Consider the following 122,067-nt stretch of genomic DNA (forward strand, 5'->3'; position numbering starts at 1 on the left):
GGCTGTGTGAAATTCAGATCTGAGGTTTCTAATACCTCACAGTTTAAGGATACTTAGAGCTGGGGGTTTGGTATGCCTCATCCCTCTTGATTATGATAGAGGTCTGATTTTTGGGTTTGGATTTTGAAGCCTTTTCTACTTACACCCTAGGGGTGTGTTTGATTCTGAGGTATTGGTTTGACCCGTGTCTAGTTGAAACAATAAACAGCTTACTTTGTCAGCCTTTCTCAGCATTCTCCTGTCTATTCTTAGAGATAGTTGAACGTGAGTGTTTTCTTCCTCACACTCCAGCTGCTCCTTTTTACTCTCTTGTACAGCCATAATCCTTTGGCTTTGATATTGCAGTCTGTTGCTATGGAAATCATTGTGATTTCACAAATTCGGTGCAGTAAGCACTGCAGGAGGTAGTGGGAAAAAATGGTTTGCAAGGGAGATATTTGGGGGAGGGTGAAGGTCCTGTATGTGCCCCTCAGGATCCCCCTTTTTTCCTCTGTTTTTTACTCCTGATTGTTTTAATGAGTGACTCTCTGAGACCCATTGTGCAGCTGTTAAATCTGCCGCAGAGTTCACTGTAAAATGATGCAAGGTGCTATATCCCCTGTGTGGTGGGGCGATGACTCACCAACACGGCACCTCCTGCTGGTTGTCCAGGGAATTAGGTATTTTCCAGCTCCGGAGTGCCCTCAGCTGGCTGATGTCTTGCCTGCCGCTGGCCCCCGTGTCCCTCCTGGACCCCGGTGCCCTTTGTCCAGGGGTTCTGCCCACCACAGTACCCCCTCTGTCTGGATCTCCCTTCCCAGGGGAACCCCCAACACCCTATCCCCACCTTGCCTCAGTGGCTACTGCTAGTCATCATCTAGCCCCTGTTCCCTGGGGCAGACTGCAGTCTATAAACCACTCATTATCGGCAAGGGGGGTTGGACCAGCTGCCTCTGCCTATATCTGGACTGCCCCTCTGCAGCCCAAGTACCCCTTTGTGGGCCCTTAGCTCGGCCTGCAGCCTGGGGCTTTGCTAGGCTGGAGCTCCCCAGCTCCCTCTGCCCTTCCCCAGCAGTGCTCCACCTCAGGTACCCTGCTCAGCTGCCAGGCAGCCAGGTCCTTCTCTCTCAAAGAGCTAGAGAGAGTGACTTCTCCAGATCCTGACCCACAGCCCTCTTATAAGGGCCAGCTGGGTCCTGATTGAGCTGGCCACAGCTGCACTGCTTCCATAATTAGCCCAGCTTTTCCAGTTGCAGCCCTCTCCAGGCCTGCTTTTAACCCCTGTTTACTGCGGTGGGGCAGCTGCCCCACCACACCCTGTCCCAAGAGTAAGCATGAAATGCTTTCTCTGCAGTTTCTGCTAGCCTGCTCTTGGACCAGGAGGAATTAGATCTGGGTTTTGAATCAGGGTGTGTCATGTTTGGGACATGTGTCCAGCCTGGAGAAATCCCTTTGAAGAAAACAGATCTTTCATAAACAGCAAAGGGAAAAGGAGAACCATGACAAACAGGTTCATGTGTATACAATTCACATATAATTTGTAAGGGTCCATCTTTAGTATAATCTGTAAGGACAGTGTATAAAGCACTTCTGTTATGAGGATCAGTTCAGGAAATCCCTTGTTTTTAGCATTATATTGCATTAATTCCAGATCCAAACTAAAAAGAATTTCCCAAATCAGACATGTCCATAGATATAAAATCTCCACCTTGCAAAGGTGGAATTAATTTTACTAGGGAATTTTAATGACAAGACAAATCAGATGGGTTAGAAGTTAGCTGTAATTGTTAACTTCTACACAGTACAAGCAAGTGGCACTCAAACGTCTGAAATTCTTTCCTACTTTGAAAGCATCAAAGAAATTGCTTCTTATCTGCTACTTACAGTTGATTTTCCACTGATCAATGTAGGAAAAGGGTAAATACATCTGCAACACCGAAATTAATGACTTACGGGAAATCATTTTAGATCCACTTCATAAAATGACCACTTTTGGTGGTCATCAGTAAACCTGAATTCCATTGTAATGCACATTTGTAAATAAAGGAGTAGGCAAGGTACTAAATATTTTGCTTTTTAAAAATATAAAAAGTAATCAGCCTTGTTTAATCTTATGCACAGGGCCTGAAATACCACTTGTGCTTGTTAATGAAAAATCATGTATTATCTGGAATAAATGTACTTGATTCTTCATTTAATGTTTCTGTGTACTGGGCAAATTCAAACCTGGTGTAAAAGGCTACTCAGATATTGACTTCTGCTAGGTTACATCACTTTATTCCAGCTCTGAATTTGTCCCTTTATGTTTTAAGAATTATGCATTACTTTTTTCTGTGCAAAAGTTTAATTCTAGAGCTTTGCCTGTGCTGATAGAATTTAATTCTTTCATTAAAGAGGGTATAGAAACTTATGTAATGATGTCCATGAGATAGATCAGTGTTTCCCAAACTTGGGATGCTGCTTGTGTAAGGAAAGCCCCTGGAGGGCTGGGCCGGTTTGTTTACCTGCCCTGGCCGCGGTTCGCTGCTCCAGGCCAATGGGAGCTGCTAGAAGTGTGTCCCTCAGCCCGTGCTGCTTCCAGCAGCTCCCATTGGCCTGGAGCGGCGAACTGTGGCCAGTGGGTGCCACGATCGGCCGGACCTGCGGACACGGCAGGTAAACAAACCGGCCTGGCCCTCCAGGGGTTTTCCCTACACAAGTTTGGGAAGCACTGTGATAGATAATACATTTTTAAAATCTTCTCTGGTCAGTTTAACAAGTCTCAGTATGCTGTCATTCAACTGGACATAGTAGCCAAGTTTGTGTCTGAAAACTTGCCTAAAAAAAAAATTACATTGGAGACCTTGATTGCATAGTCAGCGGTCAAATATTTCAAATGCTTCATTGCTCCTGTTCCTGTTCCAGGTACATGTGACAGCATTGCAGCTATGAGTGGAATTTTAAAGAGGAAGTTTGAAGAAGTTGACGGCTCCTCACCCTGCTCTTCTGTACAGGAATCAGACAATGAAGTTTCTAGCAGTAAAAGTGCTGATAGTGCCAATAGTGTCTGTCCATCCACTTCGAATCATTTGACCCGTAAGTACTAAAGTCATATATAAGGCGCAAAAAGGAACAATGTACGGGCTTAAAAGGATTCAACTGTTTTTTTTTTTTGTTTGTTTTTTTTTTGATTTTTGACTGACTATCAATGTTTGTTTCAAGTAATTTTATCAACTGAAATGTTTATGTTAGTAGGACAAAAAAATTGCCCAATCCTTCCAATGCTAGGTATTTATTCAACAACTAGAAATTGAGATTCAGAAGTTAAATCGGGTTACATAATAATGTCTTATCTGATTGTTAGAGAGAATGCAACATAGATTTTTTTTTCCCCCCTGAAGATTTCCAATGTTGTTGAAGAACAAATTTCTATTTATTTGTTCATTTTTGTATGAAGAAATCAGCAATTATTGATATATACAGATGTAAAAGTAAAGCTGATGTCCAGTGCACCTGCTTAATCCATGTCTGGATTTGACCTACTCAGTCCATAGGAGTGAGTGCAGGCTGCTCCAGCTTCTGTGGTAGTTGAGCTGCTCCTGTACTGTGAGCCAGTACAGAGGAAGCTTATAGAGACTCCTGCCCCTCCTCTATCCCCTATGGACAAAGTGCACCTACAGGAGTTAACCAAGAGAGTGGTGTCTACACTCCCTTGATTGCAATTGTGTTTGGTCCTTGTATGAGGCATGAAAAGGAAGGGAACTTTTCTTGAAACCTTCCCCCATACTTCCCACTTGTGACCCAGTCATAATATGAACATGAACAAGTTAATTTACAATGCTGTTTTTCTTAGGATTTATTCTCAAATAATGTAGAAAAGGCATGAAAGGCTGAATTTGCATGAGCCTCCTGAATCCATACACAACCACATGTTCATCATGTTTCAGAATTTGAAAGTGGAAGGCAGCTTAGGTGAAAGTGATCATAAAATTACAGAGTTCATGATTCTAAGGAATGGTAAGAGGGAAAATAGCAGAATAAAGATAATGGATTTCAGGAAGGTGTACATTAGCAAACTCGGGGAGTTGGTAGGTAAGATCCCATGGGAATCAAGTTTAAGGGGAAAACAGTTCGAGAGAGTGGGTAGTTTTTCAAAAAGACATCATTAAAGACACAAGCAAACTATTTTATTGCGTAGGAAAGATAGGAAGTATGGCAAGAGACCACCCTGGTTTAACTAGGAGATCTTCAATGATCTGAAACTTAAAAAAAGAGTCCTGTAAAAAGTGGAAAGTAGGTCAAATTGCAAAGAATGAATATAAAAAAACACCCCCACAAGCATGGAGGAACAAAATTAGAATGGCCAAGGCAGAAAATGAGATTAAACTAGATAGAGACATAAAGGGTAACAAGGAAATATTCTACAAATACGTTAGAAGCAAGATGACGACCAAGGACATGGTAGGCCTGTTACTCAGTGGGGGGGGGGGATGGGGGAGGGGACATAACAGAAAATGTGGCAATGGCAGAAGTGCTAAATGCCGTTGTTTCAGTTTTCACCAGAAAGGTTTCTAGCAGATCGGTCCTGCATCCAGTTCTGTTCAATATCTTCATCATTGATTTAGACAGTGGCGTAGAGAGGACACTTATAAAGTTTGTGGATGATTCCAAGCTGGGAGAGGTTGCAAGTGCTTTGGAGAGTTGGATTAAAATTCAAATGGTCTGGACAAACTGGAGAAATAGTCTGAAGTAAATAGGATGAAATTCAATAAGGACAAATGCAAAGTACTCCATTTAGGAAGGAACAATTGCACACATACCAAATGGGAAGTGACTGCCTAAGAAGTATTATCGCCAAGACCAACAAGGCCTAGGGCGGCAAATTTGCCGGGGTGGCAAATTTGCTCTTGCCCCCTCCCCAATTCCACCCCTTCCCCAAATCCCTGGCCCGCCTCCTCCCCCAGGCACGCCGCGCTTCCCTCCTTCCACCTCCCTCCCAGGCTTGCCGCGCTGGGAGGGAGGGAGAAGCGAGTTGCAGTGCCCTCGGAGGAGGCGGAGCAGAGGTAAGCTAGGGGAGTGGGCGCGGGGAGTAACGGGGGGCTGGGAACTGCTCCCCGGCCCGCCCCAGCTCACCTCTGCTCCACCACCACTGCCATCCCCCGAGCGCGCCGCAACTCCCCTTCTCCCCCCCCTCTCCCAGGCTTGCCACGTGAAAGTGCTGGGAGGGAGGGAGGAGAAGCGAGTAGCGGCGCGTTTGGGGGATAGCGGAGATGAGTTGGGGCCGTCAGGCACGGGGAGTAACTCTTGGGGGGGGCGGGGGGGGCAGAGAACCACTCACTGCCCTAGCTCACCCCTGCTCCATTGCCACCATCCCCCGAGCGCACCACAACTCCCCTTCTCCCCCCATCCCTCCCCGGCTTGCCACGGGGAAGCGGGGAGAGGGGGGGCCACAATTTTTTGATGGCCTAGGGGCGGCAAATTTGTTAATCCACCCCTGCTAGGAAGGAGTACTGTGGAAAGGGATCTGGGGGTCATAGTGGATCAGAAGCTAAATGAGAGTCAACAGTGTCACACTGTTGCGAAAAAAGTTGACATAATTCTGAGATATATCAGCAGGAGTGTTGTAAGCAAGACACTAGAAGAAGTAATTCTTCCACTCTGCTCCGTTTTGATAAGGCCTCAGCTGAGTACTGTGTCCAGTTCTAGGCACCACATTTCAGGAAAGATGTGGACAAATTGGAAAAAGTCCGGAGGAGAGCAACAAAAACAATTAAAGGTCTAGAAAACCTGACCTATGAAGAAAGTTTAAAAAAAATGGGCTTGTTTAGTCTGGAGAAGAGAAGACTGAGGGGGGACATAACAGTTTTCAAGTACATAAAAGGTTGTTACAAGGAGAAGAGTAAAAAATTGTTCTCCTTAACCTCGGAGGATAGGACAAGAAGCAATGGGCTTAAATTGCAGCAAGGGAGGTTTAGGTTGGACATTGGGGTTGTTAAGCACTGGAACAAATTGCCTAGGGAGGTTGTGGAATCTCTGTCATTGGAGGTTTTTAAGAACAGTTTAGACAAACACCAGTCAGGAATGGTCTAGTTATTACTTAGTTCTGCCTTGAGTGCATGGGACTGGTTTAGATGATCTTTTGAGGTCCCTTCCAGTCCTATACTTCTATGGTTCTATGTATAATTTATATTAATGAGTAATAATAGTAATACATTGACTTTTTACTGGCAGCCATTTATGGCTGCCTAGGAAGTGGTGAGCATGGACCTTGGAACAGTCAATACCATATACATTTCAAGGTCAAGCTATTCAGTGCAACGTTTGAAATAGACCTGGAAGTAATAACTAAGTGCGAGTGGAGCAACCTCCTATAACATTTCTGCTCTAGCCTCTGCCCTGGCTTTGACCGATTTTCAAAAGCACTGAAAGTTGATATGACTCCGCTAAGAGTTTTGCCACGAATCTCAGTGGGAGCAAAGTTAGGTCAATGCTGAGATTTTTGAAAATTTCACCTTTTCTGTTTGCTCCTCAATGAATTCAAAGTGGTGTTGAAGATTTATACAGATTAAAATGGTTTGGGACCTAGTTATTTGTGAGAACCACCTCAAGCTCATTACCACATAGTGATTGCTTGGGAGGCTCTGAACTCTGCAAGCCCAGTGACAGGGTTTTCTCAGTCTGGAATTCATTCCACTTGACAGTCTGCCAGAGCTTGAATCTAGTGAGTAGGCTTCAGGGCTCGATGAAAGATACATTTGTTGTTTAGCTTTGATTTGATTTTTGACGTGGGTTCTTAGTTTTTGTTTGTTTCATTCCTGACAAAATGGCAACCTGTTTACTGACACAATTCTGTAGGCAGCAGTACTTTGTTAATTCGATTCATTGTGGGTAATTTTTTAGGGAGATTTTTTTTTAATTGTGAAATAAGTGTCTGACTGCTACAGCAATAGACAGTACATATCAATGAAGTAAATCAACCAGTTTAAGTGTTGTGATACTTACATGACTTGCTGTACATGGCATGTGAGATGTGAAGCAAAAGAGAATAAGTAAGTTTTGAACATAAGGAGCCTGGTTCTCTGTTCGCATCTTGCATAGTCATTTGTGGCTGTAAATGCTACAAAATCAAAATAGTAGCATTTTATGCTCACTTTGCACTCAGTTTTCACAGGCGGGAATGATTGCACAAGGTGCGAGGCAGTGTTGAATCAGACCCCAAGTCTGAGAAAAATAGAGACTTTATTTTAAAAGGAAGCAAAAATTCTTTTAAAATATTTGAAGAACTTTTGACTGGTTCCCTGCTCTCCACGCAGTATGCAGTTTTGGGAAAGCTGAGCTTTTCCTTTCTAAAAACTTGTGATTAGTTAAAGTTTATTGCCCAAATTCTGTTAGTTCCATAGTTTCTAGAAAGAGACTGTCATAGTCAGTCTAGCATAAGTGAGAAATTAAAATGTTTGGGACATTTTCTGAAACAGGTTTTTTGAATATTCTACAAGAACATTTTTCTTTTCAGTCAGATGCTAGTGGGCTTAGGATTCCCGCTTTGTGCTCCCTGCACTCAGTAAATTTTACTTTGCAGTCAGCCATTCAAAACATGAGTATTAAAAAGAATTAACTGTCTATCTCCAAATGTAAGGAGAATGCCACCCTGAGGTCAATAGGACTACTCACCAAGATTAGTCATGTGAGGGAGTTTCATGATTAGGTCCCCTTCTCAGGGGTGCTTAGAGCCATTGAACCAAACTGTAAACCCTGTATATGATGGAAATCACTTCAAGCCAGGGGGTGCTCCTGCACCACCAGCACCCTTAGTTCCAGCACCTATGTCCCTACTAGTAGAATGCAGAGCAGGTCTCTGTATTTTGCCTCTCTGTCATAGCATACACTATACCCACAACACTAGCTCCAACTCTGAGGAGTTGGGAGACGCATTTGCTTTTACCGAGCCCTGAGGCCACTGTTGCTTGTCAAATTCATTCCTCTTCAGCCTAGCTTTATGAAATATATTTATTCTGTACCTGTATTCCCTGAAGTTTAGACTACCACTGTCCATCTGGAGCCAAAATACTATTCATAAAAATCCAAAACAATTCATAGGAATTCAGTTCACTCTTATCAATACATATAGAGATCAGTCAGTTCTCCAAGGGATTGCTGAGACACAGAACAACACTGAAAAGGAAAAACATCTTGCTATGCACTCTTGTTATCCATATCTATACTTAATCATTCCTCGTGAAAGTGAAATGTTAAATATTTTCATATTTGCCAAATTCTTACAAATAGCATCAAATTATTTTTCATTTGCCTGGTAGTGTCTATTGGAGATATGTATGCTTCTTCAAATAATTTGTGAAAAATTTTACGTTCGTAAAAGTTCAGTGAATTCAATAAATAGGTACCATTAAAATTCTATAGGTGTTTCAAATGTGAAGCATTTTTAAGACCTATGTTTGAATTCCACTGGGCTGGAGAGGGGTGGGAAACTTGGAATACTTACACCTGCCATTGACAAAAATCACAAAATCAAAATCCTGAAGCTAATGCACTTGTATCTCTCAAATGCTTTTGAGATTCATCATGCAAATAAAGCAATCTGATGCTTTCTGACAATTTTAGCATGTACACCTCTATCCCAATATAACGCTGTCCTCGGGAGCCAAAAAAATCTTACCCTGTTATAGGTGAAACTGTGTTATATTGATCTTTCTTTGCTCTGCCGGAGTGCGTCCCCTCCCCCCCTGGTACCTTTACCGCGTTCTATCCAAATTCGTGTTATATTGGGTCGCGTTATATCGGGGTAGAGGTGTAGTATATGTGCTGAAAACAAGAAAGTTCAATCTGACCTTCGTAAGTGGGTGCCAGTTTGTGTTACTTTTGGCTTATGGATAGAAGTTTAACCATTTCACTGGTGGATCTTAATGCAATCAATGGAACTCTGGGACATCCCCAGACGTTTTTAGCCCATTTCATGCGTTGTGCATTTGACGGCTAGAATAATTAAGTAGTTAAACCAGCCGAGGAGGAGGATACATCTCAATGAATAAAATCCCAAATTCTAAGCAGAATGAGGCAGTGAATGTTATGTTTTAAATTAAATATAAAAAGGAGCTTTTACATCAGAAGAGATCACAACAACAACAAAAGTACATGTATACAATACCTCTTATATGTGTGTCAATAAATTTAAAAACTATCTTTAAAGAATCTTAAAATTATGGGATCTGCAAAATGGGACAGTTTTTTTTTTTTAACCAGGTTGTTAATTTAAAGTAAATGTTGTATATAAAAGAAGTAATAAAATAAACCATATTTCGAGTTTTAATTATATTTTTGGTTAGTTGGTTGATTAGATACTGTGATAATGCAGTGTTTATGAATAAATCAGATATTTGGCCTTCATTAGGGCTAAATGCTGCCCTCTGTTTCTGTGTCTGGTTGTGAGCAAATAAGTAAAATTCATGACCTTGAAGGGAGAGGAAGCCCTAGAAGTGGACAATGCCAGCTCTGCTCCATGCTATCCTTTTCATTCCCCTTCCCCATGGAAATCCATCTGGGGATGTCCCATAGGGATCAGACTCTGGCTGCACAAGGAGTCAGGAGGGGGTAAAATTATTGGGAGGGTACTCTCCAAAGCTATTTCCCCCCCCCCCCCCCCAAAATCTCTGCAGAGCATTTGTGTCTCCCTGAGTTTCCGCTCCCATACATGGGACTAACCACACCAGGAAACAAACTGGCAGTTAGACTTTTACTAATGCATCCAGATAGCTTCCATTCTACAGGTTTTAAAATGTTTAATGGACATTTTTTGTAGATTGCTACCTATTTTACTCTTTATTTTAATGATAGTGTCTTTAATTTAAGAAGGCGATTCCATTGCAAGGCCCTGTCTTCAAGTGCTTATAATTTTTTGCAGCATAAACTGTAACACTAAAAACAATGGGGTGAAATCCTGGCACCACTGAAGTTAATGGGAGTTTTCCATTGATTTCAGCCTGTGTTATATCAGATTTGTCAGCAATGTCACAGGCATCTGAGACTGGTTGGAGCTCATACCTTCTGCAGGCCATATCACTGCTGTAATTTTATGCCAGGTGGAATGGACCTGGATCACTATAACGTATGCACTAACCATGCTACTTCCTGCCCCCAGACAGCCCACTCTGCTGCGCTTCCTATGCAGAATGGGGGAGTAGGCGATGTAAAGCCTAGATCTGGGGAACCTTCAGTTGCCATCAGCATAAAGGATCTGGTGCTCTGTGTACGCCTGTGCTTTACATAGGCACACTTAGCATGGGCCACATTAAAATTTGTCATTTACTTTTAGAAATCTTTAAACATTGTCATATTGATGATTCTTATTCTAAGCATAGGCAATATCAGTATTGGATAGTTTTCTATTCTAAATATATGTACCCAAATAAAAAACAACTTCCTGCCAAAAAGTTAAGGATAAATGTATGTTTCAAGGAATCCAGCTAATGAGACTCCCACCCAATAAATAAATAAAATCATTAAAAATGCTACACCTCTTACAAAATCCCCAAAGTTACAAAGTCTTGAAATGAAAGTTTAGGGAAATCTAACTGGTTTTCCACTGTCATATAAACCTTCATTAGTCACTGTCACACCACCCAATTTGCTCCTCTCTAGTGAATTGAGCATCCGAACACTTCTGTGAGGCATGCAATTATTATCTCCATTTCACAGATGAGGCACAGAAAGTCTAATTCCAAAATTTTCAGAAGTGGTCTCTGATTTAGGTTTCCTCAATTCTTAGTGCTTAACTTGAGAGACGTAGAGAGTAGTGGGTAGTGAACACCCAAAAAATCAGTCCTATGTTTCTCAGGCTAATAATGCAAAAATTGAGACACTCGAAAATCAGAGGCTAGTTTTTAAAAATTTTGGAATTCGCTTTTCTGTGCCTCATGTAGCCCATCTGTAAAATATAGGGATAATACTTCTTACCTCCCAGACTGGAACCATAAGATTACAATAACAGATATTATTTTGTGATTAATACTACAATGTTTTAGATTTGAGAACTATTTGACTTTCTGGTTAAATTCACCCAAGCATTTCCAAAATGAAAACTTGGGCCAGTAAGTGATTTCCTAGCAGACAGTTTCCATTATACTATTGCTATGTCATGACTGACTTTCTACTTTTTGCAGTTTCCATGACAACCATTTTGATTTTTGATCTGCAGAGAATAATAATGTATTGCTAAGAGGTATAAAATATTTTTGGAACATATTATTTCATCAAAGAAATAGAGCAAACACACCAGGGCAGTTTTCATTAATCAGTATTGTAATTGTAGAATCACTGTATAAATATGAATTCTTTGTTTATGACCGACTGCAGACCACGCCTACTAATTTTCCAGATAGTATAAAACAAGGAAATACTGGAAAATATTGAACCCTTATTATAATTGCAGAACAGCTTTCTGGTAAAGTAATAATAATACTTGGAGATTCTTAGGCATCTTCATTCTGAGTAACACCAAGGTACTATCATTCCTATGTTACAAATGAGAAATTAAAGCAGAATAAGATTGTGATTTGCCCAAGGCCACGCAGCAAGTCAATTTCAGAGCCCAGGTGATGATTTGGAGGCAGATAAAGTGTTAGCAACATGGCAATTAAGAGGTAGCTAAGTAGGTTTATTGAGGTGAGGGGCAATAGCAGAGGGGTACCAAGAGGAAGAAGGGTATAGGAGGAGTTCCTGGAGGAGCAGAGAGTAGGTGCTGGGGAGATGTAGCGAAGAAGCCAATAGGAAGGTGGGAAGACAGTTTGTTGAGTGTACGGTCACCTCTGATGTGTGAAGAAGAGACTCCCTCACCCCCATGGAGGGAGGAGGAGGTTGGCAAGCAGTGGCCCCCTCTCCTTGGTAAGACCAAGGAGGTGGGAGTGGCAGATCTCACTTGGCAAACATGTCTGCCTGCAGAAGGTTTGGAAGTTGGCTGGTAAGTGAGAGAATGGAGGAGAGATGGGTGAGTGAATTAAATGACAGTTGGCCAGGTTTCTTAGATCAAAGAAATTTAATGCAGCAAGAACGTTGAAAATCCTTTGTTCACTGAGGATGACTCATTCTTTTTCACTTCAGAGGTTTTGTGCAGAATCATGAGGAAGGATTGGGTGCAAACTGATGTAACCTGCTAGTAAATTCACTGCTCCCAGAACATGTGCACATACACCACCTATTTTAAGTAACAAGAGAAACACTACAGCAGTTAGTGTGTGTTCACCCTAAATACTGGAAGCTAGTGTAAAGGCTGTATGAATTAACTTTCTCCCTGATCCTGCTGTCTTCTTGTTTCCTGCAAAGCAGTTAAGTAATTTCTCTTGTGTTCATCTGGTGTCAGCAACAGATTGCTCTGCATAAATTTATTGCTGCTGATTGAGAAATAGTGTGTAATAATAACAATTTTAAAAATTGCCATCCAATTCTAAATCTAGTAGTGTGATTGCCCTTTTCCAGAACAAAACCAGTCCCATTTATCAGATGTTTAGAGTTGAATGATCATATCAAAGTATCCTTAATGTGAAGTTACTAAGACTCACATTTTCAAAATGTACTTCTGGTACTGAATGCTTTGGATTTTGGGTGCCCAAACCTGAGATACAGGCTGACTGGTGGATTTTTAGAACTTCTGAAAATCAGGCCTTGGGTGTCTCATGTTGGGAACCTACTAACTGAAGCACTTAACATTACTTAAGACTTCTGAAAATGTTGTCCTCATTTTTAGAGTGTTCTAGTGCAGAAGCTGCATTTGATATGGGAAAACACTTGTTTTGGCTCTCTCTGATTTCAAGTGAGACACAGCTGTATTTGTAACCTTACCTATTTATCAAAGAAAGCAGCTATTGGCTATGGTCTGCTATGGAACTATAGTTCAGCCATGGTTACTATGGAAACTAAATAAGTGACCTACATTTTACCAAAGACTGTGATAAAGTTTCTGTGTTGTGGTTTCCCCTCCACCCCATGGACATACACATTTTAAAATTAACTTTGATTGTTGTTATTTTTAACTTTATGTACACAGTTAGACCTAGCAAATAAATTTAGTGTTTTTTGTCTATAGACACAGGAGTGGAGGGGACACTAAAATCTTTGAGCTGATGCACCATTAAAACATTTTAAGTATTACAAAATAATGAAAATTTTGATCTTTGCTGTCTCTCTTTTAATATATTTGCAGGAAGAACATAACCACATTTAATTAATTACAGTGTGCATTCTTATAATACTGTATTTATATAGCTGCTAAATGTGAATGCTCTATAAGGCCCTACCATCAAACGGCCAAATCTTGCAAACACATGCACTTGACTGATTCTATCAATGCACTCTCTGGGGCTGCTAATGTTAATAACGTTACTCAAAGTCTGAAGTATTGAGTCCTAAATAAACACCAGGGTTGAGATTCTGGTCCCACTGAAGTTAGAGAGTTTTGCCATTGATTTCAGTGCAGCCAGGATTGCATCTCAGGTCAAGAGAAGATTAACACACGGAATGTTTGGAGAAAGCAGTTCTCAAACTTCATTGGTACCATGACCCCCTTCTAACAACAAAAATTCCTACGGGAGCCCAGGAGAGGGGACAGAAGCCTGAACTCTGCTGCCCCAGGCAGGGGGGCCAAATCCCGAGCCCCACTGCTCCAGTCAGGGGACCTAAAGCCCAAGGGCTTCAGCCCTGGGCAGGGGACCTGTAACTTGAGCCCTGCTGCCCAGGGTTGAAGCTGAAGCCTAAGCCCTGCTGCATAGGGCTGAAGCCCTTGGGCTTTGGCCCTGGATGGTGGGGCTCAGGCTTTAGCAAGTCTAATGCTAGCCCTGGCAATCCCATTAAAACGGGGTTGCGACCCACTTTGGGGTCCCAACCCACAGTTTAAGAACCGCTGGGTTAGGCGAAAGGTGAGGACAGTGGGTTAAATTCAAAATCAAACTTAGGTAGGACTTTAATGGTGCACTGACCATGTGCTGGCCCTTTATATAGGGGTAAACACTCAGTAAGATTTCATGGGCAGTTACATGGTCATAAAGTAGGCTAGCATACGTACCTTAATGGTTATACTATTTTAGGAAAAAAAGTCATTATTAACTGTTGTGATTTGATTAGAACTGTTACTTACAGGAAAGCTTGAACAAATGGGTTTTGAAAGGATTTACTAAAATAGATTTTTTTTTTAAGGAGAGAAGTTGCATTTATTCTTCTTCCGCAATTTGATATTGTTGTTGTTCAGGTAACTGATCTTTCATTACATCTCTCTGAGAAACTCAAAAAAGAGAAGAGTTTTGTTTAATATATGTTGACTGGAGCGTTCTAGGTTTTTCCAGACAAAGCAGAGTTGTGTGTTTCCAGACTGTACCTAGCATATCGTAATAGAAGTGGTTAATTTATGCAAAGGGAAAGCCTTCCCTTTCTGAGAATCAAACCCAGGCTGTGGCTGTGAGAGCACCACTGAATCCTGATCAGTAGACCACCAGGGAGAAGATACAAGAAAATCCCTCTTTGTGAAGTGTTGTCATGAGCTGGAGAAGAGCATGTGTAGAATGGCAAGGCAAAGGATAGACAGGATCAGATTAGTAACAGCAGTGTTCTCAAAAGTTCTAGATCTGTTTAACTATTCTCAGGTCAATTGTTCCTATAATGAAGTAATTTTAAATTCTTAAATTTAAGTTAACTGTAATTCGCGTCCATATTATGGAAAATATTTTATTAAAAATAATGTATATGACTTAATGATAGATGAGACTGATACTCTCTTTTTTGCCAATTGTTTTCCTCACATGCTAGTTGATTTGATGCACAGATGAGGTGATTTGTGTGCTTGCTTGAATAAGTATCCTGTTATATCATGTGAGAGATTACTAATAGAGTATTTAGAAACGTTAAAGGTTTCTTAACCAGTTGATGTATGTTTGTATCATTTTGTCAGTAATGAGATATGAATTTCACTCTCTTAAGGAAAAATTAAGGAAGTATCTACGGACTGAAAACATGGTTTCAGCAGCCTAAAATCTCCTGAGAGAAACCTGGAGTTCTTTGAGATCACAAGGTCAGTAGTAGTTATTCATGTCCAGAAGTACATACATTTATATAGACCAAATTTAGTATAACTGTCTAAAACAGTTGGACCAGTTGCTGGTACAAAAGATACATTTCTGTTTGAAAAGTTCATAGAAGGTTTGTTTGGATGGTTAACACCAAACTGGTTATAAACATTATTTTACTCCCCAGATGCAATTTTAAGTTTGGTGCTGTTTACAGCTGACAGCAGAAGCTGTTACAAGGTCAATGCTTGCCATCACCTTTAATTAGAATTGGATGAATACTGGAGGAGGGGGGAGGGGAGGAATCCATGAATCTTCACTCAGCTTTGCAAATTAATTCAGTTTTGCATACCTGCACCCTTTTGTGTTAACTTTCTGCAAACATTTTAGCAGTTTAATTTTGCGGGCACATGTATACATGGGAAATGAATTTTGAAGTTGTATGAAGAAATGTTTTCAGAAATTGTATTATAAACTAACATATGTAGACATGTATACTGAAGTTCATGCATGCTCATCCAGTCAAAGAACTGAAACAATATTGTGTGACTATCTGATCCAAAACAATTAACTAACACTTCTGAAATATTGAATACTTACAGAGAATTATTTTGAAATCAGTTCACGTAGTAAAAGTATCTCACTGAATAATTTAAAATTTTAAATAAATTATAGGAATTAATGATCTTCTCCTAGGTATTTCAAGATCATAAAAAGCGGATAAATTCATTAGATAAATTTTGTTGTAACTTATTTGTTCAGCTCTAGTCTTCTAACAACTACCACATAGCTCTCTTATTCTAAGTACAAGGAAAAATGGTGGTAATTTCCAATACCCCTGTGGAGTAGCTTTTAAAACAGCTATATATAGATTTCAACTAGAAATAAAATGTTCCTCATTCTCTTTGGCTTTTGATTACACTACCCACATGGGGGAGGGGAAGAGCGGGGAGAAACAGCTTTGTACTTGTTGAGAGATTTATCTTTATGCAATTTCTATCTGTAAAATGTGTGTTGTTTTTTAGAATGTGTATTTTAAATTTTCAAATATAAGAGTAGTAAGATCCTGTGTATGGTGAAAGACAGAGTAAGAGACAAAAGTGTGTTTCAATAAGTTGAATCTAAAACATTGTGTTGGGTTTTGTTTGTGGGGAAAGGCTGGTCAATCTGGAGGAGGATTCAAACTGTGGAATTTACACTCATCTGAAATCCTAATATGTCTGGATTTTTACTATTTTCAGAGCAAAAGTGAAGTCCAATCTCAGTCACCTTTTGGATTTCAGAATCAGGCTGTACATGACAATGCAGGACACAGAATTTTCTTTTTAGGGTTCTGGTAACTTTTGCCTTTCCTTATTGACCTCAGTGGGAGTTTTAGATTGCAGAATCAAGATCTAAGTATCTTTGGACTAGGATTCATTAGCAAATTATGCCAAATGTCAAAACAATTTTATAAGTGATACTGTATAAGTCTTCTTGGGTGACTGGGGGCACTGTGGGTCCTGGTTTTATGTCCTCCCCTCCAGGTGGGGAGGGGAAGACTAGATTAGGATAAGGAGACTGGTGAGCCTAGGACAGGGTTAGGATAAATTAGCAGTTGGTGGGTAGACAAGGACTGGGAGCCAGCCCAAAAAGCCTGGGACAGGGAACCAGGGGAGGGTCGTGGGAAACTGGGACTGAAAGGAAGAAGAGAATAACTAAGACTGGGACTGGTTGGGCCAGGGACTGTGACTAAGAGATGGAGATGTGAGAAGGGGAGGCTATGACTGGCTGAGCAAAGAGAGACCGGGACTGGGAGCTGGGGTAGGAGGGGATGCTGGAAATGGTTGCACAAGGATACTTGGGACTAAGAGCTGCAGGAGTGTGGGGAGACTGGGAGTGAAACAGGATGGGGGTAGTGCTGAGATTGGACAAAGAACTGGGGGACTGGGACTGACTGGACACGGAGACTGGGAACCAGTGGCAGGGATGGGGACAAAGAGGAAGGGGAGACAAGGAGCTGGGATGTTGGGAGACTATTGGGGCTGGCTGAGCAAATAGTCTGGGGCAAAGTGGTGGGAGGAGATTGAGAGAGGCTGGGACTGGAAGTGGGTGGAGGGAAGGGAAAAAGGAACAGGACGGGGGATGACTGAAGGCAGGAGGGAGAGGAAAGGCAGATTTAGATGAGGAGCCAGGAGGGGGAAATGGGACGGGGGGACAAGGAGTCAGGGTAGGGGAAACTGGGATTGCTTGGGCAGACAGATGGGCTGAGAGTGGTGGGAAAATACTATGAGTGGGGTGGTGAGACTGGGACTCAAACGGGGATCTTGGAGGGGGAGACTAGGATTGGTAGGGCAAAGAGACTGGCATTGGGATGAGAATCCTAAAGAGTGGAGATTGAGAAGGCCAAATAATGGGACTGGGACAAGAGCCCTGCATTGGGAAAGAGAGGGGACTGGGAGAGGGACAGTTTGGAGGGGATGGAGCAGAAGGGGGCAAGCTCGGGGGAAACAGGCAGAAGGGTCAGTAACCACTACAATGCACTGTAAACATGTCTCTGTCCCCCTCTAGTCCTGGTTCACACAGGGGACAACCTACTCTTGCTATCAGTTACTCTATTAGCTTGAGTGTCAGAGCTCTGTAAAGTGGATCTAAAGGCTCCAATCCTGCTAATGAACCATGTTGTTATGATTCGAATACATTTCTAGATTATGTCAATAGTATCAATATGATTCACTATGACAGAATTTCCCTTTTTTCAGTTTGCTTTTTTTAAAAATCTAGGAACTTACAAGGGTTTGGGTGTATTGGCTGGGGGGGTGTGTGTCTGCGGTTAGACTGGGGGGAGGGGTTGTGGGTGTCTGGCCCCCTGGCTGGGCTCTGGGAGGGAGGGAGGGAGCAGAGTAACAGGAACTGGGTTGTCATAAGGGTTTCTTTAACTCTCTACTTCTGATGGGTGGGGGTGGGGGTGTGTGGTTACAGACATACTTGCTGACAGGTATTCTGAAATAAATTACCAAAATAATTAAAACTGGCGTGATTATTTTGTGTTCTCTTGACAAATAAAATTTGCAGAATTTTGCAGAATTTTAAAATATTTTGTGCAGAATTTTTAGGCGCAGAATTCTCCCAGGAGTAAAGTACTCTGAAAAATCAGGTCTTAAGTGTCTCAAATTGGTCACCTATGATTAGTGGATATTTTTTGAACACAAATCGCTCTGTGTCAGTTTCCCTTGTAATTCTCTGTCCCTCTGCGTGCTCCACTTCAGGTCTCAGTGCATCCCGACACCGTCGATCAATGATTTACGGTAGCAGTGTCTGTGCGGGTCACACGTGCACGGTAAGTGTCTTGCGGTGTCGTTGGTGCTGCATCTAGCGCGCGCACAACCAGATCCCTCGAGTTCCTTCTCAATTGTCCTCTGCTGAAGACGGAGCTCTGGGGCAGCATCCTCCACTCTTGCCAAACCCTTAGAAATAGTAGTTAACATAGTTAGTCATTTAGGAAGCTATAGTTAATAGGGCTGTTGATTAATCGCAGTTAACTCATGCGATTAACTCAAAACAATTAATCGCAGTTTTAATCACACTGTTAATAGAATACCAATTGACATTTATTAAATATTTTTGGATGTTTTTCTACATTTTCAAATATATTGATTTCAATTACAACACAGAATACAAAGTGTACAGTGCTCACTTTATATCATTTTTATTACAAATATTTGCACTGTAAAAATGATAAACAAGAGAAATAGTATTTCAGTTCACCTCACAATACCGTAATGCAATCTCTTTATTGTGAAAGTGCAATTTAGAAATCTAGATTTATGTTTTTTTACATAACTGCACTCAAAAACAAAACAATGCAAAAAAGTTTAGAGCCTACAAGTCCACTCAGTCCTACCTCTTGCTCAGCCAATCACTAAGTTTGTTTACATTTACGGGAGATAATGCTGCCAGCTTCTTATTTACAATGTCACCTGAAAATGAGAACAGGCGTTCACATGGCACTTTTGTAGCCAGCACTGCAAGATATTTACGTGCCAGATATGCTAAACATTCATATGCCCCTTCATGCTTCGGCCACCATTCCAGAGGACATGCTTATGACGCTCGTTAAAAAAAAAATGCATTATTTAAATTTGTGACAACTCCTCGGGGTAGAATAGTATGTCTCCTGCTGTTTTACCTGCATTCTGCCATATATTTCATGTTACAGCAGTCTCGGATGATGACCCAGCACATATTGTTTGTTTTAAAGAACACTTCACAGCAGATTTGACAAAACACAAAGAAGGTACCAATGTGAGATTTCTAAAGATAGCTACAGCACTCAACCCCAGGTTTAAGAATCTGAAGTGCTTCCAAAATCTGAGAGGGATGATGTGTGGAGCATGCTTTCAGAAGTCTTAAAAGAGCAACACTCCAATGTGGAAACTACAGAACTCGAACTACCAAAAAAGAAAATCAACCTTCTGCTGGTGGCATCTGACTCAGATGATGAAAGTGAAAATGCTTTGGATCGTTATCTAGCAGAACCTCTCATTAGCATGTACACACATCCTCTGGAATGGTGGCCGAAGCATGAAGGGGCATATGACTCTTTAACGCATCTGGCACATAAATATCTTGCGATTCTGGCTATGACAGTGCCATGCGAACGCCTGTTCTCATTTTCAAGTGACATTGTAAACAAAAAACGGGCAGCATTATCTCCTGAAAATGTAAACAAACTTGTTTGTCTGAGTTACTGACTGAACAAGAAGTAGGACTGAATGAACTTGGAGGCTCTAAAGTTTTACATGGTTTTATTTTCAAATGCAGTTATTTTTTATACATAATTCTACATTTGTAAGTCCAACTTTCATGATAAAGAGAGTATTACAGTACTTGTATGAGGTGAATTGAAGAATGCTATTTCTTTTTTATATCACAAATATTTGTAATAAAAATAAAGTGAGCACTGTACTGTTCTGTTATAACTGAAACCAATATATTTGAAAATGTAGAAAACATAAATAAATGGTGTTCTATTATTGTTTAACAGTGCGATTAATCACACGATTAATTATTTTAGTTGCTTGACAGCCCTAATAGTTAGATTTAGTTTTAGTAGTAATAAAACCAGAAACAACTTTTAATATCTTCTGGCTTTCGTCTCCCCGTAGTTTCCCCTCAACAGGGTTGGGTAACCGTTAAATATGCCTGGCTATCCAGGCTTTAAGAGATGCTGCTGCTCCTGCCAAAGAGCAATGCCCATTTCTGACAGACACTTGTGTATCCAATGTTTTGATGAGACATATATCCTGCAAAAATGTGCCAACTGTAGTAACCTGAAGGCGAGAGCCCGGTGTGACCAGGATCTTCTCCTGAAAATGATCCTGATGGAGAAATCTTTCAAACCAAAGACAGACCAATGGATCACCTCTCCAGGCAGCTCCCCCACAACCCCTCCAATCAGGAAAAGGGGACATGTCTTCCTCTAAAAGACCGAGGAAGAGGGCACACACATCACTGCAGAGAGCACCACAGAAACAACTGCAGTTGCCTGCCAGATCGCTACCCTTGATGCCGACGCATGCTCAGGTGAGCACCTATGATACTCCAGGCACCTCTGGCACTGCCCAGTCCCGAGCTAAGGAGAAGGAGTTGAGGCATAGAAGGAGACATGCCTCCTCCACGACACCAACTTCACCTGTGCCAGGGGACTCTGTGCCGAGCATCTCCTATGCCTCCAGCACCGACATCACAGTCGGCACCGATAGAGAGAGAGCCAAATCGGCACTGGCCGTGCCAACTAAACCGCCTCAGCATTTGACAACACCGGCGTCGGCACCGACGAGAGCACCCCCATTGGCACTGTGAGTACCAACACCAGATACCCCACAGAATCTGCTGCAATAGAGCGATTTAACTGTGTCTTCAGCACCACAGTCCCCTTTGTTTGAGGGCTCTCCTGAACATTATACTGTAGGTCCACCCACTTCACCCGCTGCTTTACATTCATCCAGTGAAGACTATGATGAACAGGAGCCGTGCACCTTCTCACCACATCACTTATCTCCAAGAACAGAGACCACGTTAGGGGCATAAGGGACCTATAGACCCTTATAGTCAGGCAGCTCAACTGTGGTACAGCACCCGTGAATGTACCTACCGATGGCCTTCCATATGCAATGGGCACCATGGGAAAGCTTACCTGGGCCATCACTTCAGGCTACCTACAGATCATAGAGGTGAGCTGAAATCAAATCCCACATATGTCAGATGCTCAGGATGTTGGGGATGAAACTGAACCAGGCACAGATCAGGAAGTCATATCACATCTGCGTGCAGTTGTGGTCCAAATTCTTCCAACTTCCTCAACTTCCAAAATTGCTCTGCCCATGAATGATGCAATTATGGAACCAGCAGAGAGAGTCTGGCAGACCTCACTCTTGATTCTGCCGACATGCAAAAGTGCCAATGGAAAGTACTATGTCCCCACTGAAAGGGTAGACTACTTCTCCCATCCGCCTCTGAATTCTTTTGTGGTCGACGCCTCTAATCAACATGGAAAACAATTTAGATTGACCCCACAGTTCAAGGACACAAAAGAGGCTCGACCTCTTTAGATGAAAAGTTTACTCTTCTGCGATGTAACAATTTGGAGTTGCCAACTATTCTGCTTTATTAGCCAGATATGATTATGATATTATGGGAAACTGAGCTGTTTCACTGAGGATCTTCCATAAGAGAAAATCATAGTTTAAGGCTATTCTAAACGAGGGACAACTTGTTGCTCGAACAGCCCTTCAAGCAGCCCGAATCATGGCTACAGTCATGGTGGTGCGTTGAGCATCCTGATTGCAATCCTCTGGCATACCTTAAGAACTCTAAACCAAGGTTGAGGACCTACCTTTCAACTGAGATACTATTTTCAACCAAGGTGGACGAGGTGCTCCAGTCGGTGAAAGATTCTTGAGCCACTCTTCACACTTTGGGGATCTACACTCCACCTGCGAAGAGAAGAAGATACTAGCCTCATCCAACCGACAGCAACAGAGGCAATATGAGAACCAAAGACACCGCCAACATTCACAGCGACAGTGAGCACCTCAATCCCAATTGTTGACTTCTTAACTTCAAAATTGTGGGTAGAGCAGTTTTTGGTCAAGGGTCTGAGTGACCTCCCTACCAGTCAGCGCTTACACCCAATCTGTCCCCATGCTTTGGTCATTACCTTCGCCCATTCTACCATATCTGAGCGTTAATAACCACAGACCAATGGGTGGTAGAGATCCTACGATTGGGCTATACTATCCCTTTTACCTCCCGCCCACCTACCCTACCCTCTACAGTAGAGAAGGAACTGGACGGATCAGGTCATGCGCACACTAGACGCATCACCAACGGCATCGCAAGACACATTGTACACGCATGACCCATTTTGACACTGTGACCATAAATCTCCGATCGGCGCTGGGATCCACCGACACCTGAAATGGAGCACCCACAGGAGCGCACACATCTTGAAGAACCTCAGTTACTGCACAAGGTGAGTAACCTTCTCTTCTGGCATTTCTTAACTTTTGAGTGCTTGACCTTGCAACCTTAACATAATTTTGTGTGTGTGTGTGTGTAACAAAAGTAAATAGGTTAAAATAGGATGACTGGGGAATTTGTCTAACTCACAAATATGGGTTTGTCTAAAAGAGTTGTGTAAAGCAGCTGGATGGATAATGTCTTATCTGTGCTCTTCTTTAGAGACTTTTATTACTCTGCAAGAAATGCAAGAACTAGCACCATTTCCTTTCTTCTAGTATGTTCACTGAGGTAGTAGACATGTCATATACCACTTATTTAATAGTTCCCTCATTGACATAAAAAGACAAATACCCATTAGGGACCAGAAAGTTTAAAATCTTATGAGACTAATAAATAACAGCTTGTACGTATTGGCAAAGATATCTGGGAAAAGAATTTTCCAAAACCAGAACGCTTTAACTACAATATGGAAATACATGTCCACGTAATGCATATTATATTTCCTCAGCTAGGCTGCCTAAAATGAGTGCAGAGAGATCACCTCTTTGTTGGAAGACGGAGACTGCACACTTGATAAAGCTGCAAAAGGATTCTATATATTTGATCACTTCTACCGAGCAAATTCAAAAATCACAAAAGACACATGCATTAAGCACTGTGATGTTTCTTGTGGGCCTATTTGTCCATCTTTAAAACCATTCAGATTGTACTACAAGATTTTATGTAATCACTTAATACTAACATCAGAAAATGGAAACCAGCCTTTTAATGAAATGAAGGGTATGCAAAGAATTTCCCATCCTTGTGATGGTTAAACTGATATAGGTGTCCACTTCTTTAGCAGTATAGTGGTATGGCTGTCACCCTTCCACTCTGGGTTGGAGGGAGGCCAAACCGCCTCAATACGTCATCAGGATACCTTGTATCAGAGGAGAATTAGTGAACCAGGCGTTAGCGTCCCGACCAGTTTAATGGGGCTAAGCCCCCAAATGGGCAATAGGCTTTGGTCCTCAGGCTGGGGTGGAGCAGCCCATAGTCTATAGTCCCTGGGCCCTTTAAGCAAGGGCCAGGGCAAACCCAGCAGTCTATAAACTCTGGGCCACATCAAGCAGAGGCAGAGCCAACACAATAGTCTGTTACCTCTGAGCCCTCTAGTCAGGAGCAGGGCAAACACAGAAGTCAGTTAAGCCCTGAGTCCTTGGTGCAGGGGCAGAGCGAAACCCAGGAGTCAATGAGCTCTTAGCCTGTGGGGCAGGGACAGAGCAAAAACCCCAGAGTCCGGCGTTCTAGCTCCAGCAGATGACTAACAAATGCAGGCCTCTTGACCTGGCGAGGGGAGGCTGCCCCCCAGGGGTCAGATAGCAGCGGGGCTTGGGCCCAGCCCACTCCACCGGGCCCTGACCCAGGGCCCTAACAGTGGCAGAGTGGTCCACCACTGGGTCAGCGGGGATTCCAGCCGCAACATGCCGACCATGCTTCAGACAGCACTACAGCCAGACTGAAGTCAGCTGTCCCTGGGCACTTCCCCTCGGGGTATACCTGGAATCATGGGGCATCTTCCATCTCCTCTGGATAGGTGGCCAGTGGCAATCCTGGCAGTTCTGCGGTAGACACACATTCCCTGGGGGGCAGGGTGTCGCTGGGTTCGGCAGCAGAGTCAGCAGGCTGGAGCAAGCAAGATATGTCTATCTCCCCCGCCATCCTGGCTGCAACTGAGCTAGAGGCTCCTTTTATACTTCCTGTGCTAGTTATTCACTTCTGGTGGGAGGAGCGAGGCAGGTCTGACTCCATCCACTTGAGCGCAGAGGGTGGTTCCTCCCCCTCTGGGCTGGAGGGAGGCCACACCACCTCATTACAAGCAGTATGGTCTCTCTTCAACATGTACTCCCGTGAAAGGAAATATAATTACTAGGCATAATTTTTCAAAAGCTCTTACATTATTTAGGAGCCTAAATTCTATTCAATAAAACTTAGGGTCCTAAGTCACTTACATACTTTTGAAAATTGTACCCTAAGTGACTAAAACACAGTCCCTGCCTATCTGAAAGCAAAGGGGGGGGGGAAACAAAAAAAAACAACAATCTGAGCCCACAAAGATGATGATATTATTCCTAAATAATAAAGAACCCACAGAACAAGTCAGTAGTATTGATCATTACTTGTTATCACTTGATCATTACCTGTTAGGTTCACTCCCTCTGGGGCACCTGGCATTGGCCACTGTCAGTAGACAGGATACTAGGCTGGATGGACCTTTGGTCTGACCCAGTATGGCCATTCTTATGTTCTTATGTCTTCAATATTCTCATATTTTTGTGATGGAGAAACTCTGATATAAGTGTGTCTAGAAATTCTGGATAGTCATAAGACACTAAAAGCTAGTTAGCTCCTGCTGCTTGTTTCTGCTACATCTGTCATCGTCGTGCACTGTGGGATCTTGGCCTCCGTAGTGTTACAGATACCGGATTTATTTTGGAGGAAGAAAAAAAATTCCTGTCCTTTAAGTCATTGGGACTGAGAAATTTCTGGAGAGAGACCTTATTCAGTTTTGTGGAGTGTTTCCCACTCTCTTTGGAGCATCTTTCTCTTGTTTTTTGTCAAGAGAGATTTTCTCCTATATGCTTTTTTGGTGGCAGTTTTACTGCTTTGGATCATTTGTGATCCTAGATAAGCTAATGCGTCAGGACAAATTGAAGAAAAACAAGAATTTCATCTCCTAAATTTGGGAGTTGTGCAGACTTTAGTGTTTTTGTCTTATTGATTGTTGTTTAAAGTAATTTTAGAGCCATTGCTTCTAGAACTTTCTCTTTAGAGGCCTCTATGTTTCAGGCATCTCTCTTTGCTGCCTCCAAATCCCTTTTCTTCATCGGGGGTAACCTCTCTACTCCACAGTATATGGAACCCCTCTGTGCCACAACAACCTCCACTTCACTTCTCCCTGTGGATCAGCCCTCCTCAGAAATGTCAACAGTCATCACTGCCTTAATGGTATGTTAATCAAAGAGCAAGTGTAATCTCAGGTATGCTTTGATGTATCAGGCAACTCCATAACTCCACTTTCGGAGTGGCTCCCTCATTTTGAAGGAGGCAGATCTGGATTTCTTTCAGTTTCACAAGGAGGGACTCATGATAGAAATTTTTGCTTATTTGAAAGATGCCAAAGATAGTTTTGATTAAACAGGTGTTTTCTTCACTCCACCTAAGAGGGAGTAATTGCTAGCTGATTATAATTCTGCTTCTGATTTCCATGGCCACGAACTCACGTTGCAGGCTTTTGCTAAAATAAAAAAATAACTACAACAGTTTGAAAGGATTCAAGCATTCATAAGGATTCAGTAGATAAACAAAGATGGGGAGCACAATGTGCACATTCAAGTCTCAAGCTGATTTCCCGGTGGCTGCACCTATTCTCACAAAAATCTGATGCCTTTGCCGTTAGTGCAGCTTCACCAGACAGTGGGAGCTGTAGTAGAGACAGGGTTCAGTTGTCATCTAACCTTGCTCTGTTGTGGCCCTACAGCAAAATATTTACAACTATAAACTGCAGGTTATTTGAACTGGACACCTCATAGTCTTTATCCCTACAGCTGATAGGATTGTCCACTTCAGACAGGACCTAATTTTATATGACAATAGAAGCTTCTTAGAATGTGCCTAGATTTGAGTACTGTGAGCATGGTAGTATAAGTCAACTCTGAGGCTTTATAGATTACATATGGGCTGGGGCTGGTCTGTCTTCCAATATGTATTAAAAGGTATAGCTATGTACCTGAAGAAAATTCTGAAAAAAACATTACTTTTATTCCACTCCTAATTATCTTTCAGTTTGGAGAGAGAATGGATGTTTCAGTACAAGAGATTTTTCATTAGGAATCACAGAATGACCGAAACAGTTGTGATTTTAAAATGTCTCATTGGGTAGTGCTGTCTCTCAGAGAAGATATATGGCCAGTAAGGAGAAGGTTTAAAGAAAGGTGTGCATGTCCTTAAAGAAAAAAACCACCATTGCAAAGAATTGTCTCATAGTTTTAGGTGTTTATACATGTCTTGCATTCTTTCTCCTGGCTTTAATTTCATGCTAGTGAACTATCTTTACACTTCTAATATCAGTAGAACCCAAAAGAGGTCATATTGAACATGTCAAAAACAAGTTAAAAATGGTGAATTGAAAATAGTGGATCTTTAATTTATACAATTAATATTACCCATAAAAATGCAGGAGTGAATTGGTTCCCAATCCTGCAAACATTTATGCACATACTTAATTTTAAGATCCTGAATAATGCTATGGAAGTAAGCGTGTGTTTGTTTCCCAGATCAGAGTTATAGCTGTACATATAATCTCTAATTTACTAGAATTTGAGGCAATATTCTCTAGTGTTTAAAACTAGACACTGGTCACCAGGCGCCCTGGATTTTATTACAGGCTCTGAAACAGTCTCTCTGAGAATTTCCCCAGTTCAACAAGACATCTAACCATGTGAGTAAATTGAAAAACCATGAATAGTCCCATTGACTTTTTTGGGATTACTCATGCTTAAAGTTACACATGTGCTTAAGTATCTTGCTGAATGTGGAATTTAATCTTCCTGAGCCAGGATTTAGGTGCCTAAAGATGCAGAGAGGTGCCTAGTGGGATTTTCAAAAGAGCCTGGTCACCTAACTCCTGTTGAAATCAATAGGAGTCAGATGCCTAAACACGTCTGAAAATCCGACCTATCTGCATCATTAGATGCCTAAACACCCTTAAAAATCTGGCCCTCTGTGACTCAGTTTCTCCATCTGTAAAATGGAGATAAAGATACTTACCCACCATCCCAATCCTTTGATGAAAAGTGCTGTAATTTGGTGGTGCAGTTCAGTGTTTAAGTGAATCCAGACACATTCTTGCTATTTCTAATCCATCAAGTGTACCCAATAGCTTTTTTATTTTTTTATTTAGGCTTCCCTACCTAGCAGTCTAATGAGGTCAGAAAGGTCAAAACAGACAAGCAGGAAAGGTCACTATGGCTTATGCATGCATCCTTTTCTGTAGGCTGGTAGCATGCTAGGAATGGGGGAAATTATACTGTTTGGATTGTGCAGCAAAATAATGACATAACCAATTTGACAAGTAAGTAGCCTTCATTACCCTTTCCCACAGAATGTACTTCTATGACTTTCACAATTAGCAGAGATTATCTTTGAGAGAAGAAATAAGTGGTTTTTAACTAATTCATGTAAATTAAAATAATTTTTAGCTTTTTAATTTATCTGCTTCAGGAATTTTTTTTTTCTTATCTTGGCAGGATATCACCCTATATTAAAAGAAATTATACATTTCCATCCCACTCAGTCCTGTTAGACATAAATAAAACTGGAGTGTGTAAAACTGGCATTAAGCTTAAATGTGCAGGCTTCATACTGAAATCCACATATTTTTTATAGTAATGCAAAAGAATTCAAGGACTTCTCTCCTTGTCTCTATTTTTGGCTAGTTTGCCTAATCCATAAGAGTGATTATTAGGAATCCTTCATATAGCCCCTTTCATCTGAGGATCTCAAATCACTTAATACATTTTAATTAACTAAGCATAAGACCACAACAGTGACCTAGGTAACAGAGGGTGGTGATATTTGCCATTTTACAGTTCACCCTAGCCAGAACTAGGGTACAGAGAAGTTAGTAACTTGCTAAAGGTCAGACAACAAGTCAGTCATTAAAGACAGAATCGGTTCCCAAGCCCACTCAATAAGCTTCCTCCCTTTTATACTCCGAAGTAATGTTTTGAACTGTAACCACTGTTAAAGTGTTAATGAAATCTGTGTAACAAAAGTAAATATTGTGCTGGAATTCACAGTAAAGGCATGGCCCATACTTTACGGTTCAAATCTTGTTTGCAAGAATACTTAACACAGTTCTCAACCTCCATTCCCAATCCCATTCTCTTTCAGAATTTGAGGTTATAGAATGACAGTGTAATTCTCTTGTGACACATACTACAAGGAAGAGTTAGAAATTACTGAAACAGATATACTTGTTCTTTCCAAACTTTACTGAGTGGTATGAACCAAAGATTCAATGCCTTGACCTCACTATCTTAGTTTCTTTTTGTCAAAATCAGAGCACAATACCAAATTATGCATAACAAGGATTTGTCCCCACCTTTACCCATTTAACATAAAGATTACTGTCATATGGTTATGACAGACATTGGGCCAGATCCTCAGCTAGTATAAATTCCATTTAATTTGATTTATACCTGCTTAGGATCTACTGTAGTTCATTAAGTTAATGATCTGGGTTCAAATTAACTTTGCTTCTTGAATATGCCCTTTTTACATTTAGTGAGATTTGACTCTCACATTTCAGTTTTTCTGGTATGCTATGAAGTGCACACACTGAAAATGTGTTAATATTGCCTTAACACTGCACAGTGATAAATGCTCACGTAATTTTACAAGCATGTTGGTTTAGTCTGCCAGACACAAGTTATATCCTTGCTTAACTAGAACCTGGAATTCTCTTGAAAACTCTATTATGAACATAAAGCAAGTTAAGAACAGCGGCTAGAACTGCTCCCTGCACTGTTTCCAAAACTGTCTGCATGTGTAGCCTCTTCTCCATGCACTCTTCAGTCTTGACTGACAGCTCTCTAACTGTTGGAAGCTCAGACAGTTTAGGGAAAGGTTCTTAATTCTGATTCTTTATTAGAGTTTATAACAACTTCTGCGTTCAAATTGTATGTACATGTTTTACCCTTTAGACGGGTAATAGTACAGACAAAATGTACAGATATAAAAAAAGATTGATTTGATAGAGCAATCAATGCATACAAGGTTCAAAATTAGTTCGGTACTTGAATCTTCTATACAAACCACAGAGATTACTTGTTGAAATCAAAGGGGTTCTATGTGGCCATAGGAATCCCTCTGCACATAGCAGTTTGCAGGATCAGACTTAATGCTACAAGTTAATAATAAATTAAAATATTTCTAACTTTGGGAGATTAAAACTTGAGACAGACCAGAAAAAAAAATGTGAAATTGGTTTTTAAATCATAGGATTATTTAAAAAAAAATGTAATCACATTTCACTTATGGTTTCTCTCTGGATTTTTTAATTCTTAAGAAAGAATACATATTAGTGTTTTGGTTGAAAATTCAAAGAGAAATGCACACAAATGAAGGAGGCCTCTTCCTTATTTCCTGACTGATTGGAATGGGCCTTTCCTCCCCTCATTCATTTCCCCTAGACTCGCTCTCTTTCTGCGCATCCTTCTCCATCTTTCTTTCCAGTATAGTAGCAGCTGATGGGACAGTAGGGGGGCAGATGGTCCTGCAAGATGCTGCTTTCTTTGAAGGAACTGTTTATAGAGATGCTCTTGGGATAATTTTCCTCTGACAGGGTTGGAAGTCCATTTTGCTAGACACTATACAAACCATAAGAAGTCATGGGGAGAAAGTGGCCTCTGATTGGGGGAGGATGGAATTGTGTCCCAAACAAACATATCCAAGATGCCAGCAGCTGTTAGTGTGGACACAAGTAGCCTGGAGAAATAGCTCAAAATATTAATTTCCTACTTTTCCAAATATATATTATCTTTATAAGCTTTCAATAAACAAAGTAAAGCATTCAGTATATATTATGTATGTTTTTAAAAGTATGTGTCTTGCTCACAATTCCCACCCTAACTCACTATTTCACTTGCAGAATATAGGATTGTATTTCCTAAAATATTTCCCGGTTAATGTTGTTTCATTGTTACATTGCTGATCTATTAGAGGACATACTTGTTTAAAGTTTCGCAATGTCAGTTATAATGTTGTTTGACCCCTGCCTGCTAGTACGGTACTTTGTCCACTACTTGTGGGATTCACTGGAAGAGCAGCCTGTTGGATCTAGTGGGTGGGGGCTTGGAACCAGGGTGGGCAGGACAGGGGTGGGACTTTCAGGGAAGAGGTGGGGGCAGGTCTGGGGCAGAGCCGGGGGTTGAGCACCCCCGAGCACTTTGAAAAGTCGGCGCCTGTGCAGCCGTGCATGCACTGTCTGGAGGAGGGAGTGGTGCACTCCAGTGGAATAGCGTGGGTTCATCATCGCATTCAGTTTCTGCAGGGAAGTGTTTGCCGTTGCTGTCATGCGTTTATTGTGTCTCCTCCCTCCGTTGGTGCTGCCTTGTAGAGTGTGAGGCTACATTAACAATGTGTTAACCCTTGAGGGCTCAGCGGAGTGCTAGTTCATCATTTAATAGCAAGGTATTCCCTGGAAAAAAATGTCCCTGGAACCTAACTCCCCCCCCTTCCATTAATTCTTATGGGGAAATTGGATTCGGTTAACATAGTTTCGCTTAAAGTTGCATTTTTCAAGAACATAACTACAGTGTTAAGCAAGGAGTTAGTGTAGAGTGGCAGGAACTGTTCTGTGCAAGCACCTGAGGGGAGTTGTATGCACAATGCATGTGTCTTTCGGTCACTTCATGTGTTCATTGAAGGTCTAGCCTGTCTTATTTTAAGTCCATGGCAAATCTCCTATTGGGTTCAGTGGAACAGGATCAAGTCTAATCAACAGAGGGGAGAGGAGGAACTTCCTGACAAACATACACCATCACAGACATGAGTTTTTACTGAGATTTAGTATTCTGTAGTTCCTGCTACAAGTCCCTCTTGACATGAGTTCACTAAGCAATAAAGATTATGTTTACAAGGGAAGACAGGATTAAACAGAAATACTTTGAAAAGGAAAAACAATACAGTGATAAGATGGGAGAAGATGCTATTCTATAAAGCCACAGCCAATGAGCAGGAGCATAGTAATGTGTAGTGAACTTTGGCACTGTCTGCAACAAGGATTTACCATCAATATCTGTGTGCGTGCGCACAGAGGCACTGGGAAACAGAGGTGAGAATCTAAAGTGTGTAGACTTTCTGTGGGGATTATTATTTTCTGTATTTTATTATTATCTATGGTCAGAAGAAGGATGAAAGGTTGCATCAGACAGGCTTTGATGGTTGCTTTTTCATGATGGTTACTTAGTGCAGTTTTCACTGTATTCATCAATAGATGGTGTTTTGGTAGGCTTGATTCTGTGCTCCTTTACGCCACTGTAACGCCATCTAATTCAATGTAGTCTGCCTGCATTTACACCAATGTAGAGATCAGAACTGGTTCCTTTGTCTCCAGTTTGTAATTTTCTGGCACCAAGCTTCTAACAGCACAAACAATGCGTTCGATTTTTGTTAAGTGATGTAGCCACTCTATCATGGCAGCATTGTCCAGAAATGTCAAATGCATCTGTCCACCATCAAGATGATAAAGAAGGCAGTCCTTAACCAGATGTTCTTGAGCTCTACAGCGATAGGACAAGGAGTTCAAGAAGCCACAACTGTGAAGATGTTATTTAAGCCACCCATGATCACAGTGTATCCTATTATAACAAAGAAGGATCTTTCAGTTCATATGGTGGTTCTGAGCTATGTGAGACCTGATCCAGAGAGGATGCAATTCTGAGTTGTCTGTCTGCCAAGAAATGCACCATCAATCTAAAATGTAGTCCTGCACCACTAGTTGCCACTGTTCCTTAGAAAGGTAGTGTCTGATGTACTGTCTGAGAGGTTCAACTATTTTAGAGCAGGGGCATCTTGATTTTAGCTGGTGTTTTTGATGTGACTTGGAGAGGAAATTGTGAACTAAGCTGTCTTGATAGTTGGTTGCACAAGTAATGTGATCATGGCCCTGCCTTCATGCCTAATCTGGTTTGTAATGTACTTTAATATTAAAAGTACTTCTGGTTAACAATATTTCATTAATGCATTGTGCAAATAGCACTCATTAATATCCTCATTCCTCAACCTGCCCTTCCCCTTTGTAAATATCACTGCTGTTGATAAAACAGCCTTACAGGGCTAATACATTTTATATAAACAGAAAAACTAAGATACTGAATGCGAGAGGACAATGTGGATGAATTTGTTTTATATACAATAGATGCTTGTTAGTAGCAACAGATCAGTGACCTTTTGCTATGTTGCTCTTATGCAGCTGTTGCTGTTATGGGGAGTGTCATCTGACCAAAGAGAGCCTGCAGTACACACTGACAATGTATAATGATAAGTGTGATGTATGTTTATTATTATTGCTACTGTATTACATTAGTATAGGTACTGTACATTTAAAACATGTGCTCTGTTCTGCATTTGTAGCCTACTACCATATTGTAAAGAAAGCGATATTAATAGTTAGTGTTATAAAAGTATCATTTTATTTGTATGTTTTAAAAACAATCAATCAATCAACCAGGACAACAAACACAACCTCTTGCTCTTACTTGTAAACATTTTTTTATACTTGCACTTAACTGTAATACTTTGTATGCCCTGGATAAGCACGTATGCTAGGCAAATAAAGAATACTGTAATAACGTAAATGTAAGTATTATTCCATATCAAGGTGTATTCTATTTATACAGTGAGTATCAACTTGTAAATTAATTAAGAATGGATAAATTCACTCATTTTGGGTGAAATAACTCTGTTAATTGGCTCTGCTTTTTCTCAGTAACAGTTTTGTTTTGCAGATGGGATTCAGTGTCCCAAAGAGACCTGTAGACCCTATCACCAAGTCCCTCTAGCTGTGAAAAGTGCCTACTTGTGTTCAAAACCTTCAACAGCTTGGAGTTTGTCAGAGGGGGAACTTCATCAAAATCATCCTCACTCTCTTGATTATCCTCTTGATATGTTTCATCAACACAAGCCCATTTCTCTGGCCCTGCAGCATTCAGTAATTTCTCGTGGCTTACCACTCTGAAAGTGAGTGTGAGGTGACGACGACTCACTGGCACGGTGCCTCCTGCTGGTCATCCTGGGAATTAGCTCTCCAGCTCCAGAGCACCCTCTGTTGGCTGATGTCCTGCCTTCCACTGGCCCCCGTGTCCCTCCCAGACCTTGGTGCCCCTTTTGTTGGGGTTCTGCCCACCACAGCACCCCGCAGTCTCTGAGTCTCCCCTCCCAGGGGAACCCCCAACCCTCTATCCCACCTTGCCTCAGTGGCTACTGCCAGTCATCATCTAGCCCCCGCTCACTGGGGCAGGCTGCAGTCTAAACCACTCATCATCTGCAAGGGGGTTTGGACCTGCTGCCTTTTCCTAACCCTGGGCTGCATCTCTTCAACCCCAGGACCTCCTTTGAGCCTTTAGCAAGGCCTGCACCCTGGGGAATTGTCAGGCTGGAGCTCCCCCACTCCTTTGCCTTTCCCCAGCCCTGCTCTACCTCAGGCACTCTGCTCAGCTCCCAGGCAGCCAAGTCCTTCTCTCTCCACCGCTAGAGAAAGACTGCCTGAGCTGCTGCCTCACAGCCCTTTTATAGGGCCAGCTGTGGCCTGATTGGGGCATAGCCCCAGCTGTGGCTGCTTCCCCAATCAGCCTACTCTATTGGCTCCTTGGAGCAGCCCTTTCCCAGGGCTGTTTTAACCCCTTCGGGGCCGGATTGGGGTAACCATCCCGCTACAGTGAGCAAATCCTTATCCACAACCACAGCAGCTACCAAGTTCTCTTTTTCCATGTTGACGGAAGGGGAACATCTTCAGGGGGTCATCAAACTCTTCAATATCCTTGCTTGCACACCTTCCACTGATACAACAAATTTACCTTTCCTGAAACAGTTGGAAATTGTTGTTGGCTTTACATCTTGCCATGCCTCAGCAACAAGATGAATGCAATCTAGCAAATATACAGTTTTCAGAACTTTCTGAACAACTGTGTTGGAATCCTCTTAATAGGCAGTAGGTTTAAAACAATTAAAAGGAAGTTCTTCACACAGCGCACAGTCAACTTGTGGAACTCCTTGCCTGAGGAGATTATGAAGGCTAGGACTATAACAGCGTTTAAAAGAGAACTGGATAAATTCATGGAGGGTAAGTCCATTAATGGCTATTAGCCAGGATGGGTAAGGTGTCCCTAGCCTCTGTTTGTCAGAGGGTGGAGATGGATGGCAGGAGAGAGATCACTTGATCATTACCTGTTAGGTTCACTCCCTCTGGGGCACCTGGCATTGGCCACTGTCAGTAGACAGGATACTGGGCTGGATGGACCTTTGGTCTGACCCAGTACGGCTGTTCTTATGTTAATCCACATCAAGAACAACAATAATCCAGTTTGCAATTTTTGATTGGTAATGTCCGTTCATGTTCTTAATCACACCTTGTTCCGTAGGTTGCATCAAAGATGTAGTGTTATGGGGTAAGAATTCAAGCTGAATGCTAGTGAGAACCATTCCTTGGGGATGTGGGAGCAGTTATCCAGTAAGAGGCATATATTATGGCTCTGCAAGTGAAGCTTACAATCCCACTTTTGTAGCCAGTTGATGAAAAACTTACCTGTCATCCAGGCATTCGCTGAACTGACATAACTGAGGGGAATTTTCCTGAAATCCTTTGGGATGCATGTGGTCATTTTGACTTCCCGGTCATGAACAGCGATTGTTTGTCACTCCCATCCATGTTGGCACAGACGAGCAGTTGCCCTATCCTTTGAAGCTTTCATTCCTTCTAGCTTTTAATTTTTTTCTACATGTCCTCTGTCACAGAGTCCTTTCAGATAAAGTCCTGTTTCATCAGCATTGTAGGTGTTAGCTGGGGAAAACCTTTCAAGAATGTGAGGAAGTTTTTTGCACTGCTACTACTCAGCTGCTGGCTTGTGGACCGGCTGGTTTTTGCCATATTCTTTTTTGTAAGCAACATTGAAGCGTTTCTTCCATCTGGTAAACCAGCCATCACTTGCCTTAAAATCATTCAATCCAAGTGAAGCAGCAAGCTGAAGGGCTTTTTCCCTTGATTTTCAGGTCCAGCAAGCAGTGCTCCCTGCGCCCTCTTTTTCTGGAACCATATAAAGAGAGCCTGGTCAACATGAGGGAATTTTCCTTCATGCCCATGCTTACAGCAGCTATTCGACTGTCCATCTTCATATTTAGTCAAAAGCTTATCCTTCAGCTTCCACATTCTGCGTACAGCCAACCTGTGCAACTCCCACTTGACTGTAACTTGGATTTGAGTAGCCTCTGGAGTTTGACAGACTTGGATAATATGTACTTTTTCTTTAAGTAAGAGACTTCTTGGAATTTTGTCTGATTTTGCCACCAAAAATTATGCAAGTAAGCAGAGTATGTGATGTCACAATATCACAAATATTGCTCTTATGCGGTGGCTATGTTGCTGTTACTAAGTGAACAATTCAGGATAGGGAGGATAGTCCCAAGGGAAATTGGTTGTATTCTGGTTCTTTAAATATAGCCAAATTTTGTAATGTCGTGCTATGTAACAGGGTTTTCATTCAAGCATTATTAGCCTTCTATAACAAAATGTTACACACAAAAAGGCAGTTTCTAAGATTATCTGAACTAAATGCAACAAATTAATTTTAAAATATAAATATGACCGGTCATATTCCCATTCTAACTATGCTGCCTTCAGCCATCTAGACATTCCCTTTTGGGAATCTGTAGCTGCCTTGTTAGAGAAACTCTCTGTTACTGTAACAATTTAAAGGGGAGGGAGGTGAAAGCCAAGATTTGGCCTGATATTTTAAAGTTTGGTTAGGAGCGTGCTCCAACTGTTGGCAGGACTGTGGTGTTGCATTTCCAGTTCTGCCATTGGCTCATTTTGTGACTTTAGACAGCCCCTGCATGCTTCAGTTTGCCTATATGTTAGATGGGTACAATGATACTTTGTCTACCTCTCAGGTATATTGTGAGGTTTTAATGAATTTACGTTTTAAAAGTGCTTTTTGATCATCCCATGAAAAGCATTGCACAAAAGTATTATTTTGATTCATTAGAAAAGATTATCTTCATTGAAGCTGAAGTGAGAGATTTCCTTTTCTGATGGACCATAACCTACAATTTTTAGTTCCTAGCAGAACACATTTATGTTAAAACGAGCACTGTCCTGAAAGGCTTGGGAGTGCAGTTTGTTATGTTAATGGCATACACACAGAGAAGAGAAATAAACATAGAATACTCTTTGCTGAAATGTTGCAACACAACACCAATTTATTTCTTAATATTGAGAATTTTAACACCACAAGCCAAAATCAGAGAGAGACAAAGCAGGCTGCTCTCTAAAATGGAGAGGCACAACTCACTGCACCTTACTATAAGATAGCTGACTGCAAACTGACTCAGATTGCATACTTTCCTTGAGAGCCCATAGCTCTCATGCCCCCCATCTTAAAGTGGTATCTTGCAATTCCAACATAGTTCTCAATACACCGCAGTTGACATAGTTTAGTACATTATAAACATCTGGTCAAGTTTGGAAATCTGTTGTAGTGGGACATTATGGCCTGCTCTGGTGCAATAAGGCAGAAAAGGCCTATCATGTAGACGGGAAGTATGTGCCAGAACACAACAAAAAGCAAAACCCTGTGCCCTTGAAGGCACTTGGATTCCACTGGTACCTTTTGGTGACGGGTAACACCTAGGCTGACTAGCTGAGTTGATAGGACCTAATGTCAGTGGCATCTAAACACAGATGTTTATGATTCTCTGGTTCTGTGTTCAGCTTGGCCCGTGTCCATCTGTCTACCTGGCGGTAGACTGGTTTGCAATGAGGTTAGTGGCCACCTGAACAGTTCACTTGGCAAATTACAGCCAGAAACAAACTAAGTTAGATCCTTCCTCCCGTACCCTGTTGCAGAAAATTCTGAAGACCGCTACAGGAGGTGGGATATCATCTTTTTAATCCTAGTTTTAATCCGGGTACTCTTTTGTTTGTTTGCGTTCAGAACAGCTGCATCAAATCCCAGTTCTGTCCAATAGTGTGATCATTTTCTTGTTCTCGCTAGATTGTATTTGATTTTTGTTAGTAGTATTTTACACAGTGCCGTAAGAGCGGACTGTTTAGTTTTCTCACCATTGGGGCCATCTAGAATACCAAGAGAGTCCATTAAAAACAAAAATGAGCTAATCAAGCTGAGAAAACATGATTCCACTTAGGAAAATAGAGTAAATTGTGGGGAGAGTGTACTAATGTCAAAAACATAATTGGATAAAAGAAAAATAAATAACTTTTATGTTTATTTCTCATCAGGAAGGAGTTGTATTTGGTCTTATTTTTTATAAATAAGGTAACCTCCAGCATAAAAGCAAAGTAAAACAATATACGATACATAGTTTCTTACTTTATTCCATGAAAAATCTTAAATTTTGTCAAACAAAGCCCCCCAAACACTAGTAACTTTGAGATTAAGTTCCGATAGATTTCAGAATGTAGAGTTTGCTGTCAGTTCTCTTATCCATATAATCTAATATATAGTACCGAATATGTCACAGGGCATGCTTCCCACCTAAAAACTTAAGTGGAAAATAAGTTGCAATGAGTTAATCTTATGAGCTTTCTAAGAGCTGTCTGAATTGCTGACTGTGGGCTATATAATAGCTAATTATTATAATCCTGTTTCAATGTTTACTTCCATTGTCATTAATGAGGATTTTAGCTGCATGTAGTATTAGGTCATATGAACAGTTTAAAGAACAAATTCCCCCCGGACGCTATTTTTAACTGAGAAAAGCCAGACATGTCCGGGGGAATCGGGATGAATGGTAACCCTAGAAAAAGCCTCATGGAGCTCTAGCTCAATATGGGTGGAAGAACTGTTTTATGATTGAGTTTTTGCCTAAGTTTTATGTTTGGAGCATAAAACTGTAGATGGAAAAAGACTCTGGGTATGACAATCAGTCCTTCATGGGCTGGGGAGACAGGCCAGCAGCCTTACATCTATGATCAGTCCACCAGATCTTATCTTCAATCTGAAATACTTAGCTTTTTGAAGCTTTTTTCCATTGCCACATTAAACAGACCTCAGTAAAGAGCAACCATGCTCCCAATGCGACCTTTCATTAATATTTATTAATAGGAAGGGATGGTGTAGGCCTGTTTATATTCAAATTTGGACTTAGTATAAAGCTGATATAATCAGGTGTGAAATTTACTTTAGATTCTAGTTGAACATATACCATGATCCTGCTCCCCTTGAAGTTAATAGAAGCTCTGCCATTGACTCCAATGGGAGCAGGATCATGACGATGTTTTTACGGGTCGGGAGGAGATCTTCTTTGCTGTTGTTGAGAAATAATCCCCTTACTTCAAAACTACACTCATTGGGCATATGACAAAAAAGCAGTGGTTTTTGTGCTCTGCTGGTAAAGAAAGCTCAATTGAAGTCCCAGAGCTGTTCTGACATTATTGATATTGTTGGCACATAAACAAGGGTGTAAATTAAAATTTGTGCTAATTTCAAACTCTGTTGAAAACACATGGGGGGGAGGGAACAATTTCAGCCAAATGGAAATGGACAAAATTATTAAGGGAAAATCTGTTGTTTTCAAGATTCTAAGAGGGTATTAGAAACAATGAAGTTGTAAAAACAAAGGACTTGAAAGTACCAGTGTCAGTGTCCTTTTAAACTTTAAGTGATTGCTTTTAACAAGGTATGTGGGACACACAATGACATGGAGAAGTACAGTGATATAGTCAGTACTTTTACAGTATGATGGTATCATAAACAAACCTTAAGCAACTAATTTAAGACCAACCACTTTCAATATGAGACATTTTCTTACTTGTAGAAATAAAATTTCCACGCTTTGTGTACTTTGTAATACAAAAGTATGTTGACAATTTGCTTGCATTATTACTAGAACTCTTCAGTAAACTGCCTTGCTGTGTAACATTAAGTCTGCATTGTTATTCCACTCTACCTTTATGCATGTCGCTTTATATTTATCTGTATTTAGACTTTTGTGCTTGGGCATGTGATAGAGACGGACACAAATTCACATGAATGGTGATGAAAGATTTGTTCTTTGGTGGAAGGAGTTTCTAGCCTCTCACAAAAATCAGAGATGTTTCCTACTTTAACTATATTGTGATCATCTGGAAGTAAGGAGATCATGTTATAATGTTAACAATGGTTACAGTACAGCTGCTGATGCCAGAGATAGAGGAAAGCAAGTTTCAAAAAGTCCTATTGGGAATAAGGGTCAGTGATATAGACACTGTGGACCTGATTCCACTTGCACCAGTTTTCTCCATGTAACTCTATTGATGTCAAAGGATTTCCTTCTGGTTTACTATGGTGTAAGTGAGATCAGAACCAATATATATTTGTCTGTCATTTCTAGGGCTGTCAAGCGATTAAAAAAATTAATCGCACTGTTAAACAATAATAGAATACCATTTGTTTTCTACATTTTCAAATATATTGCTTTCAATTACAACACAGAATACAAAGTGTACAGTGCTCACTTTATATTTATTTGTAAGTATGTGCAAGTGCAAGTATTTGCACTGTAAAAAAACAAAAGAAATACAGTAACTCTTTAATTAACCTTGTCCCGGTTAACGTTGTTTTATTGTTATGTTGCTGATCTATTAGAGGACATGCTCGTTTAAAGTCGTGCAATGTTCGGTTATACGTTGTTTGGCTGCTGCTTGCTAGTACAGTACTTTATCCACTACTTGCGGGATTCTCTGGAAGAGCAGCCTGTTGGAGCTAGTGGGTGGGGACTTGGAACTGCCTTGGAGCTGCTCCCGGGAGCCTCCTGCTTGCTGTGCAGGGGGAGGGGAATAAGATGGGTGCTAATGTCAGGATGCCTCCCTCTCCCTGCTCCTGCTCCCCGCTCCTGCCCCCATCTCCACAGAGTGTGGGGGGGAGGATACGACAGGGCTCAGGACAGAGGGAGCTTGCTGGCAGCAGCTGCTGTCTCAACTTGCTGATCTACTTAAAAAGGCAGTGTACTTAGCGTGGGGGCCAGCATACTTAAAGGGGCAATGCTTGTCTGTCTGTCTCTCACACTCACACTCATTCTCACACACACACATGGTGCATGTCTCTGTCTCTTTCTGCCATGCTGTGTCTCCTACCGCCATTTGTGCTGCCTTATAGAGTGTGAGGCTACATTAACAACAATGTGTTAACCCTTGATGTCTTAGCCGAGTGCTAGTTCATCATTTAGTCATAAGGCATTCCCTGGGACATATCCCACCCTCTGACTGTACCACCTCAACCAAGCTTCATAATCATCATCGCTGTGTACAGTATTAAATTGTTTGTTTAAAACTTATACTGTGTGTATGTGTATATCTGAAATTCTTTTACACTATGCTAGAAGAATAAAGCTACATGACTTTAAAAACCATATTAATAATAAATTAACATCTGTTAATAATCTGTAGGGATTTGGGATTCTGTATAAAAATTAAAAGTCTGGAACTAAAATTGGAACCAATGATACAGAAAAGATAACTACACAAACAAAAGAAATTGGTTTATAAAAAAAAAAAAGGAAAAACATTAAAAAAAAAAAAAAAAAGAAGGTCTTAATGGTTAAAATAAATAAATATAAAATAGTGCATACTGAACTGAAGTTTCATTTCTATTGCCCCACGAATGTCCAGTGGTACTTTAAGAAACATAGAATTAGGCATGGTTCCTGTTGAGAAGAAATATAATCTAATATAAACAAGACTAAACACAGGACAGCAGTTCAAGAAAGAAAGGTTGCAGAGAGATCATTGGAGAGGAACTCTTTATAAGAAGGATTCATAGCAGAAATGAGTTTTGATGCGGTGATTTGAAAGAGATGGATGGCATTTGGTGAACAAGATGTGTTCGATAGCCAGGCTAAGAGGGGGCCATCAGTACATTATTAACTGAAAACTGCCTTTATAGTTCCTCCTTTTAGGTCCTGCAATGTCCATTCCTGCTGTGTAGCTCTGAATGATGCCCCAGCATGCATTATACTCTGATATCTGAGCTGTCATGGAAACTAGCTGGAGCATGGAGCTGGCTTATGAAGTGGATACAGGGATGTGTCAGGCAGACCCTGTTTTAAATGTATTTGGCTTTTTTCAAAGTCTCTCTTTAAACAAAACAACATCTTATCTTTAAAACAAAACTAACATGATCCATTGTAAACAGACACCAGGCTCCATTGAGATTCATGAAGGCACAAGAGTCCAATCACAATTTCTTTTGTTGTTGTTTATACTGTGATTCCTGAACACAACAAAATTTTCATTATATTTACTTATCAAAAAGGGTGTGCTATTTCTTACCTCAGATCAATTCAGGTACCATAAATCAAAATGAAACAGCTCTTCCGCCAGTCTGATTTTTGAGAGACAAGTGTAAAGGGAGATAAGAACTGCGCACCCTAATCCAGCATATTGCAGGGGAAGCTGTATGAGTTTGAAGAGCCAGCATACTCAGACAATGAACAGATACTCTTCTGGAAGCACACTTTCTGTTTTCTCTCACATGCTTCCTAAACACAGGTGCTTAGACCACCAGAATAGTGCACATTAGCTATGTGGTAGGTGTACTATTGTACTGAGTGACATGGAGTAGGTTACAAAGAAGCTACTAACTGCTGCAGCATCAGATAATAAAATTAATTACCGTACTTACATGAATTAACAAATTCTGACTGTAATGTGACCAGGAGAAAAAATGTGGAGGTTTATGCCTTCTCTAGTCATTATGCAATCACCTGAACAGACCATGTCTAAAAATTACATAAATCAGGCATGAAGGAGATAAAAGGTACAACCACATCCATCTCCTTCAGAGCCAGCCAGATATGACTCTTGTGCCTTCACGAATCTCACTGGAGCATGGTGTCTGTTTACAAGGTCATTGAGTCCAGCCCCCTGCCTTCACTAGGGGATCAAGTACTGATTTTGCTCTAGATCCCTAAGTAGTCCCCTCAAGGATTGAACTCAAAACCCTGGGTTTAGCAGGCCAATGCTCAAACCATCTACTCTTTGCTTTCCCCCGGCAGCATTTAAGTAACAAATAGTACTCCAATCAGTTATGCCAAAACACAAACTAAACAAAGAAGTAAACAAAAATCAATGTTGGCTTGTGTTCTGCTAGAACCAGGTTGGGAAAATCAGTCTGTGCCAGATAGGAAAGGACAAAGGGGGAAAATGTATTTTGAAAAGTTAAAAACAAAATGAAAAATGCAGATGTAGGTGCCCTCCTGTACCCCAAACCCCTGCACCAGCCCGCTGAAAATGAGCTCGTGAGCGAGGCTGGGGGAGAGTGAGCGACGGAGGGAGAGGAATGGAGTGAGCAAGGCGGGGCCTTGGAGAAGGGGTGGGGCCTCGGGCAGGGGGTGTGGCAAGGGTGTTCGGTTTTCTGCAGTCAGAAAGTTGGCAACCCTAACTGGAGCTTGTGCTACCATGGAGTGACAAGGGATGCCTGGATTCCAAACCCAATGCAGGTTCTCTATTCAGATAGCTCTAACCTCCTGTAGAATCGTTTGGCAGCCCCCACAATGCCTACTGTGGGGGCACAGACTCCACTTCCCCAATGGAATGATCAAGAACCAAGAGGGGGCCTTCATAGAGACTTTCTCTTTCCTAGCCCTGTCTCCAAGGCCATCCTTAGGCATACGCAGTGTACGCGGCTGCGTAGGGCACCCAAAATTTGGGGAACCACTGGGACAGCAGGTAAGAGTGGGTCGGCTCCCGTACACCCAGCGTATGCTGCAGTCTGCTTAGGCAGGGGCCGTATTCACAGAGCCGAATGCGCCCGCGCGGCGCATTCTGCGTGAGGGAGAGAGGGTACGGGGGTCTCTATGGAACTGTGACTCGCCGCCACCGGGCAGCTTGGTATCCTTTGCTGCCTGTGCCCTCCCCCGCAAGCTGCGAGCCTGGGCTGCCACAGCATCTGCTGCCTACGAAGCTCGGTATGTGTCAGCAATTGTGGGGGAGGCGTCTTCTGGGGGTCCGCAGTCACCAGTTTAATAATATTGCGTATGGCCATATAAATCCTAAGGATGGCCCTGCCCAGCTCATATATTTTTACTGTGGGAGGGAGAGTTTTTAGCAACTTGATTGTAATGTAACCTTTTGAGAAATCCCAGTGTTGAGCATAAAGGGATAAAACATTTTTTGGACCGTGACAGGAAGGGTTGACTGATGTTATGTATTTTGTGTGGGGTTAAGACAGCTTGCTGCTATTGTCTCTTTGCAGGACCAAAATTTTCCTGTTAAACTATTTAACTGTTTATGTTTCTTAATAATTTTTGCTCTAACCTCCTATTAGGTTTTTTTTTTTGTTTTTTTTTTTAATTTTTCATTTTTTGTAATGGTCTCCAGGAAATGTGACAATAACTTTCCTTTTTCTTGCTTTCCTATTGTTCTTCTCCATCTGGTAAACCTTTTTATTTTTCTGTTTTCCTACTACTGCAGCAGCAAAAATGTCTGCCTTTTGTTTATTTCTCTCTACACTAGCATCATGACATCATCAATTGTATTAGCAGGGGGAAAAAAAGGCATAGCTGTAGCTAAACCAGCTGTTCGTTAGCAACCCGTCTAGTCTGCCTTCATTTCTACTTATTAATGTATACAGCTATAGTGTTTCCCGCTTAAGAGCTCCTGAAGGGTCCTCGGCCATGAGCCATCTGCTCCGCCACTGTCTTTAGGTATGTTGTGGGACCATATCAGAATGGTGGCATTTTAAAAAAAATTGCTGACAATGGAATTCTGAGTTTAAAGAAAATAAATGTTTAGAATCTGGACGAGATTCATCACCAGATTAACCTTTTAGTCGTGAGTAAATTTGGGTCATATCCTAGCAAATCTTACCTTTCAAACTGCTAATGAGTTTGGTAGTAAAATTTCTGTATGTGGAAGCTTTGTATTAAACTAGATAGCCGGGTTATTTTAATTGCGTCTTTAAACATTATTCTGATTGAGTTTTCATTATAACTCACAAACAGAGATTGCCCCTTCGTTGTATTACTTCAGGTGTGTGTTTGTCACATGATGAGTCTGTTTCTGATGCCAGTGAAGTTAATGGGAGCTTCACCATTGACTTCATTGACTTGAGTGGCAGGAGGATCAGATCTATGGTTCTCAGTGTTCATAGGGTCCAGTCCTATTTCCACAGGAGTACATCACAAAACTTCCATTGATTTCAGTGAGAACAGGATTGGGCCCTTAATGAGCAACAAGCTGATAATTATGTATTCTAAAGAGGGAGTTGTTGAAAAGGATAACAAGTGGGTATTTTTCATTTGTAGATTGTTAATGAATAAACAGCATTCCTGTTTACTCAAACTGCAATAAATAATTCTAGAGTTAATTAACTACTTTTATAGAAAACCTGTACCCCTGCCCTGTAAATGTCATGATTAATTATTTATGAGTTACTAGTTTTCAGAGAAATAGAGAGGAATTCTGTTATCACCAGCACTATGTTAAAATTTTAAATGATAAGAATGTCTCATGCACTCTTTTTGAAGAAGAAATTAGGCTGTCTCAAAATGTTCTGAAAATAATCATCTGTAATAATAATGTTAAGACTAGTCATTAACCATGTATCCTTTTTTATGTATGTGTTTTCATTATTTTTTAAAATGTAGTTATCAGCCCCATGTAAAATACCTTAGGTGAATGGGAAAGGAAGTTAACAAATACAAATAAATTGATTTTATTTCTTTGTGTAATTATAACTAAAATACAGTAACTGGATATCATCATAAAAAGTAGATTAAAATCTTCATGGTAGAGTACAATTTATCATTTAGATTGAGGGCCTGATTCTGAAAACTTTACTTAAATCCTTACTCACCTGAGTAGTCCTATTTGAAATCATTCAGACTAGTTGCATGAGTAAGGGTTGCCAGATCAGGCCCTTGATTGGTAACACGAGTCTGAATTATGATGATTCTTTTGGGGGGAAATAATCATTCAGTAGCTCTGGTCTCCATAAAGGGATACATATTGGCAGCCTAAGTGTTTAATAAAGTGTTTTGATAAAATAACAGTTAACAGGAATATTATCCCTTTAGAATATTAATAGCAATGAATGTTATATGAGGCATAACATAGTGCAAATTATCACTGGAAAATTATAATTCACTTTTAAAAACTCCTCTGAATTCCACCTTTTCTGTAATGGAAAAAAAAAGGTTGTGAGGGGATTTCCATAAATTTGCTGCCTTAATGAGTTAAAGCAGCTTTATAATTTGTTATTCCTTCCTCATAGTAGACCTCAGCTGATAAAAATATCCATAGATAGTGAAATCAGTGGCATGCCTGGCTTTCTCAGACAAAACTCCCATGTGATCATATAGGCAGCCTCAGTGAGACTGAAGCTGCTCAGCAAGCAGTAGGTAATGAGTCTTTGTGCAGAGTGAAGCTCTTGTCGCTGAACAATAAAGCATATGGTACCAGCAATAAAACACAGTGCTGGGAAATTTAAGAAGATTCTGTTGGAAGTAGGAAGACAGTGAATATGTCACACGTTATAAAATGATGATCAATCTATTTTGGTTCCTAATTAATAAAAAGAGTGCATGGATTGGAAAAACAACATTTTGAACAGGTCAGTTATTTTATAGATTATTAAAATGTTTGTGTTTTGAATTTAATCAGTGCTTTGGCTACTTTTGCTTTTTTAAAAAATAATTTTTTTTTGCATTTGGAAAGGTGTGGCTTGAGTGATGCACATCATTTTGATATCTAGCTAAATACATTGGTTAAGTACTATAATCAGATTTGTTCTACAAATATTTTTACTATAACTCCACATCAGACTTCATTTAGTCATGAAATACTGAATAATCAGTAAAAAATAAAATTAATGCTAAAATGGATCTGTTGCCGGTATAGAAATATAAAATATTAAATAGCAACATCCATTATTCTTCTATGTCTTCAAGCTCAATATTTTCTTGATAGGAAATGTGTTGCATCACTGTTATTTATTTTATTTTAAAAATGATTAATTTTGGAACATAAATAACAATGAACTTAGATTTTTCACATTGTTTTTTCTGGAGTATCTTGAAAATGGTCCTTATAGAAATATAAGTCTATATACACACATGAATGATTCATTATGAAACTGCATTCAACAAATTCAGACAATGTTAGCAAGATGGATTATATTTTACTTTGTATTTTTCAAACAGGTATTAATTTCAGTTAGTAATTCATATAGTTGATGTACTTTTTATTTTTAAAAACGGTCCCAATGATCCTAATGGCCTATGATCACCTTAATACACAGTATAGATATAGAGTTTCTCTGCCACATTAGTGGTCTAGAGATTAGTCTTATTAAAACGTCTTTGTTTTTAAATGATTTTACAGTAGCATTTTTCTCATTGCTCCAGCACTTTAAAAGACACAAGATGCATATACTGGCAAATCTGAAAGAATTTGAATTGCTAATTTTTAGAGAGCGTTTCAGCAATAGGGAAGTTGAATGTTTGAATAGGGAGGATGCTGTCTGTAGGAAGAGAAGGAAAAGAAGTAGAAAATAAAAAATTGAATCTCTTCCTAAAGCCAGATCAGCATTTTTACATTCTTTGATATAATTGTAATGATTTAAACTAAAATATGTATTTCTAAAAATAACATCTCAAATGGTTTAAAAATTTAAAATACTTAATATCCATGCATCCACAGTTTTGGCACATTATTTGATTGTGATTTATACTTGGGAGGATTAGCAGTCATTTTATTGCTGATTATTAATTATAGTAATGATCAATAAATGTAAATCATTCTGTATATTGCCTCCTTACATTAATACAGTTTTACTGTTGTATCTGTAACTGATACTAATTCATGTCAAGGCATCTGAATCAAGGTGAGTATGCATTAAACTCATGAATTTCAAAATACAATATTGAAATAGATCCTTTTAAAAATAAAACATCTGGTGAGCTGTATTTAAAAAAGCAGAGGGTAGTTGCTGAGACTTGCATATCAGCCTTCTACATGTATTTAAATGAAGTATTTGACTGTTCTGGTCACCTTGGAAACTAGCTGCTGCAGACTGATTGTTTTTTGGTGGGTGCTTAATATACTTGAATTAAAATAAAATATCTGCCTCCTAATAATCACAATAGGAGATATGCTTTTGACTTATCAGTATGTAGTGGCAATAGCTTTTTCTCTCCACCATCTCCTCCCCACCCCCAGCTCTCCAGTGATTCAGGTATTCCGGCTGAACTGCAGCTCTACAATTTCTTACCCAGCATTCCCTTTTTGTTGCTGGCAGGCCTTCACCAGCCTTATGTAAATGAGACAAGCACAGTAGCTTTAACTGCAGAGGGGGGAGAAATGAGTTCAAAGGTCACGGGGCTGGTGGAAGGCTGTAACAGTTGACTGAAAAAAATATACTGGATACTGCAGCAGTCTGTAGCTGCTATAAAATGAAGCAGACTTTTTGTTTTCTGTGTTAGGAAGTTCTTACAGCTTTTCTGCAACAATTGTAGTACACTGTCTACAGGTATGGGTTGAAAGATGATATGTTCTGCATCATTTGCTTTGATTCATACATGAAGTTTTTTTAAAGTTTTAATTGGTTTGCATTTGTTGCTTTGGCTTTGGAGTTGTAATTCTTCTGCTGTGCTGCTTTCAGGTGAAATGCTCATACTTTGTTGCCTTAAATATATTCTGTTTTTCTCCTAATTTGAAAAACCAGGTTTTAAAAATGTTAAATGTAATACACTCTAATTTGATTTAAGGGTATTTAATTATGTATAAAATATTTCCTTACCTTTTGAACCTTGGATGAGCGGGGGGAGGGAAAACCACTCCTTAACTGGATGTGCAGTTTTTTAATCATAAGACAAATAAATCAAAGTACCTGTGAATGGTTCTCGTTTGGCAGGAATTTTTTAATACCTTATTGTTTGTTTTTAAATTAGGGGAAAAAAATTCTAATTTCTTGGTATTTCTTTTAAAAATATAGAAGTCCCTTGTATACATCATCATTATTATTGATAGAATTTAAGTGCAGATGCTGTGAAGTCATCAAAGAAATCATGGTTTTCTTTTGCTTCATATTAAATCAGATTTTTTTAATTTAAAAATTTCCTTAGACAAACATCTTAATTTTGGGAAGAGTTTTCTGTATGATATGTATATTGCTTTTAATTATACAATGTAGAGAGAAATGCCATTTTATTTATGTTATACTGTCTACCTTATTAGTGAAACCCTTTTTAACTTCGAAAGACTGTGAGTGGTTTCTTGATAACCATTTATTTATTCTTTGGGCAGAGACCTTGTTTTCATCTTAACATATTAAACTTATCATGACTTTTTAATTTATCTTTGAGCTCTGATATGTTTGCTTTGATTAAAAACAGGTGAACTCTCATGGTTAATTTTGTGTGGTATGCTAACAGAACATTTAGTGCCAAATCCTGCAGTCCTGACTCAGTCAGCTTCAATAGGATTCAGACAGAGTCTTTCTTGTCTTGTAAACTGTAGCCATACAAGTAGTCCTTATTCAGTGGTCCCAGGGTAAGGTGGTTGTATGACTAAGCACTGCAAGATTAGAATCTACTTGCCTGAGTAAAGTGAGGAAAATCCTGCCTGAAACGTAACTTTTCATAAAATATGTGATTAAATTTTACTTAATATGTGCCACATCCTGTAAAGTGCTTATCAGTCTGGCCCTGACCCAGGAAAGTCATGTGTTTGTTTAAGTGCTTTCCTGGATCAGGACCAGAGCAATCAACACCTTGCAGCATCAAAATATATGTCCTATACATCATTTAGAATCCAATCCTGCAAGCATTTTCACTAGGATCTTCAAAGATGCTTTAGGAAGGTAGATGCCCAACTCCCATTAAATTTCAGTGGAAGTTGGCAACCTGAGTCCCTGAGGTGTCTTTGAAAATCCCAGCATCTACATCTGGAGTGCCTATCAAAGCCAATTTGGAACCCATGCAGGATCAGGCCCTGAAATTTTTCTCTTTTGTACTACATCTTACATTTCAAATAATCTTTGGGAGGAGGGCATATATTTTAATGAACAGAACTGAATGAGAAAAAATGCTCTAAAGATCTGTCTCAAAATATATTGTGTATATTCAACCATCACTTTATATGAAGCATAATACTAATGAACAAATAGGAGTGTTATCTGCCCTGTTCACTGGCAAATTTTATTGTACAAGATTGAAAGAATCTGTTGCACAAGAAGTAACAGAAAAAAGAAAGCTATATCTAGCCATGTAATTACCATATTTGTAATTACCATATTTGTGTAAAACAAACCTGATAAATTTTAAGATTAGATTTATGAGGTTAAGTACTTACAGTAAACATACACTCATAAATTTAACTGCTTCTTCTAAAATTACAAGAGGAGCATCACTGTAGAACAGCATCCCCGTAGTTCTAATGAAATCATAACATTTGGGTATGTGTCTCTTTTATATATGGAAACAGATGCAGAACAGTCTTCCTTTGGATACAATCTAAAGAAATTGTTGTTGTATTTTCTAATAGACTGGGTCTTTTATTCCTGTTTTGGATGTTAGCTTAGAAAATGAAAGAACTGATTTCAGATTTTGTTCTGTTTTTGTTTTGTTCTGTGACTAGAGCACACAGATGTGCCATGTTTTGCTGACAATTTCTGATAGTTTCCAAAACATCCTACATTAATAATTTGGGCCTAATGAAAGATAAATAGATTATCTATATTTTGAATGCCAGCTAATAAGATTTTTTTTTTTAAATCATGATAGAATACAATATTTTGTTCACCATAGTACAACATTAGTGTGAATACAGAGGTTTGATTCTAATCACAATTACTGTTTACACTGTAATACCATTAACTTCAGTGGTTTTATTCATGATGTATACCATGTACAAGAGGTCAGAATCTGGCCCAGAGTGTCTTAGACTGGGTATTCATAAACTAAGAAAATAATCTAATCTTGTCCAATGGCCTCAAGAAATTTGGCCTGGTTTATTTAACAAAAGGAGAAAACCACCATTGTTTAGAACTATCTATCTTATTTGGTCAGATAGATGGATTAATCAAAAATAATTTACAGTTTCATAATTAATTCAGAGGCTAAAAGCCAAATTTTAAGGTGCATCATAATTACATTTTTCCATATTTTTAAATACACTTCGTTTGGAATAATATTTACTGAAGAATGTCCCTACTTGTTGGAAGGCTCACCCCCTCAAAAATGGACATGTTCTCCTTAGCAAAGCAGTAAATGAATTTGTTGTGTATAAAACTTATTTGTTCTCAAAAGATACTTCTAATAACTGAACCTTGAAGTTTAAGCACTTATCTCTTTAAAGGAACAGATGGCAGATCATGCTGAAGTGAGACAGGTGTAATCTTTTGTGAGATTGGTAAAGGTTTTTGAAAGATAAATTGTCTCGTTGTCTGTCAGCCATCTATCTTTGTCATCATTCTGAACCAGTTACAAAGTTGAGACAAATTGTGCCATCCTCTCAGCAAAATATCACGGAACACCATAAAATCTATACAATTTTGTTTCCATTTGAACAGTTTTGCTAAGTGAGCTTACATTATTGTTATCTCACTTCTGCTATGTTGCTCTTGGTTCTGAAGAATGGTTGAAAATAGCTAGAAGACAAAAATGACCTATTTACAAGAATACACAAATAGCAAAAATGATGTACCAGGTTAAAGTGGATCCTGCAAAAATAATGTGGCTTTTATTTCTCCTGCTCCCTGTCATATTTTAGGGTTCAACCCACATCTGTGAGAGATTGTATCACCACTTGTCCTGCGTGCCTTAAAATGCTCTGCTGCTGTAGCTTCTTGTCTGGATGCTCCCAGCCCGCAGACAAGCATACACTGAGTGTCTGTGTTGAGCAACCTAAATTTAGCAAATCTGACTGTTTGTTACACTGCTGCACTCTGATCTCTACCAACTTTGGTTATTACTAGCCAAGTGACCCCAACTCACTCCCAGTCCTGAATTTCCCCAAACCATCTGTCCTGAAATGTCCAGCACTCTCCTGGAACATTTAGAGGAGTAATAAGGTCAATTGCTCCTTTAAGGAGACACAAGCACAGCAGCTTGTTGTTTTAACTGGAAATAATAATCACTCCAAGTTAAACACAGCACTGGGTTGATTTAGAGTAAAAGTAAAATAAGTTTACTTCATCAAAAAGAGATTTTAAGTGAGTTCAGGTATAAGGGGTAAAGTCAGAAATGGTTACAAACATATAAAAGTGAAAAACTTTCTAGTGACTAAGACTAAACAAAACTACAGTATTGGGTCATGGTAAGATTTTTTACCACACTTCCTTTGACCAAGATGACTGACCCCTGCTGTGATCAGGATCTCCCACAAAGTCCAAAGTGCTCAGTTCCTTTGTCATCTTAGGTGAAAGATAACTTGGGGTTCTCTGCCCCTGTTTTATGGTCCAATGAACTTGTGAAATGTATTCTCAATGTCCAGTGGCATAGTTGTGAGGAAAGGTGTCATGGAGTCTGATGGAGATGGTTCTATGCGGGTTTCTTCCCTGCAGTTGCTTTCTATAATGCAAATTGATTTGCCCCTGCAGCCTCCAATATGTCAATGAATGTCCTCTTGACTGTGATTGCCAGTTGTCTGTGATTGCACCTGGATGAAGGCATCAGCCTTTCCTTTGTCTGGAAAAAAAGCTGTTTACCCACTCCCCAGATTTGTCTGGTTCAAACACATAAGAATGACCATACTGAGTCAGACCAATGGCCGGTGCCAGATGCTTCCATGGGAGTGAACAGAACAGGGCACTTTATTAGATGATCCATCCCCTGTTGTCCAGTCCCAGCTTCTAGAGGTACCCAAAGCATAGTATTGCGTCCCTGACCATCTTGACTAATAGCCATTTCCGTGAATTTATCTAATTCTTTTTTGAGTCGTGTTATACTTTTGGACTTTACAGGATCCCCTGGGAAGGAGTTCTGCAGGTTTACTGTGTGTTGTGTGAAGAAGTACTTCCTTACGTTAGTTTTAAACTTGCTGCCTGTTATTTTCATTAGGTGACCCCTGGTTCATGTGTTATGTGTAGGGGTAAACAACACTTCCTTATTCACTTTCTCCATACTGTTCATGATTTTATAGACCTCTATCATATTCCCCCTTAGCCTTCTCTTTTCCAGGCTGAACAGTCCCAGTCTTTGTAATCACTCCACATATGGAAGCTGTTCTATATTGATTTTCCAATGATACCTTGCATGATGCTTATAAGATACAGATTATAACATAAGTGAATTGGGGTACAATGAACTAGTCAGGCCAGTTGAAACTCACTACCTGACACCAGTGAACCCCTTGCCCTCTTGCACTTGGGATGCTCTTACGGACACACTTCCCCTAAAATAGCTGTATCATACTAATGAGAGCTATGATTAACATAACTTGTGAATAATTAAAAAAAAGAAAACTCTGGAAAATAGCCATTAATTTCCTACTCCAGGCTTGGATGTAATTCTTCCCTGCACCTCTTCCCACCACTCTTACCCTCAAAAGAAAGCTGTAATTCCAGTGCGTCTGCTTCTCTTTCCTATCACTTCATACCAGTTTTACACAAGGAAACAGTGCAAAAAGAAAAAGAGAGGCAAATAAATCTGGGTCAGCATAAATTTTGTGATGAAACATGCCCAAAATGTAAGTTAGAGGGTATCTACAAGGGAAATTTGGATGTATCCATCAAAAGATACTCAACTTGTTTAGCTAAGTTTCACAAATCATTTCATAAACTTTTTAACTAGGTTTCTTGACTTAATTTGGGGCTGGGTTGTAGTCTCTTCGCCCAAGCAGAGAAGCTAGAGAGTCGATCATCCTTACTGGCTGTGTGAAATAGGGAATGCTAGTTCCAGAGTATTGACTATGGAAATCTGATGGAGAGCTGTTGCTTCTTAAAGTACTACCCAATTGAAGCAGCAGGAACTTCCCACTAGGCTCCATTGCCTCTGCTGCCACACAGCAAAGAGGGGGTCAGAAAATGAGTTGTATTATCGGCAGGGCCAGCTCTAGGCACCAGCCTAGCAAGCGTGTGCCTGGGGCGGCAAACGGTAAAAGGCAGCTTCCCGGGTGGTCTTAGGGCGGCAGCTCCTCCGGCGGTCCCCTCTTCGGCGGCACGCCCGTGGCAGCTCCTCCAGCGATTCCCTCGGCGGCAGCATGACGGTGGCAGCTCCTCCTCTGGTTCCGGCAGCGGCGGCACGACGGAAGCAGCTTTTTTTTTTTTTTTCTTTGCTGCTTGGGACGGCAAAAAAGGTAGCGCTGGCCCTGGTTATCGGGAAGAAAAGGGGCCAGAAGAGTAGCACGGCGGGCCCCAGCCTCCATATTGCTGCCTAGGTCAGCATATGACTGGGGCTGCATTTTTGAGCAGATCCCTAGGATCCTCGGGACTTGGGAGCCTGTACATACTACCCACTGTGTAACCTTAATTCTTGGAAGCTCTGTGGGTTCTTGCTGGCCCAGCTGTGGGTTTCTCTGTGGGAGGAGATTATTCCTTTAATAGGAAAGGCAGTTTTCAAAGCTTAACATATCTGGTTACGGTTCTGTGATTTTTAGACAAATATTTTAGATTAATGTTCTTTTTAGAAATAAATAGTGCTGTCTGACTTTAAAAGAACACAAATATTTAAAAAAAATCAGTCTTGATTGATTGCAAACATTTTCTGTTTCTTTGGCTGTGGGATAGCGCTTCTTAGCAAATTTCATTTCTTTACAAATAAAGAAAAATAGAAATAATTGTTTTTTATTTTTCACATCCACAGAGAAGTTTTTGTCATGGCAGACTTTCAAGGAACAATTACTTGAAAGTCATGGTGAAAAGGAAAAAAGCCAGGGACTATAATGAAAGAAAGTCAAAGCAGTAAGCTTTGTCTTGTGCCAGTTTCTTTTTTTAAATTTTTCACTTCATTAGTGCAAATGACAAAATCAAAGATACCCTTTCCAGTGTGAGGTTTGACAGCTGATCTCTATAATCTAAAAGTAACCCTCTGTATTTTCAAAATATTTTCTTGGGGGGGGAGGATCTCATGACCCCTTGGAAAATTAAAGTTCTCACAGAAATTCCATTCATGTGCTCTTTTGTGTTGCCAGAATCATTGGGAAGCTCCTGCTGGTTATTAACTTCCAAATCAGCCCAGGGTTTAACTTTGTGGCTTTCAGTTAAGTTGATTCAACTGCTTATCATCACATCCTCCCACAAACACATTACTCACATATGGGAATCACATTTCTCGTCATAGATCTTTCTTTGTAAAAGCAAAATGAAACATGAAAATTACAGACTATCTGTATTGTATGCATGACAAAAGTTGAGCCCTTTAAAGGTAAAATTGACATGGGAATTTGAGAGAAAAAATACAGAAAAATAAATATGAACAAAATATCTAATGAGAGACTTAAAAGTACAGCTTCTATAACTTGGCATGACAGAATTTTATTTTTCATAATTTCAACAAATATTATTTTTAAGCTTTTTATTTTATTTAAATTTGCATAGTTGCACAAAAGTAAACGTTTTAAGCATTTTAAATTTTTTTATCAATTTAAATTTTCTCAGTTTTGGGAAATTATGAGGGAGGGTGAGACAAAAGAAGTCAGACAATTATTTAATAACAGCAGAGATTAAGATTCAAAAAGTTAATGTTTTATAACCATTAAAACACAAATTGTCAACATCACAAGTCAAAACACACAAAGTAAATATCCTTAAATCAACTCTGAACTTCTCAAGCAGCATTTTTCTTACCTTGCCTATATGTAAATTTCAGCTATCAATGGAAATATTTTTTTTACTTGTGTATGTACAGTGAAATCAATGTTTACTGACATTTACCAATAAAATATCTAATCCTTCCAAGAGTACCCTACATACTTCCACAGTAATGCTTTTCACCATAACATGGTGTAGATAATTAATTTTGTCCCAGCAGACTCCTCTGAATAAGATGATGTTGGATGGTCATAAGGCAGTTATAAGTCAGCTAGCACGTAGGAAATGGGTTAGCTGTTTGTTTTCACCAGGGATGAATAGAAACTACTGTCTTTTAGGAATTGGGTGAATGCACACTTCTTATTCAAACTGAGCCTCCTCTGTAAGCCCTCTGAAAAGGTTTTCAGCTTTGAGTTTTAAAACACAGTGAAAAGGATTGTAAGACATTTTATTTTCGAGCTGCCAGCTCATTTGAGCTACAAATGTAAGATTTTGCTCTTTATTGCAACAAGGAGGATCTCCTCAACATTCACGTTCAAAACAATTTGGGTCTACGGTACTTCAAAGTCAATCTCATCCTGGTCTCTAACTTTGCACATGCACATCAGGCAAATACCCCTGTTTGTACTTGCAGTTGCATGTCAAAATGGGAATTTTACTCTCCTTTCTATACAGTAACTTTTCTGGCAGTCATGGGATATTAAAACAGATGCATACACTACATCTTACCCCTGAAACCTGAGGGTCATCTCATTAATCTGTGAGTCCTGTAGCCCAAATCAACTCAAGAGGCTGTAGTCACTAAATATAACAATTCATTATACTACCATTTGAAACCTTAATGTAGCTGATAATTTTTTTTTTTTTTTAATTTGAAACTTAAATTGTGCTGGTGATTTTTGTATAGTTAGAAGAGTCACTGAACATCATATGTTATATACACAAGGGGAGGCTTATTTTCAGTAATAGATTCAGATAAACCCAGTGTTGTTAACTCTTGTGACTTTTAGTCTTTTTCTTAAAGCCTGAGCTGATGAAATTATGCTATTGCATGAAACTCACAGCCTTCATTTAAAAAATAACTTTTCAGCCTTTGTGGTTGCAGAGAAAAGTTTGAACATGCGAAGTGAGTGCACCCTAAAAGTTTAAAAAAACAAACAAACAAACAAAAAAAAAAACCAGAAGGCAAATAAAAAGAACTCAACGTTTATTAATTTTAAAACCTTCTATTTTTAAGCCACTCATGATTTTTTGGGGTCTGGATTCATGATTCTTGAACATTTTGGGTTGGCGATAAAACTGTGAGTTGGAATATTACATGTTGGTTGTATATTGTCTTTGATTTGGGCATGAAAACTTGTGCACATAAAGCCACTTTTAAATTTTGAACCTATTATTAAAAAAAAACTGTCATGATCTTCCAGTAGACTTAAAAAAATATATTTTCCATTATGAATAGTTTTTATTGGATTCATCCTCTGAGGACAAACTAACCCCATTCACTTAAATATCTTTTTACTAATTGCTGTTTAATATGGTAAGCTCTAGTTGGAAAAATAACTTTTCTCAGATTCAGAGGTAAATAATAATACTTCCTCTCTACTGATAGAAGTGTGTGTGTACTCTAAAGTTTTGAACTCCAGTTTCCAGTTACTTCTGTTCACAAAACCATGCCTAGCATTTTCCTCAATCATCGCTTGGCATTTCAGAGGAATGTAGTCCAAAATCCTGAATGGAAATGCCTTCTAACAGTTGATTTCTGGATCCATACCTCAATTTTGCAAGGTGCTTAGTAGTTTGGCCTCATGCAAAATCAATCCCCTACTGATAATTTTAGATTTGTTTATGGGGAACCTGAAAATAATTCTTTTGGTTCAGATACTATTCCTCAAATATTTCTGCTAAGGACAAGAACAATTCATAATGTATCTCTGAGCTACTATTTCATCTCTTCCATTTTTGGTGGCTAACCCATATAATTTCCCAGTAGGATATCATCCAAGACAACCCTACAAGTCATAGTAGAGCTACTAAAGAAACAGTGACCGCTGACCAAATATGTAATAATAACTGTGCAGAATATTTCTTCTCTGTCTCAAAAAATGTGGACAGGTCTGCCCTATGTACTAGAGAACTGGGCTATATCAGTGTTCTTGTCTATTTAACAATTTGTACAAAGATACAAATGTTAGGTTTTAGTATTTCAGAAGATGACCTTTTCCTTTGTTTAAGAAAACTAACTTAATTGTCCTTATATTGCAAAACACAAAGAGAAAAAAACACATTATCAGTTTAAAGTATATAGTATTTTAAATGAAGGAAAACCGAGAACAAACAAAAGTTTCATGAGAAAACACCCTGAGTGTATATCCTCTCTAACAGATTGCAGCAGCTCTGAGCGTACAATGTCTGCTGTCTCTACAAAGAGACAGCTCTTAGGAATTTAAAGGTACGGTACACAAAATATAAAAGCTCATTTTCAAGATACATACATTACAAGTTGCCAGAACAAAATCCATTTAGGTCCTTTAAATAATGTATATATTAAATGTGTGTGTATATATACTGAAATTATATAATACTACATTCAAAAATCTATATTAAAAGACAATTAAAGTTGCAAGGTCATGCTCTCAGAAGTTAAGAAATGCCAGAATTAAGGTGGCCGATGCTATCTTAATTCAGCTCCTTTCTGCATATTCATTATGATACCATCTTTATTTACATGATCACGTGCTATTTTTTCCACCTGCCTCATTCAGTGAACAGAAAGGCTGGTGCTCATTGAATGGGTTGCTATTCCATATTTCTCTTTATCTTCATCTTTCAACCTGTAATCCCATGCATTATTTATTGTGCATCATATAAATCCTACACTGAATACAGAAATATTAATTTCTTCCTGGTTTTTTCTATGATGCTCTCATCATAGCATCTCAGTGCTTTACAACTAATTAATTTATTTTCACAACAGCCCCAAAAGGTGAGGTGATGGCATCCCCATTTTATACCTGGGCACTGAGGCAGAGATTAAGGGGGAAATTGTCAGAAGTCTTGATTAATTTTGAGTGCTCCAATTTGAGACATCTGGGCCCTGATTTTTCAGAGAACTTTGCATTTTGTAGCACTTTGTATGTTCAGACCAGAACTCCCATTGACCTATGTTCCCGTTGTGAATGCTGAGCACTTCTGCAAATCAGCCCCCAGGTGTCTCAAGTTCAGTATTCAGAAAATAAGAAACACCTCTGAAAAGTTTAGTTTGTAACTTATTCATCATTACATAGGAACTCTATAAGGAGTGTGTGGGGGTGTAGAATCAAATTCTGCAGGATGACATTACATGTACTTAAAAGGGGAAATGCGCATCTCCCTCTCACACATACCCCTTCCCTCCATTCCTGCTGCCTTGTAAAGTGAGAGAATTAACTCTTGAGGGCTCAGCCAATTGCTAGTTCATCGTTTAGCAGTAAGGGAAATATCCCACCCTCTTACTCCTCCACCTCAACCAAGCTTCACAATCATCATCACTGTGTGCCAGTATTAAATTGTTTGTTTAGAACTTATACTGTGTGTGTGTGTCTGTGTGTGTGTGTCTGTGTGTGCGTGTCTGTGTGTGCGTGTGTATATAATATAGTCTTTTGTCTGGTGAAAAAAATTTCCCTGGAAGCTAACACCCTTATTTACATTAATTCTTATGGGGAAATTGGATTAGTTTAACATCGTTTCGCTTAAAGTCACATTTTTCAGGAACATAACTACAACGTTAAGTGAGGAGTTACTGTACCTGGCTGCTATGCAGTGGAGTTGAAAACATTTACCAGCATGGTCATAGTAGAGCTTTGAGAGAAACCTCCTGGAGGCCAGTTAAGTTGATGTAAGCAATACAGTGTGTACACTGCCTCTGTGTTGACCTGACAATATCGAATTAAGCACTCTGCCTCTTGTGGAGGTGAAATAATTAAGTCAACGTAGCAGGCGAGTTACGTTGGTGGAAGGGGCCTGGCAGTGAAGACACCTGCATTATTAGGTAGATGTAAGGCAGCTTACATCGACCTGACTATAGTGTAGACCAAGCCTTAATAGGCAAACAGTCCATTAGAGCAAATCCTAATTCTTACCGTTAAATAAAGCAGAAAACAAAAAAAACTCTTATAATAAAATAATGTCCATGTCTACAGTTTCTGCTTTACATTTATAAAGGCAAGATTATGTAGAGCTGCTGTGCTAAAATTTATCTATAACTCATTCCTAGGTGTTAGCTTTGTGCAATGCTTTGAAGCAAGGCAGAGCGGAGAAGCAGGTCTAACTCTCTATTTTGTCACTTTGGTTCATTGAAATCGGATTCACGGGCCCTGTTCCTGCAATGTACTGCAGATATATGGAGTGCCATTGAAGTCAATGCGTTCTGTACAGGTGTAGGGGGTCTACCCAAGTGCAGCACATTACAGGATCAAAGCCTTAGTGGTTACACAGCTGACATGCTGTACTGATGTCTTGCCCCCACTACCTTCTTTTAAACTGGAGGAATGTGTTTTTTTTTTTCCTTAATTTTTTGAATAAACCTAAAAACTGCTTGTCCTCATATTTTATGTGAAAACTCTATTCAAAAAGGATTATTTGTTTATATGGCAAAGTCCAGTCCTGTTGGTATGCAAAGGGCACATGTCCTCTGAGCAAACTCTGGGTATTCTTGCCTCTCCCATCTCCAACTGTACAACATGGGAGCCAGGGCAGACTTTCCCTTAAAATGATTCATTTTATAAAACCTGTTAAAATTATTATGTGACTAGTTAACTTCCTGGTTTTCTGTACAAAATCTTATCTCATGAGACTGGAATGTATTAGGCTTCCCACCATTTCTTACCATGTGGAAAGGGGGGGTATGTCCTATGAAAAATAAGACCGTATTCTTTAGTGATTAGTGTAAGTGACTGGGAGCAAGGAATTCCTGAATCCTAAATCTGACTTAGCCTTTGGAAAGGCATTGAACCTCCCTGTAAAATGGCAATAATTGTCATTTCTCAACTGTATCACACAGGAGCAATGTGAGAATTGATTAATTAGTTAATTTATGTAGACCACTTTGAGAACAGAGTGCTAAATACTGTTTCCTCCCTTTTGAATCCCTTTGCCCTGTGCCGCAGTGAACTTCTCTCTGTTGAGAGAGGCTAGCGGCATCTCCCTCCAGAGCCTGTCAAGGCCACTCATTCAGTCAGCCTGAGGAATTCTGAAGAGAAACTCAAGGCCCAATCCTAAAAGGTACTAGAATCAGTGGACATTTAGGGTGCTCAACTCCTGAGGATCAGGCCCTTAATGAGATGCTTTCGCATTTCTGTGTATCTCTGTTGGCCTGAGAACAGCCTGTTTTCAAATTAGATTTTAGTGCTTTCCATAAAGGGGGTAACTGTTGTAACAAACGATACCTCTCATCATGAAAAGCAATCTGTTGTACCTCTTCTTCATGGATAGCAAATTACTACTGGGTTTGGTTTTGTGTTTCTTTCTTTTTACTTTCCTATAACGTATACAATACATCCCAATAAACAGTCATTCAGGAACAAAAGTGATAGTCTATCTTGTGTATAAAAATCCCCATAAAATTATATTGTAGACCTTGATTGTATGGTCAGTGGTCAAATTTTTCAGTGCTTCATTGCTCTTGTTCCTGTTACAGGTACATGTGACAGTATTGCAGCTATGAGTGGAATTTTAAAGAGGAAATTTGAAGAAGTTGATGGCTCCTCACCCTGCTCCTCTGTGCGGGAATCTGATGATGACATTTCTAGCAGTGAAAGTGCGGACAGTGGTGATAGTGTCAATCCATCCACTTCTAATCATTTTACCCGTAAGTACTAAAGTTGTATATAAGACACATTATTTGCTCTACAAGAGAAACCATATTATATGGTGACAGGTTTCAGTGGTAGCCGTGTTGGTCTGTATTAGCAAAAAATGGAGGAGTCCTTGTGACACCTCAGAGACTAACAAATTTATTTGGGCATAAGCGTTCGTGAGCTAGAACCCACTTTATCAGACGTATGAAGTAGAAGATACAATAGCAGGTATAAATACATGAAAGGATGTGGGGTGTTAAGTCAGTTTAATGAGATGAATCAATTAACAGCAGAATACCAAGGGAGGAGAAATAACTTTTGAAGTGGTAAGAGAGTGGCCCATTACAAACGGTTGACAAGAAGGTGTGAATAACAGTAAAGAGAAATCAGTATTGGGGAAATTAAATTTAGGTTTTGTAATGACCCAAACACTCCCAGTCTTTATTCAGGCCTAATCTGATGGTATTAAGGATCTACAACCTATCCTGAAGGACAATTCCCTAACTCTCACAGACCTTGGGAGACAGGCCAGTCCTCGCTTACAGACAGCCCCCCAACCTGAAGCAAATACTCACCCGCAACTACACATCACACAACAAAAACACCAACCCAGGAACTAAACTCTGCTACAAACCCTGGTGCCAACTTTGTCCACATATCTATTCAAGGGACACCATCATAGGACCTAACCACATCAGCCACACCATCCGGGGCTCGTTCAACTGCACATTTACCAATGTGATATATGCCATCATGTGCCAGCAATGCCCCTCTGCGGTATACATTGGCCAGACCAGACAGTCTCTGCGCAAAAGAATAAATGGACACAAATCTGACATCAGGAATCGTAACATTCAAAAACCATTAGGAGAACACTTCAGTCTCTCTGGTCACTTAATAACAGACCTCAACGTGGCAATTCTTCAACAAAAAATAACTTCAAAAACAGACTCCAGCATGAAGCTGCAGAGCTGGAATTAATTTGCAAACTAGATACCATCAGATTAGGCCTGAATAAAGACTGGGAGTGGTTGGGTCATTACAAAACCTAAACTTAATTTTCCCAATACTAATTTCTTCCTACTGTTCCTCACACCTTCTTGTCAATTGTCTGTAATGGGCAACTCTCTTACCACTTCGAAAGTTATTTTTCCTCCCTTGGTATCGTACTGTTAATTGATTTATCTCATTAGACTGACTTAACACTTGGTAAAGCACCCCACATCCTTTCATGTATTTATACCTGCTACTGTATCTTCTACTTCATACATCTGATGAATTGGGTTCTAGCCCACGAAAGCTTATACCTAAATAAACTTGTTAGTCTCTAACGTGCCACAAGGACTCCTCATTTTTTTTGCATGTTACATGGCTTAATAATAATTCCTAGCACGTATACAGCACTTTACAGTAGATCTGAAAGCACTTTACAAAGGAGGCCAGTTTCATTATTCCTATTTTACAGATGGGAAAGCTTAGGCATAGAGAGACGCAGTGACTAGCTCAAGGTCACTGTGATGGTCTCCGGTTCACAGTGACCCAGCAGACTCAGGCATTTTGTCTTCATATTTTTAATTCACTTTAATATCTGTACAAATTCTTTATTAGTCTGATATATTTTGACTAATATAGGAACATAAGACATAGGAAGGGACTTTTCGGGTCATTGAGTCCAGTACCCTGCTACTGGAGGCAAACATTATACACTGCAAGCCCTTTTAAATCATGCCATTTGGCTTAGATAGCTACATATTAGTAGTCAGATAACCTCAGAATGTTCAGTATTTCGGTGTATCTTACAGTTGGTATAGGGAAGAACAAAAGGATAATTTTGCAAGATACTGCAGGTAAACCTATCTATTTGTTTTGGATAAAATTGGCAAGTTTTTCAGGGCCACATTCTATGCAGCCAGTATCCTGAAATATAGTGCTTAGTATCATCTGCTCTGGTGTACTATATATAATAATACTTTCTTTTTAAATCAGAATGGTCACACTATAAAGGACTTACTGAAATATGCTGCAGATCAGACAGTGATCCTGGCAGCCACTGGTCATAACAGTAGCTTGCCTGCTCCAAACAGGAACTTGCTTCTATGCAGTGAACAAATGTTTTGTGGAGATAAGTATTTGCTTCAAGGTTAGCAAAAATGGGCAGTTTATGTGTTTAGAATATCTGATGAGAATGGATTTGTTTTTGACAGTGGGGTGTTGGTTGCATTGAGGGTTTTTTTTTTAAATACAGAGTTGAATATTTTAAACAATCTAGGGCCAGGTTCTGCAACTCTCCTTTGCACAAATAGTCCCACTGAAGAAGTCAATTGCTTAATTTTTAATTGGTTCATTTAACTGAGCTGGAGCTACCTGCATGATAACAGTTGCAACTCCTGATTTATTCAGGTTTTGTACATTATTCCCCTTTAGTTTATACATGAAAAGTGCATGAAATTCTAAATTTACACAGATCCTAAACCATTACATTGAACCTTGCGTTCAGTGTGTTCAGTTCTTCCTCTTGTACAATATACCCCATAACCATTTCAGAATATAGGAATGAAATTACTGTATGATTTAGAGGCGGCATTCCTAGATCTCATCAAATCTTTATGCTAATTCATTAGTGGGAAAAGCTACCTTACAAGTCACTGAGATTTTTTTAGTGTACACATATTACTTTATCCCGCTAAAGGCTATCCATAATTTTATCAGTTTGCCTCATATGCAGAACTAAACTACGTTGTATATATAGTATCCTAGCTTTTTCAAGAAAACAACTCCATTATGTGTTGATCATGTGATGTGAAACACCTTTCTATAGAAACATATCTGTTTTAAGGAAAATATAGGTTATATGTTCATGTTATCATATGGAAAAAATTACATATATAAAATGAAATAAATCCCAGTCGTGTGTCATTATGTCCTATTTATGATTATGTGTATTGAGTGAAATGGATTACTATGACTTGGTTAAATATAATCATTCACCAAACTGGTGAAAAGCATTTTGTGTAACTAATGTGAAGAAAAATGGGGGAGGGGAGGTGTGTGCACACACGTGCAGACATACAATTTAAACACATTTTTAAGAGAGAAAATTATGTGGGTTTTGACTTTGGAATAGCTATTTCAGCCCTGAATTATAATTCAGATGTTCTGATGCGGTTTTATGATGGCAGTACTCATGGTGGCAGATTCTCATTCATGCTGGCAGGTGATAAAGATGTGCAAGTGTTTTTGTGCTGAAACTGCCTATTTTCTCCTTTCCTTCATGCTTTTTACTTCTGCTGATGTCCATCACTCATCTCATGTGAACGTGTGTTCAGCTGGCTAAATTAGACTTAGGAAAGGTATCCTGTTAAGTCTGGTCACATATTTTCACTTCCAGCCACTCTGCTCATTAGAAATATGGACACCTTTGTTATATTTTAGGTTCTTCTTCGAGTGCTTGTTCACGTGCATTCCACATTAGGTGTGCTCGTGCCACGTGCACGAGCGTCGGAAACTTTTCCCTTAGCGGTACCCGTCGGGATGGGCTCTTTTTAAAGGGTCTGGGCTCTTTTCAGACCAGACGGATGCATAGCTGCATAGCTCAAGGACTCGAGGGCCACACTCAAGTCGCTGGGTATGCACACTCCAGCAACCCAAAGAAAGGCCTTCAAGCCACAGCCGCTGCCTCAGTGTCACTACCAACCTCGTCCTAGGCAGGAGCCCTACCACAGGTGAAATGGGGATAACAGGAGGTGGCGTAATAATAACAACAATAGCTCCAATAGGCCGGGCCAGAGCCAAGGCCAGCATAAGTCTCAGCCCAGCCCTAAACCCAGCTTTTGAAGGTGCGCTCAAGGACAGCGTACCAGACCAATCACCGGATCCATCCTCTTGTTTCCTGAATTGCCTGTCCCGCTTCTCCCGTTCGTGGTCCAGCATTACGGCGGACCGTTGGGTGTGAGGCGGTTACATGCTGCAGTTCTCCTCCCTGCCTACCCACCCACCCCCCTTCTCCGTCCCTTTTCAGGGACCCTTCTCACAAGCACCTCATGGAAGAGTTGGTTCGCACTGTCCTAGAGGCGGGGGCGGTAAAGTTGGTACTGAAGGACCTAAGAGGGAAAGGGTTCTATTCCCGCTACTTCCTCATTCTAAGGCCAGAGGAGGCCTTTGACCCATTCTGGACCTGCGAGGGCTCAACAAGTTCCTGGTCAAGGCCTGGTTCTGCATGGTCTCTCTGGGCACCATCATCCCTTCCGTGGATCTGGGGGACTGGTACGCTGCCCTCAACATGAAGGACTTGTACTTTCATATCGCCATCCACCTGGTGCATCACCGATTCCTGCGCTTCACTGTGAACCAAGAACATTACCAGTTTATGGTTCTCCCGTTTGGCTTAGCTGCGGCCCCACAGGTGTTCACAAAATCCATGGCAGTAGTGGCGGCCTTCCTACGGAGGCAGAGGGTCCAAGTTTACTCGTACCTCGACGACTGACTCCTGGCAGGCCAGTCCGAAGAGGAGATTCGGTTCCACGTGCAAGTGGTCCTGAGACTAATCTGCACGCTGGGGCTCCTGGTCAACATCCCCAAGTCCACCCTCATTCCAACGCAGAGAGCGGAATTCATAGGGGTGGTCCTAGATGCGGTACAGGCAAAGGCGAGCCTCCCAGTATCACGATTCCTGGCCATCCAGCAAGCAGTGAACTCCCTGTGCCAGTTTCCCACTACAACGGCCAGATGCTGCCTGAGGCTGCTGGGCCACATGGCAGCATACAAGCATGTGGTCAAGCATGCTAGACTGAAACTCAGAACGCTGCAGGCTTGGTTCACCCGTGTATACCTCCCAGGCAGGGACCCCCTGGACTTGGTAGTGACTGCCCCAGGGGATGTATTAGACTCCCTGCTGTGGTGGCTGTCCCAGACCGTGGTTTGTGAAGGCATCCTCTTTGCTGCACAACAGCCGGACCTGACGCTTGGGACGGATGCGTCAGACCTCGGATGGGGTGCTCACCTAGGGGACCTCAAGACTCAGGGCTTGTGGTCGGGAGCGGAGCAGTCGCTCCATATCAATGTGAAGGAGCTCAGGGCGGTTCATTTAGCCTGCCAGACCTTTCACGCCACTTTGAGTGGTCACAGCGTGACAGTTCTGACGGACAACATGACGCCATGTTTTATATAAACAAGCAGGGCGGAGCCCGTTCCACGCTGCTCTGCCATGTGGCTCTCCTCCTCTGGGACTTTTGCATAGCCCACGCCATTCATCTTGAGGCGTCACATCTCCTGGGGGTGTGGAACGAACTGGCGGACCACCTCAGCAGGTCGTACCGCATGCACGAGTGGACGCTCAGAGCGGATGTCATGTATTCGCTCTTCCGCAAGTGAGGGTTTCCCCGGGTAGACCTGTTTGCCACCAGGGGCAATGCCCAGTGCCTGCAGTTCTGCTCATTTCAGGGCCACAGCCCGGGCTCAGTAGCAGACGCGTTTGCGATCCTGTGGGGAGGGGTATTGAAATACGCCTTCCCCCTGCTTCCTCTGGTGCACAAGGTCCTGCTCAAGGTGCACAGGGATGGAGCGGCGGTCATCCTCATCGCCCTGGCCTGACCCCGCCAGCACTGGTTCACCATGCTCCTGGAGGAAGCCCCGGTAACCCTGCCCCTACACCGGGACCTCATCACGCAGGACAGAGGGCGGCTCCTCCACCCCGACCTGCAGTCACTGCATCTAACAGCATGGAATCTCTGTGGCTGAATGCTTTGGAGAGCCAGTGCTCCCTCCCTGTGCAGCAGGTTCTACTTGGTAGTAGGAAGCCCTCTACCAGGGCGACTTACCTGGCCAAGTGGAAGAGGTTCTCCTGCTGGTGTGGGCCTCAACAGGTTCAGCCACTCCGGTGCCTACCATTCTAGAGTACCTACTGCACCTCAAGCAGCAGTGGCTGGCCCCGTCCTCGATCAGGGTGCATATGGCGGCCATCTCCGCCTTCCACCCAGGGTTTTCAGGGGGCTCGGTGTTTTCCCACCCAATGGTGGGGTGGTTCCTTAAGGGGCTGGAGAGGGTGTTCCCTTACTCACGCCCCCCAGTTCCTCCATGGAATCTCAACTTAGGCCTTTCTAAACTCATGGGGCCCCCGTTCGAGCCCCTTGCTACCTGCTCCCTCCTCCACCTTTCCTGGAAGGTGGCATTCCTGGTGGCCATCACCTCGGGCCGAAGGGTATCTGAGCTGAGGGCACTCACCTCGGAGCCACCATATACGGTATTTCGTAAAGACAAGGTGCAGCTCCGCCCACACCCCAAGTTCCGCCCAAAGGTGGTCTCACAATTCCATCTAGGCCAGGACATTTGTCTGCCGGTGTTTTTTCCCAAACCCCATGCGGACCCAAGTCACCACAGCCTGCACACCCTGGATGACGGTCAAGCATTGGCGTTCTACTTGGAGCGCACCAAGCCCTTTCGTAAATCCACGCAGCTGTTCGTGGCCATGGCAGAAAGGATGAGAGGCCTCCCAGTGTCGGCGCAGTGAATCTCCTCCTGGATTACAGACTGCATTCAGGTGTGTTATGACCTCACAGGTGTTCTGGCCCCAACAGTCATGTCCCACTCAACCAGGGCGCAAGCAGCTTCAGCAGCTTTCCTGGCACAGGTCCCAATCCAGGAGATCTGCAGAGCAGCCAACTGGTCGTCGGTGCATACCTTTACAACCCACTACGCGGTCAACCAGGAGGCCTGAGAGGACACGGCAGTTGGCGGGTCGGTCCTCCGATCAATTGTTCCATGACTCCTACCCTCCTCTGAAGGTAAGCTGGTGATTCACCTAATGTGGAATGGACGAGAACAAGCTACTCGAAGAAGAAACAACGGTTACCAACCTTTTCGTAACTGTTGTTCTTCGAGATGTGTTGTTCATGTCCATTCCACCACCTGCCCTCCTACCCCTCTGTCGGAATCGCCAGCAAGAAGAAACTGGAGGGGGTCGGACCAGTGGGGTTATATATGCACGGCGCAGTGGCGCCGCTTAGGCGGGGGCCCTGCCGGCCCGACGGGTACCGCTAAGGGAAAAGTTTCTGATGCTCATGCACGCGGCGCGCACACACCTAATGTGGAATGGACGTGAACAACACATCTCGAAGAACAACAGTTACGAAAAGGTAGGTAACCATTTTTTCCTTGGAATGCTGGGGAGCTCTTACATCAACAATATACTTCAATTGTCCAGCAGTTCACTGAAAGGAAATAGTATACCTTATTATAACAATATATATATTTGTTTATATTTCAATAAAAAGGTGGTTGAGTGATGGAGTGAACTGTCCTGTGGGTGATTTCAACCACTAATAAATCTGATTACCACTACAGGGGTCAGAACTGGTTAGTTACATTACCTCTTTCCTACCAATTGTCCCCCAAAGGGCAGGAAAAATAGTGGGCAAAATGTCTTTTTTATTTATCCTGTTTTCCAATTAATTTAATTTTAGCACAAGGATACTACAGCCTTTTGACCTCTTAAACACAAGAAGATACATTTGCTTGGTCAAAATTAACAGTAATAACCAGATACCTTTGTAATTTACTGAGGCATCCTAAAACTTCTGTTTCTTACTGTAGTTTTTTAAAAGCTATGACAGTTTCTCTGTTTTACAATAGAAAGTGTTTGTTTGTATAATTCTACAACTTTGCACAGCTTTCTGTAAACTAAACTGATATAAGACATTCTTAAAATAAGAGTTTCCACACACAGATTTGTGCCAGAATAACAGAAAGTGTGAATCACAAACTGTGACAGAGTAGTCAGTCCGTTAAGGATAGTGGTGCCTAAGGGTCAGCCCACCCCCGCTGCGTGGTGTGGCCATTTTAAGTTTTGGAATGTCTGACCTGCAGAGTTGGCAATAGGCATAAGCAGACTAAGCAAATTACTTAGGGCCCCAAGCAGCTCGGGGGTGGGGGTGGGGAGGAGAGAGGGGCACTATTAATTGTTGGTATGTGTTGTGGATGGGGAAGGAGGAAAATATTCCTGTTTAAGGCCCCCAGTCGCTAGCACCAGCACTGATGACAAACAGGGACCAGGAGATATTGGTAGAAAGGAAGCAGTCCTGGAATAAATGGTGTTTTGGAAAAAATCCCATCACTGTTTCTTTAAGGACCCCAGACCTAGAGCCTTGCAGAGTGGGTGGGACAAGGCTCCGCTCTCTCCTGACCAATGGAGATATGCTGTTTCCTCTTCCTTAAAGCTCATATGCTGCCTCCTCCCTCATAGCAGGACAGAAATCAGCAAAGGAAGGTTTGTATGCTGAATCCTCGGAGCCCAGGGACTGATTGGGGAAAGGAGCCAGCTGAAGGAGAAGCTAGTTAAGGCCCTATAGCTGACCTAAACTGCAACCCAGCTCCAAGGAAGAGAGCTGGAGACTCCTGTCTTAAGGAGAGAGAGAGACTATTGAAAGTACAGGCCCGCTCCAAGGAAGAGAGATGCAAGAGCATTGTCTTCAGACATTGTTTTTCTGAATTTGGGCAGCAGCAGTACAATATTACTGACCATATCGGGAACCAGATTCTTAGCTGGTATAAGTCAATATCGTTCCACTGAAGTAAAGGGATGGCTATACTAATTTACCCCCCTCCACCCTCGACTTGCTTTTTGCCCCTTCTCAACCAAGCAGGATTCAAGCACAGTTTTTCAGACCTTTTTACTTGTGGCAATGTTGGTAATATTTCACTGATATGCATATATTACATTTAGGGTATAATGTTGATAAGCTAAAATGCAATAGTTACAATGACATAAGACATTATTTCTAAGTAGCCCCATAGGGGAATATTGAAGTGACATCGTAACTTTCGTTACTGGTAATATCTTGATGACTATGTAGCCGTAAGCTGATTTGTGTTACCACTGCATCTACTTTAGTGTATATATGATTCATCATAGACTGGGTTTGAAACGATATATTTAAATCAGATAGTCACCAAAATAGAAAATAGCAATTTGGTTCTGAGTGCACCAGTTTATAAGACAGATTGTCACTAGTGTTCCTTATTTCTGAATATATTAAATTGTCAGATTTAGAAATAGAAACTTGAAAGTTTTAACACAAGTGCATAACATTAAATCTTGATTTGTTTTTGAAATACTGTTCTAAATATTGTTCTTTAGCTTCAAGATCAATGTTTTTAAATATAGGCATGGGAAAACTACAGCTTTTAGTATTGTGAGTATCAGAGGATCTCAGAAATATTTGGCCAGAGCCAGAAATCTATACATCTATTGGCAATATGGAAATATGAAAAGTAAGTTGAATGTACATGCTTTATTTTACTTTTGCAAACAGTGCCCTAAGTTCATATGGTAAGGATCTAAATTCCAAGAAACATATGTACAGTATCTTCAAACCAGCTTTATACAATATTGTGAATAAGCACATATTTGACAAGCTTCATTGCCTTCCAGGTTATGTTAGTATCAACACAGCTTGGAGACCCCAGAAGGAGGTGGCTATTGTACGTTGGTATATGGTCAGAAAGTGGCATATGTTCAATTTCTAGAATTCTGCTGTATGTTTTAGTATATACCATATATGTATATAGCTATAGGTACAATATATTTGTAATGGTTTGATAGGGGAGACATCATATTTGTTACTAACAGTAATACTGGGGACATTGATCTTCTGTGTCAGATGAAATATCAAATGGAAGGATGACATTGAGCCTGCTCAGCTGCTTACATCTCACATTCAAAGCCCATTCAGTTCTTCTTCGTTGTTTCTTAGCTTTATCAGTCAAACATAATTTAAACATAGTGTAATTGATGGGAAAATTACATTTACTTACCTAACAGTTAGTTGCTAAGACTAAGATATTTAGAACTTAATTTTTTCACCCTTAGTTCTGATTTGGATCAATTTTCACTATATTCAGTCAATTAAGGTCTAGCAGTTTCAGTGTGCTTCAACATCATTATTGGAAAGTTGAAACTAGCAGAGCTCCATGCTGGCCTTAGACATGTCTTCTACACGTTTGCTATAGAAAATGAGCCTAGCTGATGATGTATGCTAGTAAATATAAACTGGTATATGAGGAAAGAACTGATAATATTTTTAGGAAAGAACCAACTTAACTTTTTTTCCAGCACTTAAAAATAGATATAAACAAACCTTTTCCTGTCTTGCCATTTAAAAGTGATTTACATTTTAGATAGTTACCCTGTGCTTAAAAACATTTGATTAATTTCAATATGCCAGTAAAATGCCTAGTTTTAGAAAAAGCCAAGATACTCTTTTCCAGAACTTTGTGTTTCACTGAGAAATTAATTTCCTATATTTTATCACTTCCACAGTTTCTAGGGAGAGTCTTTATGCACTTTGGTTCAAGAAAGAAAATATGTTAATTGAGACAATTGATGAAACAGATTATGTGCAGGTAGAAAAAATTTTCATTTTAGTCAGCTGCTTGTGGCCTTGATAGTCCTACTTTGACTTTCCTATACTCAGTAAATTTCCCGTGGTGGTCATCCAGTCACCTTTGGTTGTCTTAATTAGATTGTAAGCTTTCCAGAGCTGGGAACATTTCTCTTTCTGTGCGTTTTAAAATGTGGTATAAATTTACAATGCCATATAAATTATTTAAATATGAAAACACTATATTATGGGCTTTAGATTGTGGTGAAAAAAACAATTTATTTTCATTGTAATGCTTTTACATTTTCCATGGTCATATAGGTATGTAGTTAAGTTTTATATAAGAGATTAATTTCAATGTTTACTTTTGCTGCTTAGTACAGTGTCATCCCTAAGGTACATCATACAGCCTTTCTGTCTATTAGGAGATTACCTGGGTGAGGCAATGGGGGGAGTTGACATAGAGCCAGCATAACTGCCTAACACCAAGGAGAAGCCGCTGCTGCTTCAGAAAGGGCTTTGAATGGGAGTCTCATCTAGTTATTCACCCAGACAGCAGAGAGAGTTTTTCCTCCATGGGAAGCAGTTATAAACCCCAGGCACTTTGAGTGCATTTGGTTGTTGCATTTCAAATAAGCTTGTATGCTAAAGTAGGAGAATAAAATCCAGCACTGTATAAACTGGAGTGTTTGGTCTCTCTAACCCAGTCTGATTTATTTCACTTGACTCGCTGCTAATGTAGATGTTTTACATGTACAACTGATCCATTAAAACCTTCCACTAAAATTAAATGATGGTTAGTTGGTAGCTATATCCAAGCATTATAGTAACAGAGTGAAGTCTCTTTAAAATATACATTAAAAATATATTTTCCTCATTCTCTTAACCCATCCATCTACACAAAGAAATAATGGAATATTTCACAGAGGGTTCTATGAAACTCATTTGAGCTAGAATGTACACTGGAAATAGCATGGGCACATCATACAGTCAGCCAGTTGCACTGTCTCTATCACACTTGCACATTTCCTCTTCTCTGATCCCATGGAAGCTTCTTCCTTCCTTGATGGTTTTTTTTTTTTTTAAATACTCAGTTGCTACTCATTGTTCTGTCATTTCTTGATTACCTTACACTGTTTCCTTTCCTCTTCTGCTGGATCTTTGATCATCCTCCTGCGTGCCCTTTGTACAGCTCTTACACCCCCCCCCCCGTATGATAAAGTTTGATTTTTAGATACAAATTGTCTTTCAAAGACCAGCAGTTTGGGGATTGTGGAGCACCTCAGTGTTTTACAGTCAGCAGGCCCTTCTATATACTATTTCTATTATGGTAGCACTTAGAAACCCCAAGTGGAGATCTGGACCCCATCTTTGAAACTTGTCTTCCTTTTCTAATTAATCCAATGAGTTCTGAATATTAGAGAAAACCTCATGGACTAATTTTCTTGCTCCTCTGAGATAGATCTGCACTAGATTAGAAGGAGGTAATTTTTGAATCAGTAATGGACCTGCAGCATATTAGCAAGCAGGCAATGTGTATAAACCTATGCAGGATAGCTAATGCATCTCAGTGGCACTTACAGTACATATTGGATCAGATTCACAACCATATTCCAGCTGCTCTGCTCCACTAGCTATAAACGTAGTTTAACTGGCCAGAGCCAGTGATGCAGAGCAGCCAGTTGAACTAGGTTTATGGTTGCTTTGCATCACTGGAGTGGTGCAAAGCAAACAGAGCATAGCAGTGAATCTTGAACCATTATCCCTACAGGTGAAATTCTCTACTGAGGTGCCAAGGAGCTTAAGCTGGCTTTAGTCTCTAGCCACTGCCGTTACCAGATAATGAATTAAAAAACAGATTACAGTAACTCCTCACTTAAAGTCGTCTCTGTTAACATTGTTTCTTTGTTACATTACTGATCAATTAGAGAACATGCTCGTTTAAAATTGCGCAATGCTCCCTTATAACGTTGTTTGGCAGCCACCTGCTTTGTTCACTGCTTGCAGAAAGAGCAGCCCGTTGGAGCTAGCTTCTGGGGGCTTGGAACCAGGGTGGACCAGCAGCCCCCCTATCAGCTCCTCGCTCCCCTAAGTTCCCTGTGCAGCAGCCGCCCAGCAGGCTTATCAATTGCCGGCAGTTCATCTGTCCCTCCCCCCACTGCCATGTGTTGCTCCTGCCTTCTGCCTTGGAGCTGCTCCCGGGAGCCTCCTGCTTGCTGGGGAGGGCGGGGGGAAAGAGCGGGGCTGAACCCTGCTGCCCGCTCTTTAACTGTTCATTAGTTTACTTTGATCTGGTCTCCTTTTGAAACAGGGTCAGAACTAAATCAAAGCAAAAAAACTGTTAATCAGTGCTCAAATTATGGGCGGGGGTTCCCCTACCCTATCTGTCCCCCCCATTCCACTCTGTCTCCCATCCCCACTCTGCAGATCCTTCTTCCCACTGCAGAGCTTCTACAAGAGGCAGGGCTGGGTCTTTGTCTCCCAGGTCCCTTGTGGTGACAGCTCCCATTCTTTGCCCTCTTTTCTCCTTGTAGGTGCCCTAGTTCTCACCCAACCTCCCTCCCCCATCCCTGTTTGCTACTGGCTTGCGTGATCTCCAACACACCAACCTCTTTTCCCAGCTCTCTCAGAGGGGACCGTGGGAGTTTGAGGGTCAGGGGACCTAGAAGGGAGAAAGAACCCAGAGAAAGTCATCTGTTACCACTGGGACATGAGGGGGCAAAGACCCAGCCCTGCCCCTTCTAGGAGCTGCACACTGAGGTGAGGGGTTTGCAGGGAGTCAGAATGTAAGTGGGGGGACAGAGATGGGGAGGGTCTACAGCAGAGCTAGAAGAGGCAGAGGGGGTGTTAGATGGCTGGAGCTAGTGGGTGTTGGGTAAGTGCAGAAGGCTTGGCGGGGAGGCAGTGATAGGGTCTGTTTTTGTGTGTACAGCATATAGACATTTACTGCTAAAACTCTAATCTTGCTAAGCTTGTCTGACTAACTAACGACAGCTTCCCTACACTATTTGCAGATTATAAACTCTAGTAACAAATGGTGGGCATGCTCCTTTAATAACGGGCAGGTATAGTGCTCGCTGTATCTCTCAGTTACTTCTGCCAACAGCACCATCTCATTCTTATCTGGATTGAGTTTTAGCCAACTGGCTCTCATCCATGACCCCATGTAATCTAGACACAGGTATCACCATCATACTGAAAACCGCACAACCCACATCTCCTCATTATCCCTCCTCACAGCCCCTAATACATATTGAAAGGAAGGGTTCCATTTGGTCTCCCTGCAGAATTTCACATGTGAATGCCCTAAGGGATGACAAGCCATTCCCCCAGCCCTCCCTTTGAGATTGCTTGCTTAGGAAGGAACATTAGCAGTCCTGTCCACTCCTGCATAGAACTGACACATTTTTTTCCATAGTTAACTGAAACTTTGTAATTTTATAAATGTTTTGACCAATTTTTCTCACCAATGTTAGTTTTTAATTTTAGCATCCATTAATACTATATCCCCACTGCATATCTTTTCCCTCACCCAAATGATTTACGTCCTCATGGAACATTCTAGTTACATGTGACATCATACTGAGTGTTGTGTTCCACTTCCTTGTCTTTGTGGTGGATTGAGAATGTTGAAGAGTAATATCACATTCTTTGAAATATAGTATCAGAGGGGTAGCCGTGTTAGTCTGGATCTGTAAAAAGCAACAGAGTGTCCTGTGGCTTTTTGAAATATAGGAATATCTAAATTCTTCCATATTATATTTATGTAAAGGAAACAATACATGTTTTATTTGGTGAAAGGATCCAGAGCGCCAATCATTACCTGAACCTACAGTATTAACCAGTTGTTTAATACCACTTAAAATATTTAAACTTAACTGTTGATCAGTGATAGTAGCTTAAATTAGTTAAACTTGGTGGTGCTGGTTCAGTAGGGGCTTAAAAATATTTAGAAGCTGAAAACCAGGAACTTCTTTTCTTTTTAATGGCATCATGCAATCATCTATATTACCTGCAGCCATGTTTGGAAATTGATTGATAACTTCCTGGAGTCAGCAGGTCTAATGCTCTTGTCATTAGCATTGGTGCAAAATGTATTAGCATGGTGTGAAATCCCAGTATTTTGAAGTGTTTTCAAAGATGGAGCAGATCAATATGATTGTTTTAAAAACAGTGGTTTCATCTGGATAATGTTAGTAAGTAGAGGAAATTCAGGAAATTGACTGCAGACAAATTCAGTGAACTGAAGAACTCTGCTAAAGTTAAACACTCCTATAAATTGAAAGAAGATGGGATTCCCTTGTGACGTGTCCTGCCCGATATGGTGGTGGGTTTTTTTTATGATGGACAATGAAAGGTAGTTATTTTCAAGGGGATTTGTTTGCCTATTATTATTATTATTTATTAATAATTAATAATAATTTTTTTATTTGCATTATCATAGTACCTAGGAATCCTAGTCATGCAGCAGGATCAACCCCATTGTGCTAGGTGCTGTACAAACATGGAACAAAAAGACATTTTATGTCCTAAAGAGCCTGCAAGCTGCATAGACAAGAGACAACAAATGGATACAGACAGAAAGGTGAATACAACGAAACAATGAGACAATGTTGTTCAGCATGATAGGCTGCAGTCTCAATACAGCAGCAGAAAATCTCCCCTCTAAAATATTAGTGAATTTCACCACTTCGTGTGATCATAAAGACAGGTTTTTGACAGAAATCAGAGAGGGTTTTGTTATTGTTTGCCTTAAATAACTTGCAACAAAAATCCTGTGATAGAAGTATAACAAATATGCAAAAACGTGTTTGAAAATGTACATGGATGGGTGGCTAAATGAATTGAGGCATCCTTGTATTGAAATAAGTAATTATTGAGGTTATTGAGATCTTGGAAGAGAAGGATAGATCACAGGGCCATAGGAAATGCACAATATACAACCATAATGATATATTGTAGGACTAAAGTCACGTGAGAGTAGTCATTGTCAATCAGACCTGTAGATTTCAAGTTGCACAGACTTTTTAGACATTCTTTCACGTGAAAAAGAAAGATGCTGCAAAATGTGATTTGGTTAAAGTAAAAAAAAAAAAAAAGGAGAGAGAGAATACAATTGAGAAGAATAAGATGTTCTGGAAATTGATGTAAAGGTTTGAGGAGGATGAAAGGTTTGAGGATGAAATGGATGACAACTATTTTTAAAGTTAATCCTAGTAGGATACGTGGTGGTAACCTGTTTTCTTACTCAAAAGGAAACTATGACCAGGACAATAATAACTATCCAGTAATGACAGCTGATGATTACAATAAGTGGTACACCTGTAGGTTGATCACATTTTCAAAGTGAAAAACTGGAACAAAGGGGCACCCTCTTCCCTCTCCCACAGTCTGTCCTGTTTAGAGTAGAAATCTTGAGACACTTTACTGTAAAGGCAGTGTGGAAGAAAGTAGTTTTTATCCCTCTATGACCCCATCACTGTCCCAACTGCTCTCGCCCTATCCCCACACATTGTCACCAATTCGCTCTATTCTCCACACCTCCATACTCAACCATGCCAACCTAACCCCCTCCCAGCTCTGCATCTCTCCATGCTCCCTCCAGCCCAACTCAACCCCCTCTTGCTCAGAAATACCACATTCCCTATCCCAAAGGGTAAGAACAAAATCTGTTTAACATTTTTACCTTTTGGGGGGCAGAAAATTCCTTTTTTACCTAAATTAAATTTTTCATGAAAAGTATTTTCTTTCCATGGAAAATTTCAAGTTGTCATCAAAACTTTTCAACTGAAAAACTGAAAACTTGCCATTTTCAGCTGTAAAGTTTTGGTTTTCAACTAAAAAGGTGAAAGTTTCTGCAGGAACCGTTGACAAAAACATATTTTTCTCCTTTTGTCAAAATTTTCCACTGGAGGGGAGAATCATTTCTGACCAGTTCAAATGAGAACTTGTCTTCTTTCTTCCTAACCTCTCCATATTTCAAACTAGCCCCCTCAGCCCCCAAACTTCTTCCACTTGACACCCCCAGACTCAAGAGTACCACACACCAGAGACACATGTAGCTCTCCAGCCTCAGAAAAGCTAAACAAAGGTCCTTCTTTATGTAGGAGGCTGGACTAAAGGTTTTCAGAGGACCCTTCCAAACTAACATCTGTAACTATGGCATCAGGCAAACATTTTCATGAAGAACCTCTCTTAGACTTGGCTGCATAAGAGAGGGGAAAGTGCATTAGGGATATGAGAAGCCTGCTCAATTTGGTTTTGACAATCTTACTAGGTTAGAGGTGGAGCAATGCAGTGCTATTAGAAGGAGCAGAAACGGTTGCATTTCTGTAGCATGGATGAGGGCTTATCACCATTGCCCCAGTCATGCCTAGTTTCCGCCCCCCCAGCTGGCTCCCTTTTGGGTCCTGCACAGTCAAGCAGTAAAGGATATGGCCTTCTTGATCTGCTGAGCACAAATCCAATTTTTCTGCACTATGTAGTTGATGCATCCATGGATGCACAGCTTCTGTCTACACCCCCCACTAACAATAGGGAAGGTCTTGTGGGCTCAAGCCTCTTCTCAGAAAATTATATTGCCTGTCTCTAAATCAATATATATTTTTGAGGTAGGGTAGGGTTGTGCTGCAATTTTTCTTCTAAACTTAGATTTTGAAGCCCAAGCAAGTAGAAGTAATTAAAGATTTCCTCAAGGAATTGGTATTGTGAAAAGAGTATACAGAAAGTAGTATCAAAACATCTTTGGGTGGGGTGGGGTGGGGGAAGGGGCAAAAGTCAAGAGCATGAACTCTTGCTCAGTTTTTGCTTTCTAGGGTGATTGCTAAGAAGACTTGGACTTTTTAAAATGTATTATTTTTTTAAGTGATATTCTGACCTGGATTATCATGATATATTAGGCTTGACAGTTCTATATTGTTAGACTTGATGAAATTCTGTGTGGGAAAGTCATGGAGCAGGTGGAGAATGGTGTTAATCCTTTTTACCATAATGGCTCAGATGGCACTGAAAATATGTAAAAAGCAGGAAAATAGGTTAGTGGAGTTTAAGAATAGCAATGTCTCCTTCTGTCACTATGCTAGAATTTTAATTAAATGGGCTTTATCTAGTCTTGAGATGTTCATGTCCCTAAAATATTTCTATGATGATGGTAATGAATTGCATTGCCCTCTTGATTGTAAGAATGCTAGCATTCTCCTGAGGAGCCATATGGTTCACATTTTTTTTAATGTGTCTTTGACATCAGGAGAATAGCTGAGACAGCAGAGGAAAGTGCTTATGCCTTGGATTTCAGCCAGAACTGAGACTATTTATGTTTAGTAACCAAAGAACTACTCCTTTTTCAATAAAAAGTGTTTGAGAAACATTATAGGCTGATAATGTCATTCAAGCTAGGATTTTGTAAAACTAGGCGGCATGCTTCACAGTCCCTTTCCAGAAGTTATTTTTAGTTGAAGTTAGAATTCCCTTCCTGAATGTGGAGTTCCGTGTTCTATCTTTGGGAAGTTCTTAAATATACACAAGGGCTCTATCTTAGACCTGTTTTACACAGGCTTACTGACTGGTGAAAAGGCACAGACTCCAAAATCAGGCTGTATAAAGGTAGAGTTGTGTGGATGTGTAGCGTGTTATTTGTCTACTGGGGTCCATTGAGGCTGATGTTGTGTAACAGTCTCATATTCCCATTATTAATGTATCTACAATTTAGATCATTATTTGACAATTACAGTTTATTCCTATGGCAAAGGAGACTTGGATCTATATGGTAGACACATTGTATTAGTTTCTTTGTTCTGGGTTCAGTACTAGATTCAAATACTCCCCAGATTCTTGTGATTTAGGATTTGGGTTGTAGTTTAGACCTGTTACAAAGGCAATCCCAAGTGACTGACCTGAACTTTCCCAAAATTGGAGTGTGTGGGAGGAGGAATGGTTTTCACATCCATTTTTCTGAATTAGCAGGGCTGGCCTTACCATGAGGCGAACTGAGGCGGTCGCCTCAGGTGCCAGACTGTGGGAGTGGGCACCACTAGGACCCAGAGTGTAGAAAATTGTGTCTGCTACTGGTGCATATGTATTCTCTCTGCTCTAGATGCACAGAGATGGTGGAGTGCTGTGCTGGAGGAAGGAGGGCACAAGAGACATAAGCAGGCAGGAGAAAAGGTCAGAGGGAATAACAGGGAGCTGCAGGGAGAGAGAGGAGGAGGAGCCTCTTATGTACCTCTCTAGCACCCCCAGGAGCCTGGACTGATTAACACCAGCTTCTCAGGGAGCTTCCTGTTTCCTGCTGCTTCCCTGAACCCACTTGAGGAGAACAGGCAGTCAACTGAAGTAGTAGGACCCAGTTAGGCCTTTAAGACCCTGATATCTTCCCTCACTCAGGCCATGCTTCTAGGCTGCTCATTTGTCCCCTTCAATTGAGTGTTGAGAGCCACTATAGCTGGCACAGAACAGATGTCATGAGTGAAAGAAGAAAACACCCGTCTGGGGCAGCATTCAGAAAAAGAAAGAAAGCAAAGGAAGCTTTTCTAGCTAAGCAGGAAGGAGCTCTCCTGAGATACATAGACACAAATGTTCACAGTGAGCCTTCCAGCCCCACTGAGGATGAGAGTGGTGAGGAGATGCCTGATCTTCCAGTTAGTCAGAGTGCAGGTGACCTGGCAGCTACTTCAGCATATCTCCATCTCAAATGGATGTAACCAGGCACATTCCTGAAGAAAGGTGTAAATCAGAGTAGACTGTGGTAGAAGAAATGGCTGCTGCTGAGTTTAGTCCCTTAGGTCTAGATGATCCAGGATTGTGGACTCACTTGAGCAGTAGCCTGTGGGACTTCCTTGTACTGCATGGGCCACAGTAAGTGAAAAACTTCATGTCCCCCAAAGACAATGAAAATAGAAGTTTCCATCCAACACATTACTGGTGTGAAATCCCCCAATGGTGACAAAGTGGAGAAGGCCATGGCTTATGTATTCAAAAACCCAGAATTCTGCATACTGTTTTTGTTGCAAACTCCACCAGTCTAATGTTCCAGCCACATTGGGTTCTACCGGAACAAAGGACTGGAAAAATCTGGCTAGAAGTCTGGCATGCCATGAGAAGGCAGCAAATCACCAGCGAGCATTTGATAGGTAGAAAGAGCTTGAGATGAGACTAAGGTTAAAGGCTACCATAGATGATCAGGATCAAGAGAAGATTGCATCAGAGTCTCTTTACTAGCAAAATGTTCTGAAAAGGCTCATTGCCATTGTGAGAATGCTTGCTACCCAAAACCTAGCACTGCGTGGCACTTCAGATCAGTTGTATGTGCCAAACAATGGAAACTTCCTTAAAATTGGGGAGCTGATGGCTGAGTTTGATGCTGTACTCCAGGAGCATCTAAGAAGAGTCACCATCCAAGAAATGTACACATACCACTACCTTGGAAAAACCATTCAAAATGAGATCATACAGTTACTGGCAAGAAAAGTCAAACAGAAGATTGTGGCAGATCAGAAGTCCGCAAGATATTACTCTGTTATTCTGGACTGCACACCTGACATCAGCCATATGGAAAAAATGACTTTAATGGTGCGTTTTGTAACAACAACAGAACCTAGTGAAAATGTCCCTGCAGTGGTGACTATCAGAGAGCATTTTCTAGAATTTATTGACATTGATGATACTACAGGAGCTGGTATGACAAATGTGCTTCTTAAAAAGCTGGAAGATACGGGAATTGCAATAGCTAACATGAGAGGTCAGGGCTACGATAATGGTGCCAACATGAGAGGAAAGAACAGAGGATTGCAGACACAGATCTGAGGGTTAAACCCTCGAGCTTTTTTTGTCCCATGCAGTTCTCATTCATTGAACTTGGTGGTCAGTGATACAGCATCAGCGTCTAGTGAGGCTGCTGAATTTTTTAATGTAATTCAAAGCATCTATGTATTTTTCTCTGCATTAACTCATTGATGGCAAATTTTGAAGCAACATCTGGGAACATCCTCTCTGACACTGAAACCACTGAGTGCCACATGGGAAAGGCGAGTGGAGGCGAAAAAGCCTATCAAACACCAAATTGGGAAGATAGATGATGCCATAGTTGCCATTATGGAGGATAATGCTATGACAGGAACTGTTCGTGGGAGATCAGTGGCAGAGGGAAATGGAATCACCAGAAACGTACATAACTTCAAATTTCTGTGTGGCTTAGTGTTGTGGCATGACATACTGTTTGAAATAAATGTTGTAAGCAAGAGACTCCAAGGTGTTGATCTTTGTTATATCTGGAGCAATGGAACAACTGGACAAAGCAAAGTTATACCTACAGTCTTACCGGTCAGATGAGGGATTTCAAAATGTTTTGAAGAGTGCACAGAAGTTGGCAGAGGAACTTCACACTGAAGCTATTTTCCCACCCATTCAAGAATGCAAGAGTCACCAAAGAAGAAGACATTTTGATTACGAGGCCTGGGATAATCCCATAAGAGACCCCAAACAACAATTCAAAGTTGAGTTCTTTAACCAGGTGCTAGATTGTGCAATACAGTCAGTTGAAGAACATTTCATGCGGCTCAAGGAACACAGCAGTGTATTTGGGATGTTGTATGATATTCCAAAATTCCTCACTACACCTGAAGAAGACCTATACTAGCAATGCAGGGCACTAGAGACAGTGTTGACACATGATGACATGCGCAATATTGATGCGAGTGATTTAGGTGATAAACTGAAAGCCCTTTTTCAGGATACATTTCAGCAGGCTCAACTCCAAAGGCTGTTCTGCAATATCTGTGCACAAATAAAATGACCACCCTCTTTCCAAATGCTTTTGTTGCTCTGCGCATACTTCTAACACTTCCTGTAACAGTTGCCAGTGGAGAACGCAGCTTCTCCAAGCTGAAGTTAATAAAAACACATCTACGCTCCACAATGACACAGGAGAGGCTGGTTGTTACAATGCTTAAAGACTGTGTTGATTTGGGGGATCTGTCTATGTACAACTTACGAATTCTGTTCGATGTTGGGGCCCCTGCATTTCTGTGTCAGACCACAAACTATTTTGAATGTGTGGTATTGCTGACCTCAAAACATCAAAAATCTAAAGAAATAAAAAGTCAGATTGGTCCAAAAACCATGTTGTTGTTTTTTGTGTGTGTGTGTGTGTGTGTGTGTGTGTGTGTCTAAAAAATATATACATTTGTGGTTTCTCTTGATTTTTGAACTACACCTGCCCTTCCCCAGTGTGTATGTGACAATTAGTGTTTCCCACTCTCCCAGATTTATTGGGTGAAGTGATTTAGGCCCTTGCTGAAGGAGCTCTCACTCCCACATCTGCCCAGCCCCTGCCCAGTGATTAATTCTGCCCTCCATTCATTCCCCACCGCCATCAGTTCAGCCCACTCATCAGTTAAGCCACCCAATCCCATCTCTCCTCCTGGATTTCTTCACCCATCTCTCCTACGCCTGTAGAGAGGGCTGCAGCAAGCCCACCCCCTTTCCAGCCTGAGTGGCTCTTCACTCCCTTCTGGCCTTTCCCAGGCAAAGTACTACAGGGCAGGGGAAGAGCAGAGGTGCCACCCTATTCCTGTTGCTCAGAGGGGGGAGGGGGCAGAGCCCTTTGATCTGATGGACCCATTAGCTCTCTCTTCCCCCATCCCTTTCTATAAGAATGACTTCAGATAACTAGACGGGGGTGGGGAGGTGCCTACAGCAGCTCTGATTGGTTATTCAGCCCCAAGAGGTGGCCAGGTGGGACAGTTAGAGGGCTCAAATTTGCTAGAGGGCTGGGTACAAGACTGGTTCCAACCCCAGCCAAAATCATGTCGCTTGTGAAAAAATCATGAGGGTTGGCAACACTGTGTGTGGGGCTGGTTGCTTTTTCTGTTGTGTTTTTACCTCCATGTTGGATTGAAGTTCTAAAGGGTGATGACACAGGGAGCAGAGCCTACAAGTCTGGTCTTTGAAAGAGACTGTCATTGAGGACTATTTATCAGTGATCAGACCTGACTCACAGAGAAAAATAGGATCTCTGAAGGCTGGGGGAAGCTAGTTTGCCCTAACTTTTCTGTGGGAGGTTGAGGATTGGAAAATGGAATTTCCAGAGCAGCAGGAACCAGATGGTGGTAGCAGTGGGATATGTAAACTTGTGGGACACACAAAGCAGAGACCGATTCACTCACTTCATGATTTGGAAGAGAAGGCAAGGGCAGGAGGAGAGATCCTGGACTCCTTAAAGGATTCTGCCCAGGCTCAAAAAACTCTCCAGAGTGGTGAGGAAACTGAGCCAGGGAAATGTCTAGATCTGTGTCTCTCTTGTGCTATCTAAGTAAAAAGTAATTGTGTTTAGGAGCTCTTACAAAGCTAATTTGCTTTTTGCTATCACATGTCCCTGAAAGACAGTGTAAATCAGAGTGCCCATGTGGCTGGAGTTCTGGGAGGAATCTGAGGAGTTAGCACAGATCCTAGGGGCCTGAGGCTGCTGGACCATGTAGTCCCATTTCTGTGAAAGTATAGCAGACAAAGCGCCTGTGCTCAGGAGATGTGCCAAAGAAGTCAAGGGGAGAAACAGTGCTACAGCCTAATGAGACCCAGAGTACACAGATCCCACAGATTGGACCCAGCACAGCACCCTGGTGTGTGTCCAGCAGAGGGAGTTCTATTAGAGATGTGTGTGTGACAACCATGTAATCAAAAGTATTTAGTGTATGCACTTTACAGATATGTACACTTTCTTTTTTCATTTGTGGACCCCTAAAAAATTTCAAATGGAGGGGCTGCCCCCTTTGGAAATCATAGACATAGTCTGTGGACCCCCAGGGGTCCGTAGACCACAGGTTGAAAACCACTGTTCTAAGTAATTCATTAAGTAAAATGTTTTTTTACTTTCCATTTTGTATCTCTAATTTTCCTTCTTTCTATCTTATTTTAATCTTTAACCTAGCCTGCTGTTGTTTCATTCCTGTTGGTAGCTGTAAACACTGCATTTGTTTACTTGGTTGGGAGGCAGGCGTGCAACTACTGCTAAGGATGAAAGATAATATCAGTACTACTCCACAGATTCCCAGCCACCAATCCCAGAACAGCCCACATGACTCCTCCTTTCAGTGTGTGAGAGCAGGATTTCTGGGATGTTCCAGCCTGATAACTAGTGCTGATTGGAAAACAAAATTTGCATTCTGCAGGAAATTGTGACATTTCAAAATTTGTTTTCATTTTGAATCTGAATGAAAAATTGAAATTTCAAAATTGTACTGTTTTATCTCATTCAACAGTTTTATCTCAATAAGGCAAAGAGTTTTGTTTTGATAATGTTTAAACATGATTTTAGATAAAATACTACATACAATATAATGCTAAAAGTTAAATGCAATGGGTCAGTTTGATAAAAGTTAAAATGTTTCAACATTATCAGAATTAAACTAGAAAGCTAAAATGATTTATTTCAACTTTCTCCAGTCAAAAAATTTGTTAAAATCAACACGTTCCTGCAAATATTTTGATTTCAGCAAATACTGCATTTCCAGGGGAGGAGTGGAAACTGTCCCATTGAAAAATTTTTAACCAGCTCTACTAATAACAGAGATCTTCATATTTGCATCCTACCTATCTTTGGCATAGCACTATAAAGTTGTTTCAGAGTCGCAATTAAAAACAAAAGTAATAAAATAGCCTCTGTAAAATAATATAGGGCCTCTGGCATTGTACTCAGTGGTTATATATGATGCCAATTAAATGTAGCACACCTGAAGGACATTTCTTGAGAAGTATATTTTATTGGACCACACAATAATTGTAACAAAATCATATTTAGTAGAAGTGAGAATGTTTCATGGCAGTGCTGAGAATCAGAATATTTTGGGTCTGTGTGTGAAATATGAAAGGTCTACTTTTGTTAACAAGGCTTTGATATTTTTAATGAAAGTCAGTTTTTCTTAGCACCACTATTTTAAGGAGAGTGAAAAATGTTTTATTTTGTTGTCTGTTAATTTCCTCATGTAGAATTGTTCTGTTTTTATTTCTTACACAAATTTTTTGTTCCATAACAAAAGAGTTGTGGTGAGGAGTGGGGGTTGGGGGCTGGGAGCAGAGCCAGGGCAGCATCTGCGGCCAGAGGCTGGGGCTAGGGGCGGGGCCAGAGAAGAGCGGGGGGCAGAGTGGGGCTGGGTGGCGCTCCCTTCCCACCCTCCTGTGGGGGTGGTCTGGGCTCTCCTGGACCCCCCTGGATGTTCCTCCACTCCCCACTAGGACGGTGCGCCCTACAGTTTGGGGACCACTACTCTATTTTTTCTGACAGATAGGTTTCTCATATCATACCTGTGCAATTGTTGCATCTAAATTGCATGACTGTTAACACATCATCTAGTTTCTTGATTTCCTATAGCCATTTTATAATAAAATAAAATAAGCTGTCATATCTTAAAAAAGTCAAGGAACTAGTTTGTTGCTCTTATTTTGCTCTAATGGCCAACCACAGCCACTTTTGAATGTCAACTACTGAATATCATTACAGGAATCTCTAAATATCTGTACAACAAAGAACAAATATTTAAAGATAGAAACAAGACCTATGGCACCATTTTTAAATTAGTGCACATCTTGTAGAGCTACATTTGTGTGCAAGTGAATTAAGGAAGGAGGGAAAGGAGAGGAGTGTGAGAAGGTGAAAAAAGAAGAGGGGAAATAGACTTACGCTGACTTCACATGTAACAATGAACTGTTCACTGGGTGGCAGCAGTGGGATGGGTGGAGACAAAGGAGAGGAGTGTAGTTGTAAATCAGTATTATTTATATAGTATCATCCTGTGACAGGTTTCCCATTATTATTACGGATTTCTAGGTCCCTGGGTGACAGTAAAATGTTGCTTCATAGTTTTTTCTAAAGCTCAGTTCTCTTTTTCTGGAATACAAAATAGTGGTGCTGGGAATCTTCCCTTACTCCTAAAAAGAGGGACAATAATTCCAACTATAAAATACTAGAAATCTTCAACTAGAATCTTATAGACACAGTGGCAGTATGTCTATATTACACGGTGTGAGAAATTGGGCCACATTTCCCCTGCCTCGTGTCATGCAATCCTATTGACATCAATAGGATTTTCTGACGTGTAAGTCAGTCCCAGTGTCTTGCAGATGCTAAGTTACACTGAGATGGCTTCTTCCAATCTTCATTTATTTTCCTGATGAAAGATAAAACATTGTGAAAAGAGTATGGACTAACCTGAGTGTCCTGGCCAACATTACCTCCACTCTTAAAATAGATGACAGTGTCCACAAGTGTATGGTTTTGTAATAGTGCAAGCAAACACAGAAGCTGTCTGACTTCTTACTTTGTTTAAACACTTTGGCTTAACTTGAATAAGAAATATGTTGTATATTTACTAGCCAAATTCTGTTGTCTCACGTAAAATGTTTATTGCAAATCTTTACAGTTATTTTCTAATAATACCCCTCTCACAGGAGACTCAATCCTGCAAAACTTTGCTTGTGTGAGTATCCCATTTGATTTAAAGTTAATGGGACTACCCCGATAAGTAAAGATTTGCTATGTAACCAACAGGTTTTTCATTAACATTATAACTGGCTTCCATTTTAGCTTCATCGATCCTGAAGAGGGAGAAGCGGAAAAGGACAAAGAATGTTCATTTTAACTGTGTTACCGTGTACTACTTCACAAGAAGGCAAGGCTTCACCAGTGTCCCGAGTCAAGGAGGAAGCACATTGGGCATGTCCACTCGTCACAACAGCGTGCGTCAGTACTCCCTTGGAGAATTTGCAATGGAACAGGAGAGGCTTCATCGAGAGATGTTAAGAGACCATCTAAGGGAGGAGAAACTTAACTCTTTAAAACTGAAGGTAAGAATGGCAAGGAAACCTTGCTTGCGCCCATCTCCCACATTTTAAATGGATACCATCAAGACACCATAGGCCCGACATTTAACTTGGTCACTTTATCTGACTTCATCAAATTTAAATTCAATAGAAATGTTCCTCTTATTTTTAAAAAATTCCAATTAAAACAGGTTTTTGTTTGGATTAGATACATTAATCTACAGGCAATGCAATCAAAAAATGGCAGCATGGTGCTAGTGATGAGATGTGGAAAGTGAAACTGACCAGTTTCTTTTCTTGACCAACTTGAACTAAATGCAAAAAGCAAACATTAATGTTGAAAAGTACATTCCATTTAAAAAAAATCAGTTTAATCTTCCACTATATTATAAACAGCATAGGTATGGATGTTTATTTAAAAAATAAATAAATATATTTTTAACCAGAAAGTATGCCTTTAAAGAAGAAAAATTGCAAAATTTCAGCTCTTTGTTTGACATAACTGCTTGATGCAGGTGCTTAGCTTATCAATACCAAAGATTTCTGATTATACTAAACTAGTCTCTACAAATTGGAAATATGGTCCTGGGTTGACTATTGAAATACAGTATAGTAGATGTTTAACATGTGTGTGCTTTTTACATTCAATGTATCATTGAAAAATTATGTTTAGAAACACTCGTCCTATTCCCGAATCTTATTAAAATTAGTGGCAAAACTCCCATTGAGTTAAATGGGAGCAAGATTGGGCAAACTAAGAATATGTATTAATTGTTTCTGTTGTTCATTTATTTATTTTGGCATGGTTGCAAATTAATCAATGTAATTAGCTTTGAATGATTTTTAGAATTGTAGCCTAACGGCAGTCCTTCTCCCACTATAAAATTCTGCTGAGATTACATCTCTCTGTTTCAGATACCACTAGAAGGCAGATTCCCAAAACAAACTCGCATTATTTCGAGTTTAGAACATTACTCATATTGTCTCTCGGGCATTTTTTCACAGATTTCTGCCTGTCCTCCTTAAGAAGTCTGTGTGGCTCTTGCTACACAGACACTGTTGTAATTACTCTGCTGTCTACTAAAGTTTCTAGTTGAACAGTGAACAGTTTTTTTTAATAACTTCTAACCCTCAACTCTCATGGTGATTAGGGCACATAGGTGAATGAAAGACAGACATTGGAATGGATTTTAGGCAGCAGACCACAACTTTATTGACATTGGTAGGGGCTATATATTCCCTCCCATCTCATACACCAGGCATTTACCTGGATCTCGTGTGAGATTATGGGGCTCCCACCAGATAACAAATAATTTGGTATAGACCTGTCCCTGAGAACTCAGCTCACTTCTGAGTCCTCTAACCCTCTGACTGCCCAGAGAATAGAGGTTACAAGCAGGGGCTTTGGGCTTCCCCATCTCCTTACAAGCACAAGATCCACTAATGAAAATCCCAGATCTCATTTACCTCTAGCGCTCTCATCCCTTTCTCTCCCTCCTGGAAGTGGCAGATACTCCTTTTTGGTCCATTGACCATGCCTCCAACCCGATGAAGCAAGAGGGGAGGCACAGTTTTTTTGGGGCACAGATTCTCTAACCAACCAAATCCTTTCCTGCTGAGTCTAGGCATGGAGCTGGGGAGCGTTGTTTAAAGTAGACAGTGACCTGTAGTCAGGATTTTAAATTCCTGTAAATTCCCTTTTCAGATATTGGTGTAGCAATAAAAGTTTGATTTCCATTCCATGTACCCCCTCCTCCCAGTCTCAAACTACTGGATTAATTCCTGTAGCCAAATGGAAGGGCCTCACCTACAGATGGAAGGTTTTTCCCTCACTATTTCTTAGCAGCTGGTGGTGACTGTGGGGAATTTGTTTTAGGGTAGTAGGTTTACTTTGTATTGCCATCCGCACACATTCAAAACTCATGAGTCAAGCCCCCAAAATCACAAGACTGATTTAAAAATCATGAGATTTTTTTAAAACTGGTTCTTTTTATTTGCCTTCTGATTGTTGAGCCTTTGTCGTATGTTTGGGTTTGTTTTCAAGATTTTCTCTGCAACCATGAGAACTAGAGAGGTGAGAGTCTTCCATAATCAGTTTAATTCAGGACCATGGCTTTAAGAAAATAACAAATGTTATGAGATTCACAATAAAACCACGAGAGTTGGTAACACTTTCTGTCAGAATATGTATTCCAGATACTAGTCCTGATTCTCTTCTCATTTAAAGTAGTATAGATCACTGAAGTCAATGGAGTTACTGGTGTTAAACTGTTATCAATGAGAGGAGATTTGAGCTTAGTATGTTGAGCTCATAATGGGAGCTCCACTCCCATTGATGCTAATGAGCACCATGTTGAACACTTTACTCCAATATTACTCATTCATGCCAGCTTCCTTTTTTCAAAAAGTGGTTGTGAGGAGGAAGAGGGGGAGAAATAATGTTATCATTGAATCCCATTCAGTCACAGTCAATGTTAGAAGTTTGAGGGAACATTCATTGTCTAGCCTTTTAGGCAGTCATTCTGAAGCATCAAAGATGTTTTGTTTACTTATGACAGTTGGGCCTTGTTGATTTCTATTTATGGAGATGCCATTTGAGCTATGTCTCAATGAACACAAGGAAGAAAGACATTACAGTTTTTAGGTGATAATATCAGTGATTATGATCTTGATTTGAAGTGTTCGGCCCAGGAGTTGCATGAAATTGCTATACAACTGCACAGAAAGCCATTTCATAAAATGAAGTAGGGAAAGTTTTTGTTTGAAAGTGTTTTTTTTTTTAAATTACTGTAAAAGCTGTGTGTTAAAAAAGAAAGAAATTAATAGTTTTTATTTCAGTTCTCCTGGTTTGTTAATTTCTACATTGCATCAAATATGTGGACTCCTAGGTAGCAAACATGACATATTGTGGGCCTCATTCAGAAATGAAAATGTCTGAGGCTTGGTCTACACTACCCCCCTAATTCGAACTAAGGTACGCAACTTCAGCTACGTGAATAACGTAGCTGAAGTTCGAAGTACCTTAGTTCGAATTAGTTCGAACTTACCTTGGTCCACACGCGGCAGGCAGGCTCCCCCGTCGACTCCGCGGTACTCCTCTCGGCGAGCTGGAGTACCGCAGTCGACGGCGAGCACTTCCGGGTTCGACTTATCACGTCCAGACTAGACGCGATAAGTCGAACCCAGAAGTTCGATTTCCAGCCGTCGAACTACCGGGTAAGTGTAGCCAAGGCCTGACAAAAGGAGTGAGTATCTATGTTAGGTACTTTGTTCTACTTGCTGGGAATAGTAGTTTCTTATTTAGCTCCTCCATATTATTAAAATCAAAGAAGAATTTTAAAAAAGACAAAGATTATTTTAACCATTTAAGCACGGGGCAGGTTTGGCACGCCAGCATTAACAGATCAGCAGTGGTTTGTGAAAATTCTAATTGCTGAGTCAGAGCATAAAAGCTATCCTGCATGGGAGGATTTGCTTTAACAAATTGTCATTTGAGGAAACATTAGTAACCTCAATAAATTCATCAGCATGACCTGAGTGATATGAAAGTTCACCGATCTGGGAACCAACATGTGTCAGTACATTTACCTTGCACCAAGCTAGACTTTGCTTTACACATTGCAGAGGTGAGCCTCCTGAAAACAAGAGAATCCAAAGCAAAACCACCAGAAAAGAACTTAGTTGTCTACTCTACCACAGGAATAGGATTAATCTAGCAGTCCTTTTCCCATTTAAAAAAAAAAAAAAGTTAAAACCATTATTCCAGGCCTTCTCCGTCTTTTTATGAGTATCTAACAGACATCAGAGAATGGGCTTACAGAATAGCTGACAAGGAACAGTATATGTTCAAGTCCAATTTTCTAGTCTCTGAATATCTGTAGGGAAGATCTCTATGCTATTTTGTAAGTGCTATATAAACTAGGTAAAATGGATAAAAAAAGACAAAATGGTATGAATATGGTGCATTTACCTTTAGCTTGTGGAGATATGTGTTTAGCACTTTACTAGAAGAGCTGTTAGCTGCATAGTAACTGCAATAGACAGGTTTGAAAGGGCTCAATTCATTCAAATTTGTCTTGGAAATGTCAGTAATGGGTGAACTGATTTAATATTTTCAATATTTGGATTTCAGCATTGCAGCTGTGCAGTTCTAAAAAATTTAATTAACCCTTAAACTCAAGAATATATATACTTCAGTGCACACAGTTATGGACAACTCCTGTGATTTTTAGAAAGGTCTATTAGATTCCTTTGATTATATTATGAATTTTTCAGCCACTCCCCCTCATTTTGAGTGTACTACGCAAGTAAATGCCAGGAGTTCTAGCAGCCAGAATCAAAAGAAAAGAAATTCACCTGCATTATTATTTTGCCCTGTTTGCACTCTGGTGAAACCTGCTGTAGAAACTAAGTTTCCTTCACCTGATTCCCTTGTGGAGAGAAATTTTCCGCTAAGGGGGTGGAGAGGAGTGTGGCATAAAGTTCAATTTCTCAGGTTTTATAGAGGCGAAGCGAATTTCACACCAAGGCCTTAACTGTACATCAGCCCTTGTTTGGTCCTTTGCACTGTCATGAATTTCACTCTGATAGCTTTAAAATATAGACTGTTATTTCTCCCTATACCATATTTTACTCAGATTAGCAATATTGTGATATTCACAAGAGGATTTAATGCTCCTCTAAATTCTTTCAAGAAAATGTATTTTGTGACAGTTAATAGTGTCAAGCTCCCCTTTGTATTTAGCTGATAAATTGCTTATATAAGAAGTGGTCTACAGTAACTGGGAGAAAATGTGTCACTTTTTATTCTGTGGTTATTCTGTGCCAACTAATTCAGAGTTGCTGTCACCACTCAGAAGAGAAGGTAACAATAAACTTGCCAATGAACCTTGATTATTAGCAGTTGAAAGACTTGACTATAAGTAAGAAGTCACTACTTGGCCTGAGGTATAGAACTGACTTTCGTATGACAGACTTGGGATTATGTGATCTAAAGGCTATGGTCCAAACGATGCAGATTCTGACTTATTTGTTGACAAGAACACAATCCTGTTAGCAGCATGTGCTGGTTACCAATCACCCTGTTCAAGTTCAATTTCACTTGCAAGCATTCTGAGAATATGAAAACTATGAAAATATTGACATGAAGGCAACAGGTTATACAACTCAAAGAGCGAAATCAGACTGGTATGAGCGTAATCTAATGGAATGAGCACAGGACTGGGATTAGGAGACTGGGTTTAAATCATAGCACTGCCACTGCATTTGATCTTCAGCCTTACTTAAGATTGTTTTCCCACCTGTAACTGAGAAGAAGTCTGGACACCAATGTCATATGGGAATGTTTAGCAGTATTAAATTCATTAGAGTCAAATCAGTGGTTTTAGGACTGATGATAAAAGCAGAGGAAAAATTAAACAGGAATAAAATCTTGTTTAGCAATTTTTCCATATACTTAACTTTTTACCTGTCACTGGATAATTGAATTATTTATCTTTTTTGCTAGAAAGAAATTATTTAGCATTTGATAACTGAAAAAACCATGGATCATCATCAGTTCTTCGTTGGTCTTTGGAGGATGCTAATCAAAAGTCACCAGAAACTAACCCACATAAGAGAGATTCATTCACCTGGGAGGGGAGATCTGAAGATACAGACATCTTCAAATACCCCACATGACACAGGAACATGTTTGTGGCTAAACTGTTGCAGCATAGAAACAGATTTTATTTTTATTTCTACTAAACATGAGCCCAACCTACAAAATTCACCTCCAGATCCAAAGTCTCTGAATGTTCAGATCCAGGGGCCAGCAGAGAATATCTGTATTTTATCATTCCCTACCCTATTGTATTCATCTCCAAACACATGCTGCTGTATCAGATACAAACTTCTAGCTAGCAGCTTCAAAATATTTCTCTTTCTGAATAAAAAACCTTATTTTTCTGCTGTCGTAGCTTTGGACTCAGAAGAGGCAGAGGAAGGGCACCACATTTTATATAATGGGCACAGTTAATAACTGCTTGTTGTGGCTAACAAAATATTAACAGTTTGGGGGCAAACAGAACAAAATACAGATTTTTGTCACCTCAGGTAATATAAAAATGTGTGATGTTCCCTACGCCAGCACAACTTTCTTTATTAAATTTCTCCTTTTATTATTTGTATTAAACTGCTTTTAATAGCCTTTTTTTTAATTGGCTGCCACGAGTAGGAACTAAGTTTTAAATCAAGAATTATATTTTAATTTCGTACAGGCAACTGAGCACCATGGCTCTGCTTAGTAAGTGATCTGGGGAGTGTAACGAAGTGGGAATGTTCTTAATGTTTTCTCTGAATACTGTGTGGGTGCCTCAGTTTCCCCTATGCAGTTCTTAACTATCTAGGTGGTGGGATAAGGGTGTGTGATTGTCGCAGAGTTCTAGAAGGCCAGTGTGATGCTGTCTGCACAGAGAATGGCCGATGCCCTGTCTCCTGGCAACTGATGGCCTTGGCCCCTCCCCAAGGTGCCAACTGAAGGTGTTGGAGAACAAAGAGATCAGGTGACCTCCTGGCCCAGGAAAGAGGCAAAGGCCAGAGGAGGGGCTTGGAGAGTTTCAGTTTGGAGCTGGCTGGGGAAATGGAGAGAGGCCAGATGGGGCTCTGGCCTCTTTAGCCCCAAGATGGACCTGACTGAGGGGTCCTGTTCTCTGTAACTACAAGCTGTTTTGGACTGTGTTCCTGTCGTCTAATAAATCTTCTGTTTTACTGGCTGGCTGAGAGTCACATCTGACTGCGGAATTGGGGTGCAGGGCCCACTGGCTTCCCCAGGACCCTGCCTGGACGGACTCGCTGTGGGAAGCGCACAGCGTGGAAGGGTATGCTGAATGCTCTGAGGTCAGACCCAGGAAGGTCGAAGCTGCGTAAGCAGGGCCGGCACTACCACTAGGTGACCCTAGGTGGTCGCCTAAGGTGGCAGGATTTGGGGGGCGGCATTTTGCCACCCTTGGCAGAAATTCAGCGGCGGGGGTCCTTCCGCTCCGGGTCTTCAGCAGAAATTTAGCGGCGGGTCCTTCACTCGCTCCGGGACCCGCCGCCAAAGTGTCCCGAAGATGCAGAGCGGAAGGACCCCCGCTGCCGAAGACCCCAGGCCCCCTGAATGCTCAGAGGAGGAGCACTGCTGCCTAGGGCAGCAAAAACCCTGGCGCCACTCCTGTGCATAAGATTCTTTCAATGGAGACAGTCTGCTCACAGAGAGGAGGCTCACCCAGAGTCCTGACTGGCTTCATATGGAGTAGTTCCAGAGCATCGCCCTGGTGACTCTGTGACCGGGGGAAGGGAAAGTAACTGCAAGGTGTTAATGTAGAGCTCTGGTCAAGTGAAAAATTCTCTAAGTTCTGTATGCTCAGGTTAGTAAGACTAGTATAGATGGGTCCATAGTGTATACTGGGCAGAGAAAACATGCTAGCACCTCTCTAGCAAAAAATATGTTAACAAGGGAGGTTTTATCTTTTGCTAGCTAGTGCGGAGAGGGCTGACATCTAGGGAAACAGAAAAGAAGAAGAATATGAAGGTTTTTCAAAAGAAGTTTTAAAGATGCCTATATATAACTGTGAAAAGAGAATTGGAAATATCAGAGCATGAAGGATTTGAATATTATGGGGCTAACAAACACGGCAGCTGAAATGAAAATCACTGGGGATTAAACTCTGAAGGTTGCAATTTGTTTATAAAAGTCAAAATACATTGGAAAGAGGAAGAAATAGTATGTTGTAAAGGAAGTTCTAGCAATGGCAGTCTAACTTTGTAAGAAGTACAGGTAGTGATGAAATATTAACAGAGGACATACTACTGTACACTAAGGAAATGTCGTCTTGTTTGTTTATTAGTAAGTATGCCCACCTGCCAGTCAGGAATTGGGAGTCAGCTCCTTGATTGGGGCAGGGAGTTCCTTTAATCCTGAGTTTGCAAGGAAATGGGTGAATGATCTGTCAGATCTTTTCAGTATTTAACATCTATGATTGTTACTACTCAAGACTGGAGGCCACAAAGACAGTAAACTCTCGATAGGAATTCACTTTCTAGACTACTTGAACAATGGCATGAAATGATAGCTATAATACAAAAGGTTGTGCAAAGGGCAAACTGTTAACAGAAGTGGGAGACTTAAGGTACCTAAGACCAAGCAGAGCATATAGTAAATAAATGCAGCAGTAGTTATATGGATACGATACAGGACTGCTTCCTTATACAGTATGTAAAAGAAGATACAACTAGAAAGAGAGTAACAGAGATGGCAGGATTAAGTAGTAGAGAAGGGGGAGTATCTAAGCAACAATGGTAATTTTACCATATATAGACATAAAAAAACCATAACAGAATTGGAAGCACATGCACTGACTGAATTTAAGTATTATGCGTATACCTGAAACAAAAATTCAAAAGTGATAGCAGGTTGAGCAGAAAAGGATGAAGAATATCTGTTGTTATAATGAAAGTGTATAGCATGTATTTGAATATATATTTCCTTATGGATAGGAAAATATTCAGATAAACTCACTGGGTACCAGATCTTGAGGTCCTAATGCTGATTTTACGCAATCCTTACTCAAGTATGCTCCCGCAGGAGTACAGAATAAGCTAATATGAACAAGTCTTGAGATTTTGTCTGAGTAAAATTGGAATGAGAACCTCAGGATTTGGCCCTGAGTTTGTTTATTGGTGCCTCAAATTGTGGCATCAGAGATCTGAAATAATAAATCCAAACAAAAGGTGCTGTATTGGTGAATGTGTGATCAAAGTTGTCTCCTTTACATTCGGTATTTTTTTAATTTAGTGTGTAAATGTGACATTAGGTGAGGAATTAAACCTACAGAAGTCACAAATTCAGAGATATGGGCCTGATCCCCTGTGGGTGTAAATCAGCACGCCTTCATTGAAATCATCGTGCTCAGGAAAGATGAAGACTGGGAATGTATGCATTTGGTTTTCCACTTAAACAAAATGTTTTTTTATAACACTAACAAAGGAAGCCTCACTTCACAAAACAAATTTGTATTACTGCACTTGCTGAAATGTTTATGCTTTGTTTGTAAAAATATATTGAATATCTCAGTAGCAGACCACAGTGCTCAATCTTGAAATTGGAAGGAATGTACAATTTGTGGGATCCAGATGTGCCCTCTTTGGGGAAATGTTTTTAAATACTTGCCATTTGGTCCACTCTCAAGTCAAATAGTTTTCTCTTCAGAAGTATTTTTATGAGCCCCAGAAATGTACTCTCTGGTAGGGATAACTAAGCAGTGAGCTCCTTCGTAGACAAGGAAATTAGTCCAACGCTACCTTCAAACTGGGAAGCCAGGCATATGTTAGAGCAGTCTAAAGGGCTGAGCTGGTCCTTGGATCCAAGGAATGTTAAGGTGAATTAAAGCCACCTTTTCCCTTGCAATCCCAGTCTTTCACCCAGGCAGCTTGGCTGGAACAGCGAATCTGGACCAGTGCTCTCACGTGAGGTGCACTTACTCAATTGTGGTGGTGCTTGCTGGATTGGAGTGTTATAAATTTAAGACAAAGAATGCTAGTATATGAAAAGGTGACATTTGGATGGTTGTGTTAAGTCCTGCCAGGTGTCTTATTCTAAAATGATGTATTAATGAGAGGAAAAAGATACATTAGAAAGTAACAGAATATCATCAACAATACTCGTCCATCCCAAAGGATATAGCATGGTTTCTTGAGTCTTTATATAACTGAGTTCTCAGAGGCATATATAATTCAGAAAAGAATAGAAATTTAATATATTTATCCCTGCACCTTACACCATTCTCCTTGAATGTATACAATTGCATCCAAAGGGCTGGTATTCTCAAAAGTCCAAGCTCTGAAGTTCTTACTCAGCTTTTACTAATGTCAGTGGTTTCTTTGCCTAAGCAAGGACTTCAAGGTATCTGTGGCCAAAGATACTCCTGGACTCCACTACTGTAACTTTATCATTACGAATGGTAATGAGAAGGAAGATCAGGAAATTCTGTCCTTGTTTCATATCAACAAAGGAGCATACGATGAAATTAAAAGATGGCAAATTCAAAATTGATTAAATGCTTTTTCACACAAAGTGTAATTAGATTGTGGAACTCACTGCCACAGGAAGTCATTGAGTCTTAGGACTTGGCAAGATTCAGAAAGGGATTGGACATTTATATGGTTAATAAGAATATCCAGAGCTGTTATAATTAATGATAATACATTTTTGGAAGGGATTTTAAATCTCATGCTTCAGAATTTAACCAATCTCCAACTATTATAGATCAGGACCAAATGACAGGGGCCGATCACTGCACATCTGTATATTGCAGGATTCTTGCACCTTCTTCTAAATTATCTGGTACTGGCTATTGCTAGAGGCAGGATACTGGATTAGATGGACCTCTGGTCTGATCTAGTACAGTAATCCCTTTGTTCCTATACAGTAATCTCTGTGTTCCTAAATGTAAAGCACAGTAATATATACTCTGACCTTTCTCTGATTCCATGTTGTGATGGGATCCCCCGAGGATGCAGCCTGGAACTGTGGCACCACTATGCCCCCTTAACTCTCTCCAGCCTGGGCTGTCTCTCCCAATGCCTTGCTAGTGACTAGCAGCAAACCTCTCCAGGAGCTGTGATCACTCAGCAAAACTGCATATGGAGCCCCACACCCAGCTATATTGCATGAATGCTCCCAGAGCCACTCATGAATCACACAGAAAAAGGCACTAGAGCTAAGTCCTCCCAGCACTGTACCTCAGGAATATACCGTCTTGCACTGCTCAAGATGGGCAGTGCAAATTTATTAGTTGGTTCACCGCTTCAACAATTGAAACTGGATATACACCAGCCTTTGTAAAACCTGAACAGATTTGCCCCACACTTCATACAAACTCACTGGTAAAGATAAACAATTAAACAAATTTATTGACTATACAAGGTAGATTTTAAGTGATAGGCAAAAAGTCAGTTAGTTACCAAAAGTAATAAAATATAAGCACGCAGTCTAAACTTTCAACCCTATTAGACTAGGCAACATCTAGATTAAGCAGTTTTTCTCACCCTGATGGATATTGCAGTCCTTAATATACCTGGGCCAATACCTTAAACCTGAGCCAGTCTCCTCTGTTGGAGTCTTGTCTTCTTCTCGGTGTCTGAGTTGCTTGCAATGTAAGTGGGGGCAGGAGAAGGGCCCAGCATGTGGCCACTGTGTCTGTTTTATACCCTCAGTCCATGTGCTTGGAAAACACAAGTCCAGGCATGTCTGGGGGCATTGCTGAGTCTCCAGGCAAGGTTGAGCAATTCCCCTGGGGTGACCTCATGTAGGTGAGTCATTGCATTGTTACTCCCTTGCTAGACATTGGTTGTAGATGAGTTGATTGATACCCCATCCAGGTGTTGGTTACTTTCCTTGCTGTTGCTGCTGGGGAGGTAATATCTGGCTAATTCCCCAATTTACAGCATGTTTCAGTGACAACACAATTCTCATAACTGCATATGCATTAATGATATGCATATGTGGATAGAGAAATGACTTTTAGCAAATCATAACCTTTCCCCTGATACCTTACAAGGCATGCTTTATATGTAAGATCACAATTATATAAAAATGAGGAATATGGGGGTTCCAGGTTGCTGCCTGAAGGTATAGAATGTCACACACACACACACACACACGTACTTTGCACACAAATTCTAACTCTGGTAATGTTTTCCTTGGGTACTTGTGTCTCAAATGCCAACAACACAGTACATAATAGTATTTTTCTTCTGGTGTGTTTCTCCATTTTTACTCCACTGATGGAGTAATTATTATTCCTGCAAAGACAGTTTAGTTTGTGAATAGCTGTCATGATTTCAGCCATGATTGTATTGTCTATACACAAAAGGGTATATTGATCCTAACACTAACGTTGCCCATTGGTTTTAGTTAATCCTTGTCCTGCACTTTGCTGTCACCATAAAGCACTGACGAAGAATTTTAAAATGTCAACTCCTAGCAATATGGGGGATAATATTATTGTGTTTTCTTCCATATTTTGCAACTATAGGTGAAAATCTGAATTCTCAATTATTCATTTTTATTTCCATGACAATTCCGAAAGGAATGACATCTGAAATAAATTAGTCTCTTCAGAAGAAAATCTATTAAGAATCCTTGACTTACTGAATATCAGTTTTACAGAACCATGTATAATACTGTATATTCTTAGTGTTCTTATAGTTCACATACAAACAAATACATTATAATTAATATGTTCTCACTAAAAATTTTAGTTTCAGGAAGTGTATAGTCTTAATACTGTGTTAACTGCTCTATATCATAGATGACAAAGAATGGTACAGTGGAATCTGAAGAGGCTAATACTCTGACATTGGATGACATTTCTGATGATGATATTGATTTAGACAACACAGAAGTAGATGAATACTTCTTTCTACAACCCCTACCAACAAAAAAACGTAGGGCGCTGCTACGAGCCTCTGGAGTGAAAAAGATTGATGTGGAAGAAAAACATGAGCTGCGGGCTATCCGCCTATCCAGAGAGGATTGTGGCTGTGACTGCCGAGTGTTCTGTGATCCAGAAACGTGTACTTGCAGCCTTGCAGGCATAAAATGCCAGGTAAAGAGCTATATTACAGACATTTCTTACTAGCAGGGCATAAACAACCCACAACAGCGGTATTATGGGTAATGAATTACTAAGTGCTGAAATTTGTGGGTCTCAAAACCAGTAAAATAAATATATAGATGTATAAAAATATGGTTTTTATTGTGAGTAGTTTGAAGACATGCAATAACTGGCATTTTCCCCTCTGAATACAAATGCTCAGCTCCTCATATTCTTCTATGGGCCTTTAACCAAACATCCAACAGAGGAGTCACTAACCTATATGACTGCTGATTTCACAAGATTAATTTTTCTTTTAGAAATACTGTATATCTTTTCCCCTGAGTATAACTCTGCAGTTACTTCAGATTGTATGTTTCCTAATTTATAATCACAAGTAGTTTTGAATCAAATATTAAAATCCAAACTCAGAGTAAGAACCAATAAATAAAGCATGTTTTACCGTCTTTCAATGAATACGTGTGATAGAATCATAAATGTTAGAGCTGGACCATTGGTATTAGGTCATTTAGTCTATCTCTCTGACAATCAAAAATGTATTCCCTAATGTACATTTACTGGTGGTTTCTACAGGATCATTTTAAGTGTCCCAAGGAAGGAGACTTCATCAGTTCCATTGGGTCACTATTATACAGCCCAGTAGATCTCACCATCATTGAGTTTCTCTAAATTTTCCTTTTAATAATTTCTTAAATCTGCCTAAACTCATCCTACGACCCTCAGGTATTTACCCTCTTGAATATTCATAGACTGTTTTCAGTTCTGCGTTGACAGGGATATGGACTACATCACCTTGGGGGGCCTCTAATTTTGCACCTGCATTTGAGTGCAGGTAGGTGAAAACGATAAAATTTAGGCATCTAACTACAGTACCTGATTTCTGGATCCTATCAGGCAGGTAGATATCTAAATTCTATTCTTGCAGCCTACAGTTCATTGTGTCTACAATAGTGTATCCACAATTGACTGAAGCCTCATTTAAAATTTGTCCCAGTTTCTATTTCTAACTTCTGTGGTCATTTCTCCCCTTAGTTATTGTTTTGTCAAGCTGTCTATATTTAATTTAAAAAAAACCTCACCTTTCTGCACAAGCCATTCCCTCCTAATCATTAATCATTTTTGTTTCGTTCATCTGATTTCCATCCAGTATATCAGTTTCTTTCTGGTAATGAGGGCCCAAGGAATGACCACAGTATTTCAGGTGTGGTTATAGCAGAGCCATAGAAAGATAAATCATTTATCCCTTGATCCACATTGTGATTTATGAAACCTAAAACTGTATAGTCTTTTTGTTTTCTGCTACACCGCATTGTAAATCCATGTTTACTTTCTGTTTTGTATGATATTATTGCTTTCCAGGTTCTCCCTCCCAGTGAATATCTTTGCTTTGATTTATTTTTCCATATATGTTGTACTGTGCACTTTCCACAAATGAATCTCATTTTGTTATTTTATGCTTCTAGTCTCTCTAGTGTCTGTTGCATCATTGGGTTTATTGTACATATGGTTAATCTGTATTCTCTTTTTAAAAGGTGGATCGTATGTCTTTTCCATGTGGTTGCACTAAAGAAGGGTGCAGCAACACAGCAGGTAGAATTGAATTTAACCCCATCCGTGTACGGACTCACTTTTTGCATACAATAATGAAGCTTGAATTGGAGAAAAATAGAGAGCAGCAAGTTCCTGCACTAAATGGTTGCCACACTGAGGTAAGTGCTCACACTAGTTCTCTGAGTACAGCACCCCACCCGGTAGAATATTCACTTGCAGAGAATTTTGAGATTGAAACTGACCCCCAGGCTGCAGTGATGCACCTGCAGTCTGCTGAAGATTTGGATTGTCCTGGGGAAGAGGAGGAGGAGGAAGAAGATGGAAGTAGCTTTTGTAGTGGAGTTACAGATTCTAGTACACAAAGTTTAGCACCCAGTGAATCTGATGATGACGACGATGATGAAGAGGAGGAGGAGGAAGAAAAAGCAGATGATTTTGTGGAAGGCATGGGGTCCCATGCCGATGTGGTGCCTCTTCCTTCTGTCCTTTGCTATTCTGATGGCACTGCAGTACGTGAAAGCCACTCTAAAAATGCCTCATTCTATGCTAACTCTTCAACTCTGTATTACCAAATAGAGAACCATGCCCCTGGCAGTAATAACCAGATCACTGAGACCTATTCAGAAAGGGACACTGTTAAAAATGGTAGTCTTTCTCTGGTGCCTTACAATATGACTTCAGAGCAGTTTGTTGACTACACACGGCAATCAGAGGAAAGTTACAGCAGCTCTCATTACCCTTCTGCAAACCCCTCTGTGATAGTTTGCTGCTCCTCTTCAGAAAGTGATAACAGTGTTCCATGTAATAGTTTATACACTGAACATAGGCCAAGCCACCCTCAAGTGGAATTTCACTCATACTTGAAAAGTACCTCTCAAGATGGATTTGTTTCAGCTTTGAACGGTGACAGTCACATACCAGAGCAAGCTGCTGAGAATTCTATAAGCCTTTCAGAAAAGAGCAGACTGCATGAAGAGTGTATCAAATCATCTGTAGTGGAAACAGTACCTGTTTAATTTATTAAGATATTCTAGGACTGAATCCCTTTATTTAAATGCACTCCAATTGGATTTCCTAGAATCATAATTTTTTAAGCTGTGGACTAAGAAAACTTGGACTATGGTTAATATTCCAGACACATTTTGTTTTTTTCTTTCAAGCTACATGGCTGTGGCATTGCACAAAAACAGTTCATGTAAAGATTAAAAACAGAAATCAAACTGTCTTTTGATAGAAAATGTATAAATTAAAAATATATACATATTTCAAAGTAGCCTACCTGTCAAACTATGTGGAACCTGCCAAGCTATCTGAATCAAAGCTTCATGTTTTTGATTGTTGGGCCTGTGCAAGATTGTTAAACTGATACTTTGAAATAATCATGTTTAGAGTCCTACATTTTCAACATATCTGAAAAAGATAGTGACTTTTTATGTAAAAGTAATTAATGTATGAAAAAGGTTTAGGTGTTCTGTACTGTATTTTATTTATGGTAGTTTAGTACTCATGTTTTGATAAAAATGAACAGCATGTTCATTTGAGTTGAAAATCCATAGCTAGTTCTGCAGAGCATGCCCACGTAAATTTCATCTGGCGTACCATATACATTTTTTATATAACTACTCTTAGCAACTGATCTTAAAATACATTCTTTACAATTCATTACGTCTGTTTTTTACTCTTTTTGACAGACAAATCTGTGAGTAAGGGGGCATTTATATTTTGTATAAAGTTGAAAGGTAGGACAATCCTCCATTTAATGTCTGAATCAATGACAACCCACAGTTAACTCCCCCTAGAGAAAATTGATGTTGTGTATAAGGACAAAGCAGTAGTTTATAAACTTGCACAGCACCTTTTAGTCCCAGAAATATTCAGCTTACTAATGCACTTTAGTGCCATTTTGCAGTACCTTATTAATTGTGGGTACTGTGAACTATTTTGGAGATATGCCATAGCTCCAGATTGTGAGATCTATATAATAGACCGGCATCTTACAATTCATTGTAATAAAACTGATACAAGTTTTCCCAAGCCAGTATATGAATGCTTAAATAAGTAATTAGTAAGAGGAAAGAGTCATTCTGTTAGGAGGTTAAAGGAAGCATGGAAAACAGTTTACGTTTTTCTAGATTCTTCTACCTATTTAGCAATCTTTACAAAATAAGAGCCTGATCCAAAGCCCATTGAAGCCGTTCAGTGGGCTTTTGATCAAACCCTAAATGTACAAAGTCACTTAATTACTCTGATGATAACAGTATTAGGTACCAGAATCTGTATATTCAACTAGGACACTAGTGTCAGAAGTTTTATAGTTGTGAAAATTTGTAGGCAAATTCTAATGCATTACGTGCATCATTCATTATAACCTGATTTTCATTTTACTTTTTAAAAGGGACAATGAGAATTACAACACATGCTGCATTCCAACCCTTAAATTATCTGGACTTGGTTTTTCTAGAGAAGAACTTCTTCTAGGAGTTCATTTTCTACACGTTTATTAGATATACCTAGCTGTGCATTGCCTTATTTTAAAATGCAATAGGACACTTCTTAAACTGTTTTGATATTTTGGTCCTTCTACTGATATTGAAGTATCATTATATATCTGTTAGTTGGAAATGATTGTCTTTTTTGTCAAATTACAGCATCTGCTGCTTAATTTTTATCTCTGTCAAATTTAGTTTTTTTAGGGGTACAGATGTAAGCATATTGTAGATTTCAACTCTGTACCAATTATTCTTCTGCTGAATCACTTTTTATAAAATCAGCTACAGTGTTCCAGGTAGAAAAACTGTCATGCTAAAAAGATGTTCTCTGAAAAAGAAGTTGTGACTTAATGGCTCTTTTATGAAACCATTGCACACCATTTTCAAGTCAATTGTTTTACATTAAATTGGCAAAATATTTTTATATTTTCTCGTAACATGAGGGAGCTGTTTTGTTTATTTGTTCCCACATTGATTCATGAATGTCTTCATTGGGATTCCTTTGAGATAAAAGCCCTGGTTCAATGAGAATTGCATACTTCATTTGCATGGCATTCCTGTCTCCTGGGAAAGTGCAGACCGCTTGGACTTGCTGTCTAAAGTAGCCATTCTAGCAAGTCATCTGTTTCTTGTTCGCAGTAGAAACTTCTTTTCTTTCCCCAAAGGATGTGTAGTCAGTTCAGACAGGTGTTCTCAGCTTTGACACAGCAAATGGTATTCTTTATTTTTAAAGAGAAACAGATTAGAAACATTTGATAAAAAGTAGTATGCAGGTTACTGATAATATTGTCTTGATAACAGAGCTCTCTTAATTTACAGAACCCCTGTAACAAATCACTGGGCACATGTGTACACATCACGGAAACCTGGCACACGCCACACTAGCACTTAAAGCACAAACCTCTAGCTAACACAGTAACTGTGAGTGAGTAGCAGGTTCTTAACTTCAGTGTGGATTGGCCACTAGAAGGAGACATAATTATGCACATTTAACCAATGTATTACGTTCTGGTGAAAATAAGATTTGTACTTCATTATTTGCCCTGTTATGGAGCAATAAGAAATTATTTTCTTAGTCTCTAACTTTCCACACGAAGAAAATCTTCAGCGACATTAGAAAGAAAAACACTCAGAAAAGTAAGTAATTATGTAAAGCACGTCTCAACTAGCTTTAAAATAGCGAGATGGCTGCTGCTGTGCTTCTTCGTTACCATTTATAGTGCAATAGAGTTCAGAGAATCTGATCAAGATGGGCCCCCTGTGCTAGGTGCTGTATAACCATCTCTAGGTCCTGAGACCTGGTATTATAGTATTAGAACTAAACATGGGCCCTGCCCGCAAGAGCTTACAATCTAAGACGACACATAACATACAAAGGGATGGGAATAGGGAGGTGATTAAATAATATTTTGCTATGATATTTTCCACAAGTAAAGTTGGGAACAGTTATGAGGAGTCAAAAGACATAGTAGCTGGAGTTTGAATTTGGAGGAAAAGAGCCACTGGCTTAAGGCAGTGCTTTTTAACCTATGGGCCACAGACCCCTGCGGGGTCACAAACTATTTCTAAGATTTCCAAAGGGGGCTGCACATCCATTTGAAGTTTTTTAGGAGTCCGCAAATGAAAAAAGGTTGAAAACCACTGACTTAAGGAAAAGCTCTGTTTCGTGGTTTGGTTAAACCTTGAGATTTGTTAGTGCTTTTCAATCTCCTTCCCTTGGCCAACCTATAGTGCCCTACTGCTCAGTTAATAGTAATAGATTTCCTGTGTTGGTTGCTAATACTTTCACTTTTGTGAACCTTATTTCCATGTGCTAAAAGGGTTATGTTGTTAAATTGCAAATAGCCATGTGTGTCTTCTGTACAGATTTGGCACGTCATTTGTTGCCACATTTATGTTAATGATTGGTCTCCATTCCTTGTTTGTGCTTAAAAAGCTTTACATCCATAAGATACTTGATGCCTGGTAATAGACATTGACAAGAAACAGGATAGTTTTGAAAGTCATTCTGTAAATTGAGACAAGGTGGGTGAATGAGCTACTGGTATTTATTGGACCAACTTCTATTGGTGAAACAGACAAGCTTTTGAGCTACACAGAGCTCTTCTTCAGGTCCTGAAGAAATGTCCTGAAGAAGAGCTCTGTATAGCTCAAAAGCTTGTCTGTTTCATCAAGAAAGTTGGTCCAATAAAATATGTTACCTCCCCAACCTTGTCTCAGCAGTGTCCTGGGACCAGCACAACTACAACAACACTACAAACAGTCTGTAAGGTGGCAGACCATGCTTTCTTTGGAAATGTGTTCCTAGTACTCTTTTTCCCCTAATAATTTATGTACTTGTAACACTAAAACATTTTCTTCTGGTACAACATAAAAGAATTTGCACACTGAAGATTAGTAAAAACAGCACAGAACTGACTGCATTTTTTCCTAATGAAGTAAATCTAGCTTCTCTTGGAAGATACAACCAACTAGCTGGCATATTAAGCTTTAACTAAAGTTAAATATGAAGCTAGAAATTTGCTGGCAAAATTATGGCAATTGTAACTGTTTTCAAGGAGCTATAACTCATTCCAACTGGAACATTCACTTAAAAAGAAAATTGACCAGGAAAAAAAATGCAACAATCATCTAAAATGTTATTGTTATGTTTCATAAAAAAAATTCTGATTGAGTGCATGCCAGAGAGATGAGTAAATTTTGATTTAAAATTATTATTGATAAAGACAGCCATTTAAAATTGTACAAATTACTAATTCTTTGTTGAGTTCTAACAATAGTTCCATTTTATACCTTTGCATTTGCCTTGGGTCAGGGAAATTCTGATCAGTTATCAACAAACAGCACTCACACCTGCAAAGGCTATTGCTCAAAGAAACCTGTTATTAATAGTTATATTTGGTTCAGTCCTCCCATTGATTTTTTTTAAAGTGCTCTGAGTTTCTCTAAAATGTCATAGTACTAGTTGTAATAACATTCTACAAAATGTCCAGTATTCATGGTTTTGTTACTCACTAGAATGCTCATAGATTGGGGGCCAAATGCTCAATTTAATTTTGTGTGGCCTGCATCACCACATGATTTGAGAAATTCATTCACGCAACAGTAACCTCTCAGCTGGGAGCAGACTCTTCAATAAACCAAACCTGGCTGTTACAAGTTACATAAAAACCTCAGCAAGACAGATAATTTATTTTGTCATGGCTTTTAATATTTAAAGTTGTGTTTGGCATTGTGGGAGGCAGCATTGCCAAGCGGAGCACTGGACTGGGATTTAGGCGACCTAGGTTCTATTCCTAGCTCTGCCAATGGCCTGCTTTGTGACTTTGGATAAGTTACGTTACCTCTTTGTGCCTCAGTTTCCCCATCTGTAAAATGGGGATGATGATACTGAGTCTTGACTCTGCTCCCCCTCCCCAGCACACTACCCAGCATATCTGAGCCAGGGCAGGGGGGAAGTCATCTGCTACCAGCATAGATCACTAGCAGATTCCTGCCCCACTGAAGCAAGGGAGGAACCAGCCAGGGCAAGAATTATGTCTCTGGCTCAATTCTTTCCCTGGACTGCTCTGGGGCAGTGCAGTTGTGCATCACTCAGAGCTAGAAGGAAAGAGACAATCTGGTCCATTGTAGTGTTTTAAGAGGATCTGCTGAATAACAGATTAGCCTGGTGGGTTAATGATCGTGCTCTACATTGTAGCCTGGCGACCTGGGCTTGATTATTGCTCTAATTGTTTCATTTCCTGAATCATTCAGGGCTGAAGGCTGTGTACCATGGGGATGATAAAAAAGGCAAATCCTCAGGTCTTAGTCAGGGATGTGCAGCTCCCCTGGAGGGGCCAAAGAGCAAATATAGCCTTTATTGTGCTTACAAATCATTTGATGTAAAATATTAATAATAATAAATGGTAGAATTAACTCAGATGATAATATATTCTATAGAATTTATTTCTAAAATATAAAGTCTGAGCAGTATTTTTTTAAAATTAATAGTAGAAAACTACTGTTATTTTCAGAAAATAAAACAGATGTAAGCAAAGAGCCCAGTTCCTTAAAATGTTCCATAATGAGTATGAGAAATCTCAAAATTTGCTTCTTAAAAAAATTTCCAACATTCTTTTTAAAAAAATGCACTTTGTTTAATTTTGCTGTTCTCAGTGATCACTTGACATGCTAATAATTCTTTTTTCTCCAAGAGGGATGCAATCCAAAGCAAGAAAATGATGATGTAAGAAACAAGTTTTCTGGATTAGTTACGAAAATAGAGTATATAAAGTACAAGAGCTCTCCAGGGGTCTTTATTTTCCCCTAGAATTACAAGTCAACTTCCAACTTACTTGGTATTAATGTGCCACAGGTAGCATTGTTATCTGGGGAGAAGGGTTTTAAATTCCTTTTATGAGAGCTGCTTGAGTTCCCTGCCTCCCAAGCAGCCTACATTATGGCATTTACTATAGACATCTCCAGTTCATCTGGCACACACGTTTTGAAGAATTTAGTGTTTTGTAGCTTTGCTCTGTTTGTATCTTCCCTGAAAAAGTTTTGCTTTGAGATGAGGCTTTACATTAAGGAAGAGCTGAAATGTGGGTCTAAAATGAGGTATGTCTCTCTGAAAAGGGAAGGTTGAGAGGTATATTGAGTGTTAGTGTTCTGGAGGACCCAAGGTTGGCAGATGGTGCATCAGGGTGCCCAGTAGCACAGAGGAGACACTGTCGTTTGCTCCTGGAGGCTAAAGAGCCACACCCAGGGAGCTTTACAGCTTGGCTTCTCAGATGGAAAGTCTCCCGTTTTTCAAATAGACCCAGAGAAAATGAAGAGGCAAATGTATTATTTATTTGTTTAATCGTTTTCACTTACGCCTCAGCAGTGATTGAGTCTGTCAAACTGTTCATACTGTAGAATGTTCAACAGATGCTTTTGTTGAACCTCAAGTGGTAACAAGTCCACAAGAAAATGAAAAGAACATGTTGCCCTGTGTTTAATATATGTACTTCCTTTCCCCCATCCCCCACTCCTTCATAAAAGGTTTCCACAGCAGCCAAGGAAAGCCTAAATAGTTTTATATACTGTCTGGAGGAATAATGGAAAATATATTGACAAACATGGCTCCAGTCTTAACCATGCACCCAGTTAATGCATCTGCGCTGACATGGATTTTTTTGGAAGAAGGCCTTCGTTATCTTGATGGCAAAGGAAAAGTTTCATAAAAAGGGCAAAAATTGAGATAAAGAGGGGCCCAGAGCAGGCACCATAAGTCTGTCTTCACTAGAAATTAAGTTGTGTTAGAACATGACATGAGTTGTGTTAACTAATGTTGTTAAACACAACTTTGCAGCAAGTATGTACAGGAAAAAGACGTTTAACATCATGTCAGCTGGTCATGAGCAAACATCAGTGAAACCATAGGTTTAATCACAACCAGTGGATAGTGTGAAACACAGCTTGTCCCTGTCTACCCTCACTGCAAAGCCATGTTTAACATTGAGTTAGTTAACACAGCTCCTCAGGATCCTGTTCTAACATGACCTGATTTCCAGGTAACAACAAACTATAAGAGTAAAGAAGACATATAGGTCCTCCTGAGTAAGGGAGTTAGGCATTCAGCTCCCAGTAAGAGTCAATGCTAGTTGGACACCTAACTCCTTTAGGCTCCTATGAGCCCTAATTTTTTCTGGATTACTGACGTGGGCCTACATTTTTGTTTTGGATTATGTGTGAAAGCCAGCCCTTTTGGTATGCTGGGGTTTACTGTGAAACCACCCATCCACAGGTGAGTCTTTGATATGCAGGCTAAACCTGGTGTTTCAGGCTTCTCAACAGGGTTATATTTTTGTGTGCACTGCCAGCTGCTTCTCTTAAAACAAACAAACAAAAACATGTCTTGCTGTTATGTGAACATGTGCCACTGTACTTTATTTTCAAATTGTTCCGCACAAAAGAACTATTAGGGTAATTTTATGTGTAACTATTTCAAAATATGAAGTGTTGTAGTGAATGTTCACATAACAGCAAGACTTTTTTTGTTTTATATATATTATATATATAATGCCCATAACTGGGCCCTTCTTTTAATTGACTGACTGTAGGCACTTCTATGGAAATATGTCTGAAGTGTAGTTTGTGAAAAATGTTTTAAAAGTGTTTGATGTAAAATAAGCGCTAGACATTTAACAGTGCAGAATTAGTCAAAATCTGTAGATTACAAATCTGTTCCTAACAGCCTCAGCCTGTAATAGTGTCTTAGTAAAGTTGATCTGCTTTATTTTAGTTAATCGCATTTCTGGTGTAATAGCCTTTTGAAAATAAAATTATTAATACATATGTACTGGTTAATACCTGTGAATATAGAATATGGCACTTCGTTATTTTGATATGGTTTCACTTAAAACTGATAGAGTATATCAATTTTGTAAGAAGAGTCATTCAGCATTTATTATAAAGACATTTTTCATGTTAAAAATACCTTTGGTTGGTCGAACAAATATCTGCTATGTAAAATTTATATTGTCTACCGTGGCCATATATTTTAAAAGATTCAGCAGTATATGTGCAAGAATATTAACGGTGCTTCTGAAACCCTGTGAGCTCACAGTTGGTGATAGAAAGACGACAGTAAGTAATATGGTTAATATTATAATAAATCACAGGTTCAAAAGCACTTTGAGTTATTTGTCCTTCAAACAGATATAACCAATTCAATTGTTAAATACAATGGGAATTGCAGTGTAACAGTATAATTATACAGTAGTAGTTGATTTAAAAATTGTATATAACTCCTAACTAACAATTTTTGAGAAAAATAGTTGTACTGCCATATAATTAAAATATTTTATTTTCCATTATAACTGATCTTACATGCTAAAATTATGAGGGTTTCAACAGTAAAGCAACATTTTATTTATTGGACTGTTTTCAAACTGAGAAGTGAATGGAAAGAGAGTTCATCTTGAAATCAAAATACCTACGTACATGAAAATCATTGAACATTACAAATTCATGATGAGTTACACATTTCCTAGATTGATTTCCTTTGTTTTATAAATTGTAAAATCAAAGATGCCAAAGGGTAATATAAGCTACAATAACATTCAACAGAACTTAACCTGGACCTTATGTTGTAATAATTTATTCAAATTACCTGTATTCTTCTGTATTTATATTTTCAGTATTTATTATGAATGATATGGAAATTGATGTATTTATTGTGGCTTATTACTGCAATGTACATATTATAAAATTAGCATTTTTAAGTCTTAACATTAGGTTTCTTTTTGTTTATCAGTGGCACTCGTATTCTCCTGTATTTTTATTATATATTGTACAATATATATTGTCCATTTGTTTGCAACACAGTAAAACAGGTTTCTACGTTACATCAGCTACTGCCATTTTTCCACGTGCATCTTATTTCTAATATACAATTTCTAACAGTTTCCTCTCCTATCTACTGGTACCATAATTAATGCTGTATCTTCTCTCCAAGTGGGAGGAGCAGCACAGGGAACCTTAGAATCCTCCCTTTTCACGCTGATTAGTACTTCTTCCTTTCCCTGTACAGTATTCTGAATGCATGTTTTCATGAGTTGTTTTTAAGCCTTTAGTGTAAGCAACCTTCAAATGTAAAGAAATGAGCAGGAATGCCATATTTGGTATATCTGTTTGCATCTTAGTGAACAGTAGCACATACACTTTTTAATTTAAAATGGGCAGAAAGAGAAATTCCATGATTCAGCTGTACTTATTATCCTGGTAACTTTGTCATGCCAGTTTTGTTTAGGCTGAGGAAGAAAGATTTTCCAAATTCTGCTCGAAATAACTTTGGTGTATAAAATTACTGCATTATGATCAACAGAGGGAGTATTGCAAATACATTTCAAATAGACGAAGGTAGGTAAATGGCAGTGTTAACTTTCAGCCTATTGCCTAATTATTCCGAAACCTACCAACTAACAAACGTAGCTCCTTTAGGGAATTTATATTTTTATCATAGTGTTTTCTCTGGTTATTCTATTATTATGTTTATGTTAATTTGAGTTTTATATTTTTAAACGATAAATCACCTATGAATTTGATTTTATAATATTTAAAATGATTATTAATTGAAAGATCAGATGTTGTTCTCTAGTAAAATCTGCTATGAAGGCCTTTTCATAAAAATCATTTTATCTTAGCAGGAGTTATGCAAAAGAAAATAGAGATGAACATCTGTTACCGGTCTGTGGTTTGCTCTTCCATGAACTATAATTAATTGCACTCCAGGGCTTGCCACTATAGTCAAGACATACTGACACAGAAAAAAGGATAAACAACCTTTAAAACTAGTCCTCTAATTAAAGAAGGCAGCACTCCAGTTTCACAAATAAACTAGATTTAAGCTGGTAAAATAGGATTTATATTCATTGTAAACATATAGTCTACACTCACACTGGTATAAATCAGAAGTAATTCTACTCAAATCAATGGGTCAGATCCTCAGCTGGTGTAAATTGTCATAGCTCCATGGAAGTTAATAAAGCAACACCAATTTACATTGACTAAGGATCTGGTCCACTGTGATTCTGCTAATGTCAAACTGGTGTGAGAGGAGAATCAGCCCATATATTTTTGTAACAGTTAGAGCCTCTGTTGTCTTGGAGTAAGATTGAGCATTCTATAACTTAAATCAAGCATGCTGCAAAGCCTGTTGTTTTCCTAGAAAGGTGGGTGGGTTAACAGAGAATGGTGAGAGAGAAAATGACTGTGGATGTTAGTTTTGTTGGCAAATGTTAGTGGCTCATATAGCAGTCTGATCTAGTATATTTCCATCTGAATACATTGTGTATTTGGTGGTTTTAATCCCTTTTGGAGAGCAACAAACCCAAGAGAAAGTGCTTTAAATTAAATCAAAGGAAATAAAGAGCCCAAGGAAACTTTTTGACATACGCTGAATTTCAATCCTCTATTTAAATGAATCCCTAAACTTAGCAACAGTATCCTGTTATGTAAAAGAAAAGTACAGTAGCTAATGAATGGTACATGATGACCTCTTATTTTGTGCTTAAACGTTTTTTCTGATATAGATACTTATGCATAAAAATCTATTACCAGGAGGGAGCACTGGTATAAGAATTTACAATAGGAGCACAGCCAAATATTTTCAAAAGATGGTGTCGTTATTTAAAAAATTGCCTATTGACGAAGCTAGGCAAAAAGGGTTTCCAAAAATATTTGACCTGACATAACAAGCATTGGGAGGCCAGGATTAAACTTAATACATCATAGTGAAACCTTGCCCATACTCAAATTGCTTATTTGTTCTAGGTATATTTATTTCCTGCACCATAGCATATGTATGCTAGAGAGTAGTATATCATTTCTGTACTTTATTACCTCATTAAGTAATTCAAAGCTCTATTCAGAAACCAGTATTTCCTGGGACACTAAGCATGCAGTCAGACTGAGGAACGCTGTTTCATTTTTGTTCATTGGTTCGTTTTATATGGTAGCATGATGTGGATAATGGCAGAGCAGCATTAGAGGAAGAAGTCCTTTCCTGCTGTAGGCTATATTGCAAATCATTGTGGAACAGGATTTGTAACTCTCTCTTAGGTTCACCAGTCTCCAAAACTATCTAACTGTGCACTCAGATTTTAGGATTATTTACATGGCTTCCTGTGCTGGAAGAGATTGTCACGTTGCCCCAGAAGATTTGAGGGTGTTATGCAGGACAAGGGGATTAAAAGGGCTACAGCAGTGGTTCTCAATAGTCCAATATTGCAACACTGACGTTTCACCTCTCCCTTAGTTTTAGCACCTCCCTCCCACCTGGCCAAAAAGGGGGGGTAGTCCTAGTTGCCACGGCCCTACTGGTGACTGTCTCACCAGCCATGGTGAGAACCTACAGGCACGCATCATTACATAATAGCTTTCCAAACAGGATTGCAGCCAGGCAGAAGAACCATAGTACACTCAGTAACTCCTCCCAGTGCTGGCATATTACAACTAATGTTTTAAAGAAAATATAATAGGCTGACTATATTAAAACTAAGATTTAGCTATAATTCACTATACTGTAGATCTCTGTTCATTTCACTAACGTGATAAAGTAATAGAAATGATTTAATATCATAATGTTCTACGGCTTTAATATTATAAACTGGCTGAATACTAAGATAATTTGTGAGGACAAAGTCAGGGCTGAGGACCGTTAGTAGCAACTCTATCAATAGTAAAGGACAAATGCTTTTATTAATGTCTTTTCAGGTCAGTGACAGAATGGACTGTCAGCAAAAATAGCGTTATGCCTCTGCTGAGCAGTAATAGATTAGCGTTATAACCTGGTGAAGGTGACTCTGCTGCTGCTTTTCTTTCTCCTTGCCCTCGCGCAGGAGGGATGTGTTTTGGGTGAGGCGTGTATCACAAGCAGGGTGGCTAGATTCCCCTGGGAGAGAGGTGATGGATGTGTGTGAGATGTGGGTTTCAGAAGGAGGCTTTATGTGCCTAACTCAAACAATTAGCCACCATGGACATTTACAAAACCCCCAATGCTGGAAGTGCTGAAACCCCCTCGGTGGCTGTTTTCATTGTTAATGTCTTGAGGGGCCTAAATTGCAATGGGCAGCTGCTCAGCTACTTGGAGCCTCACAGTGCCCTGCAGCTTGGTGCCTAATTCACGTCTAAGCTCCAGTAGCATCCCCCTGTGCATCGTACCTGTGGGACCCAATTCAGTTCATATGCTCAGAGCATGCCTAAAACAGTCAGAGGAAAACCTGCCTTCCCGGGAGCCTTTGGCCCAGTGGTTAGGGCATGCACCCAGAAGAGGTTCATGGGGGGGAGAACTGGGATCCAATTCCGCATCCTTCCCCCAACCCCTGCCTAGTGGAAGGGAGGTAAATGTGGTCATGCACCACTCACGAGCATGCCCTGACCACACTTAGAGGCTGGAGCAGGTTGTTCAAACTCTTGTGTTGAAACTTTCCTACTGTGTATATATAATTAGCTGTGTGTTAGAGAAGTAAAGGACGCTTAATGCCTGATGCCCACTGGTTAGTGCACTTATATATGCTGTAGAAGCTAGCCTGCAGGACCCTGGGTCTAAGCCATGTCACTCAGAAAGTATTGGGTAACTTGCTCTACTTGGGTTTCATGCAGTCCAGCCTTCGTATGGAGGCTGTCTTTTTTTTTTTTTTTTTTTTTTTTTCCTTCAAGAAAAATGGAGATAGCGAAGTCTCATGACTCACAACTTTTAATACTGCCCTTTACTTAGGTCATGGAAGACATGGTGTGAGTGCTCCAGCCAGCTAAAGTGGTGTAAGGCCTTGACCATAGGTGGCCTAGGTCCCAAGAGAATGCCCGAACCACATGGCTATAGGATAGCCCTGATGTAGGACCATCTGCGGGGCAGGGCCTCCACAAAGCTGTTACACAGTGTATAATAAATATACCTGGGACCAGCTACAATGCACTGCCCCTGCTGTACCCTAGTTGCTGCAGGGAAGAGGGAGGTTCACCTAAGAGGTGGGAGACCTAGCATCCAGGTCACTGCAGAATGTCTAAACTCTAAGCCTCACACTGGGGTAGGTGCTTGTAGCCATTTGGGCTACACAGCTGTGAGCCTCTCCTGGAGTCAGGCCCCTTAGCCAGTCATTTAAGACAAACAAAAGCAGATGCCCACCTCCCTCTAGTCCCCCAGAGTTTACAACCTTTGGGTTTGCTCTGCAGGCATTGCCCCAGAACATGAGGTAGCCACAGTCAAGGTCCTTTCACTGCCTATGGTGGAGTGTGGTGTGATTGGGGGGGGGGGGGGGTCACTCGCTATATAGGAGACAGTCCTATCCCCCCACTGCTGGGAGCCTGCAGGGCTGGTCAAAGTTGAAGCTGATCCACCATGTATAAATAGGTAACTATGCATTGAGACAAAGAGGTGCTCAGCTTTACTCCATCGCCCAGGTGCTAGTGCACCGGCCTGGCTTCAGCAAGACCTTTGTGCCACTTTCCTCCAAGAAATCAAAACCATGCCTGCAAAGGGCACGAGGTGACTGCAGTATGCCGCTGTCAACCATCTCCCAGACTTCAGTGTCTTAGCCCTTTCTGGGTTTTTCTGAGAAAAGCAGAGGAGGATGCAGCAGGTCCCTTTAAACACTGTCATTAAGGAAGTCGCACAAGTTCTGAGAAACCTGCAGGCAATGGGCCCTGCCTGGTGTTGCTTAGAGAGTTGAACTTGAGTTTCCCACCGTTCATCAGTATGCTCCATACACTGGGCTAGGGCATTTTAGAATGCAACTTTGTGTATAAAAAATGACCTGAACCTTGGGCTACAGGAGTGATGCACTAGCTCTGGGGCAGGGGCTGGTTCAGGATCTTAGAAGACAAATTTTCAGGTTCCTTCTGGGACCTACAGCATGCCCCCCTCAGGAGGGCCATGCCTAAGTGTGAAGTGGTGGGAAGTGCTCCTGGGTGTTTGGCATTCATAGCTGAGAGTACATTTACCCAAGCTCTTCACAGCAGGAATCCACCAACCCCTTACTGATGTGGAGCGAGACATTTACTGAGTGTTAGGACACCCATATTTTGCATGCCCTAACTCCAGGCCTATTTACTATCCCTGAGCAGTGGGGTTCCTTCTCTACTGTTGAAACCGATCCCCTGTGTATAAATAATTAACTATGCATTGGCCCAAAGAGGCTCACACCATTACGCTATAGCTGAGAGATTAGATCACTCACCTGTGATGTAGGGAACTTTGGTGCCCGTTTCTTCCAGGAGCCCTAATCCTGCCTGCACAGGCAGTTAGGTGCCTACACCACTAGGGGTGTGTCACTCTGACTCGCCCCCACCTTCCAGACTTAGGTGCCACACTCCTCCTCTGTTTTTCCGTGCAGGGGACAGAAAGGGCTAGGGCACCTACCTGTTGCACACAGGAACCCACCTTGATAAGATCCTTAAAAACCCTTTTATACCACAGTCACACCACCCTTTACATCTACCTTTATGTCTCCCACAGCCATGAAATTATCATTACCCCATTTTCCTCCCATCCACCCCATTTCTTGAAACACCTCTAAACCCTCAAATTCTGATGGTGAACTAATTACTATCCCTACTCCTCAGCAGTTCACCCATGAATGCCAGACTGCTAAAGTAACCCATTGTGCTGCTGCTCCAAATCACCTAGCATGTTCCCCAATACATTTCATATAAAAGGCAAATGCTTACCGCTGCTGCCTAAGTTGTTCAAGTGGCTGTACTTTATTGGTCAAGTGCTTAGGTTCAGTCCTGCCTGCTGCTTTCTGGTTCTGCTGAGTCATGGATTCAAATGCCAAACGGGCCGTGAATTTACACCCCGGCTCGCAACTCCATTAGATGGCAGTAATTGTAGGCTCTTTTAGGATAATCTTTTCAAAAGGCCACAACACACACAGCCAAGATGTTACCTAAAATAGTGCTTTTTGGGGGTGGTGTAATATTGTTTTCCTTGCCTCATGTTTCCCTTTCTGCTGCTTTGAGCATACTAACACAGCTGACCTGATTTGAGAAACCCACTAAGGAAGAAATATAATCACAGTGAATTTATTTCAGCATATTACATAAGCGCATAAGAACTGCTATACTGGGTCAGACCAAAGGTCCATCTAGCACCGTATCCTGTCTTCTGCCAGTGATCAATGTCAGGTGCCCCACAGGAAATGAACAGAACAGCTAATCATCAAGTGATCCAGCCCCTGTTGCCCAGTCCCAGCTTCTGGCAAACAGAGACTAGGGACATCTTCGCTGCCCCGCCTAGCTAATAGCCATTGATAGACCTATCCACCAGGCAGTTATCTAGTTTTTTTGGAACGCTGCTATAGGCTTGGCAACATCACCCTTCGCAACATCCTTTGGCATGGAGCGCCACAGGTTAACTGTGCATTCTGTGAAAACATTAAAATGACTACTAACTGTGCCCTAGTTAAATATTTGTTTTTTGAGGAAATTGTGAAAGTGCTATAAAAACATTACATACAGTAGATCAATAACTACTTGAAAGAGAAACTGACGTATAACAACCAACTGGAAAAACAGAATGTAACTACATCATGTCAGCCAGTTTCTGTCTGAACAGATGTAAGAGCAGGTGGGGATGTAAATGCCACTTTATTTTGTGGTAGAAAAATAAAAATGTCAAATTGAACTGCAATCATACTGTGATTATGGCCTGAAAGACTGTGATTGTGGTTTCACATTCAGGGCAGTGCCAACGTGGCGGAAGAGTAATGTTTTGCTTTGTGGCTTGAACATTGCATAAGAACAGGAGGAGAAAGCCATACTAGATATGGTAAATGCTAGAAGAAAAAGATACTGAACTCATAAGAGGAAGAAACAATGGTGTTATTTAAATGTCTGACATAATATGAAATTAATTTTTAAGGTTTTAATATTAACCATTCTGTAAAACAAGAAAGGTCATGCTTTCACCCCCCCCTCCCCACCCCGATTCATGGCCACACCAATGGTGGTTTGTGTTTTTGTTTTTAAATATAATGTAGCATTCACTGAAGGGCCAGAAATCATCTTTTTAATCCATAAAATTGGCAAATTACTTGCAAAAGCAGTGCAAGCTGCTCCCTCCCCACCACTCCTCCACGGCTGTATCTTAATCCTGACACAGAGGGACCTCTGCTTTAGCGAGTACTATAATTTATAGTCTACGAGGATGAGATTGTTGGGGAGGTGGCTTTGGTGGCAGGGACTTGTTCATACTGGTAACTGACCAGAAAGCGCTAAGTTCATTTCACACAGGCCCATTGCCAAACCCTCAGATGGGGGTAAATTTTGAAGGTGGCTGGGTTTGAATGGGGACTTACTGTAGAGGCAAACAATTTATATTATATCCAAAAAAACCTACATTTGTAGAGGCTGCAAAGTCAAGCACTCAAAAGTTAGGAAATGCCCAATTTAAGAGAGCCTGTACAACCTTCATTTGTCCCTCTTGTGTACATGCTTTATAATACAGCCTTTAATTACATAACCACAGACTGTTTAGTCCACAGACCCCCCTGCCTCCTTCAGTGCACAGGACAGCTGATGCTCACTGAGTCGGTAACTATTCAATATGTGGCTGCTCCTGCTGCATACTATACAAGCCATGTATTGAATATCAAATTATTCATTTCCTCATGGGCTTGTCTATGGTATTCTCAAAACAGTATGTGTTTTACAAATATTAATGCATTTATCTTCACAAGACCCCTCTGAGCTGAAGGGGTATTATTTTTAAGCCAAAAGTATAATCGAACTGTGGGGGCCCAGCTTGAGTAACCTGGGACTTGATTGTTCAAAGTACAGGGCATTTTAGAGCACTTCATATGTTCAGAGCCGAGCTACTTCAAGTGCAATTGTGAGTGCTCAGACACTCAGACCCTAGTTGTCTCAAATTGGGTACTAGGAAAATGAGGAATGTGAAAATTTCAGTGACAGAGGCCTCCATCTTCTGACTTCTGCAATGAATAAGGTAGGGATCCTACAGACAGCACCTTTTTCACTTGAAAATGCTCATTCGTTCTCAGAGCATTTTGTCCTGTGCACTGACTGAGGTAGAGATCCAGTGGAAAATAGAGTATGTGATTATGTAATTAAAGACTGTACCACACTACATATAGACAGAGCTGAAATAAGGTTGCACTCGCAGCCTTAATTCTGGCATTTCCTGACCTTTGAGTCCTTCACTGTAGTCTTAATGTTATTTTAGCCTAGATTTATTTAATGCTATTTTGTAATTTTAAAAAAACCAAACTAACTGAAAAATAGAATTTTCACATAGAGCCATATTGGCCTCCAACTTGCATCAATCACTAGGCTTTGAACCTTTAGATCACCACACTACAGACCACTACCATTTGAGCTAATGGAGTAACTCGGAGCAGGAGTAGGCGGTTATCCTTCTTGAAGAAGCCACCAAGGGCAGGAGAGAAACAGATACAATTTGCCAGTGGGCGTCATTGCTATTTGCTGTCAGCAAAGAATGTAGAGACTGGGGCCTCTTGAGTTCAAGTCCAGTTTCTGTAGGGAACATTCTGTGGCGGTTTGTCTTTGAGTGATGGTACCTATATGGATTCCAGACATTGGTGCGCATGCACACCGTGCATTGGAGCTGGAAGTAGTTGTAGCAGTGTCTGTTGTCCTGCATGTGTGTCGACCATGTGGTGCTGTCCGAGGCTTTAAGAGGCTGTGTGGGTCGACGCTGCTCTGGGTCCCTCTTACTGCTGCATGGCCAGAGTTAGAACCCCCATTCCTCGGTGCTCTTAGTTTGCTAAAATGCTTTGTCAGTTCATACCTTCTGTACATAGTTTTCTAGTTTTACTCCTCCCGTGTGAGGAGATCCAGGTGGGTGGCAATCAGTGAGGTGGAGGAGACAGGTGAACCAATACTGGTGAGGCCAGAAGGGGGCTATGAAAATGACTGTCACGCAATTCGGCCACACCTTGCACAGGACAATTGTGGGAATAGGGGAATGGGCAGGAAGGTGTAGCAGAGTTGGGTGGTCTAGGGGAAGAGAACGGCATTGTCCTGTAAGCCCAGCCCGCGGGCTCCTCTGTAGCAGAAGAGGGAAAGTTTGTGGTTTGCAGCAGTCACAAAGAGGTCCCAGCACCGTGTGCCTTACTGGCGAAAGTGAGTGAAGTGTGGGGTTTGGAGCTTCCATTCGTGATTTGCGTAGAAGGATCTGCTGAGCATCGCTGCCAGAGTTGCTGGTGCCCGGGAGGTGCATGGCATGGAGGGTGACCCCATGCCTGAGGCACCAGTTCCAGAGGAGGATGGCCTCTGTGCAGAGGTAGGGGGACCAAGCGCCACCCTGCTTGTTGATATATATGATCAGTGTCATGTTGTTGGACAGCAGTTGAATGTGTCAGGTAGGAATGCCTGACAGGCAAGGCAGGCGGCCAGCAATTCTAGTATTTTGATGTGCAGCCATGCCTCTTGCAGTATCCAGACGCTGTCCAGATTTGCGCCTGACCCAATGAGGGAGCGCTTCATGGTGCGAGTGCTGTGAGGAGAGCAAATGGGATCCCCAGCCAGAAATTTGGACAGATCGGTCCACCACGTGAGGGAAGCTAGGACCGAGTGGGGGAAGCAGAATCTGCTTGCCAAAGTGGTCTGCAGGCAAGCATGAGGCGTAATGAAGGTGCAGGTAGGGTGACCAGATAGCAAATGTGAAAAATCGGGACAGGAGGTGGGGGGTAATAGGAGCATATATTAGAAAAAGACCCAAAAATCGGGTCTGTCCCTATAAAATCGGGACATCAGTCACCTTAGGTGCAGGCCATCATGTGGCCAAGGACAGAAAGGCACTGACGCATTTGCGTACATGGGTGGGAGCGGAGCTGCGTGGTGAGTGAAGTGAGGGCAGCAAACCAAGCCATTGGGAGAAAGGCATGGCCTGTGAGAGAGTCCAGACATTCCCCGATAAGCATGAGCATACAGGTAGTGGCAATGTGGACTTGTCCTCATTAATAGAAACCCAGGCCATGGAGGGTCTGGATAGTGGAGAGGAGACGAGTACGCGCTAGTGCAACGAGGAGCCAGTTGTCCAGGTAGGAAAACATGGAATGGCCAAGATGATGCATATGGGCTGTGACAAAAATCTTCATGAACGCACACAAAGCAGTGGTGATACCAAAGGGGAGGACCCAGAATTAGAGGAACTTCCGATGAGCCGGGTGGATGTCGACATGGAAGTAGGCATCCTTCATATCGAGACCCACGAACCAGTCCCAGTGGGCGAGTGAGATGAGAGAATGAGAGGGAGCATGACCATGCCGAGAGAATTTGCATATGAATTTGTTCAGTGCCCAGAGGTCCAGAATGGGGGCAGCAACCCGGCTTTTTTGGCATGAGGAAGTAAGTGGACTAGAATCCCTGGGTGTGGTAATGGTAGGGGATGCATTTGATGGTGCTCTTCTGAAGGAGAGTACACAGGAAGAATCCCCACGGCCACCAAGGGGTGGGTGACGAGGGGGGAATGAGCGGAACTCTATCTAGTATCCCTGATGGATGACATCCAGTATCCATCCAGCGGTGGTGATTTTTCACTAATTGTGGGTGAATAGGGCAAGGCACCCCCCCGAAGATGATCTGAGGCACCGCAGCAAGTGGTTTGTGGGTCTCAAGGGGAGATTCAAAAGGGCTGGGTGGAAGTGGTGGAATAACGGGGTCGCTGGGTGTGTGGGTGATGGCAAGAGGGCTCCTATGGGCGCTGGAAAGAGGGCTGGTAGGCAGATCAGAGATGGGGTAGGAAAGACTGTCTCCGCTGTCAACGGGTAGGAGGTGGGATGTAAATGTGGAGCAACTTCAGTTCCCAGTACCCGCCGTCCATCCCCTCTGCTG

General features: G+C 40.6%; 1 protein-coding gene and 1 long non-coding RNA gene across 3 annotated transcripts in view; both read left to right on the top strand.

The window, feature by feature from the left end:
• The window catches only part of LOC117884844, a 76,368-nt gene extending 61,349 nt beyond the window's left edge, over positions 1–15,019 (top strand). Inside the window, exons 2-3 of the long non-coding RNA XR_004647672.1 lie at positions 2,884–3,054; positions 14,935–15,019. This is a non-coding gene — a long non-coding RNA (uncharacterized LOC117884844). The remainder of the gene's footprint in view (positions 1–2,883; positions 3,055–14,934) is intronic.
• Positions 15,020–45,664: 30,645 nt separating this feature from the next.
• Positions 45,665–105,811, top strand: CSRNP3 (cysteine and serine rich nuclear protein 3). Of its 2 annotated transcripts, none has more exons than XM_034785705.1 (5): positions 45,665–45,895; positions 60,708–60,878; positions 86,815–87,074; positions 99,383–99,679; positions 101,221–105,811. In XM_034785705.1, exons 2-5 carry the CDS (start codon positions 60,731–60,733, stop codon positions 102,253–102,255), a joined length of 1,740 nt encoding a protein of 579 aa, XP_034641596.1. In that variant the 5' UTR covers positions 45,665–45,895; positions 60,708–60,730; the 3' UTR covers positions 102,256–105,811. The 2 variants fall into 2 exon arrangements, with proteins under 2 accessions (XP_034641596.1, XP_034641597.1); XM_034785706.1 differs by lacking the exon at positions 45,665–45,895 and adding an exon at positions 47,693–47,812.
• Positions 105,812–122,067: the final 16,256 nt, after the last annotated feature.

Source organism: Trachemys scripta, chromosome 11 (genome assembly GCF_013100865.1).
Source record: "Trachemys scripta elegans isolate TJP31775 chromosome 11, CAS_Tse_1.0, whole genome shotgun sequence".
Taxonomy (NCBI): Eukaryota; Metazoa; Chordata; order Testudines; family Emydidae; genus Trachemys; species Trachemys scripta.

What these genes read in the sequence shown, in the direction of transcription:
- CSRNP3 (XM_034785705.1), top strand. Translation starts at nt 60,731, where the DNA reads ATGAGTGGAATTTTAAAGAGGAAATTTGAAGAAGTTGATGGCTCCTCA. An exon ending in TTAACTCTTTAAAACTGAAG is followed by an intron (nt 87,075 to 99,382) that starts GTAAGAATGGCA and finishes TCTATATCATAG; the next exon opens with ATGACAAAGAATGGTACAGT. An exon ending in TTGCAGGCATAAAATGCCAG is followed by an intron (nt 99,680 to 101,220) that starts GTAAAGAGCTAT and finishes TCTTTTTAAAAG; the next exon opens with GTGGATCGTATGTCTTTTCC.